This window comes from Phyllobates terribilis, unplaced genomic scaffold (genome assembly GCF_046119375.1).
Source record: "Phyllobates terribilis strain yellow unplaced genomic scaffold, ASM4611937v1 Scaffold_173__1_contigs__length_4020020, whole genome shotgun sequence".
NCBI classification, from domain to species: Eukaryota; Metazoa; Chordata; class Amphibia; order Anura; family Dendrobatidae; genus Phyllobates; species Phyllobates terribilis.
In genome coordinates, this window is record NW_027362933.1 from 3288824 (window position 1) to 3433002 (window position 144179).

General features: G+C 48.0%; 1 protein-coding gene across 1 annotated transcript; it reads right to left on the reverse strand.

The window, feature by feature from the left end:
* Positions 1-20123: 20123 nt before the first annotated feature.
* LOC141212402 (trafficking protein particle complex subunit 4-like) lies at positions 20124-115960 on the reverse strand. The gene is made up of 3 exons (XM_073664938.1): positions 115927-115960; positions 22659-22785; positions 20124-20382 (listed from the first exon to the last, which is right to left on the reverse strand). The coding sequence occupies exons 1-3, from the start codon at positions 115958-115960 to the stop codon at positions 20304-20306; spliced, it is 240 nt and encodes a 79-aa protein (XP_073521039.1). The 3' UTR covers positions 20124-20303.
* Positions 115961-144179: the final 28219 nt, after the last annotated feature.

Here is a 144179-nt window from a genome sequence, read left to right on the forward strand (position 1 = left end):
TCCAGAGTCTCACGGCTCTGACCGTAAAGAATCCCCTTCTATGCTGGTGCAGGAACCTCCTTTCCTCCAGACGCATAGTGTGCCCCCTCGTCTTTGTCACCATCCTTGGTATAAACAGGTCATGGGAGAGATCTCTGTACTGCCCCCTGATGTATTTATACATGTTTATGAGGTCTCCCCTAAGCCTTCTCTTTTCCAACGTAAATAGGCCTAATTTTGACAACCTCTCTGGGTATTCTAGTCCCTCCATTCCCTTTATTACCTTAGTCGCCCTCCTTTGTACCCTCTCTAGCTCCAATATGTCTTTCCTGAGCACAGAACTGTGCACAATATTCTAAGTGCGGCCTTACCAGCGCTTTATACAGAGGAAGAACAATGTTCTCATCATATGCCCCTATTCCTCTTCTGATGCATGCCATGACTCTATTTGCCTCCGCAGCTGCTGCCTGACACTGGGCACTCCAATTTAATTTGCTGTTAACCAAGACGCCCAGGTCCTTCTCCATGTCAGATTTCCCCAACGGTTTCCCATTTAATATGTATGGGTGACTGCTGTTTTTCTTTCCCATGTGCATGACCTTACATTTATCGTCATTGAACCCCATTTGCCATTTTTTGGCCCAACTCCCCAATTTATCTAAATCCTCCTGTAGCTGTGCCCTATCCTCATCTGTATTAACTACTTTACAAAGTTTAGTATCATCTGCAAATATTGCTATTTTACTATGCAACCCTTCCACTAGATCATTAATAAATATATTAAATAATATAGGGCCCAAGACAAACCCTTGAGGCCCCCCGCTAGTAACCCTGACACACCCTGAGCTTACTCCATTGATAACCACCCTCTGCTTTCTATCACTCAGCCAGCTATTTACCCACTTGCACACATTATCCCCCAGACCAAGCATTCTCATTTTATATACCAACCTTTTGTGTGGCACGGTATCAAACGCTTTGGAGAAGTCAAGGTATACAACATCCACTGACTCTGCCCGGTCCAGCTGTGAGCTCACCTCCTCGTAGAAGGCGATCAGGTTTGTTTGGCAGGAGCGATCCCTCATGAATCCATGTTGATATGGAGTTAGACAGTTATTATCATTAAGATATTCTACAATAGCATCTCTAAGAAATCCTTCAAACAATTTACCCACAACAGACGTTAAGCTTACTGGTCTATAGTTCCCAGGGTCACTTTTAGACCCCTTTTTGAATATTGGTGCCACATTTGCTTGGCGCCAGTCTAGTGGGACAGTCCCTGTCCATAAAGAGTGCTTGAATATAAGATACAGCGGTCTGTCTATCACATTACTTAATTCTTTTAGTACCCGGGGGTGTATGCCATCTGGGCCTGGTGACTTGTCTATTTTGATATTATTTAGGCGTTTCTGAACTTCCTCCTGGGTTAGGTGGGTGATATTTAGCGGAGGGTTTACTTTATCACTCTGCAATTTCCTCCGATAAATTGTTTTCTTTTGTGAAAACAGTGGAGAAGAAGCTATTGAGTAGGTTTGCTTTACCCTCATCGCCCTCTATGATTTTACCCAGGTTATTTTTCAATGGGCCAACGCCATCAGTTTTAATCCTTTTACTGTTTATATAGTTAAAGAACAGTTTGGGATTCGTTTTACTTTCCTTGGCAATTAGTCTCTCTGTCTCCTCTTTTGCTATTCTTACTTGTTTCTTACAGATTTTGTTTTTTTCCCTATAAGATATTAGCGCTTCCTCGCTGCCTTCTTGTTTAAGTTTACCGAAAGCCCTTTTTTTGTTTTTCATTGCCCTCTTGACTTCCTTATTTAGCCACATTGGCTTCCTTCTATTCCTAGCCCTTTTATTCCCATAAGGTATGTACCTTCTACAGTGACTATGTAGGACTGTTTTGAAAATTGCCCATTTTCTATTCGTGCTCCTATTACTGAAGATACTATCCCAGTCTATAAGGTGAAGGGCATCTCTTAGCTGATCAAACTTTGCCCTCCTGAAGTTCAGTGTTTTTGTGACTCCCTTGCTGGGCACCCTACTGAAGCACATGTGGAATTGTATAATGTTGTGGTCACTATTTCCCAGGTGCCCCCCGACCTGCACCTCAGTTATTCTGTCTGGCCTGTTAGTTAATATTAAGTCTAAAAGGGCCGTCCCTCTAGTTGGTTCCTGCACAAGTTGTGACAAATAATTGTCTTTGATAATTGACAGAAACCTGTTTCCTTTCTGAGATCTACAGCTTTCGGTTTCCCAGTCTATATCGGGGTAGTTGAAGTCCCCCATAATAATCACCTCGTTATTTTTTGCTACTTCGTCTATTTGTCTCATTAATAGACTTTCCGTGGCTTCTGCTATATTTGGTGGTTTATAACAGACTCCTATGATAATTTTATTATTGTTTTTTGCCCCATGTATCTCCACCCATAAGGACTCGACCTCCTCATTTCCCTCCCATACATCCTCCCGTATTGTAGGCTTTAGACACGTCTTTACATATAGACAGACTCCACCCCCTTTACGATTTCTTCGATCCCTTCTAAACAGACTGTAACCCTGTAAGTTAACTGCCCAGTCATAGCTTTCATCTAACCATGTCTCGGTTATTCCCACTATGTCATAGTTACCTGTAGATATTTCTGCTTCCAGTTCATCCATCTTGTTTGTCAGGTTTCTGGCATTTGCTAGCACGCAGTTTACACGATTTTGTTTTGTTCCAATCTTCTCCCTGTGGATTGTATTAGAAATTTTCTTACCTCCTTTCCAAGTATCTTGTCTTGGACCTTCTTTGTCGCACTTCATATCTTTCATTAGTATGTTCTCTGGTTTCATGTTCGTGTCCGGCGTTTTTCTTCCCATCCCCTCTTCTTCTAGTTTAACGCCCTCCTGATGAGTGTTGTGAGTCTCCTGGCGAATGTGTGTTTGCCGGGTTTGTTGAGGTGTAGTCCGTCTCTGGCAAGGAGTCCATCATAGAGGTAATTCACACCGTGGTCCAGGAATCCAAATCCTTGTTGTCTGCACCATCGTCTCAGCCAGTTGCTCACATCAAGGATCCTGTTCCATCTCCTGACGCCATGCCCGTCTACTGGAAGGATAGAAGAAAAAACTACCTGCGCATCCAGGTCTTTTACTGGATGCACAGGTAGGTCTTTTTGCTGCAGAATATGTTGGTGCTATAAAAATAAAAATTATCATTATTATTAAGTGCAGAGTAAGATTTACTTAAGCACAAATAACACTTAAGTATAAAGAGGTCGTAGTGTGGACCTACGGTAAGTAAATAGAGAAGATAAAGAGTAAGGCTGCGTGCCCACTATCCGTTTTTCAATCATTTTTGCCGCTGAATTTCTGCAGCAAAAACGCTTAAAAAACACTTGGTTATACGTGCCCCATGGTCCCCAATGACAATCCGCATGTGCTGTGCACATGCTGCGGAAATTTCCACTGCGGTTATCATTGCGGAAAAATCTGCAGCATGTCCATTATTTTTGCAGAAACGTGGCGTTATTGCCGCCATTGACTTGCATTGAATCGCATAATATCCCCATGACTACATGAAGCGATTCAATGTGCGGATGGTACCCAGGTCTGGAGAAGAGGAGACTCTCATCCAGACTCGGGTACCATAGTACCTGTTAAAAAAAAAAGAATTTAAAATAAAAAAAAAATTATACTCACCTTCTGATGGCCCGCGGTCTTCTCTCCGGTGCGTCCTGGTTCCCCGGTGGCTCGCGATGGTGTAAAAGGACCTTCCATGGCGTCATTTAGTCATGTGACAGGTCACGCGACCGCTGACGTCGGCATGGAAGGTCCTTTTACACCATCGCTAGCCGCCCAAGACACCGGACGCACCGGAGAAGGAGACTGGCGGCCATCAGAAGGTGAGTATAATGTTTTATTTTTACATTTTTATTCTTTTTTTAACTATTAACTTGGTCACACTGTATAAATCCATGCCAATTTATATATATATATATATATATATACATATATATATATATATATATATATATATATATATGTAGCGTGACCAAGTTGTCAAGTACTTTTCCAAGTGATGCTAAATCGCTTGGAAAAGCGCTTCATAACCCGCATGCGGAAATGCATGCAAAAACGCTCGACAAACGCTTCTACCTGGCAGGAAAAACGCATGTAAAATCCGCATGCGTTTTTGCTGCCAGGGAAATGCAGAAAAAATCAGCAGCATTTCTGCATCGTGGGCACTTAGCCTTACTGAAGCAACAGTGGCAAATGAATGTGAAGAGGCTATGGCATAAGTGGTATAAGTCCTCATTAAATAAATAGGGAAAATTACTAACACGGGTTCATGCTGTCGATGCTGCTGCCGCCGCCTCCCGCTCGGTCACTCAGCTTCCTCAGGGAGTGATCAACCCCTCATATACAGCCTGCACCCCATGTACCCCTCATACAGCCTGCACGCCCCATATATAGCCTGCACACCATGTACCCCCATATACAGCCTGCACCAGCCATATACAGCCTGCACACCATGTACCCCCATATACAGCCTGCACCCCCATATACAGCCTGCACTCCATGTACTCCCCATATACAGCCTGCACCCCCCATATACAGCCTGTACACCATGTACCCCCATATACAGCCTGCACCCCCATATACAGCCTGCACTCCATGTACCCCCCATATACAGCCTGCACCCCCATATACAGCCTGCACTCCATGTACCCACATATACAGCCTGCACCCCCCCATATACAACCTGCACTCCATGTACCTCCCATGTACAGCCTAAACTCCATGTACCCCTCATACAGCCTGCACCCCCCATATACAGCCTGCACCCCATATACAGCCTGCATGCCCCATATACAGCCTGCACACCATGTACCCCCATATACAGCCTGCACCCCCCATATACAGCTTGCACACCATGTACCCCCATATACAGCCTGCACCCCCCATATACAGCCTGCACACCATGTACCCCCATATACAGCCTGCACCCCCCATATACAGCCTGCACTCCATGTACCCCCATATACAGCCTGCACGCCATGTACCCACATATACAGCCTTCACCCCCCCATATACAACCTGCACTCCATGTACCTCCCATATACAGCCTAAACTCCATGTACCCCTCATACAGACTGCACCCCCCATATACAGCCTACACACCATGAACCCCCCACTTCACTTCCTGCAAACTTGCATGGGATGATGGCTCCTCCTATATGAGTCACATGGGCATGACATCCTCACAGGTCCTTTACCTGTCCTCTAAGATTCATTGTTTCCTGCGGTAGCAGGAAGATACTCATTGCTCCTCCGCCCATGCAGCACACGGGCGACTCCTGAACCTCCACCATCTTTCCCCTGCCATCCTCTCCAAACAGAAACCATGATACTGATATTTGGTCCAGTGGTGAAGCAGGGGAAAATTAATATTAGTTTTTTAACTCCTTCATGGTGGCGCCGCCCCCTGCCGTCTTATGCACCCGCCCTCCAATGCCTAAATATTCAGCAGGGGCCGGTCAATTTGTCAGGAGGGGCGGGTCAATTTGTCAGGAGGGGTGGGTCAATTTGTCAGAAGGGGCGGGTCAATTTGTCAGGAGGGGCGGGTCAATTTGTCAGCAGGGGCGGGTCAATTTGTCAGCAGGGGCAGGTCAATTTGTCAGGAGGGGCGGGTCAATTTGTCAGCAGGGGCGGGTCAATTTGTCAGAAGGGGCGGGTCAATTTGTCAGCAGGGGCGGGTCAATTTGTCAGAAGGGGCGGGTCAATTTGTCAGCAGGGGCAGGTCAATTTGTCAGCAGGGGCAGGTCAATTTGTCAGCAGGGGCGGGTCAATTTGTCATCAGGGGCAGGTCAATTTGTCAGCAGGGGCAGGTCAATTTGTCAAGAGGGGCGGGTCAATTTGTCAGCAGGGGCGGGTCAATTTGTCAAGAGGGGCGGGTCAATTTGTCAGCAGGGGCGGGTCAATTTGTCAGCAGGGGCGGGTCAATTTGTCAGCAGGGGCGGGTCATATTGTCAGCACGTTACTTTTGAGTTTTGTTTTTTTTTGTCTCCCTAAGGTAAAAAATTCTCCATTACAGGCCCATAAATAGAGCTGAAGTTCTCCTGTATAATTGTGTGTGGAGCAGAGATTGAGGTCGTCATCCAGGCATTTGCATGGAGAGCATGGGAGTGACGCAGGTATCTGTTTGGGGATTACCGTACTTAGTGATCCAGGTACTTGCCATGTGCACATACGATTACATGGTTTACAATGCAGCCCACCTTACCTGAGAGTTCTCATATGTGGTGATACATAACTGGAACTCGCCTGAGGCTCCGGGGGGTCCATGAATTTCCCCCATTATAATTGGCAATCCCATGTGTTATTTAAGTTACCGCTGCGGGCCCGCGGCAGCAGGCGGCTTGAATGATGCTGAGCCCCCCCTGCCGCATGACGTCAGGCAGAGCGGACTCAGCATACACAGCGCGGGCAGCCGGGCGCGTCTATTTTCCCACTCATGTCACGACCCAGCCGCCCGCAGCGGCCGCATATTGTCACCATCGCGCGCAGATGCTGGGCCCGCCCTGCCTCATGACGTCAGGCAGAGCAGGAATGGCTCCGGGTACCATCTGGAGCACAGCGTCTGGGGTACGGGAGCGAGGTGAGTATGTGTTGTGTTTATTTTTTTAACTATATATATATATATCCATCTATGGGGGCTCATACTAAATATAACCAGCTATGGGCGGCTCATATTGTATATAACCAGCTATGGGGTGCTCATATTGTATATAAGCAGCTGTGGGGGGCTCATACTGTATATAACCAGCTATGGGGGCTCATACTGTATATAACCAGCTATGGGGGGCAAATACTGTATATAACCAGCTATGGCGGCTCATACTGTATATAACAAGCTATAGGGGGCTCATACTGTATATAACCAGCTATGGGGGCTCATACTGTATATAACCAGCTGTGAGGGGCTCATAGTGTATATAACCAGCTATGGGGTGCTCATATTGTATATAACCAGCTGTGGGGGGCTCATATTGTATATAACCAGCTATGGGGGCTCATACTGTATATAACCAGCTATGGGGGGCAAATACTGTATATAACCAGCTATGGCGGCTCATACTGTATATAACAAGCTATAGGGGGCTCATACTGTATATAACCAGCTGTGAGGGGCTCATAATGTATATAACCAGATATGGGGGCTCATACTGTATATAACCAGCTATGGGGGCTCATACTGTATATAACACGCTATAGGGGGCTCATACTGTATATAACACGCTATGGGGGCTCATGCTGTATATAACAAGCTATGGGGGGATCATACTGTATATAACCAGCTATGGGGGTCTCATACTGTATGTAAGAAGCCATAGGGGGGCTCATACTGTATATAACCAGCTATGGAGGTCTCATACTGTAAGTGAGAAGCCATAGTGGGGCTCATACTGTATATAACACGGTATGGGGGCTCATACTGTATATAGCAAGCTATAGGGGGCTCATACTGTATATAACCAGCTATGGGGGCTCATACTGTATATAACCAGCTATGGGGGTCTCGTACTGTATGTAAGAAGCCATAGGGGGGCTCATACTGTATATAACAAGCTATGGGGGCTCATACTGTATATAACAAGCTATAGGGGGTTCATACTGTATATAAAAAGCTATAGGTGGGATGTGTCTCCGAGACCAACTGGCTCCCTGCACTACAATCCATGCAAAAGGCCAATCAGAGGCCGGCAGCTGACGTCGGCCAGCCCGTCATGGACGGTGCATGGCAGTGACACACCGTAAGACAACGACAGTATATAGCTAGGTAGGAAAAGACAGTAACAGCTGCACTGTGAAATATTGGGTGCAAGCCCCTGTACAGCGACCTGAGGTCCACTATATAAGTATAGAAGATGCAGGCTGCCCTCCAAATAAGGTGTACAAAATACTGGGGGTATGTCTACTGACCCACCTGAAATGTTGTGTGACCCATCAAACAACATTTTTTAGAAGCCAAAATATCCGCATCATTTTTGAAGCAGATGACACTTCAGGAAAACAATGGCGGCGTGTTTCCTGAAGCGACTTCTTTGCCGTCTTTCTTGTCATTTCTGTGGCGGCTTTGCTGTCAATGTCCTTTTTCTTTACTTTTATACCTAAGATAGTGGCTCCGTCTGAAGAATGGCCCGGTCACGTCTTTTAGCCTCTTCACTGCTGTTGAAATCTGAAGTGGTTAAAAGAAGTGACAAAAGACGGGACATATTCTCAGCAAGGCGTTTTGACTTTGCTGTGTATATATTCATTATATTTGCCGTTTATCAAGCTCTTTTTCAGGCGGGTTTCAGGCAGAATCTGCATGTATATGACATTGTGTGAACATACCTTTACAGTCCAACAGAACCCAGCACCGTACCCAGTATTCAGATGTGTAACCTAATTCTATACAGTAAAGAGTAACAGCCGGACATAAAGATGGCAAATGATATTTATTTGAATGAATATTTTGCCAGTGGATGTAATGTCTGGCGACATCCGTGTCTGTACCATGTGCCATCGCCTTCAGTCCTTGTGCTCACCTTGACTTAGTGAACCCACCTCACCAGGTAAGCCCTAACAGAACAATCAGGCAATGGAGTCCAGGGGAGCAGCGCTGACAACACTGCTGCCATTAGATAGCTGCTGAATGGACTCATGGTCTCTTCCAGTATCACTGCCACAATCTTATCTCATTCCTTGAATCTTTAAGATGTTCTGAAGCTTCAAAGGAAGCAGTGACTACGGCATAGGGGGCAGCGAGGGTTGGAGTGGAGCCATGTAGAGATGCAACCGTGATGGTAGGAATGATTGCATGGCAGAACTACCACTTCCTCTCCAATCTCATAATCCATTATACAGATGGCACAAGATTCGGCCTCCTCCTGAGATGTTATATTCCTTGTTGGAAAGTTCCTAGCTCGCAGAGCTTGCCTTCGCTGTAGAATATTAACCAGATTATACTGTGCAGGTGGGGATGGTGGCTGCATCTGTGGCCGAGATGTCACCATTCCCATTCCCTGCAGCTGAATGATGAGGTCAACCAGACGGTTGTCCTGGTGTAGCTGTACTGCAGATCGGCTTGGCGCTGGAAGCTCCCTGGGTCTGGAGGGTTCTGCAGGGACCGGTCTTAATGGCGAGCGGCTTCTTTCCCTGCTCTCTTGTGCTGTCTGCCGCAGAGGAGCTCTGGCCCATCTCCCACTCGCGGTGACGGCAGTGGGGTCTGCCTGATGTCCATCATTGCTGATTAGCCTTCTCTCATCCCTTTGAGAAGATCTTAATCGATGGTGGAGGATTATGGCCTGACCTATAAAGAAAAAGATTACTATTATTATGCTAAATTTAAAAAAAACCACTTTTTGGCCAAAGGGATAGAACCAGCTGATGCTTCGGGATTCAGGGAGAGAAGCAAAAATTATTTCATTTTTGGACTACATAATCCTGCTCAGTTTCAGTATCCCTTCTCTTAAGACATCACAAAGCAGGGGTGCAAATATGTTAGCATTTGGGGCCCCAGTTTTAACTTTTTCCCATGGTCCCACTTTGTCCAAAACTGGCCCTGATCGGCCCCAAGGAATATGAATGGAGGGTGGAGGACACACTGTGTGTTATAAAACATCTTACCCCAGGGAAAACTCTCAGAAAAGCCCCTATAAGGCGGAATATTCTGTCACTTACCCTGATTTTCAGGTCGGCTCATCCATGTGTCGTTGTCAGCATTTAGCTGATGAAGCTCCCGGGAAGTCATGGCTTGGTTACCCGGGGCTGAGATGGTGAAATGTAAAAGAACTAAGTTCTCTGATGGCGCAGATGTTATAGCGCCCAAATAACAGTAAGAAGCTGTGGAAGTAAATACTAGACGTACAGAACAATCTAGCTCGTGCTTCCAAGACCAAAGTGGAGTCTCTGCAAGTACATCAACTCTGAAAATGGCGCTGATGTCACCGTGCGCAGAGATTGTATAACCTCACAGCATTCTATGTCATTGTGACATCACATGTGAGAGCAACAACGCGCTGTCATAATGGCTGACTGTCCAATCTGTTATATGTCCTCTATATACACACATACAACAAAACAAATGACATGCATACATTGTAAGAATAATAGACACCTAGGAATAAGAATCATTTTGTCATTTATATTAATCTGCGCATTATTCCCTATAGAAACCTCAGCCACTGCAGAACCGGTTTCTCACGGTGGTCCTGAAATAAAGCAAAACACAAACTCACCTACAGACCCCAGCTGCTCCTCGGTACTGCTGCCAGAGTCCTCCACCAATCTCCTGGCTTCCTCTTCTAGCAAAGGCCATTGGGTGACCACTGCAGCCAATCAGTTACTTTAATACAAATTTCCCATTCATTTGTTTAATGATGATCCAAAATAAAAACATTTAGAAAACAGATAAATATGATTTTCAGAAAATGGCATGTATGAAGATGGATACTTCTGGTATGATATGCAGAGAGAAGAATACTGGGAGGACACAGATCTTGTTAGTCCACCTGCTTAACCCACAGGAAAATAATCAGGTCATACAGGGGCATACATAGAGACCCTCAGACCTAATAGCAAAGGTCCGAATTGGAATCTCCCATTGGCCCCCGGCAGCTATTAAGCAACCTGCTGGAGATGACAGAGGCCTCCTGTCTAACTGCTTAGTTGCTGGTCACTTTGGAGTCTAAGGGGTTAAACTGAGCTAGCTTGAATTGCAGCAGGTGTAGAACAGCCGGCACCCAGTGGATATAGAGCGGGCTCAGCTTGTGAGTCTGCTCCTTATAAATCATCTTATACTGTACATATACGGCATGAGCAGGGGATGGGGCCATTCGGCACCAGGCTCCCCCTGTACATAGACCCCATAGGTGAATGAAAAATATATAAAATAATGTACGGTAGAAAATTAAGATTCATCTCAGAAAAAGTCCATTTCTCTTGTGCCCATTCACATTAAAGCTAATTTATCTGAAACTGCTGATTTTGGTTGGAGAGTCTCATTATCCTAAAGAAAGCACATGCACGCTCGGCCGAAACAGTCATACATGTGTATTGGGGGGGCGGTGAGGGAGAGAAGATTGAAGTGCTAACAATACATTACATAGATATTTAGGATGGATTAGGAAAAATATGTTATGTTTTTGACCCATAACATGAAAATAGGGTTAATAATTTAACTTTCAATACAAAATTATTATTATTTATTATTATTATAGCGCCATTCCTTCCATGGCGCTTTACATGTGAAAGGGATATACATAGCACAAATAATTACAATAAATTTGAACAATACAAGTTGGCGACTGATACAGGAGGAGCGAGGACCCTGCCCGCGAGGGCTCACAATCTACAGATCTTCAGTTTTACTCAAATTACTTGTTGCAAAAATGAGTACACCCTACATTAAAAACTAGTACTATTTTGTATGACCCCCACAGGTGCATCTCACAAAATTAGAATATGATCAAAAAATTAATTTATTTTAGTTCTTCAATTCAAAAAGTGAAATTCATATATTATATAGAGTCATTACACACAGAGTGATCTATTATATAGAGTCATTACACACAGAGTGATCTATTTCACGTGTTTATTTCTGTTAATGTTGATGATTATGGCTTACAGCCAATGGAAACACAAAAGTCATTATCTCAGTAAATTAGAATACTTTATAACAACAGATTGAAAATGTTTTTAAAATCCGAAATGTTGTCCGACTGAAATGTATGTTCAGTAAATGCACTGAATACTTGGTCGGGGATCCTTTTGCATCAATTACTGCATCAATGTGGCGTGGCATGGAGGCGATCAGCCTGTGGCACTGCTGAGGTGTTATGGAAGCCCAGGTGGCTTTGATAGCAGCCTTCAGCTCGTCTGCATTGTTGGGTCTGGTGTCTCATTTTCCTCTTGACAATACTCCATAGATTCTCTATGGGGTTAAGGTCAGGCGAGTTTACTGGCCAATCAAGCACAGTGATACTGTTGTGTGTAAACCAGGTATTGGTGCTTCTGGCAGTGTGGACAGGGGCCAAGTCCTGCTGGAGAATAAATTTCCATCTCCAAAAAGCTTGTCGGCAGAGGGAAGCATGAAGTGCTCAACAATTTCCTGGTAGACGGCTGCGCTGACTTTGGTCTTGATAAAACACAGTGGACCTACACCAGAAGATGACATGGCTCCCCAAACCATCACTGATTGTGGAAACTTCACACTAGACCTCAAGCAGCTTGGATTGTGGCCTCTCCATTCTTCCTCCAGACTCTGGGACCTTGATTTCCAAATGAAAATTGGAAATCTGGGACCTTGTGGAGTGTGTCAATGACTGCCTTCTGGACATCAGTCAAGTCAGCAGTCTTCCCCATCATTGTGGAGCCTACTGAAACAGACTAAGGGACTTTTTTAAACACGTAGGAAGCCTTTGCAGGTGTTTTTGTTAATTATTTTAATTTACTGAGATAATGACTTTTGTGTTTTCATTGGCTGTAAGCCATAATCATCAACATTAACAGAAATAAACACGTGAAATAGATCACTGTTTGTAATAACTCTATATGAGTTTCACTTTTTTTTTTGAAGAACTGAAATAAATTAACTTTTTGATGATATTCTAACTTAGTGAGATGCACCTGTGCATAGACGTATATTATACATATATACTGCTCAAAAACATAAAGGGAACACTCAAATAACACATCCTAGATCTGAATGAATGAAATATTCTCATTGAATACTTTGTTCTGTACAAAGTTGAATGTGCTGACAACAAAATCACACAAAAATCATCAATGGAAATCAAATTTATTAACCAATAAAGGCCTGGATTTGGAGTCACCCCCAAAATTAAAGTGGAAAAACACACTACAGGCTGATCCAACTTTGATGTAATGTCCTTAAAACAAGTCAAAATGAGGCTCAGTGTTGTGTGTGGCCTCCACGTGCCTGTATGACCTCCCTACAACGCCTGGGCATGCTCCTGATGAGGCTGCGGATGGTCTTCTGTGGGATCTCCTCCCAGACCTGGACTAAAGCATCTGCCAACTCCTGGACAGTCTGTGGTGCAACGTGACGTTGGTGGATGGAGCGAGACATGATGTCCCAGATGTGCTCAATCGGATTCAGCTCTGGGGAACGGACGGGCCAGTCCATAGCTTCAATGCCTTCATCTTGCAGGAACTGCTGACACACTCCAGCCACATGAGGTCTGGCATTGTCCTGCATTAGGAGGAACCCAAGGCCAACCGCACCAGCATATGGTCTCACAAGGGGTCTGAGGATCTCATCTCGATACCTAATGGCAGCCAGGCTACCTCTGGCGAGCACATGGAGGGCTGTGATCCAAAGAAATGCCACCCCACACCATTACTGACCCACTGCCAAACCGGTCATGCTGAAGGATGTTGCAGGCTGCAGATCGTTCTCCACGCCTTCTCCAGACTCTGTCACGTCTGTCACATGTGCTCAGTGTGAACCTGCTTTCATCTGTGAAGAGCACAGGGCACCAGTGGCGACTTTGCCAATTCTGGTGTTCTGTGGCAAATGCCAAGCGTCCTGCACGGTGTTGGGCTGTGAGCACAACCCCCATCTGTGGACGTCGGGCCCTCATAGAGTCGGTTTCTAACCGTTTTGGCACATTTGTGGCCTGCTGGAGTACATTTTGCAGGGCTCTGGCAGTGCTCCTCCTGTTCCTCCTTGCACAAAGGTGGAGGTAGCAGTCCTGCTGCTCAGTTGTTGCCCTCCTACGGCCCCCTCCACATCTCCTGGTGTACTGGCCAGTCTCCTGGTAGCGCCTCCAGCCTCTGGACACTACGCTGACAGACACAGCAAAACTTCTTGCCACAGCTCGCATTGATGTGCCATCCTGGATGAGCTGCACTACCTGAGCAACTTCTGTGGGTTGTAGAGTCCGTCTCATGCTACCACGAGTGTGAAAGCACAAACAACATTCAAAAGTGACCAAAACATCAGCCAGAAAGCATTGGTACTGAGATGCGGTCTGTGGTCCCCACCTGCAGAACCACTCCTTTATTGAGGGTGTCTTGATAATTGCCAATAATTTCCATCTATTCTCTATTCCATTTGCACAACAGCATGTGAAATTGATTGTCAATCAGTGTTGGTTCCTAAGTGGACAGTTTGATTTAACAGAAGTTTGATTTACTTGGAGTTATATTCTGTTGTTAAAGTGTTCCCTTTATTTTTTTGAGCAGTGTATATATATAATACATATATGCCACCAAACAACTTTTACCATATGTGAGGCAGTGACTGGGATCATATATGAGGGACGTTATATATCCCCCAGAATGTGTACAGAGACCTATTAAACCCATTGATGTGCTTTGCAGTCACAGACACACCTGCAGGAATGAAGGTGAGCATTAACCTGGTCAGGCTATGTGGCTAAGGCAGATTAAGTAAAACCCGGCAGGGCCTTCATTTCTTGGAGGAGGCTACAAGGATGCAGTGGGGCGGCCTCCTCCCTCCAACCCGGGTTTTCCAGTGGCTCTTGCCACAGGTCCTTTAAAAACCCTGCATTAAGGTTAGTGGTGTTCAGTGTTGGGACCTGCTAGGCGCATAGCAGGAAAGCTTGGCGGGCCTGTGTGTAGCTGAACCCACACCTGGGAAGGCTCTGCACCCGTCAGGCTCTGAGCGGCCCGGCGCGGCCGTTGCCCACGGCAACCATTGTTTATGGACTTATGTTAACCCGGCTGCGAACCGGAGGACTTTCTCTTTACCCGTGAGTTGCTGAATAAAAGCTGCTTATGTTGGACTTGCTTGGGTCACTGCCTCAGTTACTGCACGGTGTGAACACCGCCTCCTTACAGATATATATATATACATATACTGTACATACAGTAGGGAAAATAAGTAGTTAATACACTGTCGATTTTGCAAGTTTTCCCACCTACAAAGAATGGAGAGGTCGGTATTTTTTTTCGTAGGTACACTTCACCTGTGAGAGACAGAATCTAAAAATAAAATCCAGAAAATCTCATTGTATGATTTTTAGATAATTAATTTGCATTTTATTGCATTCAATAAGTATTTGATACATAAGAAAAACAGAACTTAATATTTGGTACAGAAACCTTTGTTTGCAATTACAGAGGTCAGACGTTTCCTGTAGTTCTTGACCAGGTTTGCACGCACTGCAGCAGGGATTTTGGCCCTCTCCTCCATACAGATCTTCTCCAGATCTTTCAGGTTTCGGGGCTGTCGCTGGGCAACATTGAGTTTCAGCTCCCTCCAAAGATTTTCTATTGGGTTCAGTTCTGGAGACTGGATAGGCCACTCCAGGACACTGAAATGCTTCTTATGGAGCCACTCCTTAGTTGCCCTGGCTGTGCGCTTCGGGTCATTGTCATGCTGGAAGACCCAACCATGACCCATCTTCAATGCTCTTATTGAGGGAAGGAAGTTGTTAGCCAAAATCTCGTGAAACATGACCCCATCCATCCTCCATTCAATATGGTGCAGTGGAGTTGATACCAAGAGGTTCTATTTGGGTCTCATCTGACCACATGACCTTCTCCCATGCCTCCTCTGGATCATGCAGATGATCATTGGCGAACATCAAACTGGCCTGGATATGTGCTGGCGTGAGCAGGGGGACCTTGCGTGCCTGCAGGATTTTAATCCATTATGGTGTAGTGGTACTAACGGTAATGCTTGAGACTGTGGTCCCAGCTCTCTTTACGTTATTGACCAGGTCCTCCTTTGTAGTTTTGGGCTGATTCCTGACCTTTCTCAGAATCATCCTTACCCCACAAGGCAAGATCTTGCATGGAGCCCCAGACCAAGGAAGATTGACAGTCATCATGTGTTTCTTCCATTTTCTAATAATTGTGCCAACAGTTGTTGACTTCTCACTAAGCTGCTTGCCTATTCTCCTTTAGCACTGGGATTGCCTTGTGCAGGTCTACAATTTTGTCCCCGATGTCCTTAGATAGCTGTTTGCTCTTGGCCATGGTGGAGAGGTTGGAGTGTGATTGATTGTGTGGACTGGTGTCTTTTATACAGGTAATGAGTTCAAACAGGTGCAGTTAATACAGGTAATGAGTGCAGAGTAGGAGGGCTTCTTAAAGAAAAACTAACAGGTTTGGGAGAACCAGAATTCTTGCTGGGTTGTAGGTGATCAAATACTTATTTCATTCAATAAAATATAATTTAATTATGTAAAAATCATACAATGTGATTTTCTGTTTTTTATTTTTAGATTCTGTCTCTCACAGATGAAGTGTACCTACGATAAAAACTGCAGACCTCTCCATTCTTTGTAGGTGGGAAAACTTGCAAAATCAGCAGCGTATCAAATACTTAGCCCCTGTGCAACAACAATATTTGGGCTCTTGGCAGCACAAGAGCTCCTCATAATGCACAATTCCACAGGCTTTGGCAGTAGAGGTGGGCCCCTTACCTCTTGGGCCCATATACACATACAAATGCACACAAGCTCTGCACAATACCACTTTTCTTGTCCTGCATAGTGTGTGTAATTCTCAGTATCTGTATGATGATGTCACACGATGGTGTACACGGATGCCATAATTGTTACCAGAACAAATAGTCATCCTCCGTGCTATTTTCTCTAGCACTGTGTTGTGTTGTTGTACACAGCACATTACAGGGTGAATACATTTATGTTTTCAGGGTACGTAGAAAAAACAGGCTGCATATAAAGTGAAAACCCATGAAGGGTAACTCACTCCAGGAATGAAAATGTGCTGATACATGAGATCTAGTATAGACAGCAGCATCCTGGACACTGAGGACTCACATTCAGCATTTATATGGATACACCTAAATTAAATGGGAATGGTTGGTGATATCAACTTCCTGTTTGTGGCACATTAGTATATGGGAGGGGAAAAACTTTTCCAGATGAGTGGTGACTATGGGGGCCATTTTGAAGTCGAACATTTTGGATCCAACTTTATTTTTTTTCAATGGGAAGAGGGTCATGTAACACATCAAACTTCTTGAGAATTTCAAAAGAAAAACAAAGGTGTGCTTGGTTTTAATGTAACTTTACTCTTTCATGAGTTTTTTACAAGTTTATGACCATTTATAAAAAGTGTTCAAAGTGCTGCCCATTGTGTTGGATTGTCAATGCAACCCTCTTCTCCCACTCTTGACACACTGATGGCAACACCTCAGAAGAAATTCTAGCACAGGCTTCCAGTATCCGTTGTTTTAGATGCTGCACATCTCGTATCTTCACAGCATAGACAATTGCCTTCAGATGACCCCAAAGATAAAAGTCTAAGGGATGTCAGATCAGGAGACATTGGTGGCCATTCCACTGGCCCATGACAACCAATCCACTGGCCCATGACAACCAATCCACTTTACAGGAAACTCTTCATGTAGGAATGTTCGGACCTGACACCCATAATGTGGTGGTGCACCATCTTGTTGGAAAAACTCAGGGAACGTGCCATCTTCAGTGCATAAAGAGGGCAACACATCATCATGTAGCAATTTCAGATATCCAGTGGCATTGAGTTTCCATTGATGAAGAGTGGCCCCACTATCTTTGTACACCATATACCACACCATACCATCAAGATACGAGATGTGCAGCACCTGAAACAACGGATAATGGAAGCCTGTGCTAGCATTTCTTCTGAGGTATTGCCATCAGTGTGTCAAGAGTGGGAAAAGATGGTTGCATTGACAATCCAACACAATGGGCAGCACTTTGAACACATTTTATAAGTGGTCATAAACTTGTAAAACACTCATGAAAGAATAAAGTTATGTTAAAACCAAGCACACCATTGTATTTTTATGAAATTCTCAATAAGTTTGATGTGTCACATGACCCTCTTCCCATTGAAAAAAATAAAGTTGGATCCACAATGGCCAACTTCAAAATGGCCGCCATGGTCACCACCCATCTGGAAAAGTTTTCCCCCTCCCATACACTAATGTGCCACAACAGGAAGCTGATATCACCAACCATTCCCATGTAATTTAGGTGTATCCATATAAATAGCCCTCCCTGTAGAGACCAGTTGACAAGAAAACAGTCTGACACCAATAATAGATTATAAATTGTTCGCCAGTGAGTCGCAAAATAAATGAAACAGTGTAATGTTTTTAACCCCTTTTCATTGTTGTGCTTTTTGTTTTTTCTCCCCAGGAGCCATACTGACTTGCAGTCTTGAAACACACCTTTCATTTTACCATTCAATATAGTAAAAAACTTTAAAAAAATTGGTGAAATTGCAGGAAAAAAAAAACCTTAAAACTGTATTTTGGGTTTTGTTTTCACAGCCGGCATCTTATGGTACAAATGACTTGTTACCATGATTTTCCAGGTCAGTACAATTTTAGTGATTGTGTAAGGTTTTTATTATCTAAATGGTGAAAAAAAATGATGGAGACTCATAAAAAAATGTTGTGCGTTTGGCCATTGTCCAAGCAGTTCTCCTTATCTATCCAGTTTCTAAAGTCATCAAAACTATAAGTGAAGTCTGCTGTAGACGTGAGCGAGACATCTCCAGCCATTGGCTTTCGCCTTAGTGCTGTAATTGCATTTAGCTTACAATCCCGACCTGGAGGACGCACACACTGGATTCTGCACCATTACATCCATTAGCTGTCATAGTATTGCAAATATAGGAATTGTAAAATATAATGTGGCCGCTGAAAGGCTCCTCTCCATGTTCCAGGTGATGCTTCAGAAAAGAAGCTCCAGTGAAGTCTGTGATAAGGATCGGCCATTATCACAGTGAAAACATGATACAGTCACAGGAATAAAACTAATTAACATCAGATTTTATTGCATAATAGTGACATCAATATTAGAGTTGAGCAGCCATGATTGTCCACCAGCCATGTCAGTAGTCCATAGCCACCAAACCTCCGCCCCTGCCCGCATTTGCAGTGCTTCTTCTGATTAGTAAACCTGACACAACATCATCATTGCGGCATGACATACACATGATGTCCTACTAATCAGGTATCTGGTCCGGAAGCCACAGACTACTGACATGGCCACCAGACCAGGGTCCTCTGGATATTTTAACTACACTCTGATATCATACATGTAAGTACAGCAAAGAGTTGTAATATTATGTACACAATATGGATTCCCAGGAATGTCAAAGGGAATCTGTCAGTAGGATCAACCCTCCTAAGCCGTCTATAAGGGCATGTAGGTCATAGGAAGCTGAATAAAATGATACCCTGAGATCTGATGTCTTATTCCAGAGAATCTATTATTTTCTTATATGTAAATGAGCTGTTCCAGCCTATAGGCCGGACACTGATCTGCATGAGAATCTGTCTCCAGAGCTTATTGTAAATGATAGGAGTTATCAGTGTGAGACATGTAAGGGCTGACACTTTGTTCTCACACACAGCTCTGCAGCAAGATCAGAACTAACAGTACAGCAGAGATTAACTTTGTCTCAATGCAAATACATTTGCAGCTGCAGTTGTCCTGTGTGCTTCCGCAGCCAGCGCTGGAGGGAGGAGTACAGCAGAGCTATCAGCACTGTGAGAAGAGAGATGCAAATGTGTTTGTAACGAGACAAGGTTCATCTCTGCTGTGCTGTGTGAATTATAATCAAATACAGCTCTGCAGCAGAGCCGACAGCTATATGAGAGGATAACTGCTGCAGAAAATGTGTTTGTAGTGAGACAAAGTTAAGTTCTGCTGTACTGTTTTAATTGCAACTACACACAGCTCTACAGAGAGATCAGACTGTCAGTCATTACATATTTCACACGGGTAACGCTCCCTTTCATTTAAAATAAGGTCTATGGGCCGGATACAGATCTTAGTGGATTCTCTGGATTAAGACATCAGATCACAGATATCAGGGTATAATTGTATTCAGCATCCTATGACCCGCATGCCCATATAGACGGCTTTGGAGGGTTGATCCCACTATAGATTCCCATTAAGTATATTTTAGATGGTCTGAAAGGCTGCATCCGCAAAACAGAACATAAAACAGAAACTTAGATGGTCAGAAATCCAAGTTCAATGTTATTATGATTGGCATCAAGTCTGATCACACACGTGGCGTGTTGTACATTGTACCATTTTCAGACAACCGAAATGCCCAGAGTTCCTTACTGACAGATCAGCTTAGACACCGAAGATCGTAGGTCACATTTACTTATTGAACCCATAGTCATAAGTTACCAATTTTACAGTATATACAAGCATAGACAGTGCAGGGTGTAACTCCTGAAGGGGGCGCTGCAGACGTGCTGCCATTAAGGTTCCCACAAACGGCGATCCTTGCTCCTGCTTATTGTACGGTCAGATTGATTTCAGATGCTAAGAACTGGGTCCGTACGTCCCGGCTTTTTCTGCTACTTCCAGGGCGGACTTCAAGTTCTGGTCAAAGAGTTCACACCTAAAAGAAACAGGTACAACATGTAGAGAAATTGCTTTTAGTTTTCCCAAACCCCTTTATCAATGGAAAATGCTTCAAGGGATATCCTCAAGTTAGGGATCTGTGGGATCGGGGATAACTTCCTGATTACTAGAGGCTTTACCGCTGAGACACACACCCATCCCAAGAAACATTACTCTGAAGAGCCCTGTGTGAATGAGCACTGCTGCTCCATTCATTCTTATGGGAGTGCCGAAGACCAGCTGAATGCCGCGCTCGCCTATCACTTAAGAATGAATGTAGCGGCAGTGCACAAGGTCGACACCACTTCTTGTACACAGGGCTCTTCAGGGCTCCGGTTCTCGGGATTAGTGCGGGCCCCAACAGTCAGACCCCCCAGGGATCAGAAAGTTTTCTACGATCCCAAAATATCTCATATATAGTGAATAACTTCCTAACTTGATAATACCCCGTTTATTGGGAACCTGATAGCTGATTCATGCCGCCTGGATAATGGGCAGCATGAATCCATCATTTTGGGCAGGTATGTTCAGGTATGAAATGCTGTGGCGTTTTGGAGAAATCATACATTTACAAGCCATTCAGGGACTATGCTGTTCGGGTAACTAGTCAAAGAGGCTGGTCCCCAGCAACTTCTCTATGCTCCACCTCAGTGACAGATCTCTACATACAAGTGTGTATAGGGAGAGACCTGTCAATCAAGAGGAGAGGGGCGGGGAGAACCTGCCAGGGACCAGCCTCTTGGACTAGTTCTGAAAGACGTAGTCCCCAGCCACATTGTCTAAAGGCACAACGTTGCCTGAAATGACAGACTAGTGTCTGATACCTGCTGCCTGTGCTCCCGGGCAGCAGGTATCAGCTGTCAGGTTCATTTTAACCCCGTCAGGGCTAGGTGATTTTCCACTTTTTTTTTCCTCCCCTTCTTCCAAGAGCCATAATTTATTTTTCCTTTGACACAGCTGTATCAGGGCTTGTTTTTTATGGGACCAGCTGTATTATGGATGAGACCATTCATTCAATTTACTGCATTCTGTAGTGAAAAACAGAAACAATATGAAGTGCAATGAAACTGAAAAAATGTCAATTCCACAGTTGTTTTTTCAGGTTTCATTCTTAAAGAAATTGACCACTACTTTTACATTGATGCCCTATCCTTAGGATAGGGCATCAATGTATGATTAGACAGCGGAGCCCCGCAGGTGAGCACTTCCGGCAGGCGCCGGCACCGATAACAGCTGATTGGCGGGGGTGTGCATGCTCGTCAGCTACGCTGCAGTCGTTGGTTAGCTCATCCTCTACGCTGCAGTCGTTGGCTAGCTCGTCCCCTACGCTGCAGTCGTTGGCTAGCTCGTCCCCTACTCTGCAGTCATTGGCTAGCTCATCCTCTATGCTGCAGTCGTTGGCTAACTCGTCCTCTACGCTGCAGTCGTTGGCTAGCTCGTCCTCTACGCTGCAGTCGGTGGCTAGCTCTTCCTCTACGCTGCACTCGATGGCTAGCTCGTCCTCTACGCTGCAGTCGTTGGCTAGCTCGTCCTCTACGCTGCAGTCGTTGGCTAGCTCGTCCTCTACGCTGCAGTCGTTGGCTAGCTCGTCCTCTACGCTGCAGTCCTTGGCTAGCTCGTCCTCTACGCTGGAGTCCTTGGCTAGCTCGTCCTCTACGCTGCAGTCCTTGGCTAGCTCGTCCTCTACGCTGCAGTCCTTGGCTAGCTCGTCCTCTACGCTGCAGTCCTTGGCTAGCTCGTCCTCTACGCTGCAGTCGTTGGCTAGTTCGTCCTATACGTTGAATTACCATAATTTGCAGTATATGGTATGAATCTCAGGCTCTTTTGAAGCTCAAAACATAGCTGAGCTTCAGCGGAGGGAAAAGATGGTAGCGACAGGGACCCTCAAGCAGGCCTCCAAATACCACGGTAGCACATCGGTTCCCTGCGATTGTGTTGGGCGCACTGATTAGCAAGAGCACAGACAATTGCACCATTTAAATGCCACTATCAGAAATTGACCATGGCATTTAAATAATTAAAACAGCAGCAATCATGGCTGATGCTTAATGCTGCTGTTAGAGGCAGATGTCGGCACTCCATATACGTGCACCCTGACTGGCATGTACATGTATGGCAGGGTGCGCAAAGGGGTTCAAGGTAATGGACGTCTCTTAATATGATCTATTAGGACATATGGACAATGGTTCACTGCTCTCACAGTACAGTGAAAGCGACTCCTGTTCTGGTGCACATGGACGCCCCATATATTACAGAGTAAGGGATTTATCTTACCTAATTGGCATCTCCAAGGAGTAAAATGGGTTTTTAAGAGCGAAGTCAGAATACAGTTCATAAATCTTGCGGAGTAATGAATCTATGCCAGCCTGTCGTGGGTCCGAAAGCACCATGAACTTTATACCTTCAAAGAAAGAGTCGACAGATAATACATTTCAGTAACAGGGAGCAATATGTATACACACTCACATTATATATGTGGCCCATATTTTTCTAAAACAGCTTCAAGTGATTATGGAGCTGCAGGAGCAGGGAGCCGGCTGTCAGACACGGCCGGACTCCCAACAGAGAGAGCGGAGGGGGTTTATTACCGTCTTTGTCTTACTGATCGCTGTATACACAAAAATGGGAAGGAATAATGTCACTTTCTCCTCCTGACCTAGTGATCATGGGATCGCTGGCTGCAGAGAGGGAGCAGGAGCTGCCGGGTCCTAGGAGACTCACTGAGCTCTGCTATGCAGCAGGAAATTGAATTTCCCCTGTAACCGCGGCTAATATACCAGACCTGGTTGCAGGGAAAATTAGATTTTTTTTAAAAAAAGTGTTTAATTGTTGAATTGTCCCCAAAGGTGTTTCAGGACCTTATGTGGAGCACAATGTGTGAAATAAATGAAAAATAAATACATTAATAAATAAAAGCAAGAAAATGGTGCTGCCAAATTGATGTTACTAGCCCTGCCCCTGCTGTTAAAAACAAAAAAAAACATTATATAAAATAATTATTATGGAAATGGGAACAACATTAAATTTTTTTTTTTGTGGCTATAAAGAAAAATGTAAAAAAGATAGACGTACTTCCTTTACTCTCCTATGGATATCGCCCGTTATAGGCAAAAAGATACAATAAAAGAAGAGAATGTGAAAATAACAAACATTAGGCCCCACGAAAAAAGATGAATAAAGTACTTGAATATCAAAAAAAAAAAAAGTAAAGCTCTTTAAACTGCATGTACGAAAAAAATCTGAAAATGTATTTATTCAGGAACAAGGAGAAATGGCCGGGTGCTGGGCTGTTTAAATAAGTGTGCCCATGACAAATCCCATTTCTGAGGAAACTAGACCATACAACACAGGAACAATATAAGAATTCTCATCTAGGGCAAAAAAAAATCATTTGTGCCCAACTCTATGGGCAATCAGTGGTGAGTGCTTCCACCTAGTGTTGGATACATGGAGCTGCACGCCTAACAGTTCAACTGCAGCTCAAGCTAAATGTATTGAGAAAGGGAAGCATTGTGGAGACAAGCAGGGGCTAAGGATTGGGGTGAAGAGGACGCCTTGGAGCCCCATGGTGACAGCCTAGAAAAGAGAGGAGGTTCATAAATACAGGGGGGCTGCTATGACTTCTGAAAGCGGGGCACTGTGGTAACTATCACTGAGGTGGGCTCACGTCTCATGACTTGTGTATGTGCGCATGTCTGCGTACTGTGTGTGTGCATGTCTGCACACTGTGTGTGTGCATGTCTGCGTACTATGTGTGCATGTCTGCGTACAGTGTGTGTGCATGTCTGCGTACTATGTGTGTGTGCGCATGTCTGCATACTGTGTGTGTGCATGTCTGCATACTGTGTGTGTGTGTGACGCGCCTCCTGGGCCGTGTACACGCGTGTGGGTTACCCGGAGCCGGGTCTCTGGGGGTTGTAGTCTCTGTGGCGGCGACCCGGTCCCGTGGCTCAGAGTGGTCAAACCAATGGCAGTCCTTTATAGGTTTTAGGTTAATTGTCCGACTACGCCACCCGTGGATTGCGGTCAGGGTGTACTGCCGCTGCGAGGCAGACCGCTGAGGCTGGTGTTGTGTGCGCAGCAGAGAATGGGATGACTCCCCACGGGAGGAGTACAGCCTCAGGGCAATGAGTGTGGATGATGGGAGTGATGGTGCACGAGCGCAACAGGAACGACTCAGAGTCTTTGCAGTGCAGTGCAGGGTCTTTACTGATGATAATAAGGCAGACCCTCCCGGGAGTACTGGCTAGCATAAGAGGCCTGGTCAGTCTGTGGGCAAGCGGGAGCTCCCGTGGCCAGGTGGAGTTGTAGGCCTCCCCGTCTGTCTGCACTCTTCCTGGCTACCTTGCTATAAGCGGGTGATAGTAGCCCACGTCCCTGAGTATACCATGTAGTGCTCACCCGTATGGCTGGTGACTTGGGGCCTTCTGTTAGCCTCTGCTCCTCGATGGCGGTGCTGGTCCCTTGCTTGTGACTGAGTCTCCGGGCTTCTATGGCCAGAGGACCTGGAATCCCCTGCCGGCTGGGTTCTGCTGTTGGACTTAGAGATCCTTACAGCCTCGGACTCCGGTGTCCGATACTTAGATTCTTCTGCCAGGGCGAGCTCTGCTCAGCTCCAGCCCCTGGTCTTCTGCTCCTGCTCCTACAGAGCTCCTAGTTGTTTCTTTCCCTGTGTCTGCTTGTTCTCTCTAATCCCGCCCCAGACCCAGTTTATAAGGGCAGATTCCTCCCCTCCCAGGACTGGGCAGGAGGTGTTGCATGCTTAAGGGCTCCTAACCAGGAAACCTCCCACTTGCTCTCAGACGTAATATTTCTATTTCTGTGGTAACCAGACTCCTGGGGTGCCACATTCCCCCCTAGTAAATTTTAGTACTCCGGGACTAAACACATTCTTAAAAACATAATACAGGGTATAACAATAACATGAAAAAGTACATTTTGTCTTGATGGTCACGGGATTTCCGTAACCGGGTGTCCATTTCACCCAAGGTGAAGTTTTTAGAACAGAGTAGGGGACCTGTCCAAAGCAAACCCCAAACGTTGGCCCTGGGCGTGGCTGCAAGACTGAGGCTAGCTACTTTGGGCCACAAGGAGGCCACGCCAGACAGGTTTTTCTCTTCCGCGGCCATCTTCGCAAGAGGTACAAGGTGCAACTATTTACAATATAGTTCCGGTTACTCAGCGTCCATAACCTGTCAGTCCAAATAAACCTGAAGGTTAACTAGAGAAACATAATTAATAAACAGGCAACAAACATAAACCATTTTCAACATTTGCAGTTTACAGGTAACTTCACATTACAGTTTAGATTCTCCAGCGAGCGGGCATCTGTCCTCTAGTGCTCCTGGTGGACCTACGTAACCCACTATCTGGTTCTGCACTACAGGGTGTAGGAGGTGTTACGGGCAGGCCTGGCAGCTTTCTGTGTACTCTTTGGCTTACTAGGGGCACGGCAGGCTCACTACTAGCAGAGGGTTGATTCTCCTGGGCTGCTGGTATGGATTCTTCTGCCTCCTGTGCCGGCTGCTCTTCTGACACTCCCTGTTCTTCTGTAGGCCCTTGAGGGGCTGGCTGGAGAAAGGTGAGGACGGGTACCACGACTGCGTTGTTGATCTGAGTCCAGGACCGGGGAAAGTCTCCGAGTACGGTACTGATCATTTCTTCCCTTTCCTCTGCGGGTTGAGGGTTCTCTTGATCTTCGTCAGGGCTTTGCAGCTGCTCGGGACACTTTTTCAGGTGGTCTCTGGAGACAATGGCTGTGGTTTCTCCTCCATCCTTACTGATTATACAAACTTTTGGATTATCATGGCTTGAGGGCAGTACTGTGTACGGGTCCTTCTCCCACTGGTCGTCCAACTTGTGGAGCCGCCTCTTTCTCTTCAAGACCTGCTCTCCAGGTACCAGGGGAACAGCGGGAGCATGCTGGTTATAAGTCTTCTCTTGCCTTTCTCTTGCTTGAGACAGACTTCGCTCGACGCTCTCCTGTACCTTCCGATACTGCTGCTGCCGTTCTGTATCCCAGTCTGCCTCTGGCGAGGTGTCCTCAGGTGTCAGGACTCCCATATCCAGATCAATAGGCAGCTTACCAGGTCTTGCTCTCATTAGGTAAGCCGGGGTACAGTTGGTGGAACCTACGGGGATGTGATTATACAAGTCCACCAGATCAGGCAGTTTTTCAGGCCACAGACTGCGTTCTTACAGGGGCAACGTTTTTAGCAAGTCTATCACCACCTGGTTCATTTTCTCACATAGTCCGTTGGTCTGAGGGTGATAGGGCATTGTTCTTATCTTCCTGCAGCCATACAGATTGCAGAACTCTTGGAAGACCTCCGCTTCGAAGGCTGGTCCTTGGTCCGTCAGCACTTGCTCCGGATACCCGTGTGGACGGCAGAAGTGCTGCTGGAAGGCTCTAGCTGTTGTTTGAGCCGTTAAGTCCTTGACAGGGACCACCACCAGGAATCGGGAGTAGTGATCTACGATGGTGAGGGCATAGACGTACCCAGATTTGCTTGGAGCCAGTTTCACATGGTCCAGGGCTACCAGTTCTAGTGGCTGCCTGGTGATGATGGGCTGCAGAGGAGTCTTCTAGCTGGCACGGTCCTTCCTTCTTAGGTTGCACGGGCCACAGTCCCTGCACCAACTCTCAATGGCTCCTCTCATGCCTACCCAGTAGAACCATCCACGCAACAAGAACTCCAGCTTCTTCCATCCGAAGTGTCCTGCTCCGTCGTGGTATGCCTCCAGAACCATAGCCGCGTCTCGTCTTGGGACCACTACCTGCCAGGTCAGCTCATGTGTTCTAGAGTTGACCATTCTCCGGCACAGCTTCTCCTTGTAAAGAAACAGTTTACTTTTCTCCTTCCACAGTTGCTTGGTCTCCTCCGGAGCGTCTGGGTCAAGACGGGCATCAGCCTGTGTCAGCATTTTCTTCATCAGACGGACTGCGGGATCACTGTCTTGTGTCTCCGCCCAGCTGTAGTGGGGTAAGGGATTGAACGTGGCAGAGCGCCTGTCCCTTACACGGTGGGAATACAGGGTAATCCCATGACGGTGGAACGCAGGGAGTTCGACCTCTTCCAGTTCTTCTGGATCTTCCCCTACGTCCGGTAAGTTTGGCATTCTGGACAGGGCATCCGCGTTGGCATTTGAGCGTCCCGCCCGGTATTTGATGGTGAATTCATAGTTGGACAGGCGGGCCATCCATCTCTGCTCCAGGGCACCAAGCCTTGCAGTGTCCAGGTGTGTCAACGGGTTGTTATCCGTGTACACGGTGAACTTGGAAGAGGCAAGGTAATGCTTGAAACGTTCGGTCACTGCCCACACCACTGCCAGGAACTCTAGCTTGAATGAGCTATAATTCTCAGGGTTTCTCTATGTGGTCCGTAGTTTTCGGCTGGCGTAAGCGATTACCCGTTCTTTCCCCAGCTGGATCTGGGACAGTACGGCTCCTAGCCCGATGTTGCTCGCGTCCGTGTGGAGGATAAAGGGCTGGGCGTAGTCAGGCTACGCCAGGATTTCATCCCCCGTGAGGGCCATCTTCAGCTGGCGGAAGGACTCCTCTTCCAGCTTTTCCCACCTGAAGGGCGGCTTCTAGTTTTTTGCCTTCCTGGATTGACCTATCAGGAGGTCCTGCATAGGAGCTGCCATTTTGGTGAAACCGGGAATGAATCTTCGGTAGTAGCCTACCAACCCGAGGAACTGCCGCACTTCCTTTATGCTGGAGGGTCTTGGCCAGTCTTTAATCACGGTGATCTTATCGGGGTCGGGAGCCACTCCGTCAGCACTCACCACGTGTCCCAGGTATTGCACCTTTGGTTTCAGCAGGTGACACTTGGAGGGTTTCACCTTTAGGCCGTAGCTTGCCAGGGCGTCAAACACTTCTGCCAGGTGTTTCAGGTGGTCCTCGTAGGTTTTGGAATGAACAATGAAATCGTCCAGGTATAACAGGACCGTCTCGAAATTCCGGTGTCCCAGACAGCATTCCATCAACCGCTGGAAGGTTCCTGGTGCGTTGCAGAGCCCGAACGGCATACAGTTGAATTCGCTGAGACCCATCGGGGTGGTGAATGCAGTCTTCTCCTTGTCTGCCTCTGCTACAGGAACCTGCCAGTACCCGCTAGTAAGATCCAAAGTGGAGAAGTTAGCAGATTTTAATGCAGCTAAAGATTCTTATATTCTAGGTAACGGGTACGCATCTTTGTGTGTGATACGGTTGACCTTTCTGTAGTCTACACACATTCTCATTGTGTTGTCCTTCTTTTTCACTAGAACTAGTGGAGCTGCCCAGGGGCTACAGCTGTCCCTGATTACCCCAGCCTCCTTCATGTCCCGCAACATCCCCTTTGCATGCTGATAGTGTGCAGGGGGTACAGGTCGGTATCTTTCCTTTATGGGTGGATGGTCTCCTGTGGGGATATGATGTTCTACCCCCTTTACTCGCCCGAAGTCTAGCGGATGTTTACTAAAGACTCTTTCGTACTCCTGAACCACCCGGTAGACTCCCTGTTTTTGGTGTGAGGGAGTGGAGTCAGTACCCAAATGCAGTTGCTGACACCAGTCCTTCATTTGTTTCTAAGAGCCGTTACCTTCCTCTGGTTGAGATGGAGGCAAGGGTTCTACGGCCTTTACAGAATTTTGGTTTATGGTGAACAATTTGGCTAGCGTGGCATACCGGGGCAGGTGTACTTCTCTCTCCCCGATATTTACGATGCAGACAGGTACCCTCACATGGCGTACATCGACCACTCCCCGTGCTGTCAAAATGGTGGGCCTACTGTCTGAGTAGACGGGCTCTACCATTGCTTGGTAGTCTCTACCTCTTAGACCAATAGCTGCCCGGCACCATATCATCATCTCACTTTTCGGGGGCATGGCAATAGGGAACGGGTCACACATTCTCACGCTACCAATCTCACCACCAGATAATTCCACCTGTTGCCATTTCATCAGTGCCCGGATCTCTTTTTGGAGGACACGCTGCTGGCTGGAACTGGCGTTCATCGCAATGTGCTGTAAAATGAGAATTATCTCTGCAAGACAATTTTCAATCACCTTAGTACCCAAGGTTATTTTAGGGTGACTCTCATGACGGTCAATGTCCACAATGATCAGTCCTTGTGCTGCTAGTTCGGCTTTACCGATCTTAATGGTCACTTCTTTGAATCCCACCTGCTTCACGGGCTGACCATTGCTGGCGATGATACTCAGGTCATCATCTGGGTAGCGGGTTATGTCCGAGTCAATCCAGTACCTTTTAAAGAGCACATAAGGGATGGTAGTTACCTGTGACCCGGTGTCTAGTAGGGCACTCATTGGAATGCCATCCAGTACCACAGGCAAGGCTGGACGTCCCCCTACATATTTATCACGCCAGTTTGAGGGGCCTGATGATCTTATGCCTGGGGGTTGGCCCTCTGCCCCAGGTTTTGCCCGTTTAAATGACAGTACCTTGCCATATGTCCGGGTTGATTGCAGCGGCAGCAGATGGGTTGTCCATCCTCGTTGTATCTGTCGCTGGGTCTTCCTCTGGACGATGGGATCCTCCTCTGTCGGTACCACGGGACGTCCTCCAGACTGGTGGCCAGCTTGATCCTTCCTGGAGGAGAGACCTGTAAAGACTGCACAGTTCGGGTTAGCGCGGCTACGCTTTTAGTTAGCTCTTGGACCTGATGGTGCAGGTCTGTAGCCGGGTTGTTGTCCAAAGCCTGCGCACCAGCTCCTACAGGCTCTGCAGACAAGGATGCCGTCTCCTGGTGATAGGTAATAGCAGGGCGCCGGTGGGTTACAGCGCTACCCGGTGCCGGTTCTCTGAGCACCCAGATGGCCCTGTCTTTGAACTTTGCAAAGTCTAAACCAGGGTTCTGCAAGGCCATTGCACGTAACTGGGTTCGGTGGGCGTTGGACAGCAGACCCTCAATGAATTGCTCAGTTAACAGTTCATCTGCATTCCGCACACTGTCAGGGTCTGCCTGTTTAATGGCTCTCAGGGCCTCTTGCAAACTCAAAGCATAGTCTCTTATACTGTCTTGGGCCCGCTGCTTGCACCTATAAAATCTCATTTTGATCTCGGCTGAGGTGCGGGTATCAAAAGTGTCCTTCAGCCGGGCTAAGATCTCCTTTACGGTCTCCTTGTCCCGGACTGACCAGGACTTTACTTCACATTGGGCTGCGCCGGTTAGCTGGCCTATCAATATGCTCACTTTCTGGCCCTCCGTCAGGGGGTATACCTTAAATAGGCTGTACAGTCTCTCTTTAAAGTTGCTTAGGGTATGCGACTCCCCTGAGTATTGGGGCAGCCAGGCCGCTCCGGGGATGTAAGGCATTGTAAATGGCATTACTGCGGCAGTGGCCGCGCTGGTGGTAGAGGGTCCCTCTGTGTCCGTCATCTTCCTCCCCCCTAGTTAAGTGTGGCCTACCTTCCGACGATCCTCTTCTGTAGATCGCGGCTCCGCTGGTGCTGCTCCGGACGAGGACCTTGCGCCGCGTCCTGGTGACGTCAGCGTCGCTCTCTCTCCCTTCCAGGACCATGCGCAGCGTCGGTGCATAGGGCGGAGCTTCAGGTCTCGCGCGCTTTCGGCGTCCACGCCCCTCTTCTTCCCGCGCGGCGTCCCGAAGATGGCACCCGTTGGCGGGAAAACGACTGCGGATGACGGGAAAACAGCTGCGGATGGCGGGAAAACGGCTGAAGATGGCGGGAAACTTCACCACGGCAGGTATGACAGTCTTTTGAAGGCGCGCAGTACCCGATGGTTGAGGGCACAAAATCCTGCCGACTACGCCAAAGTTGACGCGCCCCCTGGGCCGTGTGTACACGCGTGTGGGTTACCCGGAGCCGGGTCTCTGGGGGTTGTAGTCTCTGTGGCGGCGACCCGGTCCCGTGGCTCAGGGTGGTCAAACCAGTAGCAGTCCTTTATAAGTTTTAGGTTAATTGTCCGACTACGCCACCCGTGGATTGCGGTCAGGGTGTACCGCCGCTGCGAGGCAGACCGCTGAGGCTGGTGTTGTGTGCGCTGCAGAGAATGGGATGACTCCCCACGGGAGGAGTATAGCCTCAGGGCAATGAGTGTGGATGATGGGAGTGATGGTGCACGAGCGCAACAGGAACGACTCAGAGTCTTTGCAGTGCAGTGCATGGTCTTTACTAATGATAATAAGGCAGACCCTCCCGGGAGTACTGGCTAGCTTAAGAGGTCTGGTCAGTCTGAGCAAGCGGGAGCTCCCGTGGCCAAGTGGAGTTGTAGGCCTCCCCGTCTGTCTGCACTCTTCCTGGCTACCTTGCTATAAGCGGGTGATAGTAGCCCACGTCCCTGACTGTACCGCGTAGTGTTCACCCGTATGGCTGGTGACTTGGGGCCTTCTGTTAGCCTCCGCTCCTCGATGGCGGTGCTGGTCCCTTGCTTGTGACCGAGCCTCCGGGCTTCTATGGCCAGAGGACCTGGAATCCCCTGCCGGCTGGGTTCTGCTGTTGGACTTAGAGATCCTTACAGCCTCGGACTCCGGTGACCGGTACTTAGATTCTTCTGCCAGGGCGAGCTCTGCTCAGCTCCAGCCCCTGGCCTTAAGCTCCTGCTCCTACAGAGCTCCTAGCTGTTTCTTTCCCTGTGTCTGCTTGTTCTCTCTAATCCCGCCCCAGACCCAGTTTATAAGGGCAGATTCCTCCCCTCCCAGGACTGGGCAGGAGGTGTTGCATGCTTAAGGGCTCCTGACCAGGAAACCTCCCACTTGCTCTCAGACATAATATTTCTATTACTGTGGTAACCAGACCCCTGGGGTTCCACATGTGCATGTCTGCGTACTGTGTGTGTGCATGTCTGCATACTGTGTGTGCGCATGTCTGCATACTGTGTGTGTGCATGTCTGCGTACTGTATGTGTGCGCATGTCTGCGTACTGTCTGCGTGTGCATGTCTGCGTACTATATGTGTGTGCATGTCTGCATACTGTGTGTGTGCATGTCTGCGTACTGTATGTGTGCGCATGTCTGCGTTTTGTCTGCGTGTGCATGTCTGCGTTCTGTATGTGTGTGCATGTCTGCGTACTGTGTATGTTTGCGTACAGTGTGTGTGCATGTCTGCGTACAGTGTGTGTGCATGTCTGCGTACTATGTGTGTGTGTGCATGTCTGCGTACAGTGTGTGTGCATGTCTGCGTACTGTGTGTGTGCATGTCTGCGTACAGTGTGTGTGTGCATGTCTGCATACTGTGTGTGTGTGTGCATGTCTGCATACTGTGTGTGTGTGTGCATGTCTGCATACTGTGTGTGCATGTCTGCGTACTATGTGTGTGTGTGCGCATGTCTGCATACTGTGTGTGTGCATGTCTGCGTACTATGTGTGTGTGTGCATGTCTGCATACTGTGTGTGTGCATGTCTGCATATTGTGTGTGTGCATGTCTGCATATTTGTGTGCATGTCTGCATACTGTGTGTGCGCATGTCTGCATACTGTGTGTGCGCATGTCTGCATACTGTGTGTGCGCATGTCTGCGTACTGTATGTGTGCACATGTCTGCGTACTGTCTGCGTGTGCATGTCTGCGTACTGTATGTGTGTGCATGTCTGCGTACTGTATGTGTGTGCATGTCTGCATACTGTGTGTGTGCGTGCACATGTCTGCATACTGTGTGTGCATGCATGTCTGTTTACTGTGTGTGTGTGCATGTCTGCATACTTTTTGCGTGTGCATGACTGTGTGTATGTGCGTGTTCATGTCTGCGTACTGTGTGCGTGTGCATGTCTGCGTACTGTGTGTGCTTGTCTGCATACTGTCTATGTATATGTCTGAGTACTATGTGTGTGTGCGCATGTCTGCGTACTGTGTGTGTACACATGTCTGCGTACTGTTTGCGTGTGAATGACTGTGTGTGTGTGTGTGTGTGTGTGTGTGTGCATGTCTGCGTACTGTGTGCTTGTCTTCATACTATGTATGTATATGTCTGAGTACTATGCGTGTGTGTGCATGTCTGCGTACTGTGTGCTTGTGCATATCTGTGTTCCATGTGTGCGTGCATGTCTGCTCACTGTGTGTGCGTGCATGTCTGTGTACTGAGTGTATGTGCATTTCTGCATACTATGTGTGTGCATGTCTGCGTACTGTGTGTGGATGTGTAGCACGCCGAGGACTCGGCTGCTACAGGGGTATTGCACCTCAAACCAGAGGTGTGGTATTCCACTCCCGGGTAAGGATGGAGTGTGGGACTGAGCTCAGATAGCTGCATGCACTACACTCACCCCATTTCCGGGGGACAGAACAACGGTACTCCCACCAAATAGTTGTGCAGGTACGACAGCGTCTGTCCCTGGCTGGAGTGGGGAGGGGGGAGGAACATCCCAGTAGTGTAGGGGCAGATAGGGGAGGGGCTCTGGGCATAGAGGTAGGAGCCCATTGGGTGCTAGTCACCTGGGCTCACACATAGAGGGAGTATATATGGTGGGCACCATCTAGAGACAGGGTGAGTTCTGAGAGAGAGTTCAGCCAGGAGGGCTGACAGGGAGCTGTGGCTCCGGCTGGGCCCAGCTCCAGGGCCAGGCCTGTAGTGGAGAGAAGGAGGAAGAGAGGCCCAGAGACACAAGACAAGAGGGAACCCTGAGATCCCAGAAGTAAACCAGAAGGGTGAAGGGTTGGCAGAAAAGGGTACCGGATCCCAAGCTGGTAGAGGCTAATCATCCTTAGCCAGGAACCGGAGGTCGTGGACAAGTTTTGGCGCGACCCCTCGCCATATCCACCAGGAAGGCAGACCACGAATAGGGTCAGGGAAGCCGGGACAGGTTTCGCCACCAAAAGGCCCGAGGGAGCCGGACATAGGTGGGTCCCTGGTGAGGACGGCCAGTAGGAAGGAAGAGAGGGGATCTCAGGACCACGCTCTGGAACTGCCCGGGAGTTGGCCGAGTCCCGCACCTGGTGGACGCAGCACGGCTTGGGTGGTCACTCTTGGCCGAAGTGACCGGAGCAACACCTGTGAGTAAAAGCCTTGAAACTACACCACACGTCTCTGAGCTTCCTTGCTTCACCATCACCACCGCTGTCATCTACATCTGCTGCCCTGAGGCCATACCCCTCCCGTTGGGGGTTATACCATCTACGCTGCACAATCCTATCACCGGCCTCAGCGGTCTGCCCTGCAGCGGCGGCCTCATAGCCGCAATCAACGGGTGGCGTAGTCGAACATTTTAACATCTACTGCAAAACAGTGCCGCTCAGTTTGACTCCCTGGGCACGGACCGGGTCACCGCCACGAGACTACTACTCCCATCGGATCCGGCTCCGGGTAAGCCCTCCCTCGTGCGCGCGATGCCGCGCAATGAAGGCCCAGGGGCGCGTCAACTTTGGCGTAGTCGGCAGGATTTCGTGCCCGCAACTACCGGGTACTGCGTGCCTGAAGAAAAGTTTATATGTACCGTAAGAAGAAGTCTCCCGCCAATTCCAGAGGGTCCCCGCCATCGGACGCCATCTCGGGTCGTTTCCCGCCGTTTGCCCGCCATCTGCAGCCTTTTCCCGCCATCCACGGAGTTTCCCGCCATTAGGAGACGATTCCCGCCATCTGAGACGATTTCCCGCCCTGGCAGAGCGGACGCCATTATGGGCGTGCCAGAGGGTGGCAAGAGACCACCTCCCATCGTGGGCCTGGTCCCAGAAGAGCGCCAAAAGCGGAGACCGCCCCCACCAGCAGAGACTGCAATGATAGAGATGTCCATCAGAGCGAGGGGTCTGCCGCTGGAACTGACAATCACCAAGTGGCCCCGGGACCACCCTCAGTATGGGCGGATCAAGAACAAAAGAGAGAGGATGGGTGCAGCCTGGAGGAGTCTGGAAAGATCGCACCCGGAGATGGAGGGAGAGTCAGGCAGCACCGACCCTCTGGTCAGGAGCCTGTTGCAGGCCGCCACCCCAGAAGGCCTGGTGGAGATCCTGGCACAGCTCCCCAAAGATCGGGAGCATGCACAGACCGCGCTGGAGGGCTTGGCTCGGAAGATGGCCCGAGTGCAGCAAGAAGTGCTGGCCGAGTGGAGCAAAGAAATGGCCCTGCAGGCTGGAACCCGCCAGCAAAGGACGCCACCCGGGACGAGGAGTCTGTCTGCCTCTGAGGATGGTGCAGGAGGGACGAAGGCCGGAGACGACGCCGTGGAAGGAGCTGAAGAGATGGAAGCAGGTAAAGGGGACGTCACCACCCCAGGCCTAGTAGCCGTGAGCCTGCCCCAGCTCCCCGTCGCAGAGCCCAAAATCCCCCTTACCGTGCCCGATGCTGCACCGCCACCGCTCCAAACTAGGCCTCATTCGGCAGGAGCCGCGGCCACGCCCCCTGTGACGTCACGCGCCTCAACCCTGAGCGCGGCCAAGCAGGAAACGCCACCGGCCTGGTCGCAAGGCCGAGTACCCCCGGGCGCCGCCGTTTCCACAGTGCCCTTCACCTTCAGAGTGCCACCGGCCTGGTCGCAAGGCCTGGTGAATCCGGGCGCCGCTACCACCACCGCGCCCTCAACCTCCACAGTGCTACCCTTGGGTGAAGACCTGTTCGCACAACATACTTGCCCGGATGGGCAGTCCTTTGTGTGGCCACCAGAGTACGTCAATCCCCGACTCCGGAAGGAATGGCCCCAGTGTGAGCCCCTGATCCCGGCTCCGGCGCCCACCAAGATCACCCCACTCCCGTTGGAGGAGGCTCAGTTCGCATGGGACCCCACCGGTGAAAACCTCATGGGCTTCACCCAAGAGACCCGGGCGGCCGCAGCCCAGCGTGTGGAGTGCTGCCGACAACAACTAGAGGTCTTCAACAAAGAACGGCAAGAGAGGCGGGTCCGCGAGGAGCGGCTGCAGGTACAGAGCGCGGAGCAGAAACGCCGGACCCGGCGAAACCCCCGTGCAGCCCACGGTCCCCGCGCCACCGGGACCGTAATCAAGTTCCAACTGGAGCACGGTTGGGGCTTTATCAGGGATCACAGGACCCCCGGCGACGTCTTCGTCACCCGTAGGGATGTTGAGTCCCACCTGCCAGAGGGACACCGCGGACGTGACCTTTACCTGGGTGATGAGGTTACCTTCACCCGGCATCAGTGCGCTAAAGGACCGTACGCCCTTCACGTGCACCGGTTAACGGAGGAAGAGCTGCGGTATGAGGAAGATCAAGAGGACCCGGACGGGTCTGAAGACTACCCTCAGGAGGAGACAAGGAGAGGACACCGCTGCTGAAGGGAAGTAGCATAAACTGAAGCTGTATATAGTTACCCGTAGGGGTACTTGTCATACTGCTAATTAAAGTGTGTTCCCCGTTGGGACTAGTGTGAATTGTTCCCCGTGTGCCCCTATCCCCACAGGCTGAGGACTGTGAGCAGCCATTCCTTATCCCCACAGGCTGAGGACTGTGAGCAGCCATTCCTTATCCTCACTGGCCGAGGACTGAGAGCGGCCATATCCTGTAAATAGTTGTGCTTCCTAAGGCGCCCCCTACCGGTTTTATAGGAGAACTGTTTTTCTATCAGTGACTGTGGCACTTTACCTGGTCACAAGTTGCACGGTGGCCAGGGATCAAGAACGTTTATTATGGAAAAGTTTTATAACAAAAGTTTATACTGCTAGAATAATATATAAGACGTTACCTGTCATGTTATATTTGCTGATAATGTTTTATAATGTTTTACCTGTTAGTGTATGTTTAAAAAAAAAAAAAAAGTTTGTAAGTTTTGGTATGTTTTACTCTTTTCCAGCCCGAGGACGTGCTGTGGTTTACCAGGGGGGAATGTAGCACCCCGAGGACTCGGCTGCTACAGGGGTATTGCACCTCAAACCAGAGGTGTGGTATTCCACTCCCGGGTAAGGATGGAGTGTGGGACTGAGCTCAGATAGCTGCATGCACTACACTCACCCCATTTCCAGGGGACAGAACAACGGTACTCCCACCAAATAGTTGTGCAGGTACGACAGCGTCTGTCCCAGGCTGGAGTGGGGAGGGGGGAGGAACATCCCAGTAGTGTAGGAGCAGATAGGGGAGGGGCTCTGGGCATAGAGGTAGGAGCCCATTGGGTGCTAGTCACCTGGGCTCACACATAGAGGGAGTATATATGGTGGGCACCATCTAGAGACAGGGTGAGTTCTGAGAGAGAGTTCAGCCAGGAGGGCTGACAGGGAGCTGTGGCTCCGGCTGGGCCCAGCTCCAGGGCCAGGCCTGTAGTGGAGAGAAGGAGGAAGAGAGGCCCAGAGACACAAGACAAGAGGGAACCCTGAGATCCCAGAAGTAAACCAGAAGGGTGAAGGGTTGGCAGAAAAGGGTACCGGATCCCAAGCTGGTAGAGGCTAATCATCCTTAGCCAGGAACCGGAGGTCGTGGACAAGTTTTGGCGCGACCCCTCGCCATATCCACCAGGAAGGCAGACCACGAATAGGGTCAGGGAAGCCGGGACAGGTTTCGCCACCAAAAGGCCCGAGGGAGCCGGACATAGGTGGGTCCCTGGTGAGGACGGCCAGTAGGAAGGAAGAGAGGGGAGCTCAGGACCACGCTCTGGAACTGCCCGGGAGTTGGCCGAGTCCCGCACCTGGTGGACGCAGCACGGCTTGGGTGGTCACTCTTGGCCGAAGTGACCGGAGCAACACCTGTGAGTAAAAGCCTTGAAACTACACCACACGTCTCTGAGCTTCCTTGCTTCACCATCACCACCGCTGTCATCTACATCTGCTGCCCTGAGGCCATACCCCTCCCGTTGGGGGTTATACCATCTACGCTGCACAATCCTATCACCGGCCTCAGCGGTCTGCCCTGCAGCGGCGGCCTCATAGCCGCAATCAACGGGTGGCGTAGTCGAACATTTTAACATCTACTGCAAAACAGTGCCGCTCAGTTTGACTCCCTGGGCACGGACCGGGTCACCGCCACGAGACTACTACTCCCATCGGATCCGGCTCCGGGTAAGCCCTCCCTCGTGCGCGCGATGCCGCGCAATGAAGGCCCAGGGGCGCGTCACATGCATATCTGCAAATGTGAAGGATGAGGAGACAGCCTGGGCCCCGTGTTGTATACCTATATTTCTCTGCCGTATCTGTGCATCATGAATCATGATATGTGTTAAAGGGGCCCACTGAGACTCTTTCGCCCGGGGCCCATGAAAACCTGTTGCTGACCCTGCCTCTGTGCCTCCATATAGCAATAATGCCTCACTCTGTGCCTCCATATAGTAATAATAATCTTTTTATTTATATAGCGGCAACATATTCCGCAGTGCTTTACAATTCAGACAAGTTACAGACATTATCGGCAGTGTCCCCATTGGGGCTCACAATCTAATTCCCAATCAGTATGTCTTTAGAGTGTGGGATGAAACCTGAGAACTCGGAGGAAACCCACGCAAACACGGGGAGAATATAGTAATTCTGTCCCGCTCTGTGCCTCCATATAGCAATACTGCCTCGCTCTGTGCCTCCATATAACAATAATGCCCCCCTCTGTGTCTACATATAGCAATAGTGCCCCCCTGTGTGCCTCGATATAGCAACAGTGCCCCGTCTGTGCCCCCATATAGTCATAATGCTCCCTCTTTGCCTCCATACAGCAATAATGCCCCCTCTGTGCCTCCATATAGTAATAATGCACCCCTCTGTGCCTCCATATAGTAATAATGCACCCCTCTGTGCCTCCATATAGTGATAATGCCTCCTCTGTGCCTCCATATAGTGATAATGCCTCCTCTGAGCCTCCATATAGTAATAATGCCCACCTCTGTGCCTCCATATAGTCATAATGCTCCCTCTTTGCCTCCATACAGCATTAATGCCTCCTCTGTGCCTAAATATATTAATAATGCCCCCTCTGTGCCACCATATAGTAATAATGCCCCCTCTGTGCCACCATATAGTAATAATGCCCCCTCTGTGCCTCCATCTAGTAATAATGCCCCCTCTGTGCCTAAATATATTAATAATGCCCCCTCTGCCCCTCCATATAGTAATAATGCCCCCTCTGTGCCTCCATATAGCCATAATTCCCCCTCTGTGCCTCCATATAGTAATTCTGTCCCACTCTGTACCTCCATATAGCAATAGTGTCCCCCTGTGCCTCCATATAGCAATAGTGCCCCCATTGTGCCTCCATATTGCAATAATGCCTCCTTTGTGCCTCCATATAGCAATAGTGCCCCCTGTGCCTCCTTATAGCAATAATGCCCCCATTGTGCCTTCATATAGCAATAGAGCCCCTATGTACCCCCATATAGCAAAAGAGCCCCCTCTGTGCATCAATATTGCAATAGTGGCCTTATTGTGCCTCCATATAGCAATAATGCCCCCTCTATGCCTCCATATAGCAATAGTGCCCCCATTGCGCCTCCATATAGCAATAAGGTCCCCTCTGTGTCTCCTTAAGACAACAGTCCCCCTCTATACCTTCATAAGACAATAATGTCCCCATCATTCCCTGTAAACAGTAATAGTGCCTCCCTCTGTGCCTCCGCATAGTAACAGTGCCTTCTCTGTATCTGAGGTCGTGGATATAGTTATAAATAATGTGGAATTGAATTGAAAGATGGCCGGTCATCATCCTTTTAACCTGTGCTACCAAAGACATTGAGAGTCGCTCAAGTTAGGAGAGTTGGACTCCACTGGTGAATATTTCCCAGATATAAGCCGGACTTAGCCGAGCTCATCCACGGGCCTGAGAACGGCCATCAGGGACACTTGTACTGACGCAGATGGGGTACGGCCATCACTGTGCATCCCTATAACTGAGTTTGGGACACAAGTAGACAGACCCCACCCAATGCTGATGCTCAATAAGGTAACGAGTATCCGACACACTTTCTCATACAATCATAGAACACAGAGGACAGTGGAAACCAAACACTCATCCACCAGAGGTGTACATAGGAATCATGGGGCCCCATAGCAGAAGTTCTAATTGGGCCCCCCCACAGCCCCCCAAAAAAAGGTAAATAATTGTCAGGGTCACAGAAGAGCAGATCTCACAACCTTCCAGCATTTACATAGTAATTTTCCTCCTGCTGACGTCCTAGGTTCCTCTTTCATTGCCCCATAAAGTGTGATGCCAACAAAAGTGTCCCCCAAACACAGTGTGATACCCCCATTGTGAATTGCTCCACATGTGTGTCACCCCAGGCCTGGATGCCACAAATAATAAAGGCTGTGTCTGAGAGCAGGAGGGAGGTTCCCTGGTTAGGGACAATTAGCATACAGCACCCCCTGTCCCAGGCCAGTAGGGGGAGCTGGCTGCCCCTATAAAAGCTGGAACTGGGGGTAGGGTTAGAGAGAACTGGACAACCTAGCTCAGGAGTGAGACTAGTCCCAGAGAAGGAGGGACAGTTCAGCTGTAGCTGAGGAGGTCGTGAGGCAGTGGAGAAGCCACAAGCCAGGGACGTACGGCGCGGAGAGCCTGTCCTGGCAGCTAGAGAACCATCTAACCGGACATTGGGGTCCGAGGCTGTAAAGACTCTAAGTCCAGCAGCAGCGAACCAATCTGCGAGGGATTTCATGTCCTTTGGCCTAAAAAGCCCGGAGGCTCCCTGCTACAACAGAAGGGACCAGCAAAGCCAAGAGAGGCCAGAGGTAAAAGGAGCCCAAGTTGCAAGCCATACGGGTGAGAATACACGGCACGCTCAGGGACGTGGGCTATTTTACCACTAAAAGGGGGATAGTCAGAAAGAGCATAGAGAGCACGGTAGGCCTACACCCTCACCCTGACCAGAGGGGCTTCCCGAGTGTTCTCAGACATCCAGGCCCCTTCTAGCTGGAACTGTTGTTGGGTCATTACCATCTGTTATAATAAAGACCCTGAACTGTTTAAGCGGACTCTGCATTCTGACCATCGCGGCCGGAACTATCACCCCCAACATCCACCTACACTGCCCTGGGGCTACACTCCTCCCGTGGGGAGTTATCCTATCCCTGTGCTGCACACCAATACCAGCCCCAGCGGTCTGCCCTGCAGCGGCGGTTACCCCTGACCGCAATCCACGGGTGGCGTAGTCGGACATTTAAAGCACTGATTGATAGACCGCCATTTGGTCTGACCACCCTGAGCCATGGGACCGGGTTGCCACCACTACTACCCCCAGCAACGTACAGAGGCCCGGTGAGTGCCCCGCGGCCCAGGGGGCGAGTCAGCTTTGGCGTAGTTGGCAGGATTGTGACCAACCCGCCACAAACGGGTATTGCGTGCCTGAAAAGACTTTATATTTACCTGAGTGACGTTTCCCGCCATTCGGAGCTGTTTCTCGCCAAAAGGCGCCATCTTCGGGACGCCGCGCGGGAAGAAGAGGGGTGTGGACACCAAAACCGCGCGAGACCTGAAGCCCCGCCCTACGTCCGGACGCTGCGAAAGATCCTGGAAGGAGAGAGAGCGACGCTGACGTCACCAGGACGCGACGCAAGGTCCTCGCCCAGAGCAGCGCTAGCGGAACCGCGGCCTACGAAAGAGGATCAACGGAAGGTAGGCCACGGTTAACTAGGGGGGAGGAAGATGTCGGAAGCAGAGGAGCCCACTACCACCAGCGTGGCTGCAGCAGCGGTGATGCCGTTTTCCATGCCCTATATCCCCGGAGCGGCCTGGCTGCCACAGTACTCAGGGGAATCCCATACATTAAGTGACTTTAAGGAAAGACTGCACAGTTTATTTAAAGTCTATCCCCTAACGGAAGAACAGAAAATCAGCATACTGACCGGGCAGTTAACTGGTGCGGCCCAGCGGTAGGTAAAATCATGGCCAGCTGAGGAGAAAAGGACTGTAAAGGACATTTTGGCCCAGCTGCGGGGTACCTTTGACACCCGCACCTCAGCTGAAATTAAAATGCGGTTCTACGGATGTAAGCAGCGGACACCGGACACAGGACAGCATCAGAGATTATGCCCTAAATTTACAGGAAGCCCTGGGAGCAATCAAACAAGCTGACCCTGGCAGCGTGCAGGATACAGATAAACTATTGACTGACCAGTTCATAGAAGGTCTGCTGTCCAGCGCCCACAGAACCCAGCTGCGCCTCATGGCCCTACAGAACCCCGATTTGACTTTCGCACAGTTTAAAGAGAGGTGCTCCGAGAACCCACACCAGGTGGCGCTGTAGCTTCCCGGCGTCCTGCCATTACGTACCACCAGGAGGCGACGCCCTACCCTGCAGACCTTGTTGGGGCTGATGCGCAGGCCCTAAACCCATCCCCGCCTGCAAACCTGCACCATCAGGTCAAAGAACTAACAAAGAGTGTTGCTGCGTTGACCAGGACCGTACAGTCGTTACAGATGGACCCGTCAGGACCAATCAAGCTGGCTTCCCGTCCGGAGGATGTCCCGTGGCATCGACGGAGGAGGATCCCGTCGTTCAGAGGGAGGCCCACGGACCGTTATACTGAGGGTGGACAGCCGATTTGCCGCCGTTGCAGCCAGCCAGGACACATAGCCAGGTATTGTACTTTAAACGGGTCCGACCTGGGGCAGAGGGCCAACCCCCAGGCATAAGGTCATCAGGCCCATCTAATTGGCGCGATAAGTACGTGGGGGGGCGCCCGGCTTTACCCGTAGTGTTGGATGGTATCCCCCTGAGTGCACTGCTGGACACCGGGTCCCAAGTGACTACCATCCCCTATGTACTTTTCAAGCGGTACTGGAGTGACACTGATATAACACGCTATCCAGACGATGACTTGGACATCATCGCCAGCAATGGCTTGCCCGTGCCGCAGGTGGGGTTCAGAGAAATGACCATTAAGATTGGTAAAGTTGAACTGCCAGCACAGGGAGTGATTATTGTGGACATTGACCGTCGAGAAAGTCACCCTAAAATAACCTTGGGTACTAAAGTGATTGAAAATTGTCTTTCAGAGATAATTGTAATTTTGCAGCAGGTGGCGATGAATGCTAGTTCCAGCCAACAGAGAGTCCTCCAGAAAGAGATAAGAGCTCTGATGAGACGGCAACAGGTAGAACTGTCTGGTGGTGAGATCGGTAGTGTGAGGATGAGCGACCCGTTCCCTATATCCATGCCTCCCAAAAGTGAAATGATGATCTGGTGTCGGACTGCAATCGGGTTAAGAGGAAGAGACTACCAAGCCATGGTAGAACCCGTGTACTCATACAGCAGGCCCACCATTTTGACAGCCCAGGGGGTGGTTGATGTCCGCCATGGAAGGGTGCCCGTCCGGATCTTAAACATTGGGGAAAGGGAAGTACATTTGCCCCGGTATGCTACACTAGCCAAATTGTTTGCTGTCTAACACAATGCTCTCAGGGTCGTGGAGCCCCTGGCTCCATCACTCCTGGTGGAGGATAATGGCTCCCAGAAACACAAGAGGGACTGGTGCCAGAAACTTCATGTGGGTGCTGACTCCACTCCCTTGCACCAAAAACAAGGAGTCTACCGGGTGGTTCAGGAGTACGAGAGAATCTTTAGTAAGCACCCGCTGAACTTCGGCAGAGTGAAAGGGGTAGAACACCACATCCCCACGGGGAGCCACCCACCAATAAAAGAAAGATACAGACCTGTACCCCCCCGCACACTATCAGAATGCAAAGGGCATGCTGAGAGAAATGAAAGAAGCCGGGGTCATTAGAGACAGTTGTAGCCCCTGGGCAGCCCCCTTGGTTCTGGTAAAAAAGAAAGATGGTACTATGAGAATGTGTGTGGACTATAGACAAGTCAATCGTATCACCCATAAAGATGCATACCCGTTGCCTAGAATAGAGGAGTCTTTGGCCGCACTAAAATCAGCTAATTTCTTCTCTACTTTGGACCTTACTAGCGGGTACTGGCAGGTTCCTGTGGCAGAGGCTGACAAGGAGAAGACCGCCTTCACCACCCCGATGGGATTAAGTGAATTCAACAGTATGCCATTCGGGCTCTGCAGCGCACCCGGGACCTTCCAGAGGCTGTTGGAATGCTGTCTAGGGCACCGAAACTTTGAGACGGTCCTACTTTACCTGGACAACGTGATTATATATTCAAAGACCTACGAGGACCATCTGAAACACCTGGCAGAGGTGTTCGAAGCCCTGGCAGGCTTTGGCCTGAAGGTGAAGCCCTCAAAATGGTCACCTGTTGAAACCGAAGGTACAGTACCTAGGACACGTGGTGAGTGCTGAGGGAGTAGCCTCCGACCCCGACAAGGTTACAGCCATCAAGAGCTGGCCAAGCCCCTCTAACATCAAAGAAGTGAGGCAATTCCTCGGGTTGGTAGGCTACTACCGAAGGTTCATCCCCGGGTTCACTAAGATGGCAGCTCCAATGCAGGACCTCCTGATAGGTCAGTCTAAATCCAGAAGTCACAAGCCACTCTTCAAGTGGGATAAGTTGGAAGAGGATTCCTTCCGCCAACTGAAGATGGCCCTCACGGGGGATGAAATTCTGGCCTACCCTGATTATGGCCAGCCTTTTATCCTCCACACCGATGCCAGTAATGTGGGGCTAGGAGCCGTACTGTCCCAAAACCAACAGGGCAGGGAACGAGTGATAGCGTATGCCAGCTGGAAGCTGAGGCCCACTGAAAGAAACCCGGAGAATTACAGCTCCTTCAAGCTAGAATTCTTGGCAGTGGTGTGGGCCATCACAGAACGGTTTAAACATTACCTGGCCTCCGCAAAGTTCACTGTGTACACGGACAACAACCCATTGACACACCTGGATAATGCAAGACTTGGTGCCCTAGAACAGCGGTGGATGGCCCGGCTATCAAATTATGACTTCACAATCAAATACCGGGCGGGCAGAACCAACGCCAATGTGGACGCCCTATCTAGAATGCCCCACCTACCCGAAGGAGAAGAAGACTCAGAAGAGCTGGAGGAAGTAGAGCTCCCTGCATTCCACCGGTATGGGGCCACTCAGTATTCTCACCGAGTGAGAGACAAAGACCTAACCACCGTCATGTTCAACCCCTTACCCCACCACGGCTGGGCTGAAACGCAAGATAGTGACCCTGCAATTCGCCTGGTGAAAGACATGTTAACCCAGGCAGACGCTAGCCCTGGCCCGGACGCTCCAGAGGAAGCAAACCAGTTTTGGAAGGAGAAAAGCAGGCTATTCCTCTACGAAGGTAAGCTGTGCAGAAGGCTTGTCAACCACCGGACGCACGAGCTGACCTGGCAAGTAGTGGTCCCAAGACGAGATGCAGCAATGGTCCTGGAGGCCTACCATGACAGGGTGGGGCACTTCGGGTGGAAGAAGCTGCAGTTCCTACTGTGAGAGCGGTTCTTCTGGATCGGTATGAGAGGGGCCATAGAGAAGTGGTGCAGGGACTGCAGCCCATGTAATCTCAAAAGGAAGGACCGCACCAGCCAGAAGACACCCTTGAGGCCCATCGTCACCAGGCAGCCTCTTCAGCTGGTAGCTCTGGATCGTGTGAAATTGGCTCCAAACCGGTCTGGCTACATCTATGCCCTGACAATAGTGGATCACTATTCCCGGTTCCTGGTGGTGGTCCCGGTTAAAGACTTGACAGCCCAAACGGCGGCCAGAGCCTTCCAGCAGCACTTCTGCCGCCCACACGGGTATCCGGAACAGGTACTAACAGACCAAGGTCCAGCATTCGAGGCTGAAGTCTTCCAGGAGTTCTGCAACCTCTACGGCTGTAAGAAGATTCGAACGACGCCTTACCACCCACAAACCAACGGGATGTGTGAGAAAATGAATCAGATAGTCATTGATCTCCTCAAGACGTTGCCCCTGGAAGAACGCAGCCTGAGGCCGGAAAAACTGCCGGACCTGATAGACTTATACAATTATATCCCGGTGAATGCTACCAACTGCACCCCGGCTTACCTGATGCGAGCAAGACCAAGTAAGCTGCCTATGGACCTGGAGATGGGAGTCCTGACACCCGAGGACGCCTCCCCAGATGCGGACTGGGATACGGAACGGCGGCTACAGTACAAAAAGGTACAGGAGAGCGTGGAGAGGAGCCTGGCTCAAGCAAGAGAAAAGCAAGAGAGGCTCTTCAACCAACACGCCCCTTCTGGTCCCCTGGAACCTGGCGAGCAGGTCCTGAAGCGGAAGAGAAGGCTTCACAAGCTAGATGACCAGTGGGAGAGAGACCCGTACACAGTACTGCAGTCCAATCACGACAACTCGAAGGTCTGTGTAATAAGCAAGGATGGAGGAGAGACCACGAACACTGTCTCCAGAGACCACCTAAAACGGAGCCCCGAGCAACTACAGAGTGCAGGTGAAGATCAAGATGACCTTGAGCCCGCAGTGGACAAGGAAGAAATGGTCAGCACCGTTCTCGGAGAGTTCCCCCGGTCCTGGACTCGGATAAACGACGCAATTGTGGTACCCGTCTTACACTTCCTTCAACCAAACCAGCAGGAACCTACAGGAGAGCAGGAAGAATCAGAGGAACAAGCAGCCCTGGAGGCAGAAGAACCCATGCCAGAAGCCCAGGAGAGTCGACCCTCTGCTGACAGTGAGCCTGCCATGCCTGCGGTAAGCCAAAGGACCTGCAGACAGCTGCCTGCACTGCCTGTAAACCCAGCTAGTAGCTGTACCCTAAATGATAGTGGGGAAAGCCAGGTTAGACCACCACCAGACAGTGGGTTACGCAGGTCAACCCGGAGCACTAGGGGGCAGATACCCGCTCGCTGGAAAATATAGGGTGTGTAAAGAACTGTAAATAACCCTTATAAGTAGTTGTCAAATGTTGAAATGTTCAAACAGTTAATTGCATGACCAGTAATTATGTCTTTTCAGTTTCCTTCAGTTGACTATATGGACTAACAGGTTATAAACTTTGAGTAACCGGGACTTTCTTGTAAAATATGTTCAGAGCTTAACCAAAGGAATGAATAAAGACTGTCAAGGACTCGGGGCAAGGACAGACCCCCACCTGGTTAAGGCTCCCCTTGTGTTGGTGATATGGACACCCGGTCACAGACCACACTGTGACCCTAAGAACTCAATATCTGATGTTTGCTATTTCCTTCCCTGTAGTGTTTTCATGGTCATGTATAAATACCCTGTTTGTTTTTGGCCAAAAAGGCTTAGTCCCGGAGTACTAAACTTTTACTAGGGGGGAATGTGTCACCCCAGGCCTGGATGCCACAAATAATAAAGGCTGTGTCTGAGAGCAGGAGGGAGGTTCCCTGGTTAGGGACAATTAGCATACAGCACCTCCTGTCCCAGGCCAGTAGGGGGAGCTGGCTGCCCCTATAAAAGCTGGAACTGGGGGCAGGGTTAGAGAGAACTGGACGACCTAGCTCAGGAGTGAGACTAGTCCCAGAGAAGGAGGGACAGTTCAGCTGTAGCTGAGGAGGTCGTGAGGCAGTGGAAAAGCCACGAGCCAGGGACGTACGGCGCAGAGAGCCTGTCCTGGCAGCTAGAGAACCATCTAACCGGACATTGGGGTTCGAGGCTGTAAAGACTCTAAGTCCAGCAGCAGAGAACCAATCCGCGAGGGATTTCATGTCCTTTGGCCTAAAAAGCCCGGAGGCTCCGCCACAACAGAAGGGACCAGCAAAGCTAAGAGAGGCCAGAGGTAAAAGGAGCCCAAGTTGCAAGCCATACAGGTGAGAATACACGGCACGCTCAGGGACGTGGGCTATTTTACCACTAAAAGGGGGATAGTCAGAAAGAGCATAGAGAGCATGGTAGGCCTACACCCTCACCCTGACCAGAGGGGCTTCCCGAGTGTTCTCAGACATCCAGGCCCCTTCTAGCTGGAACTGTTGTTGGGTCATTACCATCTGTTATAATAAAGACCCTGAACTGTTTAAGCGGACTCTGCATTCTGACCATCGCGGCCGGAACTATCACCCCCAACATCCACCTACACTGCCCTGGGGCTACACTCCTCCCGTGGGGAGTTATCCTATCCCTGTGCTGCACACCAATACCAGCCCCAACGGTCTGCCCTGCAGCAGCGGTTACCCCTGACCGCAATCCACGGGTGGCGTAGTCGGACATTTAAAGCACTGATTGATAGACCGCCATTTGGTCTGACCACCCTGAGCCACGGGACCGGGTTGCCACCACTACTACCCCCAGCAACGTACAGAGGCCCGGTCTCGAGTGCCCCGCGGCCCAGGGGGCGAGTCACATGCACAGTATAATGACCCTAATGTACCCCACCTCAACTCCAAGGGCAAAGTATGATGACCCTAACACAGTATGATCACCCAACTGTGAGCCCTAGAGCTAGAGAGGATGGTAGGTAATAAGGGAGGGTGTTATACATAATAAAAGATGAAACTATATAACTAAGGATGACGCTATACATAATAAGCGAGTACACTATGTACTAAGGGACTGTGCTATACATAAGGCTACATTCCTGCATCTGTGTGCAGTGTCGGTGTGCAGCCCTGTTTTACAGACGCATTGAGCATATCCTATTCTAATCCTCAAAATTGGATCAGAACAGAACATTCTCTGACCCTCACAGATCTCATTCTCAGATCCGTGATTTTCATGGATGTGTGAATGGATCTATAAAACTCTACGAGTCCGTGAACCATCCGCTAAAAAAATCTGGAAGCACAAGGACATTTCACACAAATGTGAGAGTACAGCCTAAGGGATTTTACAGATAACATTATCACTCAAAGTCACACAGTGCAGATACAGAATAATATTTACATCCAGGCACTTACCGCTAACATCTCATCTGATCAGAGTCGGTGTCATTGCTCTCCCCAGCCCCATTATTGCTCTCCCCAGCCCCATCAGCCCCATTATTGGTCTCGCTAGCCCCACTATTGTTCTCCCCAGCTGCATCATTGCTCTCCCCAGCCCCATCAGCCCCGTTATTGCTCTCCCTCACCTACCCTTCACAGTGTTTCAGTAAAAAAACAAAAAAACACTTACCTCTCTGCCCGTTCCCCTGCAGGCCGCAGCATCCTTGTTGTCTGCAACTTCTTCCCTCACACAGGCCTGCGCTGCATGATGACGTCATCAAGCAGCGCGTGCCTCTGTGAGGGAGAAAGCAGTGGGCAGGAAGCAGATCCCTCCAGCTCCGCTGCCATTCTCTCCTTTCAGTAGCGGAGCTGCAGGGATCGCTCCCTTCCTGCCACCAGCAGGGAGAAGCTTTCCCAGCGGGCCTCCCGGCGCAGCTGCACCAGCGGCGGTATGTCCACCGCTGGACTGCTATGGGGCCCTCCCGGCTCAAGGGCCCCATAGCAGTCACGTGGCCTGCAGCCATTGGCGGTACGCCACTGTCATCCACCCATGTCTGTGTCTATTCACCACACAAATTTAAAATATTGGGATGTGCATGTGGAGTGAGGTGTGTGCAGCCAAGTGCACGGTCAGCAAGAATTGCCCTGAATTACAATAAGACCCCACTATCAGTATTCGGTCAGTATTTTTTCTCAGGAGCGCGAGCCAAAACCAGGAGTGGGTGATAAATGCAGAATTGGTGATTTGTTTCTATTATACCTTTTCTCTGATTGTTCCTCACCTGGCTTTGGCTTCCATTCCTGAGAAAAAACACTGACTCAATATTGACCAAATACTGATAGTGGGACCATGGCCTAAAGGTGACAATCCACCTACAGTTGAAACCAGAAGTTTCCATCCACTATATAAAAAGACACATATGCATGTTTTTCTCAATATCTGATATGACATCAGAATAAACTTTTCCCGTTTTAGGTCAATTAGGATTACCATAATTTTTAATATTTGCCAAATGCCAGAATAATGAGAGAGAGAGAATGTTTTCAGGCATTTTTATTACTTACTGCAAAGTCAAAAGTTTCCATACACTAAGATTACTATGCCTTTAAACAATTCAGGACTAGAGACACACCTGTGGATGTATTTTAATGCACACCTGAAACACACTGCTTCTTTGTGTAGCATCATGGGAAAGTCTAAAGAAATCAACAAAGATATCAGGAAGAGAATTGTGGACTTACACAAGTCTGGCTCATCCTTGGGCACAATTTCAAGATACCTGAAGGTGCCTCGTTCATCTGAATAAACAATTCTACGCAAGTGCAAACAAGATGGGAATGTCCAGCCATCATACCGCTCAGGAAGGAGACGGGTTCTATGTCCCAGAGATGAACATACTTTGGTCCAACATGTGCTTATCAACCCAAGGACAAAAGCAAAAGACCTTGTGAAGATGATGGCAGAAGCTGGTAAGATTGTGTCAATATCCACAGAGAAACGAGAACTGTATTAACATGGGCTGAAAGGCCACTCTGCCAGGAAGAAGCCATTACTCCAAAAGAAACATAAAAAAAGCCAGATTAATGTTTACAAATGCACACAGGAACAAAGACCTTAATTTTTGGAGACATGTCCTGTGGTCTAATGAAATTAAAATTGAACTTTTTGGGCATAGTGACCATCGTTACATTTGGAGGAAAAAGGGAGAAGCTTGGAAGCCTAAGAACACCATCCCAACTGTGAAACACAGGAGTGGCCGCATAATGTTGTGGGGTTGTTTTGCTGCATGAGGGACTGGTGCACTTGACAAAATAGATGGCATCATGAGAAAAGAAGATTATGTGACAATAAGCAACATCTCAAGACATCAACCAGGAAGTTAAAGCTTGGGCAGAAATGTGTCTTCCAAATGGACAATGACCTGAAGCATACTGCCAAAATGGTAACAAAGTGGCTTAAGGATGACAAAGTCAATGTTTTGGAGTGGCCATCACAAAGCCCTGATCTCAATCCTATTGAAAATTTATGGGTAAAGCTGAAAAGACAGGTGTGAGCAAGGCGACCTACAAACCTGGATCAGTTACACCAGTTTTGTCAGGAGGAATGGGCCCAAATTCCGACCAACTATTGTGAGAAGCTGGTGGAAGGATAACCCAAACGTTTGACCCAAGTCATTCAGTTTAAGGGCTATGGCACCAAATACTAATAAAATGTAAGTAAACTTTCGTCTTGGCAGTAAGTAATAAAAATGCCTTATAACATTCTCTCGCTCTCATTATTCTGGCATTTGGCAAATATTAAAAATGATGGTAATCCTAATTGACATAAAACGGGAAAGGCTTATTCTGATTTCATGCCAGATATTGAGAAAAACATGCAGATGTGTCTTTTTATATAGTGGATGGAAACTTTTGGTTTTGACTGTATATATATATGTATCTATATATATATATATATATATATATATATATATATATATATATATGTACAGTACAGTCATCAAAGTAAAAGGTGGCTACTTTGAAGAACCTAGAATATAAGACATATTTTCAGTTGTTTCACACTTTTTTGTTAAGTATATAATTCCACATGTGTTAATTCATAGTTTTGATGCCTTCAGTGTGAATGTACAATTTTCATAGTCATGAAAATACAGAAAAATCTTTAAATGAGGTGTGTCCAAACTTTTGGTCTGTACTGTATATATTGTATATAAGTAATCACTGGCTGCAGCAGTAAATGATACAGTGTATTCAGTGCCGGTGATTGGCCATTGATAACGGTACAACCAGTATTATATATAACACTGATGGCTTTATTATATCCTTCCGTCTTCATACATAGTATATTCTATATCAGGACATATAACACCCTTCAGTACAACATGTAATAACACTAGCCACTGTGACTACATAACATCACCATCCACAGCCGGCCACATGCTCATTACATGGTGCAAATGGCAGACCAGCACCAACCAGAGTGCCTTATACCAGTGCCAGTCAGTACCTCTGTATAAGTGACTGTGCGACCACATATCCCCCGCACACAGTAACCACATACACAGTACAATAGCGCTAGAAGACGCCATCCACACTGTACATATAACTGTTTGTGACACCTGGCCGGTCTGGTGTTGGCTGTTATGGTAAAGTATAATATTTCCTCTCCTTTTCTCTATTGGGCACCATGACTGGCGCTGATATAGGGACAATCTTACTGATAATGGTAAGAGGTAATAATTGGTAGAAAGGGCTGGTTATACAGAGTATATAATAGCGCAGGAAGAGTTTACAGCTCAGTGTATTCTGTACACAGTAGTGCCGGCTGGGTGGCACTGGGTGCGCACCACTTTGGTGGAATAAACACTTGGGGGAATTAATAAGATAAAAGGAAAATGGGACATGGAAGAAATATGTGATAAGAATGGTTGAAAAACTGTGCAAAGATAATAACTTTAGAGGTAAAAAAAATATGTTATAAAATCCAACGATGATGAAACACAGAGGGATTAATAAACACTAACAGCCACCATGAAGTTCTGTGCCGTTCTTCTGGACTCTAAACTGTCACCCATGATGCCCACATCAGTGTATAGGGCAGAGCAGGCCATGAGCCGCTGCCTGGCAGGGGCCACCTGAGGTTCTGTCACCTCTGACATCACCTGCACACGACCAACTGCCGTTTACTTTACCAATGGCTCCAGTTTCTGGCGGAACAGCTAAGTTCCAGCTTCCGCCCCCATTCCGCTACAATGGAGATCCCAAGGAGAGCCATGTCTTCATTAACCAGTGTCAGATATACTTCTCTCTCCACACCTACTTGTTTCCAGCAGACTAAACCAAGATAGCATTTATGGTCTCTCTCTTATCTGGATAAGCCCTGGCTTGGACAAATCCCATTTGGGAGTGTGGAGGTCCAGACGCTTGTGACTCAGGGAGGTTCCTGAGTCACAAGGAGAGAAGTGATAAGGGGGCAGAGGAGCATCATAGGCTCACCCCAGAATACCAGCCGGACACCGGGTCCGCGCCTCCGGGGACATCTACACCCAGTAGGGATCGCCGGCATACCAGGAGGACTACAAGTCCCCGGTCGACCTGAAGCTAAACCCATCGACAGGACCGTACCAGTTATCACACCAGTAAAGGTACTGAAGCGAACCCCTGTGTGCGTGTCCGTCATTCCCCCTGATCTGACCTGGCCACCTCTCACCTGCATCCCCATCCATCCTACACTGGCTGGGGCTTGCTTCACCTGTGGGGAGCCGTTCCAACCAAGCTGCCCTATCAACTGCCCCAGAAGTCTGCAGCAGCGCCTGTACCGATTACTGGAAACCACAGGTGGCATCTGTTACGCTCGCGCCCGGACTGACTGGCGTGAGCGTGATTAGTGATCCCACGGTACCATGAACCGAGGAGTGCCTGGAGGGGCGTAACTAAGTATCAACCCGATCCGACCAAGGTCGCACGGCGGCTCAGTCGACTCCGTGAACCAAGGAAGAACCGAGCAGAGGGACCAGGTGCTACTCCAGGTCAGACCCCGGTCACAGCTGTTGACCCACACAGAGGAATGCAGAAACAGGCAGGTTAGACTGGCATGTAGACAGGTGGGTACTGGTAAACATGGCTGGTATGCAGACAGGTGGATATTGACAGGCACAGCTGGTATGCAGACAGGTGGGCACTGGCAGGCACGGCTGGCGTGCAGACAGGTGGGCACAGGCAGGCACGGCTGACATGCAGAGAGGCGGGTACTGGCAGGTAGAAACGCAGGCAGGAAAGGGACCTGAACAGACAGGGACACAGGAACGGAGCCGCAGGTGCGGTAGACGAGCAGAGCAGAGCAAAACCCGCAGATGCGGTAGACAAGCTGAGCAGAGCAAAACCCGCAGATGCGGTAGACGAGCTGAGCAGAGCAAAACCCGCAGATGCGGTAGACGAGCTGAGCAGAGCACAACCCGCAGATGCGGTAAACAAGCAGAGTAGAGCAAAACCCGCAGATGCGGTAGACAAGCTGAGCAGAGCAAAACCCGCAGATGTGGTAGACAAGCAGAGCATAGCAAAACCTGCAGATGCGGTAGACAAGCTGAGCAGAGCAAAAGCCGCAGATGCGGTAGACAAGCTGAGCATAGCAAAACCCGCAGATGCGGTAGACAAGCTGAGCAGAGCAAAACCCGCAGATGCGATAGACAAGCAGAGCAGAGCAAAACCCGCAGATGCGGTAGACAAGCAGAGCAGAGCAAAACCCGCAGATGCAATAGACAAGCAGAGCAGAGCAAGACCCGCAGATGCGACAGACAAGCAGAGCAGAGCAAAACCCGCAGATGCGGTAGAACAAGCAGAGCGGAGCAAGACCGCAGGTGCGGCAAACAAGTGAAGCAGTGCGGAACCGCCGGAGCGGTGAACAAGCAGAGCAGAAGGTGATGGCAGACAGGACAGGGCTCTGTTCACATGGAACAGACTGGAAAATACAGGAAGATGGTTAAAACACAGGAGGTAGATACGGAGGCAGGGAAAGGGGACAAGCAGAACCAGATACACACAAGGTACTTACAATGAAGTAGCGAGTGGACACAAAACTCACAAACAGAAGTACAGAGACAACGAGTTGGAGTTAGGTGCAAGTTCAGACACTGCAGGCAAAGGGAAGGTATGGACATAGAGAGAAAAAAGTAACGGGCTAGGACACTGTTCAGACAGGAACTGAACAGGGAATAAGATACAGGAACGAGCCTGGGAACTCAGCCCCCAGGGTGGCGGAAACAGACTAGAAGTCACAGGTGCAGGAAAAGGCCCTGGGTACTCAGCCCCCAGGGTGGCGGACAGACTAGAGTCAGGACAGGACCTGGCACCTCAGTTGAAAAAGACAAACTGAGTGAAAGTGTTGCTCAGGCACCTCCTACTGGGTGGAGGGGGTTTAAGTATCCAGTGACTCACAGCAATAGGCTAGGGACGCATTAGGACTGTGCACACGGTAGCTATAAGAAACAAGCAGAAAGCCGCACCGAGGCCCTAAGCAATAAAACAAGAGACATGGACACAGCAAGAACTGAAACAAAGAGTGCAGCATGGACTGACAGGTAAGATTGCGGTCTTGCATGGTGGGAGGTGGTGCACCATGCTAGCACGCCGCCAGGAATGTTACAGTACCCCCCCCCCTTTACGTCCCCTCTTCCTCCAGCCAGCAAGGATTTTCTGCAGAGAATTTGGAGGCCGATCCTTCTCCTCAAGAAGATTTCCTCTTCTGTCCACTAGAGGGAACAAAGTTGGTCTCATCATCTTGGTAACTAGGATGTTTCCTTCCATTGGGCCATCCTCAGCAGCAGATGAAGTGGGCGAGGTACCAGGAACAGGACTCAGGAAAGTCTCTCTCCACTTATTAATAGTGGGTAGCACCCCAAAGGATTCACGGGACAACTGGAAATCCTCCACCGGGTTGGAGGGGTGCAAAGACTCAAGGGAAACCACCGCCTTGACGTGCACTTTGCCAAGCTTACTGGATGAAGTGGGCGAAGTACCAGGTACAGAGTGCACAAAAGTCTCTTTCCATTTGTTATCATCAGGAAGTACCCCAAAAGATTCACGAGACAACTGGAGGTCCTCCACCAGGTTGGAGGGATGCAGAGACTCGGGGTTAACCACCGCTTTGGCGTACACTTTGCCAAGCTTATTGGATGAAGTGGGCGAAGTACCAGGTACAGGGTGCAGAAAAGTCTCTCTCCATTTGTTATCAGGTAGCACCCCGGGGGATACAGGAGTCAACTGAAAGCCCTCCGCCTGGTTGGAGGGGTGCAGAGATTCGGGGGTAACCACTGCCTTGACGTACACTTTGCCAAGCTTACTGAATGAAGTGAGCGAAGGACCAGGTACAGGGTGCAGAAAAGTCTCTCTCCATTTGTTATCAAATAGCACCCCAGAGGATTCAGGAGGCAACTGGAGGTCCTCCGCCTGGTTGGAGGGGTGCAGAGACTTGGAGGTAGCCACCGCCTTGATGGACTTATTGCCAGATTTGTTAGAGATGGAGGATCCTTGATTAGGGACCAACTTCAGTCTGGTTTCTGAGATGACACGTCTGCGAGGCGGGGCGGTGCCTAAAGCCAGATCATTGGTACAATCGTCGAGACTGTGTGGGGACAATGGCTCCGCTTCCCTTCCTTCGGGGACTTCAGAGCACAGCAAGTCAGCGACTAGCAGATCTGGTGAAGAAGAAGAAGAAACTGCTGACTGTCCTGAAGATATGGGGACTGGACACCTCTTGCACCTCAGCAGTCCCCCAGGAAACACCATACAGGATCTCCAGACCTGAGCGGGCACTAGATCTCTCGGCTCTGAACGACCAGTGGGTAAACCAGACAGCACCTGGAATGTGAACTTCTTCATGTGTAATGCTCCAATCTGGAGCTTCATTTGTACAGACATATTTTGACTGTTTCTGAGTAGGGCTCGTCCTTCTGCTGACAATGCCCAAACCGGCTTCTGGAGTTGTCGGACGGGAATCAGACACCGACTCTTCAAGGCTTTAAGCCCGAAACTTCCGGTTAATCTGAGGCCTTCACTTGCCATGCATACAGGCATTGTCATCTGTGGAGAGGAAACACTAACACCAAGGGCAGCCTCTCCTACAGGCCTAATGTCTTGGGATTCTCCAACCTTCACTGGACATAGACCATCAGGGTGTCCCAAACAACCGCAGTCGGGCCGCAATCCGATTTTATGACTGAGTTCTGGCCTCTGCTTTGCCTGACGAACATAGTCATCCTTCATGGATTTTGTGCGGAAAGCTGCCTCTACAGACTGGGGAACAGGAGGTCTTTGGGAGGACAGGACCTGGCGTGACGGTTTACCTCTACACCTTGCACATCTGGACTGCCTCTTGAGGTTGGGAAGGAAAGTATTCTGTGGAGCATTGTCATCCTGTGTGGATTCTGTGTGGGCAGCAGTCTCTTCAGGCTGGAGAACTGTTAGGCTACCTACATACATTACCCATTGGGGCTGCTCCGGGATACTGGGAAGGGAAGCTTTAGCAGAAGCCTCAGGGTTAGGGTCATCGAAGAACATTAGAAAGGCCACCAGGAAGGCCTGCAGGTCAGAGACGATAGGATCCCATGCTTCCCATAGGGGGGTGATCCATTTCAAGGCATCATCCCACAAGGTAGGACATCATGAATGCTACTTTAACCCAATCAGTAGGAAAATAGTGAGCATAGAATTTGAAATGCAGCATGCATTGCTCCACAAATACACGGCTTCGTTTTGGATCCCCATAGTGTAGTGCCGGCGTCCCTGCCCTCTGCTAGGCAGGGACGCTGCTCCCCTCACCGCTCTGCCCCGTGCCCGGCGTCCCTCTCCCGCTCTGCTGTCAGCGCGCGCTCCTTCCCGGCGTCCTCCTCCCGCTCTGCTCTCAGCGCGCGCTCCTTCCCGGCCCCTGTGCTTAGGGTGCGCGTGCGCGCGCTCCCCTCCTCTTAAAGGGGCCGCGCGCGCCGTCCTAAGGAGTCCCCGGCCAATGGCCGGAGGACTTCATCATATATAAGGCACCTCCTTCAAAATGGAGGTGCCCGAGCAATGTTGTTTGCACCTGTGTCTCACCTGTGCTTCAGCCCTCAGGTCCCGTTGCCAGTTACCTGCCAGTTACCTGTCAGATTCCTGCCTGATTACTTGCTACCTGTCTGCTAGTCTGAGGTCCGACGGTCTGCCTTACTACTCCTGTCAGTCTGTCTAAGGACCAGCCTGCCCGCTCACCTGGGAGCGCTTCTCCGTTACCTGCCTGCTTGCCAGCCCGGAGGCTCCGCTGTCACGTGCTGTGACCACCAGCTACTCCAGACTCTTGCCCGCTCACCTGGGAGCGCTTCTCCGTTACCTGCCTGCTTGCCAGCCCGGAGGCTCCGCTGTCACGTGCTGTGACCACCAGCTACTCCAGACTCTTGCCCGCTCACCTGGGAGCGCTTCTCCGTTACCTGCCTGCTTGCCTGCCCGGAGGCTCCGCTGTCACGTGCTGTGACCACCAGCTACTCCTGACTCTTGCCCGCTCACCTGGGAGCGCTTCTCCGCTACCTGCCTGCTTGCCTGCCCGGAGGCTCCGCTGTCACGTGCTGTGCCCACCAGCTTTTCCTGAGACTCTTGCCCGCTCACCTGGGAGCGCTTCTCCGTTACCTGCCTGCTTGCCTACCTGGAGGCTCCGCCGTCACGTGCTGTGACCACCTGCTATTCCAGAGACTCTCGCTTGCTCACCTGGGAGCACACATTCTCCATCTGCCTTGCTAGCCTACCTGGAGGTTCAGCCATCACAGGTCGTACCTACCCTTTATCCAGAGACTGCCCCGATCACTTGCCGTGTCCTCCTGCCCGTACACCCAGAGACTGTCCTGGTCACCTCCTGTGACTACCTGCCTGGTCGCCACCCGCTCCCTTACAAGGACCGCCCCCTTGTATTGTAGCCCAGAGGTTCCGCCTCCCAGACCCGTTACAGTTTGCTCGGGCCATGGAACCCGGTGGCACCCAAGCTCCCTCGCTCTCGGACCTCTGTCTTGAACTGTCCCGTCAGAGGTCCCAACAGGAGTCCATCCTGGGTCACCTGCGGAATGTCAATACTCGCCTGAACACTCTGTCTGATCCACCAACAACCTCCGCCAGTGCCATATCTTGCAATCCGGCAGCTCCGCTGCCCACTAATACCATGGTATCCTACCCCGGACCCCGGCTTTCTGCACCTCCTCGCTTCGGAGGCGACTCCGTCCAGGCTCGGGGCTTCTTAAATCAGTGCACCCTGCACTTTGAACTTTTGTCCCACCAGTTTAACTCCGACCGGGCCAAAATTGCCTTCATCATGTCCCATCTCACCGGGGAGGCCCTGGCCTGGCTAAATCCTCTATGGGAGAGAGGAGACCCCCTGGTGTCCAACTTGCCTGCTTTTCTCACGGCTTTCCGGAAAGTCTTCGACGAACCGGGACGGAAGACCTCATCTGCATCATCGTTGCTACACCTCCGTCAGGAGAGTCTCACCGTGGGCCAATATGCCATACGGTTCCGTACCCTTGCCTCGGAGCTGGCCTGGGATAACGACGCTCTGGTTTCCGTCTTCTGGGAGGGTCTGTCCGGCCGTATTAAAGATGAACTTGCCGGTCGGGACATTCCTACCACTCTCGATGACTTAATAACTCTTGCCACCCGGATTGACCTACGGTTCCAGGAGCGTGCCAGAGAGGTCACCCGTGAGAGGAGGTTACCACGTCTAGCTCCTACTTTTCAGAAACCCGTCACTCCTTCTGTCTCTAACCAGGTACACCCTCCTGAGCCTATGCAGGTCGACCAGACCAAGATGGTCAAGACCCGTCAGGACTTACGCCGTGCCGAGGGGACCTGCTTCTACTGTGGCAGTAAGGAGCACCGGATCCGTGCCTGCCCGGAGAGGTCGGGAAACGCCTGTGTCTAGGTTCGCTCAGAGAGGTCCACCTAGACAAGAATAAATCCTCTCCATCCCTGCTGTTGTCAGTTTCAATCGTCTACGGGGAGAACCGTTATTTCGAACTAGCCCAACTGGACTCTGGAGCAGCCGGGAATCTTATTTCACAGTCCCTGGTAGAGAAATACCGCATCCCCACCAAACCTCTGGCTGTACCCTTGTCTGTGGCTGCCGTGGATGGGGGGCTCTTACCACGCCCCATCCAACTCATCACCGAATCCATTACTCTGCAGGTGGGAATGCTGCATTCTGAAAGTATCTCCTTTCATGTTCTGCCTGGACTCTCTCACGCCCTCTTGCTAGGTCTGCCCTGGCTCCAGAAACATGCACCCGTGCTTGACTGGCAAACCGGAGAAGTCCTTCGCTGGGGACAAGACTGTCATAAGACCTGCCTGGTTCCCGTCCATCCCGTCCGTCCCTCTCCTACCCCAGCTAATCTACCTGGACTTCCAATTCCTTATTGGTCTTATGCTGATGTCTTTAATAAAAAGGAGGCAGAGACATTACCCCCTCATAGACCATACGACTGTCCCATCGACCTGTTACCCGGTACTACTCCTCCCCGTGGGCGTATTTATCCTTTATCCGCTGCTGAGACCCGGTCGATGTCCGAATATATTGAGGAGAATCTGGCCAGGGGATTCATCCGGAAATCTACCTCCCCGGCGGGAGCAGGCTTCTTTTTCGTCAAAAAGAAGGACGGCTCTCTCCGTCCCTGTATAGACTATAGAGGCCTAAACCAGATCACGGTGAAGAATAAGTACCCCCTTCCGCTCATTCCAGAATTATTTGATCGTCTGAGGGGGGCTAGAATCTTCACCAAACTAGACCTCCGTGGGGCGTACAACCTGGTTCGTATCCGTCAAGGGGATGAATGGAAGACGGCATTCAACACCCGGGACGGCCACTATGAATACCTGGTAATGCCCTTTGGTCTCTGTAACGCTCCTGCCGTCTTTCAAGAGTTGGTCAATGACATCTTCCGGGACCTTCTCTACTCCTGCGTAGTGGTGTACCTGGACGACATCTTGGTCTTCTCTCCGGATCTCCAGACTCACTGGAGGGACGTTCGTCAGGTCCTGCTCAGGCTCAGGCAGAATCACCTCTTCGCTAAATACGAGAAGTGCCTCTTTGAGCAGACCTCGCTTCCGTTTTTGGGCTACATTATTTCTCAGACCGGCCTACGAATGGATCCAGAGAAACTGTCTGCCATCGAGAAATGGCCCCGACCGGAGGGGTTGAAGGCCATTCAGCGGTTCCTGGGCTTCGCCAACTACTACCGCCTCTTCATACCACATTTCTCTTCCCGGACTGCCCCAATTTCCGCGCTCACCCGTAAGGGTACTAATCCCAAAGAGTGGCCGCCCGAAGCAGAAGAAGCCTTTCTTTCCTTAAAACAGGCCTTCTCTTCCGCCCCGGTGCTGCATCGCCCGGACGGCAACAAGCAGTTCTTCCTGGAAGTGGACGCCTCCTCCTCTGGAGCTGGAGCGGTACTTACTCAAAAATCTTCTTCCGGGAGGATGGTAACTTGCGGCTTCTTCTCTAAACTCTTCTCCTCCTCTGAGCGCAATTATTCCATAGGAGATCGAGAGTTATTGGCCATCAAACTGGCATTGGAGGAGTGGCGTTACCTGCTTGAGGGGGCTCTTCACCCGGTAATAATTTACACTGACCACAAGAACTTGGCTTACCTCCAGCATGCCCAGAGACTTAACCCGCGCCAAGCCCGGTGGTCCTTGTTTTTTGCTCGTTTTGATTTTGTCCTTCATTTTCGCCCGGCTGACAAAAACGTCAAGGCGGACGCCTTGTCTCGATCCTTTCTGGTATCTGATCTCGAGGAAGATCCGAAACACATCATCGATCCCGCCAGAGTAATGCAGGTGGCTCCCGTGAGTCTAAATCGTCTCCCTCCCGGAAAGACGTTCGTATCAGTACATGATCGGGAGAAGATCCTTCACTGGGGTCACTCGTCTAAACTGGCTGGCCACGCTGGTCAGAAGAAGACCCTCCAGCTTATTTCCCGGCACTACTGGTGGCCTACCCTGCACAAGGATGTAATAGACTTTGTTTCTGCCTGCGTGTCCTGCGCCCGCAGCAAGGTTCCGAGACATCTGCCAGCCGGTCGCCTTCTTCCGCTCCCAGTACCTGCTGCCCCCTGGCAGCATATTGCAATGGACTTCATAACTGACCTCCCACTCTCTGCCGGTTGTACGGTCATTTGGGTGGTCGCTGACCGCTTCTCCAAGATGGCTCATTTCGTTCCCCTGCCAGGCCTCCCGTCTGCACCCGAGCTAGCTAGAGACTTTATTCGTCACATCTTCCGTCTTCATGGCCTGCCCCTCCACATCGTGTCAGATCGTGGGGTACAGTTCACCTCACGCTTCTGGAGAGCCACTTGTAAACTACTAGACGTCACCCTGGACTTCTCTTCCGCTTACCACCCACAGTCCAATGGTCAAGTGGAGCGGATCAATCAGAACCTGACCAGTTACCTCCGGCACTTCGTTAATGCCCACCATTCTGACTGGGTGGATCTCCTACCATGGGCCGAGTTCTCTTACAATAATCACGAGAGCGAATCCTCCTCCAAATCCCCGTTTTTTGTAGTCTTTGGTCAGCATCCTCGGATTCCTTTTCCTGTCTCCACCTCGGTGGACAACCCGGCTGCGGAATCTCTCGTTAGCAAATTTTCCTCCATTTGGGAGAGTACCCGATCCGCACTCCTTCAGTCGTCCGAGCGGATGAAAAGACACGCTGACAAAAAACGCCTGGATCCTCCTCAATTTCGTCCAGGAGATAAGGTCTGGCTCTCATCTAAATATGTTCGACTCAAGATACCCTCTTACAAGTTAGGGCCTCGGTTCATCGGACCTCTGGAGGTCACCAGTCAGATCAACCCGGTGGCCTATAAATTGAAACTCCCGGCCAACTTACGGATCCCTAACTCCTTCCATGTATCTCTCCTCAAACCTGTGGTACTTAACTCTTTTTTCAAGTCTACAGGTACGCCTCCTGCTCCGGTTTCTGCTGAGGACGAGTTTGAGGTAGAGAACATTCTTGCCACCAAAAGGGTAAGAGGAAAGACCTTTTTTCTGGTAGATTGGAAGGGGTTTGGTCCTGAGGAGAGAACGTGGGAGCCCCGGGAGAACATCCATGCCCCTCTCATCCTAGCTAAATTTCTGTCTGGCCTAAAAAAGGGGGGGCCTAAAGGGGGGGGTACTGTAGTGCCGGCGTCCCTGCCCTCTGCTAGGCAGGGACGCTGCTCCCCTCACCGCTCTGCCCCGTGCCCGGCGTCCCTCTCCCGCTCTGCTGTCAGCGCGCGCTCCTTCCCGGCGTCCTCCTCCCGCTCTGCTCTCAGCGCGCGCTCCTTCCCGGCCCCTGTGCTTAGGGCGCGCGCGCGCGCGCTCCCCTCCTCTTAAAGGGGCCGCGCGCGCCGTCCTAAGGAGTCCCCGGCCAATGGCCGGAGGACTTCATCATATATAAGGCACCTCCTCCAAAATGGAGGTGCCCGAGCAATGTTGTTTGCACCTTTGTCTCACCTGTGCTTCAGCCCTCAGGTCCCGTTGCCAGTTACCTGCCAGTTACCTGTCAGATTCCTGCCTGATTACTTGCTACCTGTCTGCTAGTCTGAGGTCCGACGGTCTGCCTTACTACTCCTGTCAGTCTGTCTAAGGACCAGCCTGCCCGCTCACCTGGGAGCGCTTCTCCGTTACCTGCCTGCTTGCCAGCCCGGAGGCTCCGCTGTCACGTGCTGTGACCACCAGCTACTCCAGACTCTTGCCCGCTCACCTGGGAGCGCTTCTCCGTTACCTGCCTGCTTGCCAGCCCGGAGGCTCCGCTGTCACGTGCTGTGACCACCAGCTACTCCAGACTCTTGCCCGCTCACCTGGGAGCGCTTCTCCGTTACCTGCCTGCTTGCCTGCCCGGAGGCTCCGCTGTCACGTGCTGTGACCACCAGCTACTCCTGACTCTTGCCCGCTCACCTGGGAGCGCTTCTCCGCTACCTGCCTGCTTGCCTGCCCGGAGGCTCCGCTGTCACGTGCTGTGCCCACCAGCTTTTCCTGAGACTCTTGCCCGCTCACCTGGGAGCGCTTCTCCGTTACCTGCCTGCTTGCCTACCTGGAGGCTCCGCCGTCACGTGCTGTGACCACCTGCTATTCCAGAGACTCTCGCTTGCTCACCTGGGAGCACACATTCTCCATCTGCCTTGCTAGCCTACCTGGAGGTTCAGCCATCACAGGTCGTACCTACCCTTTATCCAGAGACTGCCCCGATCACTTGCCGTGTCCTCCTGCCCGTACACCCAGAGACTGTCCTGGTCACCTCCTGTGACTACCTGCCTGGTCGCCACCCGCTCCCTTACAAGGACCGCCCCCTTGTATTGTAGCCCAGAGGTTCCGCCTCCCAGACCCGTTACACATAGTACCGTGGTGGATCCACAGGAACGAGTGCTGATAGATCCATTTGGGCTGGTGCGTAAATCGCCTGGGCCACAGCTTGAGAAAAAAAAAATTCTTGGTGCACGTATTCGCCAGACAAGGATTCAAAATGTCTCTGAGAGCGAAGGGCCGTGGGGCTCAACGGGATCCATGGCCTGAGCAAACTGTTACGCTCGCACCCGGACTGACTGGCGTGAGCGTGATTAGTGATCCCACTGTACCATGAACCGAGGAGTGCCTGGAGGGGCGTAACTAAGTATCAACCCGATCCGACCAAGGTTGCACGGCGGCTCAGTCGACTCCGTGAACCAAGGAGGAACCAAGCAGAGGGACCAGGTGCTACTCCAGGTCAGACCCCGGTCACAGCTGTTGACCCACACCGGGGAATGCAGAAACAGGCAGGTTAGACTGGCATGTAGACAGGTGGGTACTGGCAAACATGTCTGGTATGCAGACAGGTGGATATTGACAGGCACAGCTGGTATGCAGACAGGTGGGCACTGGCAGGCACGGCTGGCGTGCAGACAGGTGGGCACAGGCAGGCACGGCTGACATGCAGAGAGGCGGGTACTGGCAGGTAGAAACGCAGGCAGAATAGGGACCTGTACAGACTGGGAACAGGAACGGAGTCACAGGTGCGGTAGACGAGCAGAGCAGAGCAAAACCCGCAGATGCGGTAGACAAGCTGAGCAGAGCAAAAGCCGCAGATGCGATAGACAAGCTGAGCAGAGCAAAAAACGCAGATGCGGTAGACAAGCAGAGCAGAGCAAAACCCGCAGATGCGGTAGACAAGCTGAGCAGAGCAAAAGCCGCAGATGCGGTAGACAAGCAGAGCAGAGCAAAACCCGCAGATGCGGTAGACAAGCAGAGCAGAGCAAAACCTGAAGATGCGGTAGACAAGCAGAGCAGAGCAAAACCCGCAGATGCGGTAGACAAGCAGAGCAGAGCAAAACCCGCAGATGTGGCAGACAAGCAGAGCAGAGCAAAACCCGCAGATGCGGTAGAACAAGCAGAGCGGAGCAAGACCGCAGGTGCGCAAACAAGCGAAGCAGAGTGGAACCGCCGGAGCGGTGAACAAGCAGAGCAGAAGGTGATGGCAGACAGGACAGGGCGCTGTTCACATGGAACAGACTGGAAAATACAGGAAGATGGTTAAAACACAGGAGGTAAATATGAAGGCAGGGAAAGGGGACAAGCAGAACCAGATACACACAAGGTACTTACAATGAAGTAGCGAGTGGACACAAATCTCACAAACAGAAGTACAGAGACAACGAGTTGGAGTTAGGTGCAAGTTCAGACACTGCAGGCAAAGGGAAGGTACGGACATAGAGAGAAAAAAGTAACGGGCTAGTACACTGTTCAGACAGGAACTGAACCGGGAATAAGATACAGGAACGAGCCTGGGAACTCAGCCCCCAGGGTGGCGGAAACAGACTAGAAGTCAGAGATACAGGTAGCAGGCCTGGGTTCTCGGTCCCCAGGGTGGCGGAAACAGACTAGAAGTCACAGGTACAGGAAAAGGCCCTGGGTACTCAGCCCCCAGGGTGGTGGACAGACTAGAGTCAGGACAGGACCTGGCACCTCAGTTGAAAAAGACAAACTGAGTGAAAGTGTTGCTCAGGCACCTCCTACTGGGTGGAGGGGGTTTAAGTATCCAGTGAGTCACAGCAATAGGCTGGGGACGCATTAGGACTGTGCACACGGTAGCTATAAGAAACAAGCAGAAAGCCGCGCCGAGGCCCTAAGCAATCAAACAAGAGCAAGAACTGAAACAAAGAGTGCAGCATGGACTGACAGGTAAGATTGCGGTCTTGCATGGTGGGAGGTGGTACCCCATTGCCCTGGGGGTGCGTCATCTCTGGCGTCACGAACAGGATTTCGTGCCCGTTGCCACCGGGTACTGTGTGCTGTAATTGAACTGTGTTTAAACTGTGGTGAACATCGCCGCCATTACCACGCCGCCGCGCCGGAAGAAGAGGGGCGTAACCGCGGGAACCAGAGAGGTGTGACTACTGGGAGCGCGCGAAACCCAGGCCCCGCCTCGCACCTTGACGTCGAACCAGGAAGCGTCAGGTCCTGGAAAGAGACCGTCGTCAAGTGCACGCTCTGACGTCAGCCGCGAGAGAGACGCAAGGTCCTGGAAGAAGACCGTCGCCTGCGGAGCTGCGGCCTACCCGATCAAAGTAAAGAAGGTAGGCTACGGTTCACTAGGGGGGGCGAAACCATGGCCGACGACCAGCAAAATGCCGGGGCACCAATTAACGCTCCCGATGCTCAACTCGCGCCCGGCGCTGAACAGGCTGAAGCAGCCGCCCCACCAGCAGGGGTTACGATTCCAGTCATACCCATGGCCCTGCCGTACATCCCTGGAGCAAAATAGCTTCCCCAGTACAATGGTAAACCAGACACCCTGTCTGGATTCAAAAGGAAAATATGCGGTGTGTTGGATATGTACTCTATGACTGGCAAACAGAGAGCCGCTGTTGTGCTGGGACAATTGACTGGTGCTGCAGAGCGGGAAGTTGAAACTTGGCCAGCCGCAGACCAGGAGTCAGTATCCATCATATTCAAGAAACTCCAAGCTGTCTTTGAGAACCGCACTGAGACAGATCTCCGGATGAGGTTCTACCATTGTACCCAGAAACCTGAGGACAGTGTCCGGGACTACGCCTGGCGCTTACAGGAAGCCCTGCGGGCCCTGAAACAGGTTAGTCCAGCCAGCATACATGATGAGAGTAAAATGCTGACAGAACAATTCATCCGGGGGTTAAGGTCCCAGGAGGAGAGCAGAACTGTACGGTGGTGGGCCTTAGATCATCCAGATGCCACCTTTGACACCCTGAAGGACATGGCTATAAAGGGTCTGCAGCCCCTGGAAACATCAAATACTGCTATCCAACGTTACCAGGGTGGGGCCACCCCAGTGCCTGCAGCTCCCACTACTCCTTCGCTAGCAGCTGAAGCAAAAGTGCAAACAGCGCCCCCTAGTGAGCTGGACAGTCTGCGCTCTGAAGTGCGTCAGCTAAGCAAAATTCTGACCACTGTCCTGAGCGTCCTGCAGCTACAGACAGAGCCCGAGACGGGTGGAAGGATCCTACTCGCCAACAGTCCTGAGAATGTCCCCTGGATGAGGAGAAGAAGGAGGACAACGCCACCCTGTGGGAGGACCAGCGACCAATGTCGCCTGCCAAGAGAATTCGTGTGCTACCGTTGTCGCAAGGCAGGCCACACTGCACAGACCTGTCCTTTAAACGAGCAAACCTTGGGGCCGAGGGCCGACACCCAGGAGTAAACCAACCAGGCCCATAAAGCTGGTACAACCGGTTCGTGGGAGGAAGACCTTTCCTGTTCATTGTGCTGGACGACATCGCAACACCTGCCCTACTGGACACCGGATCACAGGTAACCATCATACCTGATGTCCTCTACAAACGGGTCTGGTCCATAGATGAACTCCAGCCGCCAAACCCAAACCTCAGGGTTAAGGACGTGACAGTGAAGGTGGGAAGAGCGGAACTAAAGGACCAAGGACTGATTGTAGTGGAGTCTAACCCTGGTGATACAGACTTGTATATGATACTTGGCACAAATGTTGTTGGTAACTGTTTGGGAGAAGTGTTGTTCTTGCTCCAACAGATGGCTGACACTGCCAAACCAGGGCAGAGGAGGGTGCTCCAGAAAGAAATTCGAGCCCTCATGTACCAGCAACAGGTAAAATTATCAGGTGGTGAAATAGGTAATGTACGGGTGACAGACCCGATACCCATTGTGATTCCCGCTAAGTGAAATGCTGATTTGGTGTAGGGCAGCAATAGGTCTCAGGGGACAGAACTACCAGGCGGTAGTAGAGCGCATTAGCTCAGAGCACAGACCTACACTCTTAACTGCCAGAGGGGTAGTTGATGTACGCAATGGAAGGGTACCCGTATGTCTCCTAAATTATGGGGAGGAAGAAGTTAAATTGCCACAATACGCCACTGTTGCCAGATTGTATATTGTGGATAATAACGCCATACACACAGTAAAATCCTTGACCCCACCAGATACAGTGGAGGACAATGACTCAGAAGCTCAGCTGGAGGATTGGTGTCAACAGCTCCATGTCGGGACTGACGCCACTCCTGTCCATCAAAAACACGGTGTATACAGAGTGGTCCAGGAATACGAACAGGTGTTCAGTAAACACACACTTGATTTTGGAAGGGTTAAAGGGGTACAACACCACATACCCACCGGTAACCATCCACCCATCAAGGAGCGTTACAGACCCATACCACCAGCACATTACCAGAAAGCGATGTTGCATGACATGAAGAGGGCAGGGGTAGTAAGGGATAGCAGTAGCCCCTGGGCAGCTCCCCTGGTCCTGGTCAGGAAAAAGGATGGTAGCATGAGAATGTGTGTAGATTATAGACAGATTAATCGCATAACACATAAAGATGCATACCCTTTGCCCCGTATAGAGGAATCCCTGGCTGCACTAAAGTCTGCAAATTACTTCTCTAAACTGGATGTTACTAGTGGGTACTGGCAAGTTTCTGTTGCTGAGGAAGACCGGGAGAAGACAGCCTTCACTACCCCGATGGGACTCTGCGAGTTCAACAGTATGCCGTTTGGACTCTGCAACGCCCCCGGAATGTTCCAGAGGTTGATGGAGTGCTGTTTAGGACACCATAACTTTGAGACAGTACTGCTATACCTGGATGACGTTATCGTGTACTCCAGGACGTATGAGGACAATTTGAAGCACCTGGCGGAGTATTTGAAGCATTGTCCCGGTATGGGATGAAACTGAAGCATTCCAAGTGCCACCTGCTCAAACTGAAGGTTCAGTACCTGGGACACAAAGTCAGCCCAGAGGGAGTAGCACCAGACCCGGAGAAGGACACAGTCATCCTGAAGTGGCCAGAGCCTAAGAACATCAAGGAGGTACGTCAATTCCTGGGACTGGTCGGGTACTACCGGAGATTCATAAAGGACTACACCAAAAAGGCAGCACCTTTACAAGATCTCCTGGTAGGACAGTTCAAGAGAGGCAAAAGTACCCCATTCCAGTGGGGTAAGGAACAGGCTGAATCATTTGCAGTGATGAAGGAGATCCTAACTGGTGAAGAAATCCTGGCTTACCCTGACTACAGCCAACCTTTCCTGCTGTACACCGACGCCAGCAACGAGGGACTGGGAGCTGTGTTATCCCAGAAGCAGAATGGCAAAGAAAAGGTGATTGCCTATGCCAGCAGGAAGCTTTGCCCTAACGAGAGGAACCCGGAAAATTATAGCTCCTTCAAGCTGGAGTTCCTGGCCTTGGTCTGGGTCATCACTGAACGATTTAAGCATTACCTAGCCTCAACTAAATTCACAGCTTTTACTGACAATAATCCCTTGACACACTGGAGACAGCCAGGTTGGGAGCCATGGAGCAGCATTGGGTGGCCAGACTGTCAAATTATCAGTTGATGATTATGTACCTGGCAGGTCACAAGAACACCAACGCTGATGCCCTGTCAAGAATGCTCCACCAGTCGGACGCCGAGGATGAAGTGGATGACCTGGAAGAGATTGAACTACCTGCCTTCCAAAGAAATGGGATGGTCCACGAGCAGTGCACCTCCGGAAGATGTCGTGGTAAGACATTAAACCTGTGGCGCCCCTGAGGGTTCAGTCGCCACAGGGGTACTGCACCTCATGGAACGAGGTGTGGTATCTCCTCTCCGAGGTAAGGATGGAGCACCACACAGGACCCCACTACACATCCAACACTACACACTCCCATTCTGAAGGGGGTTCAGAGCACAATGTGCTGCCCCGGTTCTGAATGGAGGAGTAAGGGGGGAACCAAAAGTAAGGGGAACCTTGTAGTGAGTTGGGTGGAGGAAGCACTTTACGGTTACACTAATACATCCATATAAATATGGATGCCATCTTTAATACCGGGTCTTTGGTCGCAGTTCCCTGGAGGTGTCAGTCAGTACAAGCTGCAGCTGCCTCAGGAGGCTGCGATTCCCGGTCTCAGGCCTTGAGATTGGGGACTGGGGCAGAGTTGAGTTACAGCCGGCTCTGTCCTATGTCTTAGTCCACACCAGAAGGCCTAGGAGGGGAGCAGAGGAGAAGAGCTCCACAGGCGAAAGGATCTCAGGGGATGTGGACGGAGCGGAGTCACCACCTGCTACCCTTATTCTGGCCCCGCCAGAGAGACTCCTGCCGCAAGAGGGGGTTCCGGTACCCGATATTTGACTTTGTACTCCATGTCTCTGTCAGAAAAGTCTGGAGGCTGAAGTGGATCCCAGGGGGAATACGGACGGAGCGGAGTCGCCACCTGTATCCCTTAATCTGCGTCTATCCAGAGGGACCCCGGCCTTACGCCACGTTTACAACCCAGCGCGCCATGAGGAACAAAGAGAAGCTTTGTGGCTGAAAATACGTCTACCGTGAGTAAAACCTGGATGACTTCATACACCGCCTCTTCTCTCTCATTTCAGCGCGGCACCGCACCCACCATTCCTCTGCACTGTATTTCTTCACTCTGCCCTAAGGCCTAGCTCCACCTTCAGGGAGCTACACCATCCCGGCTGCTAGAACACCGGCCTCAGAGGACTGTCGCAGCACTGGTGGCCTTCACCAGAAACCACAGGTGGCGTAGTCGACAATAACCACTCATCCAGAAGCCCATATTTTTAATGTGTGAGCCCTGGGCACGGACCGGGCCAAGGCCACGACTGCATCCCTTCCCCACAACCACGCCCCGCCATCCGAGTGCACCTTCTCAGGGAGGGCTAACGCTACCTGAGTAGTGGGTAACACAAACTCTTTACCTCATCACAGCTGGAAGGAGACCCAGGACAGTGACCCCGTTGTCAGCCTCATCAAACGACTGATAACCCAAGAAGGTTCTCACCTGGAGAAGGATGCTCCTCCACAAGCTAAGCAACTGTGCAATGAGAGAAGCCGGCTGTTCATCTACAGAGAGAAGCTGTGCAGAAGGTATATCAACTCCAGAACCCATGAAATGGTGTGGCAGATTGTAGTACCCAGGACAGACATCCAGATGGTGTTAGAGGCCTACCACGATCAAGCAGGTCACTTTGGCTGGAAGAAACTGGAAACCCTGCTGAAAGACCGGTTTTATTGGGTTGGAATGCGGAGCTCCATAGAAAGGTGGTGCCGGAATTGTGAGCCCTGTAGCCTCAGAAGGAAGGACTACGGCAGCCAGAAAGCACCCCTGCAGCCCATCAAAACAACTCGACCCTTGGAGATTGTCGCTCTGGATCACGTCAAGTTGTCACCCAGCAGGTCAGGCTATTCCTATACCCTGACCATGGTGGATCACTATTCCTGGTTCCTGGTGGTAGCCCCTGTCAAAGATCTGGTAGCAGAAACTGCACCAAGAACGTTCCAAGCATACTTCTGCAGGCCCCGTGGATACCCGGACAAGGTGCTGACGGATCAAGGCCCTGCCTTTGAAGCCGAGCTGTTTAAAGAATTCTGTCATCTGTATGGGTGCAAGAAGATCCGAACTACAGCGTATCACCCTCAAACCAACGGTTTGTGCTAGAAAATGAACAACATCGTCATAGACCTGCTGAAAACCTTATCCTTGGAAGAAAGGAACCAGTGGCCAGACAAACTACCTGACCTGGTAGATCTGTACAATCACATACCTGTGAGTTCTACTAATTGTACCCCAGCGTACCTCATGAGAGCAAGACCCGGAAAGTTGCCCATGGACCTGGACCTCGGAGTGGTAGAACCTGATGCAGATATGTCCACTGAAGACTGGGACACAACTCGACAAGAGCAGTACAGGAGAGTACAGGCCTGTGTCAAAGACAGTCTAAACAGAGTAAGGGAAAAGAAAGAAGGCTAGTATAATAAGCATGCACCAGCAGAACCCTTGGCACCTGGAGAAATCGTGCTCAAGCGGAAAAGAAGAGGTCACAAGCTCGATGACCAGTGGGAAAGAGAACCCTACACTGTGTTAAATTCTAGATTTGACAACAGCAAAACCTGCCTGATCAGTAAAGACGGAGGTAAGACAACTGCAACAGTCTCAAGAGACCACTTGAAATTATGCCCAGGTCTATTGAAGCCACAGGAGAAGGAAGTACCTTTTATAGTACCGGAAGAACCCAAAGAAGATGTACTTCATACAGTTCTAGGAGATTTCCCTGCGGACTGGCCTCAACTTGATGGAGCAGTTATCATACCAGTGATGCACTTCTATCAGCAACCAGAAGAACCTCCACAGCAAGTAGAACCTGTAAGCGCCCAGGAAGAGCCTGCTCAGGAACAAGAAGAATCCCCAGAAGAAGGATCACCAGTTGAAGCAGAGCCAGAAGGCCCAGTAAACAGTGTACTTGCCAGTCCCATAGAGAGATTGAGGCAGTTCTATAATTTACCCACACGTAGATCTGATAGGTTAGCGGATAGTGCACGCACAGACACTAATAACACCCCAGTGCTGCGTAGGTCTACATGCAGCACACAAGGCCAAATCCCTGCCAGATATAGGGAATAAGTTAAAAATGGCTGCAGTGTAAATAGTTACCCAGTTGGGTATTGCCTGCTATTATTTATGTGAACTGAAAATATATATGTGCGTTTAGTTACCCGTAAGGGTATAAAGACTTGTAGGCTGAGGACTGTGAGCAGCCAAAAACTTTATTTGTAAATAGTTGCACTCCTTAAAGTGCCCCCTTTTATTGATTTTATTTATGCAACACATGACCTCAGAACAAAAACCCGTTTGGCGTGGCCGAAGACGTGGTCTAACACCTGGATCACCTATGCCCTGCAGCCAAGACGAGGGCCTACGTTGAGGGTTTTCAGACGGGTCCCTTATACTGCTCCATTTGCACCTTCACCAGTGAGATGGACACCTGTAATGGATCTCACTGAGACTTTAAGAAGGGTGCATTATATGTTTTAAGGAAATGTTATTATAATTGTTGCTGTTGTAACCTTTTACAAAATGCTTCAGTCCAGGAGTACTGAATTGTACTAGGGGGGAATGTGGCGCCCTGCTGTTCACTGCTAGATCAGTTAAGAGTGTGCTCAGTGAAGTAGCAGCACGCTGGCTGCTGTGCTGAGGCAAGTTGAGGCCTGCAGCACATGCTGAAGCCTGAGTTGAGGGCCCCGAGTGTGGCCGGAGGCAAGGAGAGATGGAGAGAAGTGATAAGGGGGCAGAGGAGCATCATAGGCTCACCCCAGAATACCAGCCGGACACCGGGTCTGCGCCTACGGGGGCATCTACACCCAGTAGGGATCACCGGCATACCAGGAGGACTACAAGTCCCCGGTCGACCTGAAGCCAAACCCATCGACAGGACTAGGAACCACGAAGGCCCCAGCATCCAGGGAGAGTGGTTGCCAAGAGGAAAGTCCTTCTACAAAGCCAGCAGGTGAGAGAGAGAGAGAGAGAGAGAGAGAGAAACAAACAGCATAGAAGCCAGGCCTAGCTCCAGGCAGGTCAGAAGCTTAGAAAGAGGAAGCAACGGACCAGGAGGCCTTATAACCGCTCACTGGGGAGAGTCCAGAAGTGCACCCTTACCACCGAGTACCCTAGACCGTACCAGTTATCCACACCAGTAAAGGTACTGAAGGGAACCCCAGTGTGCGTGTCCGTCATTCCCCCTGATCCGACCTGGCCACCTCTCACCTGCATCCCCATCCATCCTACACTGCCCTGGGGGCGGCTCCACCTGTGCGGAGCCGTTCCAACCAAGCTGCCCTATCAACTGCCCCAGAGGTCTGCAGCAGCGCCGGTACCGATTACCGGAAACCACAGGTGGCGTCACGATCAAACTACAACTCCCTTGTAAATAATCCCCTTTTTGTTGACCGCCCTGGGCCACGGACCGGGCCGCAGCCACTGTGGCATACATATATCTCATTCCCCAGTATCTAAAGGCCCGGCTGCCGAGCACCCCATTGCCCTGGGGCACGTCAAATAAACAAATAAAGTTGAATTCTGTAGTGCTATAGCATGTACACATGAAACATTAGAAATTTAAATTGAATTACTCTAGATAATAAGAAAAAATGGAGATGCTTTGCGCATAATTTTGCCAATTCATGCATGCCCAGAAGCCAACAACAAGGCGATCTCATTTTGCTGGGAACAGCCTTCCAGTATCTCTTGATGCCGCAAGTTACACCTCCTGCTGTTGAGCCAATGCTAGTGGAGCAGGTCATATTTTCTGTGAAGGAGAGTTAGCGAAGGTATAAGTAAGAACCAATGCATGTATTCTGGAGGCAAAGGGCATTAAGTTCACCTGTGCCCAGTGAAGCCGGGAAACTGCAACACCTAGGGTAGGTCGGAAAGAGATGACCCTAGGTGAAAAAGATTGCTCTCATAAACTAGTGACCGAAGTCACAGTGGCCTGGGGTGAGAAGTCTCTCTACACTACAGCCCCTATTGATTCCAGTTCGGCTGCCAACTTCATCCTGTCAGGACATGGCTTTTGAGCTTCAACTTCCGACACAACGACTTGATCAACCCATGGCTAGTGCTTCCATACATGAACAACTCTTGGCTAAGCCTATCCAATTCATGAGATAGCTCGTCAGGTTCCAGATTGGAGCCCTGCATTCTGAAAAGATTTTGTTCTGCGTGCTGTCAAAATCAGTGAACTCTGTCCTGCTGGGTCTGCCATGGTTGCGTTCACACGTGCCAGCTGTCGATTGGTCCTCTGGTTAAGTGCTTCAGTGGGGACTGTCGTGCGCTACCGCTTGCCTCGCCAAGGTCTTGACCTAGTCTCTGCCTTCCGTGCCTACGAACTGTTCTTCTCTGCCCACCTATTGTCAAGCCTTTGCAGGCTTGACATTGAAGGCAGAGGTCTTGCCACCTCATAGACCTTACGATTGCCCCATAGACCTTCAGTCTGGCACCTCTCCTCCCCGAGGCTGGGTATACCCTCTATCACTACCAGAGACTCAGACCATATCAGAATATATCCAAGAGAACCTTGCCAAGGGATTTCTTCGTAAGTCCTCTTCTCCTGCTGCTGCCAGCTTCTTCTTCGTGACAAAGAAAGATGGTTACCTACATTGACTATCAGGGCCTTAACAAAATCACCATCAAAAACAATTATCCTCTGCCCTTGATTTCAGAACTTTTTGACAGAATCCGTGGGGCTAAGATTTTCATCAAATTGGATCTAATATTGTATTATAACTTGATCCAGATATGCAAAGGAAATGAGTAGATGACATCTTCAGGGACCTTCTTTATATTAAAATGGTTGTATATTTGGACGACATCCTGATATTCTCTCATTATCTACTGTATCCACCCATAGAAGACACGTACGTCAGGTTCTGCAGCATCTATGGGAGAGCAATTAATGAGTCAGTCGTGTCTTCTTTCCAGCACTTAGAAGAGGCCTTTACGAGAACTCCGGTGCTGCATCACCCTGACCCTAACAAACAGTTTCTACTAGAAGTGGATGCCTCCTTTATCGATGCTGGGGAAGTTCCTCTGCAAAGAACTTCTTCTGGGAATCTGTCTCCTGTGGATTCTTTTCTAAACTGTTCTCACCGACTGAGCGTAATTACTCTATTAGGGATTGTGAACTACTGGCTATTAAGATGGTGCTAGAAGGATGGCGTCATCTACTGGAAGGCACCAGCTCTCCAGTTATTATATACACTGATCATAAGAACTTAACCTTTCTGCAGTCAACCCAACGGCTAAATCCTCGTCAAGCCAGGTGGGCACTCTTCGTCTCTTGTTTTGATTTTGAGCTACACTTCCATCTAGTGGACAAGAATGTTAAAGCAGATGCTCTGTCTTGATATTTTGAAGTGACTATTTTCGTGGAAGAGGCTCAGTATATCATAGATCCGGCCAGGATTGTTGAAGCAGCCCTTGTCCTCCTAAAAGACATTCATCTGGAGAAAACCTTTGTTCCTAGTGCTAAAAGAAGGAAAATACTGTCGTGGGGACAAGAATCCAAGCTAGCCTGCCATGTGGGAGTACTCACATCCACTGAGCTAATTGCACACCGCTTTTGGTGGCCATCGCTGTCCAAGGATGTTCAGGACTTTGTGACCACTTGTCCGCAGTGCCCAAGAAACAAGTCTCCCAGGAACAAGCCTGCTGGTCTCCTTCAGCCTCTGCCAGTTCTTTCCGCCCCCTGTCAACATATCGCTATGGATTTCATCATGAACCTGCCCCTCTCTGAGGGTTACAACACCATCTGGGTCATGGTGGAACAGTTCTCTAAGATGGGTCACTTTATCCCCTTGGTCGGCCTACCTTGGACTCCCAAGCTTGCCACATAGCTCTTCCAGCATGAGTTTCATCCTCATGCTTTCCCTCTCCACATTGTCTCTGACCGCAGAGTCCAGTTTACATCTAAATTTTGGAGAGATCTTTGCAAGCTGCTGAATGTCCAGCTGGATTTCTCCACCGCGTGCCATCCACAGAGCAATGGACAAGTGAAACCAGTTAACAAAACCCTTGAAAACTACAGTATGCTTGCCCCTTTATTTCTGTTCACCAGGATGACTGGATACGTCTTCTATGGGCAGAGTTCTCCTACAACAACCACATTACAATAAAACGTTCAAAAACGAAAGTGAAACTGTTTTCCTGTGAAATATGTTAAGGAACATCCTTTCCAGGGTAAAGACTTGTGTATAAGGTAAAATAAATAACCAAAAACAAAAATACTCCTCCACACCTTGGGCTATGTTCACAAGTAGCATTTTTTATGCGTTTTTGCACTTTTGTATTGCTTTCAACCGTGACAAATGCATTCACCAGGTCATTTTAACATTTTACAACCTTATCTGGCCATGTGCTGTGTGACACATGCATACAGTGCTGAAAAGACATGGGAACAGCATGGGGAAGACCCCTGGAAGCATCTCTGACACCCAGGTCAATTCCTAAATGTGTCCCCATTGGAAGTGATCCTTGCTGCATCAGAAGATGCAGACTTGCAACTATCCCCGTGCAAGTCCTTGTCCCAGGGCAGTGTTCAATTGTACCTCCCCCATTCCTTGCAATGCAAGCGCAAATATGCAGCCAACCACCCACCCACCTGCTGGCTGCAATACTATACTGCTAGATTGGACTTGAAATGGGGCCTTTTAGTTTGGAGAAGGCCGAAGCTGGCCACTACCTCATGGCTGCGTCGGCGGCGAGGTCTCCATACTCAGTCCCCAGCCGCCACTATTTGTCCTGGGAACCTTCCCCACACTTTTCTTAGCTTGGCCTGCTTTAGGGCAGCATTGGACGAGCCCACCAGACACTCCTCCGGTGGGCCTTGGCTTCTCCATCAGGGGAGTTGAGAGTGCCAAGGTGAGGAGCATGATGATGATGATAGAAGTTAGCATCTGCTTTGTTTTCTTGGAATATAAGTGACGCGCCCCCTGGGCCATATTCTTTATGGGAATATCCGGAGCCGGATCAGATGGGAGTTGTAGTCTTCCGAGTGGCTATGACCCGGTCCGTGCCCAGGGTGTCAAACTCAGTTGTATGTGGCAGTCCTACAGATGTTATTAAGTTCTTAATGTCGACTACGCCACCCGTTGTATTGCGGTCACTATGGCCGCCGCTGCAGCAGGGTCCGCTGAGGCTGATGGTGTAGGTGCAGCTTGTGATGGTATAACCCCCAACGGGTGGGGTATAGCCTCAGGGGGTCAGGTGCAGAGGATGGGGGTTGTGGTGGTGCAGCATAGGTGTTAAATGAAGACAGAGTCGGGTTGTGCAGTTTAGGGTGTTTACTCACTGCTGATGTTCCGGTCACTCCAGCTTCAAGTGACCTCCCGAGCCGTGCTGCATCCACCAGGTCCTGGATCCAGCCAACCCCCAAGCGAGTCCGGAGCGTGACCCTGAGCTCTCCTTCTGTCCTTTCTCTGGCCGTCCCCACTAGTGATCCACCCAGGTCCAGCTCCCTCGGGCCTTCTGTTGGGAGACCCTTGGCCTTGGGTTCCCTGACCCTCCACGTGGTATGCCTTCGGGGTGGATGTGGTGGGTGGCCGTGGCAGACGCTGCCCACGGCCTCCGGTCTCTGGCTGGGGTGTGTTTTTGCCCCCACCAGCTTGGGTTCCGGTACCCTGATGCCGACTCTTCACCCGTGGATTGGATTTGGGGTCTCAGAGTCCTCTCTTCTGTTTCCCCCTCTGGGTCTCTCTTGCTTTCTCCTCTCTCTCTCTGGGGCTGCTCTGCTCCTCTTCCTCTGCTCTGCTCTGACAAAAGGATGACAGACTGACCCTGTTCTTTGATGGTGCCCACCTTATATACACCCTCTATGTGTGAGCTTAGGTGACCAGCACCCAATGAGCTCCTATCTTTACCCAGGCTGCTCCCCCTATCTGCCCCTACACTACTTAGGATGTTCCACCCCCCTCCCACTCCAGCCAGGAACAGACTCGGTCGTACCTGCACATTTCTAAGTGGGAGTACCGTCGGCCTGCTCCTCGGAAATGGGATGTGTGTAGTGCATGCAGCCTACCGAGCTCAGATCCACACTCCATCCTTACCCGGGAGTGGAATATCACACCTCTGGGTTGAGGTGCAATACCCCTGTAGCAGCCGAATCCTCAGGGTGCTACATTCCCCCCTGGTAAATCACAGCACGTCCTCAGGCTGTAAGACATAAACATCCACAAAACATACAAATTTTTGCATAAACATATAAAACATTTAAAACAACATTATATATATATATATATCAATAATAAACATTCTCGTCGCCTCTGGCTCCTCCTCCGGTCACTGTGCAACGTGTGACCGGGTAAAGTGCGACAGTCTTTGGAACTCGTGGCTTTCCTATAAAACCGGTAGGGGGCGCTTTAGGACACGCAACTATTTACAAGGGGTATGGCCGCTCTCAGTCCTCGGCCAGGTATTAGGGAGGAATGACCGCTCTCAGTCCTCGGTCAGTGGGATTTAGGGAAATACGGGTAACAGTTCACACTTGCTGGTCCCAACGGGGACTATATTAGCAACAGTAACAGTTTCAGTTCACAGTGCCCCGACGGGCAACTATATACAGCTTCTACTTCGCTGTACTTAACGACGGCGTCCTCCTGCTCTTGCTTTATGGTTACCTTTAACTCTAGTTTCAGACCCGTCCGGGTCCTCTTGTTCTTCCTCCTCACACCGCAGCTCTTCCTCCGTCAGGCGATGCACATGGAGGGCGTAGGGACCTTTGGCACACTTGTGCCGGGTGAAGGTGACCTCGTCCCCGATGTAAAGGTCACGACCTCTGTGTCCCTCCGGTAGGTGGGACTCAACGTCTCTCCTGGTTACGAAGACGTCGCCTAGGGTGTGGTGGTCTCGGATGAAGCCCCACCCATGCTGCAGGTTAAACTTTATCACAGTCCCGGTGGTGCGGGGACTATGCGCTGCACGGGGGTCTCTCCTGGCCCGGCTCTTCTGCTCCGCGCTCCTTACTTGAGCTTGCTGTTCCCGGACCCGCCTCTCTCTCCGCTCCCTCTCGAAGTCCTCGAGCTGTTGGCGGCAGCACTCAGCACGCTCCGCTGCAGCTGCCCGAGTTTCTTGAGTGAACCCCATGAGGTCTTCTCCGGTGGGGTCCCACTCAAACTGCGCTTCCGCTAGCGGGGGCGAGATCCTCTTCACGGGCTTTGGAGCCGGGATCAGGGGTTCATCCAGGGGTCTCTCTCTCCGGAGTCGGGGATGGTGGAACTCCGGTGGCCATATAAATGGCTGCCCATCCGGGCACGTGTGCTGGGCGTACAGGCCCTCTCCCAGATGCGGCACTCTTGGTCTTATGGGCGTGGTGGTGTTAGCGCCCGGGTTGCCCGGGCCTTGCGGCCAGGCCTGGGGTATCTGGAAGGTGAAGGGCACCGTAAGGACGGCGGCGCCCTGGGCTACTTGGCCCTGCGACCAGGCCGGGGGCTCCGCGGAGGTAGGGGGCGCTGTTGGTATTGCGGCGCCCGGGGGTACTAGGCCTTGCGACCAGGCTGGTGGTACTTCCTGCTTGGTCACGCTCGGGGTCGAGGCGTGTGACGTCACAGGGGTCGCGGCTCCCGTTTGAGGCCTAGTCTGCGGCGGTGACGTTGCAGCGACGGGCACGGCAGGATAGACTTCGGGCTCTGCGACGGGGAGCTGGGGCAGGTACGCGGTTTCCCGGTTTGGGGTATAGACGTCCCCTTTACCTGCCTCCACTCGTTCGGCTCCCTTCTCGGCGCCGTCTCCGGCCTTCAGTCCTCCTGCGCCATCCTCAGAGGCGGTCTGTCTCCTCGTCTCGGGTGGCGTGCTCCGCTGACGAGTTCTTGTCTGCTGGACCATCTCACGGCTCCATTCTGCTAACGTCTCTCGCTGCACCCGGGCCATCCTCCTTGCGAGGCCCTCCAGAGCGGTCTGTGCACACTCCCGGTCTCGGGGGAGCTGTGCTAGGACCTCCACTAGTCCTAGTGGGGTCGTTGTTTCCAGCAGGCTCCTGACCAACGGGTCGGTGCTGCTCTGCTCTCCTACTGTTGTCTCCAGCAGGCTCCTGGCCAACGGGCCGGTGCTGCTCTGCTTTCTCGCCATCTCCGGGTAAGCTCCTCCGATATTCTTCTCCAGGCTTCTTGCCTCCGGGTGCGCTCGCTCTAGACTGCTCCAAGCGGCACCCATCTTTGTTCTCTCCTTTCGTCTCCTCCCCCCCCGAGGGCGGTCCCGGGGCCACTTAGTGATTGTCAGCTCCAGGGGCAGTTCTTTCACGCTGACAGACACCTCTAGCATCACAGTCTCTGTTGGTGGGGGCGGTTTCCACTTTTGGCGCCATTTTCGGTCTTGGCCCACGATGGGAGGTGGCCTCTCACCACCCTCTGGCACGCCCATAATGGCGTCCGCTCTTCCAAGGCGGGAAACCTTTGGAAATGGCGGGAATCGCTTCCCAGTGGCGGGAAACTCTGCAGATGGCGGGAAAACGCTGTTAATGGCGGACAACCGGCTGGAATCGACTGGTGATGGGGTCCGATGGCGGGGACCCTCCGGAACCGGCAGGAGACTTCTTTTTGAGGTAAACTCGTTCTTTTCTTCAGGCACGCAGTACCCGGTTGTTGTGGGCACGTAATCCTGCCGACTACGCCAAAGTTGACGCGCCCCCTGGGCCATATTCTTTATGGGAATATCCGGAGCCGGATCAGATGGGAGTTGTAGTCTTCCGAGTGGCTATGACCCGGTCCGTGCCCAGGGTGTCAAACTCAGTTGTATGTGGCAGTCCTACAGATGTTATTAAGTTCTTAATGTCGACTACGCCACCCGTTGTATTGCGGTCACTATGGCCGCCGCTGCAGCAGGGTCCGCTGAGGCTGATGGTGTAGGTGCAGCTTGTGATGGTATAACCCCCAACGGGTGGGGTATAGCCTCAGGGGGTCAGGTGCAGAGGATGGGGGTTGTGGTGGTGCAGCATAGGTGTTAAATGAAGACAGAGTCGGGTTGTGCAGTTTAGGGTGTTTACTCACTGCTGATGTTCCGGTCACTCCAGCTTCAAGTGACCTCCCGAGCCGTGCTGCATCCACCAGGTCCTGGATCCAGCCAACCCCCAAGCGAGTCCGGAGCGTGACCCTGAGCTCTCCTTCTGTCCTTTCTCTGGCCGTCCCCACTAGTGATCCACCCAGGTCCAGCTCCCTCGGGCCTTCTGTTGGGAGACCCTTGGCCTTGGGTTCCCTGACCCTCCACGTGGTATGCCTTCGGGGTGGATGTGGTGGGTGGCCGTGGCAGACGCTGCCCACGGCCTCCGGTCTCTGGCTGGGGTGTGTTTTTGCCCCCACCAGCTTGGGTTCCGGTACCCTGATGCCGACTCTTCACCCGTGGATTGGATTTGGGGTCTCAGAGTCCTCTCTTCTGTTTCCCCCTCTGGGTCTCTCTTGCTTTCTCCTCTCTCTCTCTGGGGCTGCTCTGCTCCTCTTCCTCTGCTCTGCTCTGACAAAAGGATGACAGACTGACCCTGTTCTTTGATGGTGCCCACCTTATATACACCCTCTATGTGTGAGCTCAGGTGACCAGCACCCAATGAGCTCCTATCTTTACCCAGGCTGCTCCCCCTATCTGCCCCTACACTACTTGGGATGTTCCACCCCCCTCCCACTCCAGCCAGGAACAGACTCGGTCGTACCTGCACATTTCTAAGTGGGAGTACCGTCGGCCTGCTCCTCGGAAATGGGATGTGTGTAGTGCATGCAGCCTACCGAGCTCAGATCCACACTCCATCCTTACCCGGGAGTGGAATATCACACCTCTGGGTTGAGGTGCAATACCCCTGTAGCAGCCGAATCCTCAGGGTGCTACATAAGCGTAAGTGTGCAGCCTGCCACCCACCCACCCCCAGGCTGCAATACCATACTGCTAGCTTGCTTGCACTTGAAATGAGGCCTTTTAGGCTTGTGGAGGCAGACGCCGGCCACCATGTCATGGCTGCATCGGCGGCCTGGTATCCATACTCAGTCCCCAGCCGCCCGGCGGCCGGGTGTCCACGCTCGGTCCCCAGCCGCCCCTATTTGTCCCGGTGCACCTTATACATAAGCACGCTTACCAAAAAATTACCTGTGCCCTCCCCACTGCATTTAGTGGGAAGGACAGCCTAACCACAAACACGTGGACAAGTGAATGTGGCCAGGGATGGTCCATCTCACTGACGCCTTCACACTGGGTTAATATTGTGGAAGCCGGGACACAGTTGAACACTGGGATGCAACATGTCCTCTAGACATAGAGGATTGCGGGTCCTGGGTAAATCAGGCTTCAACACAAAGTTCAGAAGGTAGACAGCAGCAGTGGTCGGCCTCCTACACAACAAGTAAATTATTCATGATCATGAGGCCATCCATCTCCTTAGCTTTCTGTTCCTTGGAATGGAAGCGCATGTATGTAGTAGCGGATAGGCCTGAGGTGGTCAGCGTTTTGGCGCATATCCTACCTCCTCCGAGGATTGCTGGATGTTTTCCTGCTACTATCCCAGTTCTATGACTTCCATTAAAACAAAGCTTCAGGTGATGAATGATGGATGAGGTGGTGGCAAAGGAGAAAGAGCAGGAGGAACAGGGACCATTCACATCAATATCAGGCCAGTCAACCATACATGAAAACCGATTCACCGACCATTTAATGTATGGTCTGCAATCCCTATGAAGACATCAAAACCGACAAAAAACCCATTTTGAGAGAGAGGAGTTTACAGACAATGAGGGGAAAGTAAACCTCTTATGACAAATGATCACCTCAATCTACCTGTTGATAGTCCCAAAATGACACAAAAGGGATTTAGATCATAAAATATAAACTTTCTTGAAACATATACATTAATATATTATTACACAATTCCATAGTATGAATAAAGAGAAAAAAGAGAATAAAAAGGGGGGAAGGGAGGGGAAGGGAGGAGGACAGCTAAAGAAAGCAGGATGAGATGATAAACGTCCTGCAAAGGGACTATCATCCCCAGATCAGCATATTAAATGTAATAGATGTAAGTCTGTGCTGCCAGCTAGGTAGTACAAGATTATAGTCAAGTAAAAATCCTAGTCCAGATTCGGTCAGGTGATTTAAAGTCAGAGAAATCCGCATTAGTGGGACCCTATGGTAGAGAAAGATATGGCAAATAACGATTCCCCCTGTATAGGATGTCAGGTGTTGAAGGGGTTAAATGCAGGACACTAAGTACTGCTTTCTATTGTTATGTTATAACAACACCCACATCAACGGAGCAGGGAGAGTGGCATCAAAAGATTAACATTACCTTGGGTCATGTTGGCCGAGTCTGGGGCAGCTTAGTGCGAGATGCTGGGGATGTGCAGTAGCCTCGACGCGCGTTTCGCCCGGAAATGGCTTCGTCAGGAGGCATATCCTACCTCCTCTGAGGATTGCTGGATGTTTTCCTACTACTATCCCAGTTCTATGACTCCCATTAAAACAAAGCTTCAGGTGATGAATGATGGATGAGGTGGTGGCAAAGGAGAAAGAGCAGGAGGAACAGGGACCATTCACATCAATATCAGGCCAGTCAACCATACATGTCTTGTAGGATATATTTCTGTACCAAAAGGAGCAGTTTGGCTACACAGTTGTAGGGCATACAGTGAGTGCAATGCCTACCAAAAATTTTGAGGCACTCTAATGCCCCTTGGAAGTGACATGGAGGTCAGAGGGCCTTAACTAAACCGTTTTTTCCATTTATAGCAACTGGGTCTCCTGTACACTGTTGGCCTAAGCAGTGAATGGAAGGCTTTCCAAAAATTATGAGGAACTGCAATGCCCCTTGAAACAGACGTGGATTACAGCATACTAAAAACCTTCTACCCATTATTGGGGAGTGGGTCTCCCTTAGTGTTCGCCTATGCATTGAAAAGCAAAAGCTGACTAAAATTAGGAGGAAATGCAATGCCCATTGGAAGAGTCGTGGAGGTTAGAGGTAATTAAAAACAACATTTCAATGCCCCTTGGAAGAGCTGTGGAGTTCAGAGTGGTTTAACAAGACGGTTTTAATGCCCCTTGGAAGAGACATGGAGGTCACAGTAGCTTAACAAGACGGTTTTAATGCCCCTTGGAAGAGATGTGGAGTTCAGAGTGTTTTAACAAGACGGTTTCAATGCCCCTTGGAAGAGACGTGGAGGTCCCAGTGGAATAAAAAGACAATCTCAATGCCCCTTGGAAGAGTGGTGGAGGTCCCAGTGGAATAAAAAGACAATATCAATGCCCCTTGAAAGAGTGGTGGAGGTTACAGTGGAATCAAAAGACAATATCAATGCCCCTTGGAAGAGTGGTGGAGGTCGCAGTGGAATAAAAAGACAATATCAATGCCCCTTGGAACAGTGGTGGAGGTCCCAGTGGCATAAAAAGACAATATCAATGACCCTTGGAAGAGACGTGGAGGTCACAGTAGCTTAACAAGACGATTTTAATGCCCCTTACAAGAGCCATGCAGTACAGCATATTAAAAACATTATTCCCATTATTGGGGAGTGGGTCTCCCATAGTCTTTGCCTATGCCTTCCAAGCAAAAGCTGCCAAAAATTAGGACGGAGGAACTTGCAATGCTGGAAACACGGACAACGGTCACCCTGGTGGTATAGTGGTGGTGGAGGCTAAGGATAAGGAGAAGAGCAAAAAACAGCCAAAATGAGGAAGCGTATACCCATGTGTGGGTGTGAAGCGGTGCATGAGAATACACCTCCCGAAATAACACAGTGGTTTTGACTTTATGTTACTCTGCAAAACCTACAAAAGACAAAAATATATCTCATACCCTACCATCATTATATATAAATGTAAAGCAAAGTTGCATAATAAATATTGGGTACTTAGTGAACTATTTTTGATCAAAAAAAGTATACAAGCCGTCCCACCAGCGGCAAGGTGACCCTAAATTGGGATGGTACCTATACTGTCTATATTAAAAACCTTACTGTATATCAAAGTTGAAGTAATGCATATAAAAGGGTAGACAAATAGGACCGGGTCCCAACTCCAGACCACCCAGGCCCGTGGTAAGCTACATATATACTAATCAGCTCAACAAAGGGGATGCCACACCCTTAAATTGCACAGAATGCAAACAAGACAAAAAACCAAGCAATGTGAACTGAGGTCCCCTTTGTTGAGCTAATTAGTATATATGTAGCTTACCACGGGCCTGGGTGGTCTGGAGTTGGGACCCGGTCCTATTTGTCTACCCTTTTATATGCATTACTTCAACTTTGATATACAGTAAGGTTTTTAATATAGACAGTATAGGTACCGTCCCAATTTAGGGTCACCTTGCCGCTGGTGGGACGGCTTGTATACTTTTTTTGATCAAAAATAGTTCACTAAGTACCCTATATTTATTATGCAACTTTGCTTTACTTTTATATATAATGATGGTAGGGTATGAGATATATTTTTGTCTTTTGTAGGTTTTGCTTCTTTTTGCTAGTGTGAACATGCTCCTATTTCTTGCATGTCTACCATCTTAGACCTCAGTTCACATTGCTTGTTTTTTTTATGTTACTCTGCTGTCATTTGGTGGTGATGAGAAGTCTGGCCCAATCCAGCCCTTGTTCATTTTGATAAGGGTCAGCTTGTCAGCATTGTCAGTTGACAGGCGAGTGCGCTTATCAGTTATAATTCCTCCAGCGGCACTAAAAACACGCTCCGATAACACGCTAGCGGCAGGGCAGGCCAGGACCTCCAAAGCATACAGAACGAGTTCATTCCAAGTGTCCAGCTTGGATACCCAATAATTAAAAGGCACAGAGGAATCACGGAGGACGCTGGTACGGTCGGCAAGGTACTCCATCACCATCTTTTGAAACTTTCCACTCAGGGCCTGTAAGCTGGGCGGGTCTCAGAAAACTGTCCCAGAACGTTGACAGTGTTCCCCTGCCTCTGCTGGATTGGAGTTGCGTCTCTTTCGCATGTACGCCTTGGTTGGGCAACAAATTGTGACCTCTGCCGCTAGCGTGTTCAGATTGGAATTTTTTTAACAGTTCTGCAGCAAGGACCTTTTGGTACTGCCCCATTTTTGTAGACCCCTCCACCTCAGGAATAAGAGAGTGAAAGTTCTCCTTGTAGCGGGAGTCTAAAAGTGTCACCAACCAGTAATTACAGTCACCCAACATTTTGACAACGCGAGGGTCACGGTTAAGGCAGCGTAACATAAAGTCAGCCATGCGTGCCAGACTGGTAACGGGCAAGATTTCCGTGTCCTCACCAAGATGACGACTGACCATGCTCTCCTCCTCCTTCTCCCCACCCCCCTGTCCTCAGGCCACCCACGCTGAACCGACGGTATGTCAGTTGTACAGGTACTACCGTCTACAGCGCATGATACCAGCTCCTGTTCTTCCTCCTCCTCCTCTCTCTCATCGTCCCCAATGCATGTTAGGATGAGATGAGGCTTGGCTGTGTGTAATTGCCCGCTATGGCTTCTTGATCCATCTCATCATACTCTGGCTGCAATGCCTCCTCTTTAATTCTCTGCAGAGAGCATTGCAAAATACAGACAAGTGGGATGCTGACGCTAATGATGGCGTCATCGCCACTCACCATCTTGGTGGACTCCTCAAAGTTTGTCAGGATGGTACATATGTCAGACATCCAGGTCCACTCCTGAGGTCTTATGTGTGGAGTCTGACCTGAATATCGACGGCCTTGTTGCAGCTGGTACTCCACAACTGCTCTCTTCTGCTCACAAATCCTTTGCAACATGTGGAGGGTAGAGTTCCAATGCGTGGGGACATCACACACCAGCCGGTGTGCCGGAAGCAGCAAACGCTGCTGCAACACAGCAAGGGCAGCGGAAGCTGTAGCCGACTTCCGAAAATGAGCTGACAGGTGGCGTACTTTGACGAGCAGATCTGGCAACTCGGGGTACGATTTAAGAAATCGCTGAACCACGAGGTTAAGCACATGAGCCAGGCATGGTACGTGTGTGATCTCGCCTCGCCTCAGAGCCGCCACCAGGTTACAGCCATTGTCACACACGACCATGCCTGGATGTAGGTTCAGCGATCTCAGCCACAGATCTGCCTGCTCTTTCAAAGCTGTCCACAACTCACAAGCAGTGTGAGGTTTATCACCTAAGCTTATGAGTTTCAGCACAGCTTGTTGCCGCTTGGCTGAGGCAGTACTGCAGTGCTTCCAGCTTGTAACTGATGTGGTGATATCTGAGATGGAGGCTGAACATGAGGAGGAGGAGGAGGATGATACGCAGGAGCTGTACACTGTGGGGGCAACTCTGACTGACATAGGGCCCGCAATCCTCGGTGTGGGGAGGATGTGTTCCGTCCCAAGGTCCGACTGGGTCATGGCTTCCACTATGTTTACCCAGTGTGCCGTCAGGGAGATGTACCGTCCCTGGCCACAAGCACTTGTCCACGTGTCCGTTGTCGGGTGGACTCTCCCAGTAACTGTGTTGTTGAGGGCACGGCAGATGTTTTGGGATACGTGCTTGTGTAGTGCGGGGATGGCACACCGGGAAAAATAGTGTCGGCTGGGGACCGAGTACCGAGGGACGGCCACCGCCATAAGGTTGCGTAAGGATTCCGTCTCCACCAGCCTAAAAGGCAGCATTTCCAACGCAAGCAGTCGTGAAATGTGCAAATTTAGGACTGTGGCCTGTGGGGCGTTTGGCTGCGAATTTGCGCTTTCGTTCAAATGTCTGGGATATGGACAATTGAACGCTGCGGTGGGACGTGGACGTGGACGTTGATGCTGTTTCTTGAGAAACTGCCATAACAAGTGAAGACTAAGAGGAGGGGGCATCTTTGCATGCAGTATGGACAGGGGATTGCCTTGCACGCACAACAGGGGGTTCTCTTACACGCTGTCACGCTGTCTCTGTGTACTGGAGGTAGGGGGCCTAAGCTGACCCTAAGCTGGGGCCCTGACTAATCCCTCTACCTGGAGGTACTGTTAAAGGTATAGAGGTCCAGGCCGCCAGCGTAACCCCTACCTCCTGAGGATCCCTGCACCTAAGTAATCTAGTCCTGAGAAGGACCCCGATCACAACAAAAGGGGACAGGTAATAATATGCCAACACTCAGTACTTAGACGAACGAGACAGTACAAGGGTAAAACCAAAACCACCTTGCATACAAAAACTACACAACTACAACAGAGGGAACACCAACGGGAAAGGAGATAAATGATAAAGCGAGGAAGGGAAAAAACACTCCGAATACACTTATCTCTGAAACTCCAAATACCACGATCCGCTCTGTTAGTCTGCATGAAATGCTTTCACCGACACTTCCCTAACAGACCGGCAGGCATTTGAAGGAGTCTCACTACAGCAGCATTGATTGCAGCTGGGCGAGGCTGGACCTGTCTAGCACAGAGAGAGAGAGAGTTAACTCCCTCACTGCCGAAAAACACAAAGCACCAAAAACTCAGCTGCGAGAAGTCAGGCTGTGTAATCGTGACGATCTTCGTGGCGACACACCCGTGACAGTACCCCCCCCTTCTACGAGGGGCCTCCGGACCCTCAGGGCCAGGTTTATCCGGGTGAGTCGTGTGGAAGGCCCGAATTAACCGGTCTGCGTTAATATCTGACGCAGGAACCCACATTCTCTCCTCAGGACCATACCCCTTCCAATGAACCAGGTACTGAAGGGACCGGCGATTAAAGCGTGAATCGATGACCCTCGATACCTGGAACTCCAAGTTACCATTGACCACCACTGGAGGGGGAGGTAAAGGTGACGGTACCACCGGCGCCACATACCTCTTAAGCAACGATCTGTGGAACACGTTGTGAATTTTAAACGTAGGGGGGAGGTCAAGACGGAATGCCACCGGATTAATTATAGAACTGATCCTGTACGGCCCGATGAACCTGGGACCCAGTTTCCAGGAGGGAACCTTAAGTTTTATATTCCTGGTAGACAACCATACCCGATCGTTCACACTTAGGTCCGGACCAGACACTCTCCTCCTATCAGCCATACGTTTGCATCGGTTCCCCATAGTATTCAGATTCTTCAGCACCCCTCTCCATACTGAAGCGAGTGATGAGGAAAATCGTTCCTCCTCAGGAACCCCCGAAGAGCCCCCCCTACTGAAAGTACAAAACTGGGGGTGAAAACCATATGCCCCAAAAACGGGGACTTACCAGTGGACTCGCTCCGCCTATTATTAAGAGCAAACTCTGCCAGAGGTAAGAAAGAAGCCCAGTCCTCCTGGTTCTCTGACACAAAACACCGGAGATATGTCTCCAAGCTCTGGTTCATACGTTCCGTCTGACCATTGGTCTGAGGATGAAAAGCCGATGAGAACGATAAATGCATCCCCCGCCGTGTATAAAACGCCTTCCAGAATTTGGACACAAACTGAGACCCCCGATCTGACACCACCTCGGAGGGTACCCCGTGAAGCCTCACAATCTCCCCAATGAACACCTGTGCAAGAGTTTTAGCATTAGGAAGAGCAGGAAGAGCAATAAAATGTGCCATCTTGCTGAATCTGTCCACTACAACGAGTATGACCGTTTTACCCGAAGACGGAGGGAGGTCCGTAATAAAGTCCATAGACAGATGAGTCCAAGGACGCTCCGGGATCTTCAAAGGTAAGAGGGCCCCAGACGGACGGGTATGTGAGGTCTTAGAGCGCGCACAAACCCCACAGGACGCGACAAAAGTTACCACCTCCTTATGTAAGTTAGGCCACCAAAACTGACGCGAGAGGAGATCCACAGTTGCTTTACTCCCCGGGTGTCCTGCAAAAACTGAGTTATGGTGTGCCTCGATCACCTTTTGTTGCAACTGATCTGGAACAAACAGTCTCCCCGGAGGTCCAACAGGGGCGTCCCCCTGAGCCTCCAATACCTCCTCCTCCAGCTCAGAGCATACTGCCGAAACCACCACCCCCTCCTGAAGGATAGGAATCGGGTCGTCCGTATTCCCGGCCCCAGGGAAACTACGAGATAAGGCATCCGCCTTTACATTTTTTGACCCAGGACGATATGTAACGACAAAATTAAACCTGGTAAAAAACAATGACCACCTAGCTTGTCTGGGATTCAGACGTTTCGCGGACTCCAGATATAGCAGGTTCTTGTGATCGGTGATGACGGTGACCGGATGGACTGCCCCCTCCAAAAAATGGCGCCACTCCTCAAAAACTAACTTAATGGCCAAGAGTTCCCTATTGCCGACATCGTAATTCCTCTCAGCGGACGACAATTTTTTAGAGAAAAAGGCGCACGGATGCCACTTATCAGGGGACGAACCTTGTGACAATACTGCTCCCACCCCTACCTCGGAAGCGTCTACCTCTACAATGAATGGCTGTGACGCATCAGGTTGAATGAGTATGGGTGCCGAGGCAAAACATTTTTTCAAGGAGGAGAATGCTTGACAAGCCTTGTCAGACCACCTAGAAAAATCCGTCCCCTTTTTAGTCATGTCTGTGAGAGGCTTAACCATGGACGAGAAATTACGAATGAACTTCCGGTAATAATTAGCAAACCCCAGGAAACGTTGTAGTGCCTTAAGATTCTCTGGCCGATCCCACTCAAGAACTGCCCGCACTTTCCCAGGGTCCATACGAAAACCGGACGCTGAAACCAGGAAGCCTAAAAACTGGAGTTCCTGTACGGTGAACACACACTTTTCCCATTTGGCATACAGTTTATTATCCAGCAAGATCTGTAACACCTGCCTAACGTGCTCCTGATGAGACACCAGATCCGGCGAGTAAATTAAGATATCATCCAGATATATGACAACAAACTGTCCCACCAGGCGGCGAAAAATGTCATTAACAAAGTGTTGGAACACCGCCGGGGCATTAGTCAGACCGAATGGCATGACAAGGTTCTCATAATGCCCCTCCGGAGTGTTAAACGCCGTCTTCCACTCATCCCCCTCCTTCATCCTAATCAGATTGTACGCCCCCCTGAGATCCAACTTAGAGAACCATTTGGCGCCCACGATCTGATTAAAGAGATCGGGAATAAGTGGGAGCGGATACGGATCTCGGACCGTAATCCGATTAAGTTCACGGAAATCCAGGCAAGGGCGTAGGCCTCCATCTTTCTTCTTAACAAAGAAGAACCCCGCAGCCACCGGTGAAGATGAAGGTCTAATATGCCCCTTAGCCAGACTTTCTGAAATATAATCCTTCATGGCCTGCCTCTCAGGACCAGAAAGGTTATACAACCTAGCTTTAGGTAACTTGGCCTCAGGGAGCAGTTTTACAGAACAGTCATACTCGCGATGAGGAGGTAGTTCCTGACACCCTTTCTCCGAGAATACATCCTCAAAGTCCGCCAGAAATGGAGGTAAGACCCTAGGAGTAACCGCACCGATGACCGTGTTCATGCAGTTTTTATTACAGAATTTACTCCATTGGCTTATCTCTCTGGATTGCCAATTAATAACTGGGTTATGCTTAGTTAACCAAGGAAGGCCCAACACTATAGGAGTGGGAAGACCCTCCAACACGTAGCAAGACAACAGTTCTTTATGTATCGCCCCCACTTGAAGTTTTACGTTATGCACAGCTTGCAAAAAACTTCCCTGACCGAGAGGCCTGGCATCGATCGAGAATATGGGGATGGGTTTAGCCAACTCACTCAATCGCATACCTTGAACCCGGGCAAACCGAGCGTCCACCAGATTAGCCCCGGCCCCACTATCCAGAAGAACAGATATCCTCTCAGTTCTCGTACCCACCACCACCTCCGCCGGTACGAGAAACTGAGACGAACCTAGGGACGAAATACCTACTCCCAGATTGCCGTCCACCACACAACCTGGGATCAACAGTTTTCCGACGACTCTTCACTCTGCAAGGGACGGGATGGACACCCCCCAATAAAATGCCCCTTTCTCCCGCAGAAGAAACACCTTCCTGTCTTATGGCGCACCACCGGTCCCCTCCCCCGAAATTATGTCCCTCCTAATTGCATAGGCTCCTCTGGACTGACCAGGGGAACACCATATGAGGGGACCTTGTAGGAGGTGGAGTCATCACAGGGGGTGGAGTTATCCCGCACCTCTCCCGAAGCCGTCTGTCAATGCGAATAGCAAGGGCCATAGCGGCTTCCAGTGACGCGGGAGAGTCATACTGTGCCAACACATCCTGTAATTTGTCGGATAAACCTTGACAAAACTGGCTCCTAAGAGCCGGGTCATTCCACTGGGTGTCAGTGGCCCACCTATGGAACTCCGAACAGAATTCCTTCGCCGGACGATCTCCCTGCTGGATCCTACGTAACTTAGATTCAGCAAGGGAGATCCGATCCGGGTCATCATATACGAGTCCCAGAGCAGCGAAAAACCTATCCACTGACTGGAGAGCCGGGGAGCCCGGGGGAAGAGAGAACGCCCAAGATTGTGGGTCCCCTTGTAGGAGCGAGATGACAATTCCCACCCTTTGTTCTTCACTCCCCGATGACCGAGGCCGCAGCCGAAAGTACAACTTGCATGCCTCCCGGAAAACAAAAAACTTGTCCCGCCCCCCAGTGAACCTGTCAGGGAGAGCTACTTTAGGTTCTGGTCCGGCTTGCTCCTGAGGATACAAAACCTTGGACCTAACGTCCGCCAGCTCCATGGACAAACTCTGCAACTGCCGAGCTAGACCGGCTACCGGATCCATGGTAGCTGGAGAAAATCTAAGGGGTCGGTGAAAATGTCACGCTGTCTCTGTCTACTGGAGGTAGGGGGCCTAAGCTGACCCTAAGTTGTGGCCCTGACTAATCCCTCTACCTGGAGGTACTGTTAAAGGTACAGAGGTCCAGGCCGCCAGCGTAACCCCTCCCTCCTGAGGATCCCTGCACCTAAGTAATCTAGTCCTGAGAAGGACCCCGATCACAACAAAAGGGGACAGGTAATAATATGCCAACACTCAGTACTTAGACGAACGAGACAGTACAAGGGTAAAACCAAAACCACCTTGCATACAAAAACTACACAACTACAACAGAGGGAACATCAACGGGAAAGGAGATAAATGATAAAGCGAGGAAGGGAAAAAACACTCCGAATACACTTATCTCTGAAACTCCAAATACCACGATCCGCTCTGTTAGTCTGCATGAAATGCTTTCACCGACACTTCCCTAACAGACCGGCAGGCATTTGAAGGAGTCTCACTACAGCAGCATTGATTGCAGCTGGGCGAGGCTGGACCTCGTCTAGCACTCAGAGAGAGAGAGTTAACTCCCTCACTGCCGAAAAACACAAAGCACCAAAAACTCAGCTGCGAGAAGTCAGGCTGTGTAATCGTGACGATCTTCGTGGCGACACACCCGTGACACACGCACAACAGAGGAAGAAGCAGTGGTGATACCCACTGACACTGGTCGTGGACCCTGGGGTTCACCCCACAAAGTCGGGTGCTTGGCTGACATGTGCCTGATCATGCTGGTGGTGGTCAGGCTGGTAGTTTTGCCACCCCTGCTGATGCTGGCCTGGCAGGTGGTACAAACGGCCTTTTTGGGGTTATTAACAGAGTCTTTAAAAAAATTTCCGACTCTGGAAGACCTACCGGTTGTACTGGCAATGTCCCTCGTGTTGGTGTTAAAGGGAACGGTTGCCCGCCTTCTGTCTGCGGCCACCACACTGCTTCTTCCTGTTGGGGTACTCTGTCTCCCTCCCCCTGTGTGCTGCTTGCCTTGTTCTGCGTGTCCTCCTGCCACGTTGGGTCAGTTACTAGATCATCCACCACCTCCTCCTCTTCCACTTCCGCACCACGGTCCTCCTCCTCACTGCGTGGCAATTGTGTCTCGTCATCGTCCACCTCTTGTGACAAATTGCCAGCATCGCCTTCCTGTGGCCGTGGCTGTTCAAATATTTGGCCATCGCTACATGGGATCTCCTCTTTCACCACTTCAAGCGGAGCAGGCGAGGGGCCCAAATATGGAAATGGACCAGTGAACAGCTCTTCAGAGTGTCCAAGTGTGGGATCAGTTGCTGTCTGAGGACACTCGGCATGGTGGGAGGAAATGGCATCAGGGTGAGGAGGAGTATGCGGTCGAGACTCACGGCTACTAAGACTTGATCGTGTGGAAGACAGACTGGAGATGGTGGTGCCAGGGTGACTGGAAGTATTATCTGCTATCCAATTAATAATCTGTTCACACTGATCAGTTGGCAAAAGTGGTGTTGTTGTGTGCTTCCCTAGTAATTCGGTCAAGAACTGGAAGCGAGAAGATGTGGCTGTTGGTTGTGGCACATTTTCACCTTGGCCACGGCCCCGTCCTCTGCACGCACCATCACCAGAACGCTCGCACTATCAATGGCAAAAGGGTAATAAAAAGGAGATTAGAACAGTGGAAGAGGAAAACCGCAGTTCTATTTCTCTGGCCTACACCAGAATCTTTTAAACAGATATATTTGTGTCTGAACAGTCAGCGAGACACTCAAACTGTTTTTTTTTATGTAAAAAAGGTGGATTACACCCAGATTTGAACCATGGAAGAGGTAAATCACAGTTCTAGTTCTCTGGCCTACACCAGAATCATTTAAACAGATATATTTGTGTCTGAACAGTCAGCGAGACACTAAAACTGTTTTTTTTATGTAAAAAAGGCAAAAAAGTGGATTACACCCAGATTTGAACCGTGGAAGAGGAAAACCACAGTTCTAATTTCCTGGTGTATACCAGACTTTTTTAAATAGATATATTTGTGTCTGAACAGTCAGCGAGACACTCAAACTGTTTTTTTTTATGTAAAAAAGGTGGATTACACCCAGATTTGAACCATGGAAGAGGAAAACCACAGTTCTAGTTCTCTGGCCTACACCAGAATATTTTAAACAGATATATTTGTGTCTGAACAGTCAGCGAGACAGTCAAACAGTTTTTTTTTTATGGAAAAAAGGCGAAAAGGTGGATTACACCCAGATTTGAACCGTGGAAGAGGATAACCACAGTTCTAATTTCCTGGTGTATACCAGACTTTTTTAAATAGATATATTTGTGTCTGAACAGTCAGCGAGACACTCAAACTGTTTTTTATTATGGAAAAAAGGCAAAAAAGTGGATAATTCATAGATTTGAACCGTGGAACTGCAAAACCACAGTTCTAGTTATCTGGCCGAAACCAGACTCTTTTAAACAGATATATTTGTGTCTGAACACTCACAGACACACTCAATTTTTTTTTTGGGGGGGGGGGGATACCAAAAGGTTAATAAGAAGGGTATTTGTACAGTCTGACTGAGGGAAAAAAAAGAGGATTTAGATGAAAAAAAAAGAATTTTTCCTGGCCCCTGAGACCTGGGGCTAAGTCTAGCAATTTGAGCAGCAGCAGCACACAGGACTGTAATGCAGCGTTTGCTGGTATAACCACTGCGTCTCCTATACAGCCTGCCTGCCTGATATCTGGGATGAATATTAGTCCTCAGAAGGACTGTTTGTTTGATTTTGCAGGCTTTAGAGACTCTACACTACCTATTTCGCAGTATAAATCTCTCCCTAGCTCAGCAGCACTCTCCCTACACTGTCTGATCCGGAGCGACTGTGTCCAAGATGGCGGCGCCCGGTTTTAAATACTCGAGGTGACGCTGTGCGGCCAGCCAATCACTGTAATGCCCACAACCAACATGGCTGCGGCATTACAGTGACTGGCTGGCAATCCCTGCATGTTCATTGGCTCTGTAAAGAGCGCCAAACATGCAGGGCGGAGACCCGAGCTCCAGCCCGAGTAACCCGAAAATGCTCAGTGCTCGCCGAACATCCCGAGTAGTGAGATGCTCGGGCAAATACCGAGCAGTGTTGAGCATGCTCGCTCAACACTAATCATGATCCCTGACCCTTAACTTATGAATGATGGCTTGAAAGGACAAATGTGAACTATAAAAAAGGAGTATCTGCGTCTTTTCGGGGAGACTCTATATGATGTTAGCCTAAGGGACCACAGTCTGGCTGGAAAAATACAGATCTGCTCCATTGACCATTGCTGAAATTCAGAGACGAATTGAAAAATCCAGGTTGGGACAATCAGGTCACCTGGCCACATATCTCACGACTCTTATCCAAGCGGGCCAGCGGAAGGGTGAGACTCTGTAATTTGTACCATCTGATGTATTTGCTGGGACTGTTCTATATGTTATTGATTGCCGGTGGTTCAATAAATTATTGCCACACTGTTTACCATCACTCCGTGTTGTCTTAGTGTTCTGCCCACGGTAAAGGAGATCGGGCATTCAATGATATGAGCCCTGGTCTAAAGATAGCTGGGCCAGCAGACAAGAGCACCCACTGACCCCCGTACTTATCTACTGCAGAATAATATAATATACAGCTCACCTGCTGCAGAATAATATAATATACAGCTCATCTACTGCAGAATAATATAATATACAACTCATCTACTGCAGAATATTATAATATACAGCTCATCTACTGCAGAATATTATAATATACAGCTCATCTACTGCAGAATAATATAATATACAACTCATCTACTGCAGAATATTATAGATACAGCTCATCTACTGCAGAATATTATAATATACAGATCATCTACTGCAGAATATTATAATATACAGCTCATCTACTGCAGAATATTATAATATACAGCTCACCTGCTGCAGAATATTATAATATACAGCTCATCTACTGCAGAATAATATAATATACAACTCATCTACTGCAGAATATTATAATATACAGCTCACCTGCTGCAGAATATTATAATATACAGCTCATCTACTGCAGAATATTATAATATACAGCTCATCTACTGCAGAATATTATAATATACAGCTCACCTGCTGCAGAATATTATAATATACAGCTCATCTACTACAGAATATTATAATATACAGCTCATCTACTACAGAATATTATAATATACAGCTCATCTGCTGCAGAATATTATAATATACAGCTCATCTACTGCAGAATATTATAATATACAGCTCACCTGCTGCAGAATATTATATATACAGCTCACCTGCTGCAGAATATTATAATATACAGCTCATCTACTGCAGAATATTATATATACAGCTCATCTACTGCAGAATATTATAATATACAGCTCATCTTCTGCAGAATATTATAATATACAGCTCATCTACTGTAGAATATTATAATATACAGCTCACCTGCTGCAGAATATTATAATATACAGCTTATCTGCTGCAGAATATTATAATATACCGCTCACCTGCTGCAGAATATTATAATATACAGCTCATCTACTACAGAATATTATAATATACAGCTCATCTGCTGCAGAATATTATAATATACAGCTCATCTACTGCAGAATATTATAATATACAGCTCATCTACTGCAGAATATTATAATATACAGCTCATCTACTGCAGAATATTATAATGTACAGCTCATCTGCTGCAGAATATTATAATATCCAGCTCATCTACTGCAGAATATTATAATATCCAGCTCATCTACTGCAGAATATTATAATATACAGCTCATCTACTGCAGAATATTATAATATCCAGCTCATCTACTGCAGAATATTATAATATACAGCTCACCTGCTGCAGAATATTATAATATACAGCTCATCTACTGCAGAATATTATAATATACAGCTTATCTACTGCAGAATAATATAATATACAGCTCACCTGCTGCAGAATATTATAATATACAGCTCATCTTCTGCAGAATATTATAATATCCAGCTCATCTACTACAGAATATTATAATATACAGCTCACCTGCTGCAGAATATTATAATATACAGCTCATCTACTGCAGAATATTATAATATACAGCTTATCTGCTGAAGAATATTATAATATACAGCTCATCTACTGCAGAATATTATAATATACAGCTTATCTGCTGAAGAATATTATATATACAGCTCATCTACTGCAGAATATTATAATATAAAGCTCATCTACTGCAGAATATTATAATATACAGCTCATCTACTGCAGAATATTATAATATACAGCTCACCTGCTGCAGAATATTATAATATACAGCTCACCTGCTGCAGAATATTATAATAAACAGCTCATCTACTGCAGAATATTATAATATACAGCTCATCTACTGCAGAATATTATAATATACAGCTCACCTGCTGCAGAATATTATAATATACAGCTCATCTACTACAGAATATTATAATATACAGCTCATCTACTGCAGAATATTATAATATACAGCTCATCTACTGCAGAATATTATAATATACAGCTCACCTGCTGCAGAATATTATAATATACAGCTCATCTTCTGCAGAATATTATATATACAGCTCATCTACTGCAGAATATTATAATAAACAGCTCATCTACTGCAGAATATTATAATATACAGCTCATCTTCTGAAGAATATTATATATACAGCTCATCTACTGCAGAATATTATAATAAACAGCTCATCTACTGCAGAATATTATATATACAGCTCATCTGCTGCAGAATATTATATATACAGCTCATCTTCTGCAGAATATTATAATATACAGCTCATCTACTGCAGAATATTATATATACAGCTCATCTGCTGCAGAATATTATAATATACAGCTCATCTACTGCAGAATATTATAATATACAGCTCATCTACTGCAGAATATTATAATATACAGCTCATCTACTGCAGAATATTATAATAAACAGCTCATCTTCTGCAGAATATTATAATATACAGCTCATCTACTACAGAATATTATAATATACAGCTCATCTACTGCAGAATATTATAATATACAGCTCATCTACTGCAGAATATTATAATATACAGCTCATCTACTGCAGAATATTATAATAAACAGCTCATCTACTGCAGAATATTATAATATACAGCTCACCTGCTGCAGAATATAATAATATACAGCTCATCTACTGCAGAATATTATAATAAACAGCTCATCTACTGCAGAATATTATAATATACAGCTCATCTACTGCAGAATATTATATATACAGCTCATCTTCTGAAGAATATTATATATACAGCTCATCTACTGCAGAATATTATAATAAACAGCTCATCTACTGCAGAATATTATATATACAGCTCATCTGCTGCAGAATATTATATATACAGCTCATCTTCTGCAGAATATTATAATATACAGCTCATCTACTGCAGAATATTATATATACAGCTCATCTGCTGCAGAATATTATAATATACAGCTCATCTACTGCAGAATATTATAATATACAGCTCATCTACTGCAGAATATTATAATATACAGCTCATCTACTGCAGAATATTATAATATACAGCTCATCTACTACAGAATATTATAATATACAGCTCATCTACTGCAGAATATTATATATACAGCTCATCTACTACAGAATATTATAATATACAGCTCATCTACTGCAGAATATTAGATATACAGCTCATCTACTACAGAATATTATAATATACAGCTCATCTACTGCAGAATATTATATATACAGCTCATCTACTACAGAATATTATAATATACAGCTCATCTTCTGCAGAATATTATAATATACAGCTCATCTGCTGCAGAATATTATAATATACAGCTCATCTACTGCAGAATATTATAATATACAGCTCATCTGCTGCAGAATATTATAATATACAGCTCATCTTCTGCAGAATATTATAATATACAGCTCATCTACTACAGAATATTATAATAAACAGCTCATCTACTGCAGAATATTATAATATACAGCTCATCTGCTGCAGAATATTATAATATACAGCTCATCTACTGCAGAATATTATAATATACAGCTCATCTGCTGCAGAATATTATAATATACAGCTCATCTGCTGCAGAATATTATATATACAGCTCATCTACTACAGAATATTATAATATACAGCTCATCTTCTGCAGAATATTATAATATACAGCTCATCTACTACAGAATATTATAATATACAGCTCATCTACTGCAGAATATTATATATACAGCTCATCTACTACAGAATATTATAATATACAGCTCATCTACTGCAGAATATTATATATACAGCTCATCTACTACAGAATATTATAATATACAGCTCATCTTCTGCAGAATATTATAATATACAGCTCATCTACTACAGAATATTATAATAAACAGCTCATCTACTGCAGAATATTATAATATACAGCTCATCTTCTGCAGAATATTATAATATACAGCTCATCTACTGCAGAATATTATAATATACAACTCATCTGCTGCAGAATATTATAATATACAGCTCATCTACTACAGAATATTATAATATACAGCTCATCTACTGCAGAATATTATAACATACAACTCATCTACTGCAGAATATTATAATATACAGCTCATCTTCTGCAGAATATTATAACATACAGCTCATCTACTACAGAATATTATAATAAACAGCTCATATACTGCAGAATATTATAATATACAGCTCATCTTCTGCAGAATATTATAATATACAGCTCATCTACTGCAGAATATTATAATATACAGCTCATCTTCTGCAGAATATTATAATATACAGCTCATCTACTGCAGAATATTATAATATACAGCTCATCTTCTGCAGAATATTATAATATACAGCTCATCTACTGCAGAATATTATAATATACAGCTCATCTACTGCAGAATATTATAACATACAACTCATCTACTGCAGAATATTATAATATACAGCTCATCTTCTGCAGAATATTATAATATACAGCTCATCTGCTGCAGAATATTATAATATACAGCTCATCTACTACAGAATATTATAATAAACAGCTCATCTACTACAGAATATTATAATATACAGCTCATTTACTGCAGAATATTATAATATACAGCTCATCTACTGCAGAATATTATATATACAGCTCATCTTCTGCAGAATATTATAATATACAGCTCATCTACTGCAGAATACTATAATATACAGCTCATCTTCTGCAGAATATTTTAATATACAGCTCATCTACTGCAGAATATTTTAATATACAGCTCATCTACTGCAGAATATTATAACATACAACTCATCTACTGCAGAATATTATAATATACAGCTCATCTTCTGCAGAATATTTTAATATACAGCTCATCTACTGCAGAATATTATAATATACAGCTCATCTGCTGCAGAATATTATATATACAGCTCATCTACTGCAGAATATTATATATACAGCTCATCTGCTGCAGAATATTATAATATACAGCTCATCTACTGCAGAATATTATAATATACAGCTCATCTACTGCAGAATATTATAATATACAGCTCATCTTCTGCAGAATATTATAATATACAGCTCATCTACTGCAGAATATTATAATATACAGCTCATCTACTGCAGAATATTATAATATACAACTCATCTGCTGCAGAATATTATAATATACAGCTCATCTACTACAGAATATTATAATATACAGCTCATCTACTGCAGAATATTATAACATACAACTCATCTACTGCAGAATATTATAATATACAGCTCATCTTCTGCAGAATATTATAACATACAGCTCATCTACTACAGAATATTATAATAAACAGCTCATATACTGCAGAATATTATAATATACAGCTCATCTTCTGCAGAATATTATAATATACAGCTCATCTACTGCAGAATATTATAATATACAGCTCATCTTCTGCAGAATATTATAATATACAGCTCATCTACTGCAGAATATTATAATATACAGCTCATCTTCTGCAGAATATTATAATATACAGCTCATCTACTGCAGAATATTATAATATACAGCTCATCTACTGCAGAATATTATAACATACAACTCATCTACTGCAGAATATTATAATATACAGCTCATCTGCTGCAGAATATTATAATATACAGCTCATCTACTACAGAATATTATAATAAACAGCTCATCTACTACAGAATATTATAATATACAGCTCATTTACTGCAGAATATTATAATATACAGCTCATCTGCTGCAGAATATTATAATATACAGCTCATCTGCTGCAGAATATTATAATATACAGCTCATCTACTGCAGAATATTATAATATACAGCTCATCTACTGCAGAATATTATAATATACAGCTCATCTACTGCAGAATATTATAATATACAGCTCATCTACTGCAGAATATTATATATACAGCTCATCTGCTGCAGAATATTATATATACAGCTCATCTACTGCAGAATATTATAATATACAGCTCATCTACTGCAGAATATTATAATATACAGCTCACCTGCTGCAGAATATTATAATATACAGCTCATCTACTGCAGAATATTATATATACAGCTCATCTACTACAGAATATTATAATATACAGCTCATCTTCTGCAGAATATTATAATATACAGCTCATCTACTACAGAATATTATAATAAACAGCTCATCTACTGCAGAATATTATAATATACAGCTCATCTGCTGCAGAATATTATAATATACAGCTCATCTACTGCAGAATATTATAATATACAGCTCATCTTCTGCAGAATATTATAATATACAGCTCATCTACTGCAGAATATTATAATATACAGCTCATCTACTGCAGAATATTATAATATACAGCTCATCTGCTGCAGAATATTATAATATACAGCTCATCTGCTGCAGAATATTATAATATACATCTTATCTACGGCAGAATATTATAATATACAGCTCATCTGCTGCAGAATATTATAATATACAGCTCATCTGCTGCAGAATATTATATATACAGCTCATCTACTGCAGAATATTATAATATACAGCTCATCTACTGCAGAATATTATATATACAGCTCATCTGCTGCAGAATATTATAATATACAGCTCATCTACTGCAGAATATTATATATACAGCTCATCTGCTGCAGAATATTATATATACAGCTCATCTGCTGCAGAATATTATAATATACAGCTCATCTACTACAGAATATTATAATATACAGCTCATCTACTGCAGAATATTATAATATACAGCTCATCTACTGCAGAATATTATAATATACAGCTCATCTGCTGCAGAATATTATAATATACAGCTCATCTACTGCAGAATATTATAATATACAGCTCATCTGCTGCAGAATATTATATATACAGCTCATCTACTACAGAATATTATGATATACAGCTCATCTACTGCAGAATATTATAATATACAGCTAATCTACTGCAGAATATTATAATATACAGCTCATCTGCTGCAGAATATTATAATATACAGCTCATGTACTACAGAATATTATAATATACATCTCATCTACTGCAGAATATTATAATATACAGCTCATCTACTGCAGAATATTATAATATACAGCTCATCTGCTGCAGAATATTATATATACAGCTCATCTACTACAGAATATTATAATATACAGCTCATCTACTGCAGAATATTATAATATACAGCTCATCTGCTGCAGAATATTATAATATACAACTCATCTACTGCAGAATATTATAACATACAGCTCATCTGCTGCAGAATATTATAATATACAGCTCATCTACTACAGAATATTATAATATACAGCTCATCTACTGCAGAATATTATAATATACAGCTCATCTACTGCAGAATATTATAATATACAGCTCATCTACTGCAGAATATTATAATATACAGCTCATCTGCTGCAGAATATTATATATACAGCTCATCTACTACAGAATATTATGATATACAGCTCATCTACTGCAGAATATTATAATATACAGCTAATCTACTGCAGAATATTATAATATACAGCTCATCTGCTGCAGAATATTATAATATACAGCTCATCTACTACAGAATATTATAATATACAGCTCATCTACTGCAGAATATTATAATATACAGCTCATCTACTGCAGAATATTATAATATACAGCTCATCTGCTGCAGAATATTATATATACAGCTCATCTACTACAGAATATTATGATATACAGCTCATCTACTGCAGAATATTATAATATACAGCTCATCTACTGCAGAATATTATAATATACAGCTCATCTGCTGCAGAATATTATAATATACAGCTCATCTACTGCAGAATATTATAATATACAGCTCATCTACTGCAGAATATTATAATATACAGCTCATCTGCTGCAGAATATTATATATACAGCTCATCTACTACAGAATATTATGATATACAGCTCATCTACTGCAGAATATTATAATATACAGCTCATCTGCTGCAGAATATTATAATATACAGCTCATCTACTACAGAATATTATAATATACAGCTCATCTACTGCAGAATATTATAATATACAGCTCATTTACTGCAGAATATTATAATATTCTGTAGTAGATGAGCTGTATATTATAATATTCTGCAGAAGATGAGCTGTATATTATAATATTCTGCAGTAGATGAGCTGTATATTATAATATTCTGTAGCATTGAGCTGTATATTATAATATTCTGCAGAAGATGAGCTGTATATTATAATATTCTGCAGTAGATGAGTTGTATATTATAATATTCTGCAGATGAGCTGTATATTATAATATTCTGCAGTAGATGAGCTGTATATATAATATTCTGCAGAAGATGAGCTGTATATTATAATATTCTGCAGCAGATGAGCTGTATATTATAATATTCTGCAGTAGATGAGCTGTATATATAATATTCTGCAGAAGATGAGCTGTATATCATAATATTCTGCAGTAGATGAGCTGTATATATAATATTCTGCAGTAGATGAGCTGTATATTATAATATTCTGCAGTAGATGAGCTGTATATATAATATTCTGCAGAAGATGAGATGTATATTATAATATTCTGCAGAAGATGAGCTGTATATTATAATATTCTGCGGAAGATGAGCTGTATTTTATAATATTCTGCAGAAGATGAGCTGTATTTTATAATATTCTGCAGTAGATGAGCTGTATATTATAATATGCTGCAGTAGATGAGCTGTATATTATAATATTCTGCAGCAGATGAGATGTATATTATAATATTCTGCAGCAGATGAGATGTATATTATAATATTCTGTAGCATTGAGCTGTATATTATAATATTCTGCAGTAGATGAGCTGTATATATAATATTCTGCAGTAGATGAGCTGTATATATAATATTCTGCAGTAGATGAGCTGTATATATAATATTCTGCAGCAGGTGAGCTGTATATTATAATATTCTGCAGTAGATGAGCTGTATATATAATATTCTGCAGTAGATGAGCTGTATATTATAATATTCTGCAGTAGATGAGCTGTATATATAATATTCTGCAGTAGATGAGCTGTATATATAATATTCTGCAGCAGGTGAGCTGTATATTATAATATTCTGCAGTAGATGAGCTGTATATATAATATTCTGCAGTAGATGAGCTGTATATTATAATATTCTGAAGTAGATGAGCTGTATATATAATATTCTGCAGAAGATGAGCTGTATATTATAATATTCTGCAGTAGATGAGTTGTATATTATAAATTCTGCAGAAGATGAGCTGTATATTATAATATTCTGCAGTAGATGAGTTGTATATTATAATATTCTGCAGAAGATGAGCTGTATATTATAATATTCTGCAGAAGATGAGCTGTATATTATAATATTCTGCAGAAGATGAGCTGTATATTATAATATTCTGCGGAAGATGAGCTGTATTTTATAATATTCTGCAGAAGATGAGCTGTATTTTATAATATTCTGCAGCGGAGGACGGAGGGGAGGACAGAGGAGCGGAGGACGGAGCGGAGGACGGAAGGGAGGACGGAGGGGAGGACGGAGCAGAGCGCGGAGCAGAGGACGGAGCGGAGGCCGGAGTGGAGGACGGAGGGGAGGCGGGAGCGGAGGACGGAAGGGAGGACGGAGGGGAGGACGGAGCAGAGCGCGGAGCAGAGGACGGAGCGGAGGCCGGAGTGGAGGACGGAGGGGAGGCGGGAGCGGAGGCCGGAGCGGAGGACGGAGGGGAGGCCAGAGCGGAGGACAGAGCGGAGGACGGAGGGGAGGCCAGAGCAGAGGACAGAGCGGAGGACGGAGCGGAGGACGGAGGGGAGGACGGAGCGGAGGACGGAGCGGAGGACGGAGCGGAGGACGGAGGGGAGGGCGGAGCGGAGGACGGAGGGGAGGGCGGAGGGGAGGCCAGAGTGGAGGGCGGAGGACGGAGCGGAGGACGGAGGGGAGGACGGAGGGGAGGGCGGAGGACGGAGGGGAGGACGAAGGGGAGGACGGAGCGGAGGGCGGAGCGGAGGACGGAGCGGAGGACGGAGAGGAGGGAGGAGGGGAGGACGGAGGGGAGGATGGAGCGGAGGACGGAGGAGAGGCCAGAGCAGAGGACGGAGCGGAGGACAGAAGGGAGGATGGAGCGGAGGACGGAGGGGAGGGCGGAGCGGAGGACGGAGGGGAAGACGGAGCGGAGGACGGAGCGGAGGACGGAGGGGAAGACGGAGCGGAGGACGGAGCAGAGGACGGAGGGGAGGCCGGTGCGGAGGACGGAGGGGAGGACGGAGCAGAGGGCGGAGGGCAGAGCGGAGGACGGAGGGGAGGACGGAGGGGAGGGCAGAGCGGAGGACGGAGCGAGAGGACGGAGCGGAGGACGGAGGGGAGGACGGAGCGGAGGGCGGAGGGGACACTTCTCTGCGGCTCGATAAGAGACGTGTCTGAGCCGCCATGGGCCCCGCGGGGGAGTACAGAGACGCCGTCTATTCCTGGCAGCGGCCTCCGGCTTCCTCAGGGGCTTTCTGTGGCGGAATCCGCCTGTGAGAGGCGCAGTGTGAACACAGCCTTACTGGCAGACACTGCGAGACTCTGTGCTGGACCCCACAATGTAACACGGGTATCCCCCGCTGAGAATAACCACAAGAGCCCAGCAGGGACACAGGAAACCCCGTGCTTTTATGTATCTTGGAGCCTACAGATTTACGTTACATAAGATAAAACAGATGAGACCCACCAGGGATGAAATCCTATAACCCCCCTATAAAGCGCAGCCAAGCTCCTCCCCTGTACAGTGATAACAGGACTATTATAGCGCTATTACAGGCGAGTAGGTGACGTGTCTCCAGCCAATAAGAGCGGCCCGTCCATTATCCAATCAGATTACAGAGGTGCCGGGGCAGCGACCAATCAGGACGCGCTGATGACAGTTCTGGATCGGCGGTCCCGGCTTCCCGTCCGTGCTCTTTATCGGTGCCCGCTCCGCTCTCAGGAGCGGCTGTCAGGCGGTGTCTAGTAACCGTCTGTGAATACGTTCCCGGCTTCCCTGCCTGTTACGCTGCTGGTGGAGGGCGGTTTGTGTTATGGCGTCTTACTACCTCCGTTACATGACAAGCGCTGGCTTGTCAGCTGCCGTGAGACTACAACTCCCAGCATGCCCGCCTATGTCCTGATGGTGCTGGTGTGCCGGGAGCTGTAATGTCGCCATGTTGGCTCTCCTGTGGCTTACTCTAGTCTTGCGCTGCTGCTAGACACCAGTAGGGGGAGCCCTGCGCATAGGATTTCATATATGGGCTCTATAACACAAGTCTGTTCCCCAGGCTCCCCCTGGTGGTGGATGCAGGTATAGCATGGGGCTGAATGATGAGCTGCTCTTCGCCCGGCTTCTGTAGTTAGAGAGAAACCTCCCTACTAATTCTCTGGGGTTTCCTCTTCTCCTTGTCTCTACAGTCTGTGGTAGTGCAGATGAATCATGTACTGCTGAATACATGGACCTGATGCATGAAGACTAGTGATGAGCGAGCATGCTCTCTACTGCTCGGTGCTCGCCCCGGCATCTCACTGCTGGACATGCTCCACGCTCCCCGAGTATTTCCGGGGTTGCTCGGCGGGAGCTCGAGTCCCCTCCCTGCATGTTTGTTGCTCTTTACCGAGCTAATGAACATGCAGGGATTGCCTGTCACTCATTGTAATGCTGCGGCCATGTTGGTTGTGGCATTACAGTGATTGGCTGGCCGCACAGAGTCATCAGGTCTATATCAGACCTGGGGCCGCTGTGCTCGTCAGTCACTCCGGAATCAGACAGTGCAGGGAGAGCAGGTAGATCTGTGGCTCACACCGCCGAGCCTAAAGCCAGGCATGGTCGTGTGTGACAATGGCCGGACCCTGGTGGCAGCTCTGAGGCGAGCTCACACACGTACCATGCCTGGCCCATGTGCTTAACCTCGTGGTTCAGCGCTGTCTCAAATCCTACCTGGAGCTGCCGGATCTGCTTGTTAAAGTACGCCGCCTGTGTGCCCATTTTAGAAAATCACCTCCAGCTTCCGCCACCCTTGCCGTGTTTCCGCAGCGTTTGCAGCTTCCGGCCCATAGACTGGTGTGTGATGTCCCTACGCGTTGGAACTCTACACTGCAGATGTTGGGAAGGATTTGTGAGCAGAAGAGGGCAGTTGTTGACTACCAGCATCAACAAGGCCGTCGGTATTCAGTTCAGACTCCACACGTAACACCTCAGGAGTGGACATGGATGTCAGACATATCCTCCAAAACTTTGAGGACTCCACCAAGATGGTGAGTGGCGATGACGCCATAATTGGGCTATGTGCCCACGATGCAGAAATGAAGCAGAAAATTTCTGCATCATTTCTGCATCTCCCTGGCAGATTATGCATGCGTTTTTCCTGCCAAATACATGCGGATTTGAAGCGTTTTCACATGCGTTTCCGCATGCGGATTCACAAGCACTTTCCAGGCGATTTTAGCATCACTTGGATAGTGCTTGACAACTAGGTCACACTATATAAATCCATGCAACCGGCATGGATTTATATAGTGTGACTGTAAGAATGTTTAAAAATAAAAAAATAAACCTATACTTACCCTCCGATGGCCCGGCGTGTGTAGCTGCGCTCGCTTCTGTCTGCCAGGTGATCGCGGGACACTGCACTGAAGGGCCTGCGGTCACATGACTGTGACGTCACCGCAGGTCTTTCAGTCCTGCCCGCAAGCAAAGGGAAGGAGACCGGGGGCCGTCGGAAGGTGAATATAAACTTTATTTTTTATTTTATTCTTTTTTTTACAGGTACAATGGTACCCAGGTCTGGATGAGAGTCTCCTCTCTTCCAGAACTGGGTACCATCCGCACATTGAAACGCATATAATCCGTGAGTACAAATGTACTGACACGGATTATGTGCGTCTCAATGCAAGTCAATGGCGGCGATTACGCCGCGCTTCCGCAAAATTAATGGACATGCTGCGGATTTTTGAGCGCAGCATAAATGCTGTGGAAACATCCGCAGCATGTGCATAGAACTTGCGGAATCCCCTTGGGGACCATGGGGGGCGGTTACCTAGCGTTTAACAAGCGTTTATGCTGCGGAAATTCCACAGCATATACGCTTGAAAAACGCTACGTGGGCACTTAGCCTTAGCGTCACCATCCTGCTTCTGTCTTCTGAAATGCTCTCTGCTCACAATAAAAGAGTATGCACTGCTGGCGGAGCACAATGAGATGGAGCAAGGAACCATACAGGGTGATTACACACAGCCCAGCCTCATCTCATCCCAATGTGGATTGGGTGACAATGAGGAGGAGTAAGAACAGGAACTAGCTTCCTGCGCTATAGATGGTACTATCTGCACTACTGTCATACCGTCTGTTCAGCGTGGATGGCCTGGGGACAGAGAGGAGGAGCGCATGGTCAGTGGTCCTATTGGTGAGGACACAGAAGGATTGCCTGTTAGCAGTCTGGCACGCATGGCTGAGTTTGTTACGCTGCCTTTCCCATGACCCTCGCGTTCTCAAAATTTTGGGTGACCGTCATTACTGGTTGGTGACACTTCTAGACCCACGCTACAAGTAGAACTTTCTATCTCTTATTCCTGAGGCGGACAGGTCTACAAAAATGGGGCAGTACCAGAAGGCCCTTGTTGCGGAACTATTAAAAATCTGAAAACGCTGGTGGCAGAGGTCACAGTTCGTTGGACAACCAAGGAGCAGAGGCGAGAGACACAACTCCAATCCAGCAGAGGCAGTGGAACACTGTCCAAGTTCTGGGAGAATTTTCTCTGCCCCTCCCAGGCCCTGAGGCTCGGGGTACTCTCACAAGGAGAGCAAAGTTTGGGAAGATGCTGAGGGAGTACCTTGCCGACCGTACCAACGTCCTCTGTAATTCCTCTGTGCCTTATAATTGTTTGGTGTCCAAGCTGGATACGTGGAATGAACTGGCTCTCTACGCCTTGGAGGTCCTGGCCTGCCCTGCCACTAGCGTTTTATCAGAGCGGGTTTTTAGTGACGTTGGTGGAATTATAACTGATAAGCACATCCACCTGTCAACTGAAAATGACAGGCTGACTCTGATAAAAATGAACAAGGGCTGGATTGGGCCAGACTTCTCAACACCACAGAATGAAAGCAGCGTAACATAAACTCAAATCCAGTGTCTTTTTTTTGGGAGGTGTATTCACATGCACCTTTTCACACCCACACATTGGTATAAGCTTCCTGATTTTGGTGGCTATTTGCTCTTGTCCTCCTCCTTCTCCTCATCATCCACCAACATATCACCAGGGTGACTGTGGTCCGTGATGCAACACCCACAAATTTTTTTAAAGGGTGTTTATGATGCCCGCAAAAAAATGTTTTATATCGTATGTTATCTGTCAGGACCCTGTAATGGGTAATTGCTGCAGTGTAGACATGGCTGCTGATCGGTGCTGCTCATAGCACTATGCATCTGTGAGGACCATGTAATGGGTAACTGCTGCAGTGTAGACATGGCTGATGATCGGTGCTGCTCATAGCACTATGGATCTGTCAGGTCCCTGTAATGGGTAATTGCTGCAGTGTAGACATGGCTGCTGATCAGTGCTGCTCCTAGCACTATGGATCTGTCAGGACCCTGTAATGGGTAATTGCTGCAGTGTAGACATGGCTGCTGATCAGTGATGCTCCTAGCACTATGGATCTGTCAGGACCCTGTAATGGGTAATTGCTGCAGTGTAGACATGGCTGCTGATCGGTGCTGCTCAAAGCACTATGGATCTGTCAGGACCCTGTAATGGGTAATTGCTGCAGTGTAGACATGGCTGCTGATCGGTGCTGCTCAAAGCACTATTGATCTGTCAGGACCCTGTAATGGGTAATTGCTGCAGTGCAGACATGGCGGCTGATCAGTGCTGCTCATAGCACTATTGATCTGTCAGGACCCTGTAATGGGTAATTGCTGCAGTGTAGACATGGCTGCTGATCGGTGCTGCTCATAGCACTATGGATCTGTCAGGTCCCTGTAATGGGTAATTGCTGCAGTGTAGACATGGCTCCTGATCAGTGCTGCTCATAGCACTATGGATCTGTCAGGACCCTGTAATGGGTAATTGCTGCAGTGTAGACATGTCTGCTGATCAGTGCTGCCCATAGCACTATGGATCTGTCAGGACTCTGTAATGGGCAATTGCTGCAGTGTAGACATGGCTACTGGTCAGTGCTGCTCATAGCAGAATGGATCTGTCAGGTCCCTGTAATGGGTAATTGCTGCAGTGTAGACATGGCTGCTGATCAGTGCTGCTCATAGCAGAATGGATCTGTCAGGTCCCTGTAATGGGTAATTGCTGCAGTGTAGACATGGCGGCTGATCAGTGCTGCTCATAGCACTATGGATCTGTCAGGTCCCTGTAATGGGTAATTGCTGCAGTGTAGACATGACTGCTGATCAGTACTGCTCATAGCAGAATGGATCTGTCAGGACCCTGTAATGGGTAATTGCTGCAGTGTAGACATGGCTGCTGATCAGTGCTGCTCATAGCAGAATGGATCTGTCAGGACCCTGTAATGGGTTTTTGCTGCAGTGTAGACATGGCTGCTGAGCAGTGCTGGTCATAGCTCTATGGATCTGTCAGGTCCCTGTAATGGGTAATTGCTGCAGTGTAGACATGGCTGCTGATCAGTGCTGCTCATAGCTGAATGGATCTGTCAGGACCCTGTAATGGGTAATTGCTGCAGTGTAGACATGGCTGCTGGTCAGTGCTGCTCATAGCACTATGGATCTGTCAGGACCCTGTAATGGGTAATTGCTGCAGTGTAGACATGGCTGCTGATCAGTGCTTCTCATAGCACTATGGATCTGTCAGGTCCCTGTAATGGGTAATTGCTGCAGTGTAGACATGGCTGCTGATCAGTGCTGCTCATAACACTATGGATCTGTCAGGACCATGTAATGGGTAATTGCTGCAGTGTAGACATGGCTGCTGATTGGTGCTGCTCATAGCACTATGGATCTGTCAGGACCCTGTAATGGGTAATTGCTGCAGTGTAGACATGGCTGCTGATCAGTGCTGCTCATAACACTATGGATCTGTCAGGTCCCTGTAATGGGTAATTGCTGCAGTGTAGACATGACTGCTGATCAGTACTGCTCATAGCAGAATGGATCTGTCAGGACCCTGTAATGGGTAATTGCTGCAGTGTAGACATGGCTGCTGATCAGTGCTGCTCATAGCAGAATGGATCTGTCAGGACCCTGTAATGGGTAATTGCTGCAGTGTAGACATGGCTGCTGAGCAGTGCTGGTCATAGCTCTATGGATCTGTCAGGTCCCTGTAATGGGTAATTGCTGCAGTGTAGACATGGCTGCTGATCAGTGCTGCTCATAGCTGAATGGATCTGTCAGGACCCTGTAATGGGTAATTGCTGCAGTGTAGACATGGCTGCTGATCAGTGCTGCTCATAGCACTATGGATCTGTCAGGTCCCTGTAATAGGTAATTGCTGCAGTGTAGACATGGCTGCTGATCAGTGCTGCTCATAACACTATGGATCTGTCAGGACCATGTAATGGGTAATTGCTGCAGTGTAGACATGGCTGCTGATTGGTGCTGCTCATAGCACTATGGATCTGTCAGGACCCTGTAATGGGTAATTGCTGCAGTGTAGACATGGCTGCTGATCAGTGCTGCTCATAACACTATGGATCTGTCAGGACCCTGTAATGGGTAATTGCTGCAGTGTAGACATGGCTGCTGATCAGTGCTGCTCATAGCACTATGGATCTGTCAGGTCCCTGTAATGAGTAATTGCTGCAGTGTAGACATGGCTGCTGATCAGTGCTGCTCATAACACTATGGATCTGTCAGGTCCCTGTAATGGGTAATTGCTGCAGTGTAGACATGGCTGCTGATCAGTGCTGCTCATAGCACTATGGATCTGTCAGGTCCCTGTAATGGGTAATTGCTGCAGTGTAGACATGGCTGCTGATCAGTGCTGCTCATAGCACTATGGATCTGTCAGGACCCTGTAATGGGTAATTGCTGCAGTGTAGACATGGCGGCTGATCAGTGCTGCTCATAGCTCTATGGATCTGTCAGGACCCTGTAATGGGTAATTGCTGCAGTGTAGACATGGCGGCTGATCAGTGCTGCTCATAGCACTATGGATCTGTCAGGTCCCTGTAATGGGTAATTGCTGCAGTGTAGACATGGCTGCTGATCAGTGCTGCTCATGGCTCTATGGATCTGTCAGGACCCTGTAATGGGTAATTGCTGCAGTGTAGACATGGCGGCTGATCAGTGCTGCTCATAGCACTATGGATCTGTCAGGTCCCTGTAATGGGTAATTGCTGCAGTGTAGACATGGCTGCTGATCAGTGCTGCTCATGGCTCTATGGATCTGTCCGGTTCCTGTAATGGGTTGTTGCTGTGGTTGGAGGCACAGGCCTCTATTCTCTGGTCCTGGCATCTGTAGGAGGATCATCGCTATAACACTGGGCACCTGCTTACAAGGAATGGCTTCCTCTCCTGAGCTCACGCTATACCCCTCCTGACAAGGACCAGCATTATGAAGGGCTCCTCTAATATTCCTGAGTTGTGGTGTCAGGAGATTGTCCAGGGGTTGGTGAGGAGATCACTACTTGTTGGTGTGTTCTAAAATGAAACGTGGCTCATTCTTATATTTTGCCTGCAGAATCTGACTATAATGGCGACCGTGATCTACACTGACCAGGAGAACGGTGATGATAATGCTGCGCTGTTGTCCAGAGATCGTGCACAACTATCAGGTGCCGGTAAGTGGTTTCTAAAGGTAACGGCCGATCTGGCCCCAATTCATCAAGGGGTTTAATAGATTTCTAGCAGAACTCTGACAAGTCAAAACTTTTATGCAACTAGATGTTAATTTTTATATATATATATTTATTTATTTAAGCACTTTCACTCCAGCTCTGCCAAGTGGACGGAGCATGGTGAAGCCACCTGACTCACAACTTTCCATAAATTAAGTGCACCCCATCACTATGGTGCGCCTCACCAGAAGTGTTAAGTGGAGTCCACCTCATAATAAACTTTGCTTTTACTTTTGCCCACCCATCTTTAAAGAATCTTTGCCATCAGTTTTTATTCTCTATATATTGCAGTCATCATATTATATAGCACTGTGTACTTACAATTGCTCATTTTGCTTTTCTACCCAGCTTATTGTCATTTACCTAATGGAAAAGAGATGTGATTAATAACTGACTAGCTGAATCCTTCTAATCTCTATGATACCACAAGGTGAACTTTTCCTGCATGAGTCATAAGTCCCTGCAGAGGAGGAGGGGGCAGCTGGGTCAGGAGGTGAAGAGGAGAATGATTTTTGCAGGGAAGAGGCTTCCTGTTTCTACACAGAAAAGAATTTACTGGGTAGAAAGGTAAAGTGAGCAATTGTTAGTACACAGTTCTTTATAATTACAATATATTAAGAGGATAAGCTCTGATGGGAGAGGTTCTTTAAGGCTGTCATGTATTGGGTAATGAGTTGGGGTGTCAGTCTCCATCAGTGCTGGCTGAACACTGACTATCCTGCTCAGATTACTACACATGGCGCTGCTCCTCCTCCCTGTAGTATGGGCTACGCAGGACGGTGCCGAGGCTCCAGATTCTACCTGCACAGCGACAAGGTCCCAACACTTCTACCTCTATAACTTGCCTAATGCAGACGCAAACCTGCAGCCTTTCCACTGAGATCTTGTCGGCCTTCTACACTGCCATGGCTTTGTCTGCACAATGTAGCTTAAAGGGAATGTCCACTTCTTAAGCATCCTAGAAGTCTACAATATAAGGTCAGTATTCCTCTAACCCTCTGCCTTATTTGGCTGCCATTGAAGGCAGTCAGCGAAATGGGTTCAATTTTCTATAGAAGTGGCAGAATTTAACCCCTTCCTGACCGTGTTATTTCCCGTCTCTGCATTTTTCTTATTCTTCTAAGAGCAGTAACTTTATCTTTCTGTCAATACAGCCATATGAGGGTTTTTGTTTTTATGCCGTTCACTGATCAGGTAAATTATTTTTATATTTTGATTGGACTTTTACAGAAGTAACGCCCATATGTTTTATTTTAAAATGGGTCATAGAGGGGCAGGGGTGATATGAATGTTCAGATTATACTTTTTCCTTTTTGTCCCCTTAGGCTGTGTGCCCACGATGCGTTTTTTAAGCGTTTCCGCAGTGGCAAAAACACTGCAGAAACGCTTAAAAAACACATGGTAGAAGGCCTGCCATGTTCCCCAATGATAACCCGCATGTGCTGTGCACATGCTGCGGAAATTTCTGCTGCGGATTATCATTGCGGAAAAAAACGCAGCACTACCAATTATTTTGCGGAAGTGCTGCTTTTTCGCCACCACTTACTTGCATTAGAACGCATGGATTACGCATCACTGTATATGTAGATGCTCAATCCACGCGTTCCAATGTGCGGATGGTTCCCAGGTCTAGAGGAGAGGAGACCGTCCTCCGGACCCGGGTACTATAGAAACTGTGAAAAAAAGAATAAAATAAAAACGAAATATGATACTTACCTTCTGGCGGCCCCCGCTGCGCCCCTCCTCTCATGCCGTCAAATCGCGATGGACTGAAGGACCTGCGCTGATGTCATAGTCATGTGATGGGTCACGCGACGCTGACGTCGGCAGGTCCTTCAGTGCAGTGTACCGCGATCTGCCGGCAGTCAGCACCGAGTGAAGCAAGACTCTGGGGTCCATCGGAAAGTAAGTATAGATTTATTTTTTATTTTTTGACATTCTCTCGGGTCACACTATATAAATCCATGTCGTTTGCATGGATTTATATAGTGTGACCAAGTTGACAAGCACTTTCCAAGTGATGCTAAAATCGCTTGGAAAGCGCTTGACAACCCGCATGCGGAAATGCATGTTAAGAACTCTTCATTTCCGCATGTCCCTGGCAGGAAAATGCATGTACAATCCGCATGTACAATCCGCATGTACAATCCGCATGAACAATCCACATGCGTTTTTTCTGCCAGGGGAGATGCAGAAACGCTCAGGAAATATCCGGAGCATTTCTGCATGGTGGGCACATAGCCTTAGGGGACTTGAACATGCAATCATCTGAATTCTTGTTACGTACAGCAATACTGCAGTATATAGCCAGCATTCACAGATCTGTCAGGACAGGCATGGGTCTTTTCAGCAGACTCCTTTCTGGCAGTGATGGCATCCCACGATCGTGTTACAGGAGCACAGATGGGCACATGGCATGACTCCCTTCTCAGTTCGCTGTTAATGCCGCTGTCCGTCTCTAACAGGTGGAGCTCTGCCCTACATGTGGCTATTAGAGGTTGATGATGGCTAAATATCACAGCTGGCATATGATGTAACTGCAAATCATGTTGGTAAGGGGTTAAAGTGCCACTCCAGTGGGTTTTTTTTGTTTCACTTTTAGTGTAGAAATGATTTTCAAGTATGTGCTCAGATTGGGCATGGGTGCTGGGATTACTAGTACACCTGACATCCAGGTGGGCATAATTCTGTTCCTTGTGTATTGGAAGACTCTGCCTCTGCTGCTTTGGTGTTGGCAATCTTTCAGTTTCTTGCCCATTGATGCTCGGGAACAATCCTCAAAGTATCTATTTATCGGTCGACCATGACTGCACCACGAGAGAGGGAATCCGCCCACCAAGTACAAGAAACCTACAGTCTTAAAAGGGGCGGCACCTCTCGTCTCAGTTTGGTTTCCTGTCCTTGATGAAGGGAACCTGTGGCAGGCTTACTTGTTGAAGATGTACAGATTCTGAAGAATCAAGCTGTCGAGCAGCGCCCACAGCCTGGGGTCGGCAGCTCCAGCATCGCTCTGCGTCAGTGGCTGTGGAGCGGTGCCTATGTCTGGGGTTGGCAGCCCCAGCATCGAATGGGCGCTGGATGGCAGCAGGGGCTGTGCCCCTGTCTGGGGTTGGCAGCCCCAACATCATGCTGGTGCCAGATGGTAAGGGGGAGCTGCGCCCCTGTATGGGGTGGGCCGCCCAGTGTCGTTCTGGTGCCAGGCAGCGGTGTCCCTGTGGGAAGTTGCAGCTTCAGTGCCGCATGATACGGCGGGGCCACACGCTTCCGGTCTCTCTATGTAGCCGGAGGCGTGGCATGATGCTGCTGTGCGCCCCGGTGGTCACTTGACCGGACCAGGAAGTTCCGGCCACATGTGTGCAGACTCCAAAGGGAGTGCTGCAATAACCTCTACGGCCAGCAGGTGGCACACCCAGTGGTAGAATTAGCAACCCTTAAATCCCTCTCCCTTAAAACAGCACTACTAATAGCTTTAACCTCTGCTAGGAGGATTGGTCACATTCAGGCTCTGTCTACGGCCTTACCATTTACTCAAATCCTGGATGATAGGCAGGATCAGGTTTAAGAATTACTCTATCTCCCTAAGGTAGCTACTCATTTCCACTGACTTCAGGAAGTAGTACTACCCTCCTTCTGTCCTAATCCGAGTAACCAGAAGGAAGCAGAGTTGCATACATTAGACGTAAGGAGTTGTGTGGTTAGGTACCTCTCGGTTACCAAAGACTTTAGGAAAGAGAGCTCATTGTTTATATCCTACCAAGGGGTTAGGAAAGGGTTTAAAGTCAAGGTCCCCGTAGCTAGATGGACCCTCCCTAGACTTCTTAATCTCTACAATTCTCTCGTGGTGCTGTCATGGTCGACCGATGGTCATAAGTTACTTACCGGTAACGGGATTTTCTGAGACCATGACAGCACCCTTATATTTCCTCCCTTCATGTTTGTGGGAGCACTCTGTTTGTTAGAATTTCACACTTAATGGGTGGTGTATGATAGAGTCATTTTGTGATTGTTTGCTATGTTTATCCTGGCAGTCCTCTCAATACTCTGTAATCCAGACTGAGGCGAGAAGTGGCACCCCTTTTTAAGCCTGTAGGTTTGCTGTCCTTGGTGGGCTGACCCCCCCCCCCCATGGTGCTGTCATGGTCTCCGAAAGATCCTGTTACCGGTAAGTAACTTGACTTTTTCCCTATAGGAAAGTCGCTTGTCAAAAGCCACCAGGACAAAGTGCGCAGTTCTGCATCAAGTGGGAAAACATCAAGAAAAGCTCTGGGAAATGTCAACAAGCAAGTAATGACCCAGAAGAACGGGCAGCCTCTGAAAGGAGACCGGAAAGTGCCAAAGCCTGCGCCAGCTGTTATACAGGTATAATGTATTACCACAGCTCTGACCATACACCGCTCTTGTGTTCTGCCCTGTACTGATGTACCGACTTGTATCTACATAATCCTAAAATGCCACAGGAACATCTGCAAGAAGATCACATGGCATTTTCTACTATTACAAGTCCCATTATTATCTGTTGGATTAAAGTGGGCTAATATCTGGCTAATCTAGCTGTGTAATGTGTATGGGGGTCTCCTGGCTGCCCTAACAAATATTCAGTTCAAATACCCGCTCCTTGTTCTCTAGGCACAAATTGCTTAGAGGCAGCAGATTACCCTCCTCCCCACAGAACACATGAGAGCTCATCTGTATGTTGGGAGAGATGGCTGCTAGCCGAACAGTGTATGGCCAGGATGGAAATGAAAGAACTTTACTTTATGCACTTCCTCTGTAAATCCTCCTGGAAATGTATGAACTCTACTTTCTGCACTTCCTCTGTAAATCCTCCTGGAAATGTAAGAACTTTACTTTATGCACTTCCTCTGTAATCCTTCCTGGAAATGTAAGGACTCTACTTTCTGCACTTCCTCTTTAATTCCCCCTGGAAATGTAAGAACTTTACTTTATGCACTTCCTCTGTAATCCCTCCTGGAAATGTAAGGACTCTACTTTCTACATTTCCTCTGTAAATCCTCCTGGAAATTTAAGAATTTTACTTTATGCACTTCCTCTGTAATCCCTCCTGGAAACGTAAGAAGTTTACTTTATGCACTTCCTCTGTAAATCCTGCTGGAAATGTATGAACTCTACTTTCTGCACTTCCTCTGTAATCCCTCCTGGAAATATAAGGACACTACTTTCTGCACTTCCTCTGTAAATCCTCCTGGAAATGTAAGAACTTTACTTTATGCACTTCCTCTGTAATCCCTCCTGGAAATGTAAGAACTTTACTTTCTGCACTTCCTCTGTAATTCCCCCTGGAAATGTAAGAACTTTACTTTCTGTACGTCCTCTGTAATCCCTCCTGGAAATGTAAGAATTTTACTTTATGCATTTCCTCTGTAATCCCTCCTGGAAATGTAAGAACTTTACTTTATGCACTTCCTCTGTAAATCCTCCTGGAAATGTAAGAACTCTACTTTCTACATTTCCTCTGTAAATCCTCCTGGAAATTTAAGAACTTTACTTTATGCACTTCCTCTGTAATCCCTCCTGGAAATGTAAGAACTTTACTTTATGCACTTCCTGTGTAATCCCTTCTGGAAATGTAAGAACTTTACTTTATGCACTTCCTCTGTAATCCCTCCTGGAAATGTAAGGACTCTACTTTGTGCACTTCCTCTGTAATCCCTCCTGGAAATGTAAGAACTTTACTTTTTGCACATCCTCTGTAATCCCTCCTGGAAATGTAAGAACTCTACTTAGTGCAAATCCCCTGTAATCCCTCCTGGAAATGTAAGGACTCTACTTTCTGCACTTCCTCTTTAATTCCCCCTGGAAATGTAAGAACTTTACTTTATGCACTTCCTCTGTAATCCCTCCTGGAAATGTAAGAACTTTACTTTATGCACTTCCTCTGTAAATCCTCCTGGAAATGTAAGAACTCTACTTTCTGCACTTCCTCTGTAATCCCTCCTGGAAATGTAAGGACTCTACTTTATGCACTTCCTCTTTAATTCCCCCTGGAAATGTAAGAAGTTTACTTTGTGCACTTCCTCTGTAAGTCCTCCTGGAAATGTATGAACTCTACTTTCTGCACTTCCACTGTAATCCTTCCTGGAAATGTAAGGACTCTACTTTCTGCACATCCTCTTTAATTCCCCCTGGAAATGTAAGAACTTTACTTTATGCACTTCCTCTGTAATCCCTCCTGGAAATATAAGGACACTACTTTCTGCACTTCCTCTGTAAATCCTCCTGGAAATGTAAGAATTTTACTTTATGCACTTCCTCTGTAATCCCTCCTGGAAATGTAAGAATTTTACTTCATGCACTTCCTCTGTAATCGCTCCTGGAAATGTAAGAATTTTACTTTATGCACTTCCTCTGTAAATCCTCCTGGAAATGTAAGAACTTTACTTTATGCACTTCCTCTGTAATCGCTCCTGTAAATGTAAGAACTTTACTTTATGCACTTCCTCTGTAATCCCTCCTGGAAATGTAAGAACTCTACTTTATGCACTTCCTCTGTAATCCCTCCTGGAAATGTAAGGACACTACTTTCTGCACTTCCTCTGTAAATCCTCCTGGAAATGTAAGAATTTTACTTTATGAACTTCCTGTGTAATCCCTCCTGGAAATGTAAGAATTTTACTTTATACACTTCCTCTGTAATCCCTCCTGGAAATGTAAGAATTTTACTTCATGCACTTCCTCTTTAATTCCCCCTGGAAATGTAAGAACTTTACTTTATGCACTTCCTCTGTAATCCCTCCTGGAAATGTAAGGACACTACTTTCTGCACTTCCTCTGTAAATCCTCCTGGAAATGTAAGAATTTTACTTTATGAACTTCCTGTGTAATCCCTCCTGGAAATGTAAGAATTTTACTTTATACACTTCCTCTGTAATCCCTCCTGGAAATGTAAGAATTTTACTTCATGCACTTCCTCTGTAATCCCTCCTGGAAATGTAAGAATTTTACTTTATGCACTTCCTCTGTAATCCCTCCTGGAAACGTAAGAATTTTACTTTATGCACTTCCTCTGTAATCCCTCCTGGAAATGTAAGAATTTAACTTTATGCACTTCCTCTGTAAATCCTCCTGGAAATGTAAGAACTTTACTTTATGCACTTCCTCTGTAATCCCTCCTGGAAATGTAAGAACTTTACTTTGTGCACTTCCTCTGTAATTCCTCCTGGAAATGTAAGAACTCTACTTTGTGCATTTCCTCTGTAATCCCACCTGGAAATGTAATAACTTTACTTTATGCACTTCCTCTGTAAATCCTCCTGGAAATGTAAGAACTCTACTTTATGCACTTCCTCTGTAATCCCTCCTGAAAATGTAAGAATTTTACTTTCTGCACTTCCTCTGTAATCCCTCCTGGAAATGTAAGGACTTTACTTTATGAACTTCCTCTGTAATCCCTCCTGGAAATGTAAGAACTCTACTTTATGCACTTCCTCTGTAATCCCTCCTGGAAATGTAAGAACTTTACTTTATGCACTTCCTCTGTAAATCCTCCTGGAAATGTAAGGACTCTACTTTGTGCACTTCCTCTTTAATTACTCCTGGAAATGTAAGAACTTTACTTTGTGCACTTCCTCTGTAATTCCTCCTGGAAATGTAAGAACTCTACTTTGTGCATTTCCTCTGTAATCCCACCTGGAAATGTAATAACTTTACTTTATGCACTTCCTCTGTAAATCCTCCTGGAAATGTAAGAACTCTACTTTATGCACTTCCTCTGTAATCCCTCCTGAAAATGTAAGAATTTTACTTTCTGCACTTCCTCTGTAATCCCTCCTGGAAATGTAAGGACTTTACTTTATGCACTTCCTCTGTAATCCCTCCTGGAAATGTAAGAACTCTACTTTATGCACTTCCTCTGTAATCCCTCCTGGAAATGTAAGAACTTTACTTTATGCACTTCCTCTGTAAATCCTCCTGGAAATGTAAGAACTCTACTTTATGCACTTCCTCTTTAATTCCCCCTGGAAATGTAAGGCCTTTATTTTATGCACTTCCTCTGTAATCCCTCCTGGAAATGTAAGAATTTTAGTTTATACACTTCCTCTGTAAATCCTCCTGGAAATGTAAGAACTCTACTTTATGCACTTCCTGTGTAATCCCTCCTGGAAATGTAAGAATTTTACTTTATACACTTCCTCTGTAATCCCTCCTGGAAATGTAAGAATTTTACTTCATGCACTTCCTCTGTAATCGCTCCTGGAAATGTAAGAATTTTACTTTATGCACTTCCTCTGTAAATCCTCCTGGAAATGTAAGAACTTTACTTTATGCACTTCCTCTGTAATCGCTCCTGTAAATGTAAGAACTTTACTTTATGCACTTCCTCTGTAATCCCTCCTGGAAATGTAAGAACTCCACTTTATGCACTTCCTCTGTAATCCCTCCTGGAAATGTAAGGACACTACTTTCTGCACTTCCTCTGTAAATCCTCCTGGAAATGTAAGAATTTTACTTTATGAACTTCCTGTGTAATCCCTCCTGGAAATGTAAGAATTTTACTTTATACACTTCCTCTGTAATCCCTCCTGGAAATGTAAGAATTTTACTTCATGCACTTCCTCTTTAATTCCCCCTGGAAATGTAAGAACTTTACTTTATGCACTTCCTCTGTAATCCCTCCTGGAAATGTAAGGACACTACTTTCTGCACTTCCTCTGTAAATCCTCCTGGAAATGTAAGAATTTTACTTTATGAACTTCCTGTGTAATCCCTCCTGGAAATGTAAGAATTTTACTTTATACACTTCCTCTGTAATCCCTCCTGGAAATGTAAGAATTTTACTTCATGCACTTCCTCTGTAATCCCTCCTGGAAATGTAAGAATTTTACTTTATGCACTTCCTCTGTAATCCCTCCTGGAAACGTAAGAATTTTACTTTATGCACTTCCTCTGTAATCCCTCCTGGAAATGTAAGAATTTTACTTTATGCACTTCCTCTGTAAATCCTCCTGGAAATGTAAGAACTTTACTTTATGCACTTCCTCTGTAATCCCTCCTGGAAATGTAAGAACTTTACTTTATGCACTTCCTCTTTAATTCCCCCTGGAAATGTAAGAACTTTACTTTATGCACTTCCTCTGTAAATCCTCCTGGAAGTGTAAGGACTCTACTTTGTGCACTTCCTCTTTAATTACTCCTGGAAATGTAAGAACTTTACTTCATGCACTTCCTCTGTAATTCCTCCTGGAAATGTAAGAACTCTACTTTGTGCATTTCCTCTGTAATCCCACCTGGAAATGTAATAACTTTACTTTATGCACTTCCTCTGTAAATCCTCCTGGAAATGTAAGAACTCTACTTTATGCACTTCCTCTGTAATCCCTCCTGAAAATGTAAGAATTTTACTTTCTGCACTTCCTCTGTAATCCCTCCTGGAAATGTAAGGACTTTACTTTATGAACTTCCTCTGTAATCCCTCCTGGAAATGTAAGAACTCTACTTTATGCACTTCCTCTGTAATCCCTCCTGGAAATGTAAGAACTTTACTTTATGCACTTCCTCTGTAAATCCTCCTGGAAATGGAAGGACTCTACTTTGTGCACTTCCTCTTTAATTACTCCTGGAAATGTAAGAACTTTACTTTGTGCACTTCCTCTGTAATTCCTCCTGGAAATGTAAGAACTCTACTTTGTGCATTTCCTCTGTAATCCCACCTGGAAATGTAATAACTTTACTTTATGCACTTCCTCTGTAAAACCTCCTGGAAATGTAAGAACTCTACTTTATGCACTTCCTCTGTAATCCCTCCTGAAAATGTAAGAATTTTACTTTCTGCACTTCCTCTGTAATCCCTCCTGGAAATGTAAGGACTTTACTTTATGCACTTCCTCTGTAATCCCTCCTGGAAATGTAAGAACTCTACTTTATGCACTTCCTCTGTAATCCCTCCTGGAAATGTAAGAACTTTACTTTATGCACTTCCTCTGTAAATCCTCCTGGAAATGTAAGAACTCTACTTTATGCACTTCCTCTTTAATTCCCCCTGGAAATGTAAGGCCTTTATTTTATGCACTTCCTCTGTAATCCCTCCTGGAAATGTAAGAATTTTAGTTTATACACTTCCTCTGTAAATCCTCCTGGAAATGTAAGAACTCTACTTTATGCACTTCCTGTGTAATCCCTCCTGGAAATGTAAGAATTTTACTTTATACACTTCCTCTGTAATCCCTCCTGGAAATGTAAGAATTTTACTTCATGCACTTCCTCTGTAATCCCTCCTGGAAATGTAAGAATTTTACTTTATGCACTTCCTCTGTAATCCCTCCTGGAAACGTAAGAATTTTACTTTATGCACTTCCTCTGTAATCCCTCCTGGAAATGTAAGAATTTTACTTTATGCACTTCCTCTGTAAATCCTCCTGAAAATGTAAGAACTTTACTTTATGCACTTCCTCTGTAATCCCTCCTGGAAATGTAAGAACTTTACTTTGTGCACTTCCTCTGTAATTCCTCCTGGAAATGTAAGAGCTCTACTTTGTGCATTTCCTCTGTAATCCCTCCTGGAAATGTAATAACTTTACTTTATGCACTTCCTCTGTAAATCCTCCTGGAAATGTAAGAACTCTACTTTATGCACTTCCTCTGTAATCACTCCTCGAAATGTAAGAATTTTACTTTATGCACTTCCTCTGTAATCCCTCCTGGAAATGTAAGAACTTTACTTTATGCACTTCCTCTGTAAATCCTCCTGGAAATGTAAGAACTCTACTTTATGCACTTCCTCTTTAATTCCCCCTGGAAATGTAAGAACTTTACTTTTTCCACTTCCTCTGTAATCCTTCCTGGAAATGTAAGGACTCTACTTTCTGCACTTTCTCTTTACTTCCTCATGGAAATGTAAGAACTTTACTATATGCACTTCCTCTGTAATCCCTCCTGGAAATGGAAGAACTTTACTTTATGCACTTCCTCTGTAATCCCTCCTGGAAATGTAAGAACTTTACTTTGTGCACTTCCTCTGTAAATCCTCCTGGAAATGTAAGGACTCTACTTTGTGCACTTCCTCTTTAATTACTCCTGGAAATGTAAGAACTTTACTTTGTGCACTTCCTCTGTAAATCCTCCTGGAAATGTCAGAACTCTACTTTCTGCACTTCCTCTTTAATTCCCCCTGGAAATGTAAGAACTTTACTTTATGCACTTCCTCTGTAATCCCTCCTGGAAATGTAAGGACTCTACTTTCTGCACTTCCTCTGTAAATCCTCCTGGAAATGTAAGAATTTTACTTTATGCACTTCCTCTGTAATCCCTCCTGGAAATGTAAGAATTTTACTTTATGCACTTCCTCTGTAATCCCTCCTGGAAACGTAAGAATTTTACTTTATGCACTTCCTCTGTAAATCCTCCTGGAAATGTAAGAACTTTACTTTATGCACTTCCTCTGTAATCCCTCCTGGAAATGTAAGAACTTTACTTTATGCACTTCCTCTGTAATCCCTCCTGGAAATGTAAGAACTCTACTTTATGCACTTCCTCTGTAATCCCACCTGGAAATGTAATAACTTTACTTTATGCACTTCCTCTGTAAAACCTCCTGGAAATGTAAGAACTCTACTTTATGCACTTCCTCTGTAATCCCACCTGGAAATGTAATAACTTTACTTTATGCACTTCCTCTGTAAAACCTCCTGGAAATGTAAGAACTCTACTTTATGCACTTCCTCTGTAATCCCTCCTGAAAATGTAAGAATTTTACTTTCTGCACTTCCTCTGTAATCCCTCCTGGAAATGTAAGGACTTTACTTTATGCACTTCCTCTGTAATCCCTCCTGGAAATGTAAGAACTCTACTTTATGCACTTCCTCTGTAATCCCTCCTGGAAATGTAAGAACTTTACTTTATGCACTTCCTCTGTAAATCCTCCTGGAAATGTAAGAACTCTACTTTATGCACTTCCTCTTTAATTCCCCCTGGAAATGTAAGGCCTTTATTTTATGCACTTCCTCTGTAATCCCTCCTGGAAATGTAAGAATTTTAGTTTATACACTTCCTCTGTAAATCCTCCTGGAAATGTAAGAACTCTACTTTATGCACTTCCTGTGTAATCCCTCCTGGAAATGTAAGAATTTTACTTTATACACTTCCTCTGTAATCCCTCCTGGAAATGTAAGAATTTTACTTCATGCACTTCCTCTGTAATCCCTCCTGGAAATGTAAGAATTTTACTTTATGCACTTCCTCTGTAATCCCTCCTGGAAACGTAAGAATTTTACTTTATGCACTTCCTCTGTAATCCCTCCTGGAAATGTAAGAATTTTACTTTATGCACTTCCTCTGTAAATCCTCCTGAAAATGTAAGAACTTTACTTTATGCACTTCCTCTGTAATCCCTCCTGGAAATGTAAGAACTTTACTTTGTGCACTTCCTCTGTAATTCCTCCTGGAAATGTAAGAGCTCTACTTTGTGCATTTCCTCTGTAATCCCTCCTGGAAATGTAATAACTTTACTTTATGCACTTCCTCTGTAAATGCTCCTGGAAATGTAAGAACTCTACTTTATGCACTTCCTCTGTAATCACTCCTCGAAATGTAAGAATTTTACTTTATGCACTTCCTCTGTAATCCCTCCTGGAAATGTAAGAACTTTACTTTATGCACTTCCTCTGTAAATCCTCCTGGAAATGTAAGAACTCTACTTTATGCACTTCCTCTTTAATTCCCCCTGGAAATGTAAGAACTTTACTTTTTCCACTTCCTCTGTAATCCTTCCTGGAAATGTAAGGACTCTACTTTCTGCACTTTCTCTTTACTTCCTCATGGAAATGTAAGAACTTTACTATATGCACTTCCTCTGTAATCCCTCCTGGAAATGGAAGAACTTTACTTTATGCACTTCCTCTGTAATCCCTCCTGGAAATGTAAGAACTTTACTTTGTGCACTTCCTCTGTAAATCCTCCTGGAAATGTAAGGACTCTACTTTGTGCACTTCCTCTTTAATTACTCCTGGAAATGTAAGAACTTTACTTTGTGCACTTCCTCTGTAAATCCTCCTGGAAATGTCAGAACTCTACTTTCTGCACTTCCTCTTTAATTCCCCCTGGAAATGTAAGAACTTTACTTTATGCACTTCCTCTGTAATCCCTCCTGGAAATGTAAGGACTCTACTTTATGCACTTCCTCTGTAAATCCTCCTGGAAATGTAAGAACTTTACTTTATGCACTTCCTCTGTAATCCCTCCTGGAAATGTAAGAACTTTACTTTATGCACTTCCTCTGTAATCCCTCCTGGAAATGTAAGAACTCTACTTTATGCACTTCCTCTGTAATCCCTCCTGGAAATGTAAGAACTTTACTTTATGTACTTCCTCTGTAATCCCTCCTGGAAATGTAAGGACTCTACTTTATGCACTTCCTCTGTAATCCCTCCTGGAAATGTAAGGACTCTACTTTCTGCACTTCCTCTGTAAATCCTCCAGGAAATGTAAGGACTTTACTTTATGCACTTCCTCTGTAATCCCTCCTGGAAATGTAAGAATTTTAGTTTATACACTTCCTCTGTAAATCCTCCTGGAAATGTAAGAACTTTACTTTATGCACTTCCTCTGTAATCCCTCCTGGAAATGTAAGAACTTTACTTTATGCACTTCCTCTGTAAATCCTCCAGGAAATGTAAGGACTTTACTTTATGCACTTCCTCTGTAATCCCTCCTGGAAATGTAAGAATTTTAGTTTATACACTTCCTCTGTAAATCCTCCTGGAAATGTAAGAACTTTACTTTATGCACTTCCTCTGTAATCCCTCCTGGAAATGTAAGAACTTTACTTTATGCACTTCCTCTGTAATCCCTCCTGGAAATGTAAGAACTCTACTTTATGCACTTCCTCTGTAATCCCTCCTGGAAATGTAAGAACTTTACTTTATGCACTTCCTCTGTAAATCCTCCTGGAAATGTAAGGACTCTACTTTGTGCACTTCCTCTGTAATCCCTCCTGGAAATGTAAGGACTCTACTTTCTGCACTTCCTCTTTAATTTCCCCCGGAAATGTAAGAACTTTACTTGATGCACTTCCTCTGTAATCCCTCTTGGAAATGTAAGAATTTTACTTTATGCACTTCCTGTGTAATCCCTCCTGGAAATGTAAGAATTTTACTTTGTGCACTTCCTCTGTAAATCCTCCTGGAAATGTAAGAATTTTACTTTATGCACTTCCTCTGTAAATCCTCCTGGAAATGTAAGAACCCTACTTTGTGCACATCCCCTGTAATCCCTCCTGGAAATGTAAGAACTCCACTTTCTGCACTTCCTCTGTAAATCCTCCTGGAAATGTAAGAATTTTACTTCATGCACTTCCTCTGTAATCCCTCCTGGAAATGCAAGAACTTTACTTTATGCACTTCCTCTGTAAATCCTCCTGGAAATGTAAGAACTTTACTTTATGCACTTCCTCTGTAATCCCTCCTGGAAATGTAAGAACTTTACTTTATGCACTTCCTCTGTAATTCCTCCTGGAAATGTAAGAACTTTACTTTATGCACTTCCTGTGTAAACCCTCCTGGAAATGTAAGAACTCTACTTTCTGCACTTCCTCTTTAATTCCACCTGGAAGTGTAAGAACTTTACTTTATGCACTTCCTCTGTAAATCCTCCTGGAAATGTAAGAACTTTACTTTGTGCACTTCCTCTGTAATCCCTCCTGGAAATTTAAGAACTTTACTTTATGCACTTCCTCTGTAATCCCTCCTGGAAATGTAAGGACTCTACTTTCTGCACTTCCTCTTTAATTCCCCCTGGAAATGTAAGAACTTTACTTTATGCACTTCCTCTGTAATCCCTCCTGGAAATGTAAGAATTTTAGTTTATGCACTTCCTCTGTAAATCCTCCTGGAAATGTAAGAATTCTACTTTGTGCACATCCCCTGTAATCCATCCTGGAATTTTAAGAACTCTACTTTCTGCACTTCCTCTTTAATTCCCCCTGGAAATGTAAGAACTTTACTTCATGCACTTCCTCTGTAATCCCTCCTGGAAATGTAAGAACTCTACTTTCTGCACTTCCTCTTTTATTCCCCCTGGAAATGTAAGAACTTTGCTATATGCACATCCCCTGTAATCCCTCCTGGAAATGTATGGACTCTACTTTCTGCATTTCCTTTGTAAATCCTCCTGGAAATGTAAGAACTTTACTTTATGCACTTCCTCTGTAATCGCTCCTGGAAATGTAAGAACTTTACTTTATGCACTTCCTCTGTAATCCCTCCTGGAAATGTAAGAACTCTACTTTGTGCATTTCCTCTATAATTCCTCCTGGAAATCTAAGAACTTTACTTTATGCACTTCCTCTGTAATCCCTCCTGGAAATGTAAGAATTTTACTTTATGCACTTCCTGTGTAATCCCTCCTGGAAATGTAAGAATTTTACTTTGTGCACTTCCTCTGTAAATCCTCCTGGAAATGTAAGAATTTTACTTTATGCACTTCCTCTGTAAATCCTCCTGGAAATGTAAGAACTCTACTTTGTGCACATCCCCTGTAATCCCTCCTGGAAATGTAAGAACTTTACTTTATGCACTTCCTCTGTAATCCCTCCTGGAAATGCAAGAACTTTACTTTATGCACTTCCTCTGTAAATCCTCCTGGAAATGTAAGAACTTTACTTTATGCACTTCCTCTGTAATCCCTCCTGGAAATGTACGAACTTTACTTCATGCACTTCCTCTGTAATCCCTCCTGGAAATGTAAGAACTTTACTTTATGCACTTCCTCTGTAAACCCTCCTGGAAATGTAAGAACTCTACTTTCTGCACTTCCTTTGTAATCCCTCCTGGAAATGTAAGAAATCTACTTTATGCACTTCCTCTTTAATTCCACCTGGAAGTGTAAGAACTTTACTTTATGCACTTCCTCTGTAAATCCTCCTGGAAATGTAAGAACTTTACTTTGTGCACTTCCTCTGTAATCCCTCCTGGAAATGTAAGAACTTTACTTTATGCACTTCCTTTGTAATCCCTCCTGGAAATGTAAGGACTCTACTTTCTGCACTTCCTCTGTAAATCCTCCTGGAAATGTAAGAACTTTACTTTCTGCACTTCCTCTGTAATCCCTCCTGGAAATGTAAGAACTTTACTTTATGCACTTCCTCTGTAATCCCTCCTGGAAATGTAAGAACTCTACTTTGTGCATTTCCTCTATAATTCCTCCTGGAAATGTAAGAATTTTACTTTATTCACTTCCTCTGTAAGTCCTCCTGGAAATGTAAGAACTCTACTTTGTGCACATCCCCTGTAATCCCTCCTGGAAATGTAAGGACTCTACTTTCTGCACTTCCTCTTTAATTCCCCCTGGAAATGTAAGAACTTTACTTTATGCACTTCCTCTGTAAATCCTCCTGGAAATGTAAGGACTCTACTTTGTGCACTTCCTCTGTAATCCCTCCTGGAAATGTAAGGACTCTACTTTCTGCACTTCCTCTTTAATTTCCCCCGGAAATGTAAGATCTTTACTTGATGCACTTCCTCTGTAATCCCTCTTGGAAATGTAAGAATTTTACTTTATGCACTTCCTGTGTAGTCCCTCCTGGAAATGTAAGAATTTTACTTTGTGCAGTTCCTCTGTAAATCCTCCTGGAAATGTAAGAACTCTACTTTGTGCACATCCCCTGTAATCCCTCCTGGAAATGTAAGAACTCCACTTTCTGCACTTCCTCTGTAAATCCTCCTGGAAATGTAAGAATTTTACTTTATGCACTTCCTCTGTAATCCCTCCTGGAAATGCAAGAACTTTATTTTATGCACTTCCTCTGTAATCCCTCCTGGAAATGTAAGAACTTTACTTTATGCACTTCCTGTGTAAATCCTCCTGGAAATGTAAGAACTCTACTTTCTGCACTTCCTCTTTAATTCCACCTGGAAGTGTAAGAACTTTACTTTATGCACTTCCTCTGTAAATCCTCCTGGAAATGTAAGAACTTTACTTTGTGCACTTCCTCTGTAATCCCTCCTGGAAATGTAAGAACTTTACTTTATGCACTTCCTCTGTAATCCCTCCTGGAAATGTAAGGACTCTACTTTCTGCACTTCCTCTTTAATTCCCCCTGGAAATGTAAGAATTTTACTTTATGCACTTCCTCTGTAATCCCTCCTTTAAATGTAAGGACTCTACTTTCTGCACTTCCTCTTTAATTCCCCCTGGAAATGTAAGAACTTTACTTTATGCACTTTCACTGTAAATCCTCTTGGAAATGTAAGGACTCTACTTCGTGCACTTCCTCTGTAATCCCTCCTGGAAATGTAAGAACTTTACTTTATGCACTTCCTCTGTAATCCCTCCTGGAAATGTAAGGACTCTACTTTCTGCACTTCCTCTTTAATTCCCCCTGGAAATGTAAGAACTTTACTTTATGCATTTCCTCTGTAATCCCTCCTGGAAATGTAAGAACTCTACTTTGTGCATTTCCTCTATAATTTCTCCTGGAAATGTAAGAATTTTACTTCATGCACTTCCTCTGTAATCCCTCCTGTAAATGTAAGAACTCTACTTTCTGCACTTCCTCTTTAATGCCTCCTGAAAATGTAAGGACTAGTGTTGAGCATTCCGATACTGAAATATCGGGTATCGACCGATATTCGCGGTATCGGAATTCCGTTACTGAGTTCCGATACTTTTACAATATCGTATACCGGATTCGGAAGTTCCCATAATGCAATGAGCCAGTTTCATTTTATTCAGCCATTGAGGATCCTAAGAAGTGTGGGCACATCCTGTTAGGCATGTAGGCATGTTAACTAATGGCATGGCTGTGATTAGCTGCTGAAATGATGTCATGATGCACTATAAAAGCTGCCGCCGCCATTTTGAGCTCACTCTGCTGTGAATTCAGTTAGGGATAGGACGCTGTTGTTCTGAGGGACAGTTTTTGCTACCTATTTGGTCTATTCTGCTTTACCCAAGCTACTTTATAAATCGCTGTGCCTTGCAGTGCTAGTGCACAGTTCTCTGTGCTGTTCACCGCTGTCTGCAAGGTCTGTGTGTGTGAGTGCAGCTCACGCTGTAGTGTGTGCTTCAGCCACGTCTGGTTATAGTGCACTCAGTGTGTGTCACTGCCTCATACATTGTCCTTTTTTGCTAATTGATCATTTTTCCTGATTTCTCCTATTAGTGTGGTGGTTTCATCCGTATTCAGCTAAATTGGTTCCAAACACACTATATAGGAGTAGTTAGAGGAGCCTTTCTGCAGCATTGGGCCCTGCAGCCCCAGCCAGATTAGTATTAGCCTATTTTTTGTAGCCTCATCTATTGCATTGTAGGTTACCTTCCTATATTGTAATAGCTACAAAAAGTTTGTGATACTATCGGTATTACATCTTTGGGCACATCCAGTGTCTTTTTGTGACAAAAAAAAACTAAATAAAGTTCACCAAACACTCCACTTTACAGTTGTGTAGGCCACATTAGCTCATATTAAAGTCTAGTCCACACTTTATAAAATTAGTGTTTCTTATACCTGTTAGCAGCTGTTCAGGAATAAGCACACTAAGCCCTTAGTACTTTTCTGCCTATCTTTATCAGTCTACCAAGATGAAGAAGGCAGGGAGTAAGGCATGTGGTCGTGGGCGTGGGCGTGGAGTTTCTGCAGGGAGAGGATGTGAGGATTCTGTGCCTGCAGGGAGAGGACGTGGGGATTCTGTGCCTGCTGCGGGCACCTGTGACTCAGCATCCCCCAGTTTTACCAGGGAACAGTCCTTTATGCGCAGCTTTGTAGGAGCTAGCCATACCCCACTGCTGCGGAAGGACCAAATTGAAGCCGTTGTCGGATGGATGGCAGCTAATGCATCGACTTCAATTAGTTACAGATCCTCTCAGGTCCTGAGCACTGAAGAGCACCCATCTGTCTCTTCACCACCTGCCAAATTGCCCAGGCAGTCAGAAAGCCCTGGACAGGAGCCATCTCTACTTCTGTTCTCTGAATCTCTTGGCTTGGAAAGAGGGGGCCAGCCAAGCAGAATTCTAGAATTAGAAGAAGAGGTAGTATGAAGCTTTGTCTCTCTGAATCTGAAGAGGCGGGTGGGCCAGTGCCTATGATCAGCACACCTCAGTACGCATTTGATGATGAGACTCAGGTGCTACTTTCTGGTGCGTACTGTACTGTCGAGACTACCCAGGAGAAGCAGTTGTTTGAAGAGGGTGATGTAGATGATGAGGTCCTTGACCCATCATGGCGTGAGGGACAGGAAGGTGGTGGGAGCAGCTCTGAGGAAGAGATTCCCCTAACGGCCCAAAAAGGAGGGAGAGAGAAGGGGCAGACTAGGTTGCCTGTAGCCTCCACTTCGGCACCCATTAGGAGCATGCCTCTTCCAAAATCCAAAATGGGCGCTCCCAAGACTTGCAGTGCCTGGTCCTTTTTTGACACAGTTGCAGATGACATTTGCTTTGTCAAATGCAAGCTGTGTAATCAGAAGGTGAAAAGAGGGAAAAGTGTCAGCAACCTCAATACCACAAATATGTGGAAACATGTGCGGACCAAGCACGTGGTGGAGTTACAAAAACACACTGAAGACCTAGGCCAACCTACAGCGCCACCTACCACCTCTTCAGCTCGTGTTGTAGCCTCTTCCTCCAGCTCACACACAGCTGGTTCGGCTTCCTCACAGGATCGCCATGGAAGAATCTCTGGCACTGTTGTACAGAGACACAGTGTCATTCCACCCACAGCACCACTTTCCCTGTCATCCTCACACTCCCAGGCCAGTCTACAGCCATCGTTAGCACAGGCATGGGAGAAAAGGCGCCCATGCTCGGCAAACCACCCCCGAGCACAGGCACTGAATGCTGGCATTGCTAAACTACTGGCCCTTGAAATGCTATCATTCAGGCTGGTGGAGACTGACACCTTCCATAACTTTATGGTATTGGCAGTCCCACAATACAACGTGCCCAGCCGCTTTTATTTCAGCAGGCAAGCCGTCCCTGCCCTGCAACAGCATGTGGAGGGAAAAATTAAACATGCGCTACAAAACGCCGTCAGTAGCAAGGTCCACCTGACCACCGATGCGTGGACCAGTAAGCATGGACAGGGACGATACCTTTCCCTCACTGCCCATTGGGTAAATGTTGTGGAGCCGGGTACAGATCTTGAGAGTGGCGCTGTACGTGTTCTGCCAACTCCAAGGATTGCAGGAATCCAGTCTGTACACATTGACTGCTCCTCATACTCCAGTTCCTCTGAATCAGCGCTGCTGGAGCCGTCACGGTCTACCTCCACATTGACCCGTGAACGGTTACCTGTTATGATGACCGATATGAGCACAGCCGTGGCCAAACGTCAACAGGCCGTATTAAATTTAATTTCTTTGGGGAATCGAAGCCACACAGCGCAGGAGCTCTGGAATGCCATCAAGCAGCAGAGCGACGTGTGGTTTGTGCCAGCGAATCTCCAGCCAGGCATAGTAGTGTGTGACAATGGCCGAAATCTGGTGGCAGCTCTGGGCCTAGGCAAGCTCACTCACATCCCATGTCTGGCACATGTGCTCAACTTGGTCGTGCAGAGTTTTTTGAGGGACTATCCGGATCTTGATGCACTGCTTCACAAGGTCCGCATAGAGTGCGCTCACTTGCAGTGTTCCAGCAATGCAAGATCGCGCATTGCAACTCTGCAGCGCCGATTATGTCTTCCGGAACATCGCATCATATGTGACCTACCCACCAGGTGGAATTCAACGTTACATATGTTGGAGAGGTTGTGTGAGCAGCAGGCAGCAGTAATGGAGTACCAGCAGCAGCAGGCGCAAACAAGTCGCAGTGCACGCCGTTCACACTTCACCACCATTGAGTGGGCCTCTATGAAGGACATTTGCCACGTTTTTCGTGCCTTCGATTATTCCACGCGGATGGCGAGTGCAGATGATGCACTAGTCAGCATGACTATCCCCCTTATCAGCCAGCTTGAAAAAACACTGCAAGCACTAAGGGACGAGGTTTTGGAAGAGGTGGAGGATGAGGAGTCACAAATGCCATCTGCTTCTCTACAGTCTGCACAACGTGGTTCCTCACAAAGGCCTAGGCAGGGGACACTTTGTGAGGAGGATGAGGAGGAGTCAATGGAGGAGGAAGACATCTGTCCAGAGGAGGGAAGTACACAATGCTCTAGTAGTTAGTATCTAGAGCGAGGGTGGGGTGATGCAGAGCAGGCAGAGATCACGCCTCAAGCAGGGGACAGCGTTTCTTGGCCAGTTGGCAGTCTGCAGCACATGGTGGATTTCATGCTGCAGTGCCTGAGAAACGACCGCCGCATCGCCCACATTCTCAACACGGCTGATTATTGTGTGTCCACCCTCCTAGATCCTTGCTACCGGGACAACTTACAAAGCCTCATAACACCGTTGAACCAGGAGCGTAAAATGCAGGAGTACCAAGACGCACTGGTGCATTCCATCATGTTCTCCATTCCAACCGAGAGCAGTCCAGGGTCTTTACTAGAACAGGTGAACTGACCCACAAACAGTCCCGGCTAAGAGGGGACCTGGATGTCTGAGAGCAAATGGGAAGTTGGCCCTGGTCAGGGTGAGGGTGTAGGCCTACCGTGCTCTCTGCGCTCCTTCTGGCTATCTCCTCCTTATAGGGTAACAGCCCACGTTCCCGAGCTCACCGTGTCCTCTCGCCCGTATGGTTTGCAACGTGGGTCCCTTTCTACTCTCGGCCTGGTACGGCTTTGCTGGTCCCTTCTGCTGTGGCGGAGCCTCCGGGCTTCTTAGGCCAAGGAACATACAGTCCCCCGCGGAATGGTTATCTGCTGCAGGATGTGGAATCCTCACAGCCTCAGACACCAAAGTCTGGTAAATTTGGTTCTTTGTCTGCCAGGACAGGCGTACTTCACCTCTTGTCCCTGGCTTGTGGCTCTCCTACTGCCACACGTCCTCTTAGGGTGCAACACAACTGTTTCTCTCTGCTCTGGGACACCTCTCAGTCCTGAGACAGGTCGTCCAGTTCTCCCTAACCCTGCCCCCAGTTCCAGCTTTTATAGGGGCAGCCTGCTCCCCCTACTGGCCTGAGACAGGAGGTATTGCATGCTAATGTTCCCCTGACTAGAGAACCTCCCCCTTGCTCTCAGACACAGCTTTATTATATTTGTGGCATCCAGGCCAGGGTGACACATTCCCCCCTAGTAGAATTTAGTACTCCGGGACTAAACAGTAAACAAAGATAATATACATGACTATAAAACATTAGTAGACAAACAACGCACAGGTTGACTTCTTAAGGTCACAGTGTGGTCTGTGACCGGCTGTCCATATCACCAACACAACGGGGAGCCTTAACCAGGTGGGGGTCTGTCCTAGCCCAAGTCCTTTACAGTCTTAGTTCATTCCTTGGTCAGGCTCCGTACGCAGTCCATACAAAGTCCCGGTTATTAAAAGTCCATAACCTTTGAGTCCGTACGGTAACTGCAAGAAACTGAAATACACTATTAATAATCATGCAGGTAACTTGGCAAACATTTCAACATTTGGCAACAGGGTTATTTACAGTTCTAGTGCATCCTATATTCTCCAGCGAGCGGGTATCTGCCCCTTTGTGCTCCTGGTTGACCTCCTTAACCCACTGTCTGGTCGTAGACCGACCTGGCTTTCCCCACTAGCGTTAGGGGTACAGCTACCAGCTGGGTGTACAGGTAGGGCAGGCAGCTGTCTGCGGGTCCTTTGGCTCACCGCAGGCATGGCAGGCTCACTGTCAGCAGAGGGTTGACTCTCCTGGGCTGCTGGTACAGGCTCTTCTGCCTCTGGAACTGCTTGCTCCTCTTCACCTTCCAGCTCTGGTGTAGGTTGTTGCTCAGCCGGTTGCAGGAAATGCAGGACGGGTACCACTATGGCATCGTTTATTCGAGTCCCGGACTGAGGGAACTCTCCAAGAACGGTGCTGATCATTTCTTCCTTGTCCTCTGCGGGTTCAAGGTCACTTTGATCCTTTTCTGCACTACGGAGTTGCTCGGGGCACCTTTTTAGGTGGTCTCTGGAGACGGTACTAGTAGTTTCTCCTCCATCCTTGGTGATCACGCACACCTTCGGGTTGTCGTGATCAGACTGCAGTACGGTGTAGGGTTCCCTTTCCCACTGGTCGTCCAACTTATGTAGCCTTCTCTTTCGCTTCAGGAGCTGCTCACCAGGTTCCAGGGGGCCAGCAGGGGCGTGTTGGTTGAAGAGTTTTTCTTGCCTCTCTCTCACCTGGGCCAGGCTCTTCTCCACACTCTCCTGTACCTTCTTGTACTGCAGTTGCCTTTCCGTATCCCAGTCCGCATCCGGGGAGGTGTCCTCAGATGTTAGGACTCCCATCTCCAGGTCTACGAGCAGCTTACCTGGTCTGGCTCGCATCAGGTAAGCCGGGGTGCAGTTTGTAGCATTCACCGGGATATGGTTGTATAAGTCTATCAGGTCCGGCAGTTTTTCTGGCCACAGGCTGCGTTCCTCCAGGGGCAATGTCTTCAGGAGATCAATGACTATATTGTTCATTTTCTCACACATCCCGTTGGTTTGTGGGTGGTAAGGCGTTGTCCGAATCTTCTTACAGCCATAGAGGTTGCAGAACTCTTGGAAGATTTCGGCCTCGAACGCTGGACCCTGGCCTGTCAGGACCTGTTCCGGATACCCGTGTGGACAGCAGAAGTATTGTTGGAAGGCTCTGGCCGCCGTTTGGGCTGTCAAGTCTTTCACCGGGACCACCACTAGAAAACGGAAATAGTGGTCCACGATTGTCAGGGCGTAGATGTATCCTGACCGGCTTGGAGCCAATTTGACGTGGTCCAGAGCTACCAGCTCAAGAGGCTGCTGGGTGACGATGGGCTTTAAGGGTGTCTTCTGGCTGGTGCGGTCTTTTCTCCTTAAGTTACAAGGGCCACAGTCCCTGCACCACTTCTCTACAGCCCCTCTCATGCCGACCCAAAAGAACCGTCCTCTTAGCAGGAACTCCAGTTTCTTCCAACCGAAGTGCCCCGCTTTGTCATGGTAAGCCCCCAGGACCATAGCTGCATCCCGCCTTGGGACCACGACTTGCTAGGTCAGCTCGTGTGTCCGGTGGTTGACAAGTCTTCTGCACAGCTTGCCTTCGTAGAGGAACAGCTTGCTCTTCTCTTTCCATAGCTGCTTGGCTTCCTCTGGAGCATCCGGATCTAAGCGGGCGTCTTCCTGGGTCAGCAGATCTTTCACCAGGCGGATTGCAGGGACACTATCTTGGGTCTCGGCCCAGCTGTGGTGAGGTAGGGGATTGATCATAACGGTTGTTAAATCTTCCTCCTTCACGCGGTGAGAGTATTGAGCGGCTCCATACCGGTGAAACGCGGGGAGTTCTACCTCCTCCAGCTCTTCTGGGTCTTTGTCACCTTCAGGTAAGTGAGGCATTCTCGATAGGGCATCAGCGTTGGCATTGGTTTTGCCTGCCCGGTACTTGATCACGAAGTCATAATTGGAGAGTCGCGCCAGCCACCGCTGTTCCAGGACACCCAGCCTTGCATTGTCCAGGTGTGTCAACGGGTTGTTGTCCGTGTACACGGTGAACTTTGCAGAGGCCAGGTAATGCTTGAAGCGTTCCGTCACGGCCCACACCACCGCCAAGAATTCTAGCTTGAAGGAGCTGTAATTCTCCGGGTTCCTCTCGGTGGGCCTCAGCTTCCGGCTGGCGTACGCGATCACCCGTTCTCTGCCCTGTTGATTTTGGGACAGTACGGCTCCCAGTCCCACATTACTGGCGTCCGTGTGGAGAATAAAAGGCTGGCCATAATCAGGGTAGGCCAGGATCTCATCTCCTGTGAGAGCCATCTTCAACTGGCGGAAGGACTCCTCTTCCGGTTTACCCCACTTGAAGGGTGGCTTTTGACTTCTGGACTTAGACTGTCCGATCAGGAGGTCCTGCATAGGAGCTGCCATCTTAGTGAACCTGGGGATGAACCTTCGGTAGTAGCCTACCAACCCGAGAAACTGTCTCACCTCTTTGATGTTCGAGGGGCTTGGCCAGCTCTTGATTGCCGTGACCTTGTCAGGGTCGGGGGCTACTCCTTCCACGCTTACCACGTGCCCTAGGTACTGGACCTTTGGTTTCAGCAGGTGACACTTCGATGGTTTCACCTTCAGGCCATAGCCTGCCAGGGCTTCGAACACCTCAGCCAGGTGTTTGAGATGGTCCTCGTAGGTCTTCGAATAGACGATCACGTCGTCCAGGTAATGGAGGACCGTCTCGAAGTTTCGGTGCCCTAGACAGCATTCCATCAGCCGCTGGAAGGTCCCTGGTGCATTGCAGAGCCTGAAAGGCATGCAGTTGAATTCGCTCAGTCCCAGCGGGGTGGTGAAGGCGGTCTTCTCCTTGTCAGCCTCTGCCACAGGAACCTGCCAGTACCCGCTAGTAAGGTCCAAAGTAGAAAAGAAGTTAGCTGATTTTAGTGCGGCTAAAGACTCTTCTATTCTAGGCAGCGGATATGCGTCTTTGTGGGTGATATGGTTGATTTGTCTATAGTCTACGCACATTCTCATGGTGCCGTCTTTCTTTTTCACCAGAACCAAGGGGGCTGCCCAGGGGCTACAGCTATCTCGAATGACCCCAGCTTCTTTCATTTCTCTTAGAATGCCCTTTGCATTCTGATAATGTGCAGGGGGTACAGGTCTGTGTCTCTCTTTTATTTGTGGGTGGCTCCCTGTAGGGATGTGGTGTTCTATCCCTTTTACTCTGCCAAAGTCTAGCGGGTGCTTACTAAAGACTCTCTCGTACTCCTGTACCACCCGGTAGACTCCTTGTTTTTGGTGCAGGCAAGTGGAGTCAGCACCCACGTGGAGTTTCTGGCACCAGTCCTCCTTTTGTTTCTGGGAGCCACTACCCTCCGCCTGTGGAGATGGAGGCAAGGGTTCCACGGCCCTGATAGCTTTGTGTTCGACAACAAACAGTTTGGCGAGTTTAGCGTACCTGGGTAAGTGTACATCCCTCTCCCCAATGTTGAGGATGCGGACGGGCATCCTCCCATGACGGACAACAACCACCCCCCGGGCTGTCAAAATGGTGGGCCTGCTGTCTGAGTACACGGGTTCTACCATGGCTTGGTAGTCTCTACCTCTCAACCCGATTGCAGTCCGACACCAGATCATCATTTCACTTTTGGGAGGCATGGAAATGGGGAATGGATCACTGAGTCTTACGCTACCGATCTCACCACCAGGCAGTTCTACCTGCTGCCGTCTCATCAGGGCTTTTATCTCCTTGTTGAGGACTCTCTGTTGGCTGGAACTAGCATTCACCGCCACCTGTTGTAGAATTACAATTACCTCTGAAAGACAATTTTCAATCACTTTAGTACCCACAGTTATTTTAGGGTGACTTTCACGATGGTCAATGTCCACAATAATTACTCCTTGTGCCGGTAGTTCAACTTTACCAATTTTAATGGTCATCTCCTTGAACCCCATCTGCGGCACGGGTAAGCCATTACTGGCGATGATGCTCAAGTTACTGTCTGGATACCGCGTTATATCAGCATCAGTCCAATACTGCTTAAAAAGTACATAAGGGATAGTGGTTACTTGCGACCCGGTATCCAGCAAGGCGCTCATGGGGATACCGTCCAGCACCACGGGTAAAACCGGGCACCCCCCAACATACTTATCACGCCAATTATAAGGGCCTGGTGATCTTATGCCTGGGGGTTGGCCCTCTGCCCCAGGTTGGACCCGTTTAAATTACAGTACCTGGAAATGTGTCCGGGCTGGTTGCATCGACGGCAAATGGTCTGTCTATTCTCTGCGTAGCGGTCTGTGGGCCTCCCTCGGAACGACGGGATCCTCCTCTGTCGACGCCACGGAACATCCTCCGGACTTGAAGCCAGCTCGATGGGTCTTGACGGGTCCACTTGTAACGCCTGGACGGTCCTTGTCAATGCCGCGACGCTCCTGGTCAGCTCCTCGACTTGGTGGTGTAGATCTTTCTACGGGGCTTGGTTCAGGGCCTGTGCATCAGCCCCCACGGAGTCCTTTTCTCCCATGCCTGTGCTAACGATGGCTGTAGACTGGCCTGGGAATGTGAGGATGACAGGGAAAGTGGTGCTGTGGGTGGAATTACACTGTGTCTCTGTACAACAGTGCCAGAGATTCTTCCATGGCGATCCTGTGAGGAAGCCGAACCAGCTGTGTGTGAGCTGGAGGAAGAGGCTACAACACGAGCTGAAGAGGTGGTAGGTGGCGCTGTAGGTTGGCCTAGGTCTTCAGTGTGTTTTTGTAACTCCACCACATGCTTGGTCCGCACATGTTTCCACATATTTGTGGTATTGAGGTTGCTGACACTTTTCCCTCTTTTCACCTTCTGATTACACAGCTTGCATTTGACAAAGCAAATGTCATCTGCAACTGTGTCAAAAAAGGACCAGGCACTGCAAGTCTTGGGAGCGCCCGCTTTGGATTTTGGAAGAGCCATGCTCCTAATGGGTGCCGAAGTGGAGGCTACAGGCAACCAAGTCTGCCCCCTTCCTCTCCCTCCTTTTTGGGCCGTTCGGGGAATCTCTTCCTCAGAGCTGCTCCCACCACCTTCCTGTCCCTCACGCCATGATGGGTCAAGTACCTCATCATCTACACCACCCTCTTCAAACAACTGCTTCTCCTGGGTAGTCTCGACAGTACAGTACGCACCAGAAAGTGGCACCTGAGTCTCATCATCAGATGCGTACTGAGGTGTGCTGCTGACCATAGGCACTGGCCTACCCGCCTCTTCAGATTCAGAGAGACAAAACGGTTTCGCATCACTGCATACTACCTCTTCTTCAAATTCTAGAATTCTCCTTGGCTGGCCCCCTCTTTCCAAGCCAAGAGATTCAGAGAACAGAAGTAGAGATGGCTCCTGTCCAGGGCTCTCTGCCTGCTTGAAAAAAACACTGCAAGCACTAAGGGAGGAGGTTTTGGAAGAGGTGGAGGATGAGGAGTCACAAATGCCATCTGCTTCTGTACAGTCTGCGCAACGTGGATCCTCACAAAGCCCTAGGCAGGGGACACTTTGTGAGGAGGATGAGGAGGAGTCAATGGAGGAGGAAGACATCTGTCCAGAGGAGGGAGGTACACAGTGCTCTAGTAGTCAGTATCTAGAGCGAGGGTGGGGTGAAGCAGAGCAGGCAGAGATCACGCCTCAAGCAGGGGACAGCGTTTCTTGGCCAGTTGGCAGTCTGCAGCACATGGTTGATTTCATGCTGCAGTGCCTGAGAAATGACCGCCGCATCGCCCACATTCTCAACACGGCTGATTATTGGGTGTCCACCCTCCTAGATACTCGCTACCGGGACAACTTACAAAGCCTCATAACACCGTTGAACCGGGAGCGTAAAATGCGGGAGTACCAAGATGCACTGGTGCATTCCATCATGTTCTCCATTCCAACCGAGAGCAGTGCTGCTAGTGCTTTACAAAGCAGCTCAGTGCGTCGAGGCAGTGGATGAAGCTCTGCACAAAGAGGGAGCAGAAGCAGCGCCTCAGCACAAGGCAAGACCAGTATGGCCAAAATGTGGCAAAGTTTTGTGTCCCTGCCGCCACAAATGTCTACACCATCAGAGACGGCTCCAGTCAGCAGGAGGCAACGTTTCCGTCAGATGGTGACAGACTACATGTCTTGCCCTCTGTGTACTCCCAGACGGCTCTTCCCCCTTCAAGTTTTGGGTCTCTAAGCTGGATACATGGCCAGAGCTTAGCCAGTATGCATTGGAGGTGCTAGCTTGCCCTGCTGCTAGTGTATTATCGGAACACGTCTTTACTGCCTCAGGTGGTGTACTAACAGACCGTCGCATGCTACTATCCTCCGATAACGTTGACCGGCTTACTTTTCTGAAAATGAACAAGTCCTGGATCTCGCAGGAATTTGCCAGTCCTCTTCCAGAATAAATAATTGGTTGGCAACAGTATCCAGGTCTCCTGTTGTGTTCATGTTTCTACCACCTGAACTGTAATCCCTGAGCTCCAACACCGCCAGATGCTGCTCAGAAGTGCCGTCTGCACAGTCAGTGCTTGCTGCCGTGTTATTGGGGTTAAGTAACGTCAGCTGATCCCCAGCTGTGTGTCCGGCAAATTCTCCTGTTCTGTCCACATCCACTGTACTACAGATTTAAAACTTGCACAAATTACACCTCTGGCTCCCCTGTTTTTAATATTTACCCTGGGCTCCAACACCGCTAGTTGCTGCTCAGAAGTGCGGTCTGCACAGTCAACGCTTGCTCCAGTGTTATTGGGGTTCAGTAACGTCAGCTGATCCCCAGCTGAGTGTGCGGCAAATTCTCCTGCTCTGTCCACATCCACTGTACTACAGATTTAAAACTTGATCCAATTACACCTCTGGCTCCTCTGCTTTTAGTATTACCCTGGGCTCCAACACCGCTAGTTGCTGCTCAGAAGTGCCGTCTGCACAGTCAACGCTTGCTCCAGTGTTATTGGGGTTCAGTAACGTCAGCTGATCCCCAGCTGTGTGTCCGGCAAATTCTCCTGCTCTGTCCACATCCACTGTACTACTGATTTAAAACTTGCTCCAATTACACCTCTGTCTCCTCTGTTTTCAGTATTATCCCTGAGCTCCAACACCGCCAGTTGGCGCTCAGAAGTGCTGTCTGCACAGTCAACACTTGCTGCCGTGTTATTGGGGTTCAGTAACGTCAGCTGTTCCCCTGCTGCGCGGACGGCAATTTCTCCTGCTCTGTCCACATTCACACTACTACAGATTTTAAAGTTGCTCCAATTACACCTCTGGCTCCTCTGTTTTCAGTATTATCCCTGAGCTCCAACACCGCCAGTTGGCGCTCAGAAGTGCTGTCTGCACAGTCAACACTTGCTGCCGTGTTATTGGGGTTCAGTAACGTCAGCTGTTCCCCTGCTGTGCGGACGTCAATTTCTCTTGCTCGGTCCTCATTCACACTACTACAGATTTTAAAGTTGCTCCAATTACACCTCTGGCTCCTCTGTTTTCAGTATTATCCCTGAGCTCCAACACCGCCAGTTGGCACTCGCAAGTGCTGTCTGCACAGT

What these genes read in the sequence shown, in the direction of transcription:
- LOC141212402 (XM_073664938.1), bottom strand. Translation starts at nt 115,960, where the DNA reads ATGAGAGGAGGGGCGCAGCGGGGGCCGCCAGAAG. An exon ending in GCAGCGGGGGCCGCCAGAAG is followed by an intron (nt 22,786 to 115,926) that starts GTAAGTATCATA and finishes CTTTCTTTGAAG; the next exon opens with GTATAAAGTTCATGGTGCTT. An exon ending in TCCTTGGAGATGCCAATTAG is followed by an intron (nt 20,383 to 22,658) that starts GTAAGATAAATC and finishes TGTTTCTTTTAG; the next exon opens with GTGTGAACTCTTTGACCAGA.